Consider the following 144,179-nt stretch of genomic DNA (forward strand, 5'->3'; position numbering starts at 1 on the left):
CATATAATCAAAATTCCAAAATTTCGAACACCATATGTTCGAACTTGGAAGTTTGAAATATGACAACATCAAAACCTCAGAACAGCAAATTTTTTTCCAGGGAAAAAAATTGCTGTTCCGGAAAACACACCCACAACACCGGCACACCAAAAACCTAATAAACGTACACTACACCTTACATACACAACTATCTATACACTAACCTTAACCCAAACCCTAAGGTCTGTTACTATCGCACACTTAGCTTACCCATGCCCTAATCCTAAAGTCCGTCACTATCGCACACTTACCTTACCTGTGCCATAACCCTAACGTTTTATCACTGTCGCACACTTACCTTACCTGCGCTCTAACCCTAAAGTCCGTCACTTTCGCACACTTACCTTACCCGCACCCTTACCCTAAAGTCCATCACTATCACACACTTACCTTACCTGCACCCTAACCCTAAAGTCCATCACTTTCACACACTTATCTAACCCGCACCCTAACCCCAACGTCCGTCACTCTCAAACACTTAGCTTAACCCAATCCATAACTTTCGCACCACAGAACAGAAAATGTCAAAGCCGTGGAAACAGCCAACCAAATTCTTTTCCTGGGAAAGAATTTGAATTTTCTCTGCTTCCACATTTCTATTTTTTGAACTTCCCCGTGCGAACTTCCAGTATTCGACATTTAAAATGGTCAATTAAATAACAGGTACCCAGAAAGTAAAGTCAGAAGATGTGTTAATGTGAAGTAATTGACAAGGAAAGCATAATTTAACTCTTAGTTTTCTTTGCAGTTGTCTTTGATTGAACTAGAACTTATTTGTGTAATTGAATACTGAGTCTAAAAGTTTACATTTTCTAGTTGTGGTAGTATTACACTTGAAATGCAGTACTAATTAAACATTTAAACCGTACAAACTGTCTCTTTTAGACAAAGTAGTTTTTGTATTATTTAATGTTAGCGATATTTTAGTTAGACTGTCAAGGAGAATCAAATTCTCACATTTATGGTCTCATAGATGTCATGAGTCTGTCTTCTTGATTCACTTATTTGGATTCTCTAGTCTGCGACTCTCAACTTTTATTTATTTTTTTTTACAGACATCTCTGACAAACATACTGTTAGTAGCCTACTACTGTTTGTAGTCTATATGAAGAAAGCAGAAACAGATTTTTATAACCTATTACAGAAAGGTATTAGATTACATTATTTAACTAAGTCTGATGTTGACCAAAAGATAATTATTAGAAATAATCAAATAGCAAAATTTTTCTGTTTGCCTAAGGTACATAAAAATTTGGACAGCCCGCCAGGCCGTCCTATTGTGTCAGCTTATGTTTTTTTTACCTATAATGTTTATACCTTATTACATGAAATATTAATTAAAAAAGTTTTGCTATTGCCTTCTTATATTAAAGACTCCTACGACTTCCTTCAAAAAATTAAAAATGTATGTTGGAAGGAAGGAATGTATTTCATTACTGTTGATGTAGTGAGCCTATATACGAACATCTCCCATTTTTGGGGGTTAGAAGCCATTAAGTTCTTTTTGGGCGATTGTCCCAAAACACATTATGTATTGGAATTGGTAGAATTCTGTTTGAATAACAATATTTTTGAATTCAACGGTAAATTATACAAACAACTGACCGGAACAGCAATGGGAGCAGCTTTTGCTCCGGCCTATGCAAATTTATTTATGGGGATGTTTGAAAATGAGTTTTTGTATAAATTACATTTTTTTAATACACATGTTGTTAAATATTATAGATTTATTGATGATCTTATTTTTATCTGTAAGGATGGTTATGAAATTTCTGGACAATTTATTGATGAATTAAATGTTAACCAATATGGTATAAAATTCAGTGATGTACAGATGGGTTCCAAAGTTAATTATTTGGACATTTCTCTTAAAGGCATTAATGATTATTTTATACACACTAGCATCTATAGAAAATTTGATGAAATTAGTTGGAAGATGTGTGGAAGTAGTTGTCATCCAATGCATACCTTAAGAGCTATTCCTTATGGAGAGTTTATTAGAATAAAAATACTGAATTCTGATGTTAATTTAGCTTATGATGAGTCCCTGAGGGTAGCTAAATTGTTTATTAATAGGGGCTATGATGCCACTGAAGTTAAAAATAGTCTTATAAAAGTATTCAAAAAGAGTTTTAATATAAAAACATTTGATAGAGGATATAATAATTGTAGGTATAACAACAATACAGTAAATGAAGAAAAAATGTTTTTTGTTACAAAACATACAAATTTTTCTGGTATTATGAATGAACTAATAAAGCAGTACTGGAATTTTATTAAGAAGGAGATTGACTCTTTAAAAAATACTGAGTTGATTATATCATATAAAAAAGCTAAAAGTATTAAGAATTTTTTAGTACATAGTGTTTTTAAACAACCTAAGATTCATATATTCAATAATATTAAAGATGTAGGAACATTCCCTTGTGGTAGTTGCTCAGTGTGTAAATATATAGTAACTGAAGTGGTTAAAATCAATGGAAAGAATTTTTCCGTCAGAGCTAAATATTCCTGTAGAAGTAGGGGATTAATCTATGTTATTTTTTGTACATGTAATAAATATTATATTGGTGAAACGAAGAGAATGTTGGCAGACAGAATAAAAGAACATGTTAGAGATGTGAAGAATAAAAAAACAACTAGTCCTATTGCAGAACATTTTAATTTATTTCATGGTGGTGATAGTAGCTGTATGAAAGTAACTGTATTAGAACATGTACCACTTCATTATAATAATGTTGATTATCAGAAAAATATATTAAGACAGAAGGAGTCTGTTCTAATCATGAAATATGGCACTTTATTTCCCCATGGTTTAAATAGGGAATGCAACTGGCAAAGCCTTATTTAAGGCTATACCTTTAAATATTAATTTTGTCATGTTTTAATTGTATAATAGTTTAATTGAATTTAATTGATTGTTTTATAATTGTATATAAAGTGGTCTTTTAATAACTGTAGAATTTTACTCTGTAAAGGCTGTGGCCGAGGCGCTAAGAGAATAAGAACTGTTTCTTTTGAAAGTATATTGAATCACAGTGAATAAATTATCCAGACTTTGAAAGTAGAGCTGGGACTCACTTTTTGTTCTTGTTGTTGCTAATATAGTTGGCGGTTTCTCTGTTGTTTTATAATACTGTTAGTAGCCTTGGTATTAACACTGCAGTTTTCCAAGGGAAAAATCTTTAACAAACAAGCTTCTGTGCATTGATCTCCTGAACTGCATCTGCAAATGACTATCATTGAGCAAAATGTCCACTGAGCAAGTTCTCAAGGCAATGGACAACATACCAAGTTTCTTATTGGCCAACATGAGGAAGGACTTGTCAAACCTCCTATGATGACTAATTAGTGTCAGCCTCCAAACATGCTTTGTGCCAAATGAAAGGAAGATAGCAACTGCCAACCCTTACACAAAGGTGAGGCATCAACAGACCTGGGAAATTATAGGCCCAGAATTCTGACCAGCCTCATCTCTAAAGTTATCGAAAGGACTACCATGGAATTATTAAATAAGGACATAAATAACCTACAAACTTGACCCAAGCCAGTCTGAATATGTCAAGGGCAGATTCTGTCTACTTAACCCGGTCCACTTTTTAGAGACGGATATTGACGCAATGGATGATTGCAAATCAGTACCCACTGCATATCTGGACCTCACAGATGCATTTGACACCATCCCACACTCAGGTATGATCGATAAACTATCCAGTCTAAATGGTTAGCACTATGTAACTCATATGATAGCAAATGGATATCAAAAATAACAAACAAAACTCAGGAAATTATTGGGCGCTATTGCTCCTCCTCCAAAAGACTTGTCTCTAGTGATGTACTCCAAAATCTAGTCTTTGGGCCACCCCTGTTTGGCATTTACTTCTTGGAGGTCAAAGCTGCAGTTAAGGTTTATGACTGCCCAAGTTAGCAAATGACTGCAGGATTGGTGCCATAGCCTCCCCAGAGGACACCAAGATCCTCCAAAAGGGCCTTTCCTAAACCAACAGCTGATAGAACTAAATGCCAAGAAATCCAACATTATCCTTCAGCAAGCAAGAAGTCCCTTGTAACTATCATATTGACAATACACCCTGAAAACTGATACAGTAGTTAGTGTAGATCAGTGCATATTGAACCTAGTCAGCCACTGTAGCTAGATAGCACGTGCATATAAGTTACTGAGCATGTGCGAGATCAGTGCCATTTTGTGTAGTCAGCTGTTGTGAATGTAAGCTTGAATGGAGATGCACATGTGAGTGTATTAGAAATAATGAGTCAATCACTAAGTATATGTAATTCGAAGTATATATGCAAATTACTGCTCCTGATGTGTGTTTCTATAATAAATTACTTAAATGCATTCCGTGTCTCAGTGTCTCATTTGAATGCATGAGACATGCGACATGGTATCAGAATGGGATCCAAAGACGAAGCATGCAGTTAGAAGTGGAGCAATATCAAGAGTGAAGTCACAAACAGGTCAGTGGTTATTCAAAGCCACTTAAATTAATTTCAAATGATTTTCAGTCACCAAACATGTGGCACTGCATTCATAGATTCATAGGTTCATAGGTAGGTACTAGGCTATCGTGGGCCTACGTAAGCCTAGCCAACAAGGTTTCCTGGCTTACACCACCCAAGAAAGTTATTTTCCTGTGCCACTGTCGAGCAGAGACACAGAAGTGATCCCCGGGGTGTATTTCCTATTTCCCACCCACTCATCAAGATTTTTCTTGAAGAGTGTTAATGAAGAACTTTGCTTAACATAGATGGGCAGTCTGTTCCAGAGTATGGGAAGTCTCTGGGACAGGAATCTATCCCTCCAGCATGTCTTGTTTATTGTGATGACAAGGTTTAGGTCCCTAGAGCATGTAGCTCGGAGAGATTGGGATTTCTTTAGGTGTAACATGTCCAACAGCTCTGGGTTTGACATAGTTTTATATGTTACGCAGAGATCACCTCGGAGTAGGCGATATGCTATGGAGTAAAGCTGGAGTTTTTTGAGATGGTCAGCACAGGGCATCTGTTGGAGGCCAGTAATCCTCTTTGCGAGGTACTTCTGCGGCCTTTCCAGCTGCTGCAGATGTCTTGTGAGGTACATTCCAAAAGGGGCGTTGTACTCTATAATGGGGTCTAATGAGTGTCGAGTAGAGGGAACAATGACCTCTTTTTTCCTGTATGAGAACCCTTTTATGATGAGGTGTGCCACGTAGAAGGACTTCCTGACTACTGTGGCAACGTGACTATCAAAGGACAGACTACTGTCCACCTGGGTTCCAAGGTCTCTTATCACACATTCAGTGTTAAGTAGACTGCTGTCTATGTAGTAGTTCATGGGTACAGAGTTTTTACCAAAGGGAATGACAATGCACATTTTGGCATTGAGCTTGAGGCCATGGCTCTGACACCAGGCATCTGTCTCAGTGAGGCCCTTCTGTAGGATTTCCACATCATTTGGGGACTCGACTATGGTTCCTAGTTTGCAGTCATCTGTGAACTTCATTAGCCAGAGGCCTTCTGTGTTGGCCTGTATTTCAGAGAAGTAGATACCAAACAGGAGAGGTCCCAGGACAGAACCCTGTGGTACTCCACTTGTCACTGGTTTGAGGTCAGATTTGGAGTGTGCAACTTTCACAGTGTGGGTTCTGTCAGTGAGCCAGTTGACAACCCATCTTGTGATGAAGGGATTTATACCTAGTTTAGTGAGCTTAGCTATAATTCTAGAATGGGGGATGGCATTGAAAGCCTTGGCAAGGACAAGATAGGCTGTGTGAACCACCTTACCCTCATCTACGGCTTTGGTGACTGCCTCAAAGAAGTCGATCAGGTTCAGAAGGTATGATCTGCCTTTCACAAACCCGAACTGGGTGGGATCCAGAGTTTGGAGGTGACCAATGTCAAAGTGTTCAAAATAATTTCCGAGATATTCAAAATGTCCAAAATAGCAACATAATGATTAAAGTGTTTGAAATAATCTCTGAAGTGTTTAAAATGTTTTAAAAGGTTAAAATGTCCATATTTTTTGCAATTTATTTGATTTATTTATTTTACATTTGTTTACAGGGATAGTCTGACTGGATACATGACCATTTTCAGTGGAGGCCTGGGGAGAAAAGCTCCACATAGTCAAACATACAAAAGGTTACACAAGAAGTTAGAAAACAATTAGAATATATAAAAAAGTAGTAATATACCTTATGTACATTGGTTTAGAAGTGTTCCCTAGTAGGGACTCACAATTCTCATGGATAGACATACAAAGGTTACTCAAGAAGTTAGAAAACAATTAGAATATAAAAACAAAGTGGTAATATATCTTATGTACATTGGTTTAGTAATGTTCTCTAGTAGGGACGCACAGTTCTCATGGACAGACACAATTACAAGTAAGATTGTAACTCACAGTTAGTCCCTAGTAGGGTTTCACAGTTCTCATGGATAGATGCAATTACAAGTAAGACTGGATACATAGGATGGTGATGTAGTTAGATGTTATGATAATTACTGATTATGCTATTGTTTTATAATTTAATGAGGAGTTGGTACATGGGCATAGCCAGTTCAATTTGAGATACTGTTTGAGGTTTTTTTTAACAGACTTTTGGAGGATTGTAGGGTTATATAGTTTGAGAAGGCATTCCAGGTTTTGCCAACAAAGTTGGTGAAGAGGGATTCACCAGCTGAGTTATTAAATTTGTGGGTTTGGACCAGTAATTTATCAGCTGACCGTAGAGATCTCAGGTTGCAATATGGCTTAATGATATTTATAAGAGAGGGGTTATCTTTAGGGTGGTACAGAACTTTGTGCACTATTAAGAGCTGATTGAATTGAATTAAGCTGGGCAGTTCTAGCCATTCAAATTTTTAGGTTCTGGCAGTGATGGTTTCTATAGGTGGAGCCAGTGGCAAATCTGGGGCAATATGGTTGTAGGTATGGGACAGCTTACTTAGTTTGTTTTTATTGAGGTTTGAGAGCACAGGTGATGCATATAAAAGAGTAGAGAGTAGGTTTGATTGGGCGATTTCAGTCCTAGCCAGTGGGGTTAAGAGTGTCTTGTTTCTATACAGTGATCCAAGCTTCTTATTGATGGTCTGTAAGGTTTTATTGACCTGTAGGTCAAATTTGAGATTATTGTGTATGATAACCCCTAGAAGTTTAGTGTGTTGATCTGGGGAGATAGTGGTGCCATTGTTAGATGTGACAGAGAATAAAAGTTTGGCAGATCTACTAGTGGGGGTGAAAAGTAGAAGTATAGTTTTATTGGGGTTCAGTAGTAGGTGTTGGTTGGTGAGCCAGTTCTCAATAGTGTTAAATGCATTTTGGGTTAACATTTGTAGTTTGGATGAGGAGGTGGCTGAACAGATGAGAGTTGAATCATCTGCATATTGAATACAGGTAGCTTTAGGGATAGCAGTGTGAAGATTATTGATAAAAATAGAGAAGAGTAGTGGGCCTAGTATGGAGCCTTGAGGGACACCAAGTGTGAGAGGTAGCTGACTGGAGAGTTTGCCCTGCCATAGTACCGCCTGTTGTCTACCAGTTAGGTAGGACTGGAACCATTGGATAGTGTGCGTGTTGAGAGAAATGGATTTTAGAGAAAGAATGAGAAGTTCATGGTTGACCATGTCAAAGGCTTTTGATAGGTCAAGGAATAGGGCGGAGGTTAGCCTATTGCATTTCTGTTATTGTTTATGGCATTAGTAAAGGAAAGGAGAGCTGAGGTAGTACAGTATATCTTCCAGGGTATTTAAGTTATTGCCTGGCAGAATGTATCCACAGACCATGTTTAAACATTTGTACTGGTTAATCTGTAATTTGGTTATGAGGAGTTCAGCATTGTTGAATTGGGGTGGTTGAATGGTGTCTCTATTAACAGTTAGAGTGTTTTTGTAAAGGACTGCTATCCCACCTCCTTTCCTAGTAGCAATGTCTAACCAGTGTACATTATATCCTGGGGGTAGTATCTCATTGTCGGTAGTACTAGGTTTTAGCCAGGTTTCTGTAAGATACATAATGTCTAGGGAGTGGGTTGCTAGGAGGGTGTGTAGGCTGGGAATCTTATTGTTAATACTTCTAATATTTAGGTGAAATGCTAGGAGGGAGCTAGTGGGAGTAAAAAGGGGTAGCTTGACTGTGGGGGTTGTAGTAGGGGAGTGGAGGTTATTGGGTGTGGGTGGGCCAGGGTTGGGATGAATATCCCCATGTGTTATAAGGTTATAGTGACAGGATATTCTAAGCTTTAGGAATTTATTAGTTTTATATAGACTTTGTCTTTAGGATTGTGTTTAGTGGTTTTACAGGGGTGATATATTATTGAGGGTCATATATTCAGTTTGCTGTGGATGGCACTGTGTTTGGTGTTATGTGTGTAGTCGTGGGTGTCTGTTTGACCTTGTGGGTAGTAAATACCATGGTCAAATATTTGTTCGTAGGCAGTAAGATGGTAAAACAGAAACAGAATAGGCATTAGAGTAATTAGTATTTTTTACTTGTTTACATTTTGTTAGGGGGGGTGGGCCAAATTTGATGGCTGATTGTGCTAACAGGGTGTGGAAGAATGGAAGAGAAGAAAAAATGGGTGTGGGGGAGTGCTGTTCAATGATTGGATCTTTGTATGAGGGGAGTGGCTGAGTGTAGTTTATATGAAGGAGTAGTGGGGGCAGGTGAAAATTGGGGGCAGGGAGGGGAGCAGATTGAGCCTGAGTGCAGCGAGGGCAAGTGGAGTGGGGCTAACACTGACTCCAAGTATTTTCATGAGCTTATGGTATGTTAAGGTAATGTTTTGGCTGTATTTAGATTTTATTCTTTTAACACCAAATTTTTAGGCTATTTTTAATCTATAGGTTATACACTTGCAGGATAAATTAATAGCTGCAGGGTATAATTTTCTAGGCTATGTGAGGGAGTGCAGGGGGAAATTACTGTTGTAGCAGTTTAACCTGTTTGGGGAAAAATAGGGGTGTGGAAAGAGAGAAGGCAGTAGGAGTGGTTAGAGGGGGACCTTGAGTGACTCAAGACACCACACCTTGGTAAGTTTAATGTAAGGGCCTAAAACCTGCATTCAGCTCTTAATGTTATTTATGTTTAGCAGGAAAGACAGACCAACAGTATACACTTTTGAGGATTTTTACAAGAGTTACTTGTTCAATGTCAGACAAGTAAAACTTTGATACAGGAAATCTATGTTTGTGTAGAAAGCCAGAAAGGTGCAAGGTATACCTGTAAAAATTAGGGTCAGAGACACTAATGTAAGAGTTAATGTACGTTAGTTACAGAGGAAGGAGGTAAACATTCAAGTAGAAAAAAGCCTTATGGCTGACCAAATAGTGACCCGCTTAGTTACACAGCACTGTAAGAGTAAGCTTAACAAATGTTTTTATATGTGTAACCTACTCTGTTTAATTGCTGGGTGAAAAACAGTTTTTGTTGAGAGAGTGGTAGCCAAATTGCAATCCTGTAGACACCGTTATGTAGCAGCTGCAGTATGCCAGTGAAGGTAATCTGTTTAATTGCTGGGAGAAAAACAGTTTTTGTTGAGAGAGTGGTAGCCAAATTGCAATCCTGTAGGCAGCATTATGCAGCAGCTACAGTATGTTAGTGGAGGTAATCTGTTTAATTGCTGGGAGAAAAACAGTTTTTGTTGAGAGAGTGGTAGCCAAATTGCAATCCTGTAGATGCCGTTATGCAGCAGCTGCAGTATGCTAGTGGAGGTAAACTGTGAGTCACATCAGGTCTGCCAAGGGAGGGGGGGGGGGACTTTTTCTCAATAACTAAGATTTTTTGAAGTGTACGAAATGTGCAGACTGTTCAAGATATTTCCAGTGTCAAAATAAAGCATTTTCAGAGAGATTGTTATGCATATGAGCAAAATTACAAGTACCAGGTCTATACTTATGTTTAAAAGCAATATGTTGTTATGGCAGACGCATTTCGCTGATTTGAACCATTGGTGTTTGATAATATTATTGCTGAGAAGAGCAAGAATATGTTATTTTCAAACATGTGCATTTTCTCATAAAGATGCACATACAAAAGCATTTATACTTCTCAGTTTACCTACCTCATAAGCCATTGAAAGAGAATGTTCACTTGTGCATGCACCTGCCATGTATGCAGGGGAATGGGGGGACCACCATACTGTGATACAGGCTGAAACACGGGAAGATTCTGAGTGCTTAGAATGTAAATTTAGAGAAATGTGTAACCCTGAAATGAATATTACAATGGAAATGAATAAATGTTACATAAGAAATCAAATGTCTGGTGAAACTATTGCAGCACATATTACCAACCTAAGAAATAAATAAAAAACTTGCAGATTTGGTGATCTAAGAGATGAGTTGATAAAAGACAGTCTTGTATGTGGTGTTAATAATGATGCAATGAGAAAGATTTTGCTTCAAGATAGTGAATTAACATTGAGGTTAACCATCAAGATTTGTCAAATATATGAGATTACAGAAAAGCATACAAATATTATTAATAATGAGAAAAGCATGTTTGCGGTATCTGCTAGTGTGAGTGTTGATAGTGTGCAACAGAAAGTTAAGATGAAAAAGAAATATTAACTGAAGGGTGTAGCAACCAACTCATTGCTAACTGTCGCAAGTGTGGAGGCAGCCATGAACCTAAATGGGAAAAGTGTTTAGCTCTGAGTCAGCAATGTTACAAATGTAAAAAGTGGAATCATTTCAAAAGGCTTTGCAATTCTAAAGTGTCACAAACCTATATTAAAAGAGAGTATCCAAAGAAGCAAGTAGATCAGATAGAGACTGTAGCAAACTCCAAGAGCTGTGAGCAAACTTTCTGTGTTGATGGTGTCTCTGTGATCCATGAAACAGTTAATACAGTAGACTAGCAGTTGTCACCAAAGACTGAAATATTTTGTACCGTACAAATCAATAGGAAACCTGTAGAGTTTAAAGTAGACACTGGAAACATGTGCAACATTATGCCAGCACAAATGTTTGCTGCAGTAAAAGCTGGTAATAGACTTGGTTCAGCAAAGTGTGCAAAACTAGTTGCTTATGGTGGTGAAGAGATTCAAACTGATGGTGCAGTAGTCCTTTTATGCCATTCTGCTGGAAACAGCTATGACTTGAAGTTTTACATAGTAAAAAGATACATGTAGTCACTGTTAGGCCTCAAAGACGCTCTGAGAATGGGACTGGTTTCATTTAATAAAGAGGTTCACCATATAAGTTTGAATAACAATGATAGTTTTACACAGAATATTTTTAGTGAGTATGCTGATATTTTCAAAGATGAGCTTGGTAAACTTCCAGTCACATATTCCATGAAGGTAAACCATGAAGTAAGTCCAGTTGTCAGACAAGCATTGAAGATTCCAGTAGTAATGCAGAGTAAAGTAAAAATAGAACTAGACAAAATGGTGCATTTAGGTGTCCTTACTCCAGTAGCAAAACCAACTGAATGGTATCACCCATGGTCATAGCTCATAAGAAAAACTCAGATGATATTCAAATATGCATTGATCCAAGAGACTTAAACAAAGCATTTAAGTGTCATCATCATCTTATGTGTATAGTAGAAGCAGTAGCTGCTCACATACCAAATTCTACTGTTTTCTTAGTCTTAGATACAAAAAGCACCTTTTGGCAAATTTTGCTGGATTGCAAATCTTCATTGTTAACTACATTTAGTGCACTATTTGGTAGATACAGATTTTTGAGAATGCCATTTGGAATCAATTCTGCCAGTGAAGTCTTTCAATGTGCCATGAAATAATTTTTTTTCTGGTTATCCATGCGCTATTATAGTAGACAACATTATTGTTGGAGGCAATGATGAAGATGAACATGACAGAAATCTCAAGAAAGTTCTAGACCATGCTCATGAATTAAATCTTAAGCTAAATCATCAGAAATGTAAATTCAAGCTGAAAGAAATTACTTATGTGGGTCATTTGTTTACCAGTTCGGGCTTACAGCCAGATCCATTCAAGCAAACAGCAATTGTGGAAATGCCAGTTCCAGAGAATGTCACATCTTTACAATGTTTTCTAGGTATGGACATCTATTTAGGCAAGTTCATCCCAGACTTGACTGAGCTTTCTGCACTGTTACGTGAGTTAACACGCAAAAATGTACATCGGTCCTGGTTGGAACAACACCAAAGAGTATCTAATATTCTGAAGCAGAAAATTGCTAGTATACCCACATTAAGATATTATGGTGTTCACAGTCCTGTAAATCTTTCTTATGATGCCTCAAAGTATGGCCTTGGTGTAGCATGTCTTCAAGAAGGCATACCAGTAGCCTATGCATCAAGAACTTTAACTCAAACAGAGATGCATCATGCATAAATAGAAAAAGAATTTTCAGCAGTAGCATTTGCATGTTCGAAGTTCAATGATTATATTTATGGCAGACCTATCCAAATGTAGACTGATCACCAACCACTAGTGACAATGTGAAAAAGCCAATGCATACAGCCTCAGCTCAATTGCAATATATGATGGTAAAATTGCAAAAATACAATTTCAATATTGTTTACAAAAAAGGGCAAACACTTGTACCTTACTGATGCTTTGTCACATGCACCCAGACAAATGACAGAGTCGAATAAAAATGAAGCTGAAGACTTTGAAGTCATGGAAGTCAGAAATTTTTCATCATCGAGGCCTGATGAACTAAGATATCAAACAGCTTCAGACGCATATTTCCAGAAGCTAAAAAACATTATTAGCCAAGGATGGCCAACATGACAAACCAGTTTACCACTTGACATTCAGCAGTATTTTCTTTACAGAGAGGAACTCATCATGATGGAAGATGGAATTATCATGAAAGGTTCAAAAGTGATAATTCCTAAAGCTTTGCAACAGGAATATATCAAAATATTGCATCATGGTCACCCACGTACTGATTTAACCAAAAGAAGGGTAAGAGGAATTGTATTTTGGACTTCTATGTCCAAAGATATAGAGAAGGAAAATCTAGCATGTTCATTTTGCAACAACATCAACAAAAAGTACTATATCAGCTACACTGAGTTCCTGAAATACCATGGTCGACAGTTGCCACACATATTTTCAAATGGAATGGTCAATATTACTTGGTATTAGTAGAAAGTAGTTCAAATTGGTTTGAAATCAGCCTACTTCCTAACTTGACATCCAGCACAGTCATTACAAAATTGGAGAGACATTTTTATGTCCATGGTAGTCCACACAAAGTCATGTCTGACAATGGTGCACAGTTTACTTGTCAGCAGTTCAGGAGATTTGCTGAGACATGGAATTTTTGTTCATGTTACCAGTAGTCCTGAATATCCACAAGACAATGGTTTAGCTGAATGTGCAGTTCAGAGTGCAAATCACCTGAAGAAATCCAAGAGAGATAGCACAGATGTTTTCCTTAACTTACTCAGTCTCAGAAACATTACTTGAGACAACTTACTTGGTTTGGCTGCTCAGAGATTGATGTCCAGACAGACTAGAATACCTCTTTCAATCAGCAAACAATTGTTAGCACCAAATGTAAAAAATTACAGAGTAGTCAAGGCTCAACTTTTGAAAAAACATCAGTCACTAAAGTTGTACTACAATAAGACCAGTAAACCCCTTAAACCATTACTACAAAGAAAAGTTGTGAGAGTGCAAACATCTAAAGGATATGACCGAGAAGGAATTGTGAAGAACATTTGTGAAGAACTGAGATCCTACATCATGCAATCTGAAGGAATGTTTTTTAGAAGGAATCAAAGACATGTGTTACCTGTCTTTGAGCCAGTGAGACAGCAGATTGCCTGTGCCCATGACTCTAATTCACAGAGAAACTTTACACCTGTTGAAATTCAAAAGGACAGTGTACTTCTTCGAATAATTTTGATATAATCCCTTATGTTTCAGTTGTGAGAGAATCCCAAGATACTGTCCCTGTTGCTAAACTCAGTCAGAATTTCTATGTTACTAGATCAGGTAGAATTTCCAGACTGAATCCTAAATACACAGCGACTTGGACTTAAAATCAGTTTTGTTTATTAAGATGTTGATATATTGCCTAGCTCTCAAAATGTCTTTGTTCTCCTACTTACATGTGAAACAAATTAAAGAGGTAGGATGTAGATCAGTGTGTATATTGAATCTAGTCAGCTACTGTAGCTAGACAGCATGTGCAAATAAGTTACTGAGCATGTGCAAGATCAGTGCCATTTTATGTAGCTAGTCAGTGTGAATGAAAGGTTGAATGGAGATGCACATGTGAGTGTGTTAGAAATAACAAGTCAGTCAATAAGCATATGAAGTACCAAGTATATGTACAAGTTACAGCTTCTGATGTGTGTTTGCATAATAAATGACTTAAATGCAGTCCTTTTTCATTGCATAGCTTTTTACTAAAGATATAGAGTCCAGGTCAAGGGAATGTGATTGTTCCACTGTATTCTGCAGTCATCAGGTTGATCATTGAGCATAATGCTCTGTTCAGTATGTACCTGTCCAAATATCTGACACAACTTGAATGTCCACAATACCTTCTTATTTAGAAAATCAAGGGCCTAAATCATAAAAGTGTGAGGACTGTAGGATTTATTTATATTGTGATTTGTGAAGACATTGTGAAGCATTTTATGTAGGTATGACTACATGTAAGCTATTTAAGAGAATTAAAGAACATTTATATTCTATTAGAATGTTGAGTCTTTTGGCTTTTCCCGGTTAGGGGTCGCCACAGCGGAACTCTGGTCCGCTAATGATTGGCAGTAGATTTTTACATGCCGAGTTGCTGGCCCTGACGCACAACCTTCAACAAAGGTACGCCCATTCACGCATGTCTCCACACAGAAGACGCTCTAGCTGAGAATTGAACAGAACGTCTTACTGTGAGGTGACAATGCTGCCGCAGTACCACCACCGCAATTTATATTCTGCTAGAATGAAAGATAAAAATAATGCTTTATTTAAACACACCAAGGTTTGTAGTTTTTTTAAATTCTATTTTGCTGTATTGGAATGTATACCTTTGGATTTCAGGGGTGAATGCTGCAAAAATAACCTTGTAAAAAAAAGAAACTTTATGGTAGCTAAAGTTACAGGCTGACAAGTTTCCTGGGTTGAATGAAACTATTAATATTAAATGTTTTTTTTTAAAATGAGTAAGCTTATGATTAAGTTTTTCAAGATTGTACTTTTTCAAACATATGTTAATGCAGCTAATTGAATGATTATGGTGTGTTTTTCATTGGTTGGTTGTTTTTATAAAACTGAAAGATGTGGTTGTAACTTTATTCTGATGAAGTCCTGTGTCAGACAAAAGTGCTTAATGAATTAAAGTTTCTCTTTTCCTCAGTGGCATCATCTGTGGGTGATATTTGTTTGCATTTTGTTTTGTTTTTTACACCCCCCATCTGCATTAGGCATTCGAGTTTGTTTGCTAGTAGTTAACCCTGTAAATCACTAATCTGCCACAGCAGATTCAAAAGTCACTTTTAGGCAGACTGACAATTGCGTACTGTTGCATCTTACAGCTGTCAAGAATGCTGGTGACATAGCCCTGTTATTTTCAACAGTAGACTACTTAGTACCTTAAAAAAACTCTGTACTGGTCTCTATGTCATATAAAAATGTTCCCAGACACAGCACATTCTAGCTGCCAATCAGGCTACTGTATCTCTTTTTAGTTTTGTATCAAATAGTACTGGAACATCTATTCTCATACTGTACCAGATGAGTACTTGTGAAAGCATTGTATATATTATCTTAATAAAGTATTATGGGGAGATACTTTATGATTGTTACCCCTTGATGAAAAAAAATATATATCAGAGCTGTCAAAAAAAAAATTAGTCTACTACTAGGATACTTTTTCCATGGCCCATTAGTGCCCAGTTTCCATCTGCTGGTCAAAGTATATAACCTAATCTTTATAAATTTATATTTTATTCAAACTGCATCATCTATTCAGATCTAGCATCTACCCTTACATCAGGCAGCAATCAAACTTCCATATACATCTGCTACTGTATAAGTAATCAAACTTCCATATGTATTTGCTACTGTGTATCTAGGTATCATCAAATATGATCTACATACAGAACTGCACTGATCATCATTTAGGACAAATTTAACAAGTATCGGCTAAATTATGTCTACAATTCAAACATGTTTCATCATTTATTCACAGAATTGTCCACATCATCTACAAATCTGATGTCATGAGATGAGCTCCTGGTAAAGAAGACTAGAAGTGCTAGTTACAGTATGAACTCATGCTTCAGAAACTCCAGAGGCCATTCTTTGAATATGGTCCATCACAGAGTTAAGGACATAAATAGTTTGTATGCATTCAGTAATAAATTTAATTTCTCAGTAATAAATCTCATTTCTCTGAGCAAATGAAATGCAATTGTAAACAAGGTACCACTAACAAGACATGCATTATCCTGTCCAGTGCTTCATTTAGCCATATTGTCTACTGTCAGTGGATACATTGCCTATGTATGCTTTGCTCATAGTGGATCTATGGCTAAAATAATGAACCACAAAACATTTGCACAACAAATAAAACAGATGAATGGCAAATGCACAAGATTAACTTTAACATAATTGCACAAAAAAGAGGGAGGGGTTGCCGACTGGGGAAGTTTCTCTGTACCCTGCCACATTCCTACGTTTCTAAATGTATGGTCTGTGAGATTGTGCAGCCTTAGGGATAAGAAGAAGCTTTTTGCCCTCAGTTCTGCACTCTTACTGAATTAACTACCTTCTGTTCAACAAGCATAATAATCAGTTAGAACAGGCCAGTTCTTCCCATTTCAATTAAAATCGGTACAATATTTATCAATAACCGTGTTAACAACGCTCTGATTTTCTGTCTCTAACTAATGTCCCAAACTCCTGTAAAGGTTATGTATACTAAATACAATTCTTATTGCTCGCTATGTGTTACTGAGATGATTCACTGGTGTTATCAATACCTGATGATTTTCCTATATTGTCTTCCTGAAAGTACATTATGTGGTTATATTATCATATTCTGTTTTTTGTGAAATGTTTATCCAAAGATCTTAATTTAAATTCTGCATTTCTAAACATTTTTTTTATTCTGATATTGTATAGTTACAATTGTTTTTACATTTTTGTATGTTTGGTTATGTCTTCTTCCACTTTATTATGCAGAAAATAGTTTTCCATGCTGATTCCTTAGTTTTGCAATGTGTAGGGCAATTGTAAAATAGATACATATTCAGGATTATTTTTGTTTTTAATTTTTTAAATATTTGTCTGCATAAATGTGTTGTGCTTACTGCTTTCCATTTTGTCTGTGGATAGCAAACTGTTATAGTGTGCTTCTACTAACTGAAAGCAAAGTGGCTATACATCTTGTTGATATGGTCTAAGCTATGATTTATACTTTGTATAAAATAATTACTGCTTTATGCTTAAAGTCCATTTAGATAAATTTCTACATCTAATATTTATTTTCTGTTTGAAATGCTTAGCGCCGGCTGCTTTATGGTCTGCATAGCCTTTGTAATAGTACAAGCACTTTGAGCAAAATTAATTAAATTAATTAGTATTTCCAAAGAATTATTTTGAAATATACAGAATATTATGTTACTATTATATAATACATAGATAAATGGTAAACAATAATAAGCTAAATTGTTTCTATACTTTAAAGAGATTAGCCAAACCAGGTAAGCTAACTAGGTTTCTCTGAGAAGCACAAACTCCATAATTGTAAGTCCAGAAGCTAATAAAGTTAAAGTACAGATGCAAAGAAAAAGAGCAATTTTAAAACTTGTGATGCCTTCTGCATCCAACCTGCACTACTTAAATATTCTAACTCTAAGACTGAGATACGTCTGCATAAGAGGAATAATCCACAGTAACACAACTTTGGACTTAATAGGCATCTGTTTAATCACATATTTAATTGCACTTTTATGAGGATCACAGCCTCTGCCCTTACACTTTCATCAGTAACCTATGCTAATAGTGCTACTTTACAAATATTACATATTTATAACTAAGTTTTTAACTTACAGCCGAGCACATGAAAAGCTTCTGAAGGGCAGCTACAAATGGAGTGATATGAGACCTGTGAAGACTTTACAAAGAGAATCACAGCAGGTCATAGGTTCATAGGTTGGTACTAGGCTATCGGCCTTAGGGCCTACAAGCCTAGCCATAACAATTCTCTGGCTATTTCTTCCCATGGTATTTACTTCCCTGGACCCCTGTCTAGCAGGGTGACTATCATGAGCCCTGGGGTAAATTTCCTATCTCCCATGCAGTCGTCAAGGCTCCTTTTGAAGAGGGCCAAGGAGGTGCTCTACTTGACATGTATGGGCAGTCTATTCCAGAGTATGGGGAGTCTGTGGGTCAGGAACCTATCCCTCCAGCATGTTTTGTTCAATGTGATGACATGGTTTAGGTCCCTGGAGCATGTGGCTCTGATGGATTGGGATTTCTTTAAGTGCAGCATTTCCAATAGCTCTGGGTTTGACATGGCCTTGTATGTTAAGCAGAGAGCACCTCTGAGTAGACGATATGTGACATTTTTTTAGTCAGTCATCATAGGGCATCTGCTTTAGGCCCGTGATTCTTTTAGTGAGGTGTTTCTGAGGCCTTTCAGTTGTTGCCGATGTCTTGTGAGGTACATACCAAATAGGTTTGCAACCTCTTAGCAGGGCTATAAGGACAAACAATGCAAAAGGAATTTCTTTTTGTCCAGAAATTCTCTAATGAAATATTATATAGAAAGTCTAGTTTTCAGGTTATAATGAAGATAGAGAATCAGTATAGTTATTATTAGTAATTAAATTGCCATTAAAAAAAAAAACTTCAACTATGGATGTAATGATATTGTAAAGCCCAGGGGAGAGTGAAGCATCAGAATAACTGCAAGGATTATAACATATATTGAAAGTTTGAGCTATAACAAAATTCAGATTTTCCTGGGTTTGGTTCCCACAGCCCCTAGTTGAAATCTGTATAACTGTTATTTTTTACTGCTGGCCCATTCAGGCATCTGTGACTAATCAGTTTTATTCAGCTACAGAGGTAGGCAAATAGAAATCAAATGACAAATTACTTGTATGATTAAAATTTCAAATAATGGGCATGTCTCACATAGTAATGCAAAATATTTAGTGAAGCAGGCATCTGTGTATCAAAAACAGCTTATAGTTCCCTTTCAAATAAAAATATTCCAGACCTCTTCACTTATGTAGTGGTCATTCGGTAAGGTATACTTGGTAGGTAAAGTTGTGTAATAAACTCAGCAGTCATAATCAGAACTGTGACGCTAATATTGGCAGAACTATTTCCTCAACAGATTCCCATAGAAGGCCATATCAAGAATCAAAATTTTTCCCATGTCTAAGATATTTCACAAGGAGCAGTACACGATTAATTTTCTTTTCTCTCTCTCTCTCTCTCTCTCTCTCTCTTTTCATTATAACATCACAAAAACCTTAGTTTATGTAACCTTCATTATCTGAATGCCTTAGTTTTCTGGTCTGCAGACCACCAGTATCCTTAACTTACTTCTGCTAGTTCAGCATCTTTTACCAATAGATTTGTTCCAAAAATGTACTAGTTATGTGTAACCTGATATTAATAGTTTACTATGCCCTATCAATAATTGCCAATTATGGCAAAATATGCTTAAATTGGAATTTAATTAGTCAAGCCTCTAGATGTATGTGCTCATGTCTCACACTTAGAACACCACTGCATCACCCTTCCTAAAGCCAACACACACAATCAACATTCAGGTGAAATACATTTTTGTCATCATTTTTAAAATTACAGTATCTTAATTACCTCTAACTTCTATCAGGCAGACATCAACAGAAACTCGTTGCCAGATACTACATATATCAACAATTTTGTAATCAATCATACGAATGACTTCCAACTTTTAACAGACAGACATGAACAAATAACTGGTAGTCATGTACTGCATATACTGTATATAAACAATTTTGCAATCCTCCCTGCAATGCCTATGAAAGTTTAAGTTCAACACTTTGCACTGCATAGTCACTTACAGGCCCCAAACTTTGGAACTCCTTCCAACCCTAATTACAAGAAGAAAACTTGTTATGTTCATTGAAAAGAGCTACAAAATCACATTTGCAGGCCCTACCCAACTGCACTTGCTTCAGTTGTGCATTAAAAGCAGCAGAACCACATAATATTCTTACTCACTGATCTGAGCAAAGTATACTAACCTGATCATATCCTGAATATCGGTATTCCTGTCTACAAATTATTCTTGGCAAATGGCCCCAGAACTTCTTAGGTAATACCAGTAACCATAACAACAGCAAGTATTACGTTTACATCTCCTTTTGTAACTCTTCTAATAACAACAAGCTTACCTAACTCATCTAATTAATGGTATATTTGATATCTTAATTGTTCATTTCTTCTATATCTATATCTCTGTCTATGTCTATACTGTGTGCGTGTGTGTGTGTGTGTGTGTGTGTGTATCTATATCTATCTATCTATATATATATATATATATATATATATATATATATATATATATATATATATGTCTCCCACATGACACATTATATATATATATATATATATATATATATATATATATATATATATATATATAAAATATTCAAAATTTTCAACTATTTTTTAACATGCTTTGCTGCTTGTGTAATATCAGTGCCTCATATTTTAGATAACTGCAAGATATTATTGTACATATCTCTTATTCAAATTATTATGTAAAATTGTTTGTGCTGAAAATGAAGCCCCTATGAACCTGTCTGCTGAAATAAGTAAGCAAGATAGATAGATAGATAAAATATCCTCAAACAATTTATAAGAGCAGACTTAAGTCATTCACGTAAACATATACCAGGTGATATTCATAGACTGTGGCTTCACATTTTTGTAGACGTGATCCACAAACACTAGTACTATGTATATAGCAGGTGGTATTCATAGACCGTGGCTTCACATTTTCGTAGAAGTAATCCACAAACACTAGCACTATGTGAATATGCAAATCCTGGACTTTCAGTATGAATGCCTAAATGCAAATGAGTTGCTGTAAACATGCACCATCGCAAAAGTGTACAATGCTTAATGCATAAGCAATAGGGAGACAGCTAAGACGTTGTTAAGGGGGTTTACAAGTATGCATATGAGTATGACTCAAAGATGAATCTATAATGAGTTAATTTGCATGCTAAGCATGTAAATCGCCCTGAACTTATACCAGTAAGTAGCAGTTTTCTAGAAGAATACAAAGATGTGAGGGGAGATCTTTTGCTACTTCTGCATACCTGGACATTTTGCTGAAGGGGTCACTTTGGTGAATGTTTCACTTTGGGACTTGTACATACCTGGACATTTTGCTGAAGGGGGTCACTTTGGTGAATGGTTCATTTTGGTGCTTGTACATACCCGGACATTTTGCTGAAGGGGTCACTTGGGTGAATGTTTCATTTTGGTGCTTGTACCTACCTGGACATTTTGCTGAAGGGGTGGTTTGGGTGAATGTTTCATTTTGGTGCTTGTTTATACCCTGGACATACTTCTGGGGAAATAATTTGTATGTCAGAGAAGTGCTTATGCATACATGGTCAAATTGTTGAAGTGAGTGCTGGGGAAAATAATTTATTGTGTCACTTTAATACTTGTGCATGCTTAAGAAAAATTAATGAAGTGCTAGTGGTGGAAATAATTTATTTATGTATCAGGGAAGTGCATGTGCATACTTGGACAAACTACTGAAGGGATGGCTGGGGCAAGTTTGTGGATTGCAACTCCAATATCAAAGTGAAACATCACTTTTAACAACAGTACTGCAGGGATGTCAGACTATGAATTGCCAAATTGCCTCATTGTCATACTATGCTTTACAATATTTCTTATTTGCATCTCATTATTTTTAAGACTTTTTACATTACTGTAAAGGGCCTCTATGAATCTTGCCTTTGCTACTGTCATTCATAAGTATCAGGAATCCACCTATTGCATTTATGCAAGTGATTATGAATACTGACCACTGACTTTTTCAGAAGACAAGGGTCCTTTTTTTCCACCAACTTACCTAATTTCATACTTTCTAGACAATGAAGAGCTACTGTGGTCATAATTATTACCAGGCAATTTTTGAAACAGGATTTACCCATGACCAGTGTGGTTTATCAACTAGAGCAAAGTTTAAGTATATATGTCACAGGGAGGGGAAAAGTCTTCTTTACCCATAATCAGGCAGTGATTATTTTTATAATAATAGGCATTATTGTAAATATATATTTACACTTTTATTAAATACCTCCATGGTTCACTGGACCTTATTTCAAGCAGTGGATGTCTCCACACATATCAGAAAATAAATATGTCATCTTTTCACTGTGAGCATGTGCACATTTTTGTACATGCTCACTGGCAGGCAGTGAAAGAATGTAGATGTAATTCCTGTCAAACTATTGTCTTGTGATTTATATTTTAGTTAACTGTGTTTGTGAATGACACTGGAATTATATGGGATCCTCTGCAATGATGATTACATTGGTAGGAAATATTTACTTCCACATCCATTATACGCTTACTTTGTAATATACTATGCCAAAAAAATGTTATATTGTTCACTGTACTATATATTTTTTCCTTCTAATAGCCAGTGTCAATAAATCCCTTCTGCTCATGAGCTATTGCTGTCATATCATCCTCTGCTAAACATAAATTTAATTTGCTTTTGAGATTGTACTATGAAAGTAGACATTGATTGGATTTTTTTTCAAAGTCAAAGGCCAGCCCTTAGAACAGTGAGATGGAAAATATGCAAATAGTTACAACTGTACTAAGTAAAAAACATACTACAGTACCTCAGAAATTTTCCCTTTTTTCTGCAGTACAGTGATACTGGAGTTAGTATGTATAAGTGACAGGGGTGTAGGGAAGACAGGGCCTGAAATCCCTTCTCCACAAAAATATAAATAAAGTGAGTTTTGAGAGTTCCTGATTTAAATGACCACTTTGTTTTAGAGTTTTCATTATTAAAATGCATAGTATCAGTTTTGCATATCTGATAGGAAGCCCATATCTTCAATACATTTTGCAATGCATTTTATATAGCTAATCTTTGTTTTATAGCTAAAATATTGATTTATTTAAGCTGAATAATCAAGGATGAGATCTTGGAAATGACCAGCCTCAATTCGCAATGGACCTGCCATTGCAATATTTAGTTGGAATAACTGGGGGTTTTGCTCCTCCTCATGAATATTTTAACTTTTTTTTTTCAAAAATAGAATTGTTTATAAACTTTTCCTGTTACCACCTCTGAAATAACACATACCATAAAGTATAATAAGATCAATCAACTTTCTAAGAATCAAAATAAAATGATCTTCACATATAAATTCATTGTTACCCTTAAATTTGTAGGTATATTGTACTTTATTGCTTCTTTATTGATTACTACAATTGTTTTTTTTTTTATAATTTTAATTAAACACTGTATTCTGTAATGTAAGCAAAATATTAAATGCTGTAAACCTTGTAGACTCATAAACAGTAATATTAATTATTGACTTTAATTTCAAGATTTCTGATTTCAAAATGAAACATAAAATAAATTACTGATGCATATCAAATTAGCCCTACATTAAGTTCCAAGTTATACAAAAGCAAATATAAATTACCAGCTAGCTACATAAATTAAGTTCTTTAGCATTCAGCATATAATATATAATGCAGGAAGATCAGTAAACTAATGAGAGATTAAGAAATTAAATTTTATAAACACAGTAGTAGCCACTGCTTTACTGGCTTGCCTAACCAAGATCCATTTAGTACATTCAAAAATATATCTGTAGTACTTGCAGTCAGCTTATATCCTATATTCTGCCCCAGAAGAATCCAAGACATAACATACATTCCCTTTTGTATAACCCGATCCAAACTCTTTCTTCTGCTGTAAACCTTATATTTTCTTAGTTGAGCTTTTATTTCCAATTAATCGTTCCCTTGTATTTAAATGTGGCTTTAGAAGAATAATGTAGCATTTTGGTAAAAATATGCAAATAATGATTCCTGTACCTGAGGCAATGATGGCAAATATCTCCACAGCTATCATATATTTCCCTGTTGTGCTGAGGTATGCTGGGATGAAAGACAGCCAGACACTGAGAAACATAATCATACTGAAACTAATAAATTTAGCTTCATTAAAACTGTCTGGCAATGTCCTGGCTAGAAAGGCAACAACAAAGCTAACACATGCTAAAAGGCCCAGATATCCCAGCATGCAATAGAACAATATCTTAGAGCCTTCATTACATACCAGGATAATTTTCCCCTCTTCTATTTTCGTATTCTGGTCAGGAAAAGAAGGATATTTTGCCAACCATACGATGCATATACAGACTTGGACTACTAAGCTGACAATTACAATATAATAGGGTGTTCTTGGTCCCACATAATTCCTTAAATTGCTGTCAGGCTTTGTTGCTTTGAACGCAATGACTACAGTAATAGTTTTGGCCAGGATCCCAGAAACACACAGGGAGAATATAATACCAAAGCCAATTTGTTGCAACAGACATGCAATCATTTTTGGTTGACCAATGAATATTAATGGACATAAAAAACAAAGGAACAGAGATGTAAGGATAAGATAGCTGAGTTCACGGTTGTTGGCTTTCACAATTGGAGTGTCCCTGTACTTAATGAAAATACATAAGATGAAAGCAGTAATTAAGGAAAAACATACTACAAACACAGTTAAAACAAAACCCAAAACCTCTTCATAAGAAAGGAAATCCACAGATTTTGGGATACAAACATTCTGTTTTTCATTGGGCCACTGGTCTTCTGGACAATTAAAGCAATTGCTGGCATCTGAAAGAAAAAATGGGTAAATGCCACATTTAGAGATCATTCACAATGATATATATTCTCTGCTGTAATTACTAGCTGTCATTGTTAATATGTAACTGCCTTTGTCACCGATCATTTTTAGTAGAAATACTGGTATTACATGGCTAAGAGGTATGTATATATGTGTTTTCTATTCTTTGCATGAGCTTACAACTACCTTCTGTTATACAGTAGTTTCACTTCTGCACTCTTGTAAGGAGATATATTAATTTGGATATATGCATCAGTCAGTTGTTGTACTATGAAATACTGAAGGTAGAACTCTGTCCTTTTAAAGTGCCAAAAAATAAAACATGAAAAACAGAGGGAACAAAATCTACTTCATGTGTTTTTTGCAGGGGCCAAGCCCTCCCTGCATCCTCTAATGTGGATCTAAGATATACTAACTCCCTGCCTGCACCAGTTTAAAGAAGGTAGAAATCTCCAATGCAGAAATGAATAATTGCTGTAGCGCACTTAGAAAATGCATCAGCAAATATGTCCCATGGGAAACAGCAGTAGACATTCTGACTCTCAAGGTTTTTTCCTGTTAATAAATGGAGGTCAAGGAATTTCCCCTTGACCAACTATTGGGAAGTAGTCTCAATCATTCTTATCTTAACTCTTACTGGAATGTTTCCTTCTGTGGATGACTAACTGAAGTTTTGCATATCTGCAGATTATACTACCTCCCCATGACTATGTCAGTTTAATTGCTCTCACATACGTTCCTGCTTCAATAAAACAATGCTTGTTTATGTATTCAGCTAGGATTCTGAAACCTAACAAGTATGACCTAAAATAATATGGAGAGTCTAGGGCGCCTTTAAGAAGACATGGTGACAAGCACTTTAGGTTTTAAATAGAAACTTACAAAAGAAAAGAAAAAGAAAGAAAAGATGCTCTTGTTTAACATACAACTATTGCAATAATGGTAAAGAGGTGACTAAGCAATTCACTTTGCTGCACAGTGCTCCCAAGTCCTTCATGAAAAAAAACACATAACAATCAGGTTTACCCTGGTTTACAAATTAATGAAGTAAAATAAAATATGCTTTCAACTACCTTCTTTTTAGAGCAACAGTGCCTTTAACTTTTCATAAGTACATGATCCTACTTGCACTCTGCCATTCTGGTCTTCAGTGTTTACCAATAGCTTCCTGCTTGCAGGGTACTAGGAGTTACATAACTAATTAATTTCCATAATAAATCAGGGATACATCTAATATTGCACATTTCTCATTATAGTGCTTTATAGTCTAACATTGGAACTTGGTACATGATAGTGTATCTTTTTGTAAGTGTAGTTCTTATTAAAGGCAAAAGTTCTTTATAATCATTCATTCTGCCCTATGCTGTATATAAAGGATCCATATCAAAACTATGGGCTACTTTGTATAAAACTCAAATAATTTCAAAGAAACAGTCTAATGCTCAAATAAAAACTGAGAGTAAAAATATACAAAACAAAACAACTAAATGCATAAGACTCTATCATCATATGTTTTATTAGGAAAAGTAATTATTAAAGCTTATTACTGCAAACTCAAAAATATAATATAGTAAGGATATTTGCCCCCCCCCACACACACACACACTCACAGTTCTAAAGGCAAAGAAGAATACATTCCCTTTTACACACCTCATGTGAGAGATTAACCCACACACTGTTAAATTTAGTGTACTATGTGATTATACCATGTGAAAAAAAGTTAGTAAAGATAAGAAAAAACAAAACATTAACAATGCATTTCCATTTAAACACCAAAGTCAATAATAAACAGTGAAAGGCAATCCAAGTAATAGAAACCTGAGTGACGGATTTTGATAAGCAAGAATATAATAAAGGAACTATCTATGGTATACCATATTTGTATACAAGAAACAGCCCCAGTACATACAGAGCAAAGTAACAGCACCTACAAGAGTGCTACAGCTGGAGATGGGTATTTGAAAATTACATATCAGCTATTATTTATATATGATTTTGTGCATTTATTTATTTTATCCAAATCAGGTTGGATTAGCTGCTGAAGAGTCTTATAAGCAGACAGTCAGCCAATAGACTACCAGGCATCATGGGAGGGGGAGGGATAACTACTTATGCTCTTTAATTAGATGATACAATACATTGTTCAACAAGCTGACCAGAAAGGTCATAATACGTTGGCAGACGAATCAAGAGTTATTATTGACAGTGGGCTATTTGATGTGATACACCTGTGCTGTGAGATGTCTATATACTTTTATTGGTTAAGCATATAGGGAGAGGTGTGCTTTTGTATGCTACTGTTCCAGTCTTACTCTTATGTTTGCCAAGTGTGTAATGCAAGCTACAAAAAGCAGCCAGGTCTTTTAGCCCCTAAGTGGAAACATTCTAAACTAAGCCAACAATTATGCAGGGGATAAGAGAAACTTGTAATTATTGCTCTTATAAACTTTGAAAGTTGCTAGAATAATAAGTTTTGCAATAGCATCCATTTTCTGAAGGATATGAATTCTGAAACTCAAATGTCAGTCATTATTTCATTGCTCCAATTCACAAGAATTGGCCAGAAAACCACAAACTTTGTGAGGAATAGACTAAAAATAAAATCGGTATATTCTGTGAAACTCTTGGCTGTTGAGAGGTATGAAAATATGTTAAAGTAGCCCTATACCTTCTTTCTTCAAATATTTGTGTATATTTATGCACAATAATCTTTTTATTATACATTTTATTGATAGCTTTATAACAAATAAATAAAAAAGCACTTTACAAATTAAGGTGGGAAAAACAACAACATCATTGTATGGCTAGTCAAAAAAGAACACCTGACAAACAAGGATACACACAGTAATCATGCAAAAATGAAACACTATTAAAATATAACAACTGAGACGTTAAAGGCGTAATTAGTTATTAGTATACATTTAACCTGCAAAGTCGATTTATACTGCAAATATACAATATTATCTTCCTAAGGCTTTTGAGGCAGACCTATCAAGTTAAGCATTAATTAATGAAACAAAACAAATTAGGATGACATGATTGGTCAGAAGTGATATAGCATGTTCCACCTTTATTCCTATAATATTTAGTCTTAACTGGATTCAAAACACAAAGTACCAAAAGAAAAAAAAAATAACAAATCATTCCAGAAACTGTGAGACTCAAATCCTAAAGCCTGTAGTCTGTTAATTTTAACCAATCTTTAGATTCATAGATAATTCAAGATTATTGAGTCTTATGACCATTTACAACTTGACAGTACCCTCCTTCAGGTTGTAATATCTTTCTCCAGGAAGGCCACACCAGTTTGTCCCAAAGTAAATTTGTAAAATCCCATACAATCATCTAGGTTATGTCTATAGGTGATAGAGAGCCACACAGCTTAACATGTACGGGAGGTTTATTTCAGAGGTTATGGTGGTTCTTGGTTATAAACCTGTTTCTCTGCAATGAAGATTTTAATCCCTGGTTCATTACACTTACAGAGCTACAGGAAGTCCAGGTCAACCAGGTCTCTAATAGCAGGGTAAATTATTTATTTATTTGTCTTTGTTTACCAGGAAAGTCCAACTAGATAATACCCATTTTCAGTATTGTAGTGTAGAACAGCTCCATTTGCTTGCATTGCATTATACTAAGTCCCAGTTAAACACAGAGTATTTACATTTCTATTTACATTTATACACAAACAGTACTTACACTTATACATTCTAAAATTTTACAGAGGTAGAAATTACTAAAGAAAAAGTCCATGTGCAACTTAGCAGATTGAATAGGCAGCGGTTATGTATAAAAATTGTTTGTCATTTCAGTGAGATGTTGAGAGAATGTATTTGGAGAGTAGTGTATGCTGAACACGAAGTCTTAACCTTCTGATGAGCATGTTTAGAACCAGGATTGGTTAAGATGTTGTTTAAGCAGTGGTTTAAACTATTGAGTTTATTGGAGATTTTTATTTGTATGAGGATACTATCCCAGAGTTTAGCAATGCATTGGGAGTACAGTGAGTCTCCTTCAACATTTTTTGACTTATTTATAATTAATAAGAATTTGTTACTAGAGCAGAGCTCTCTTGCTGGACAGTAGGTTTGGAATAAGTTATGTAGCGCAGGGCATTTTTTCTGGATGATGAATGAGTTTGTGTGCTGTAGTTAGTTGTGAATACAGTATGTTAGGTAGTTGTGCAGTTCAAGCTATTGCTATGGCAATAGTGGATCATCCTATGAGAGAGATTGGTGGCAAATGTAGCTATTTTATTGTAGTAGGAGGCAAGTATCTTTTTTTGAGTATCATTTAAGTTTGTTAGGATAGGAGCAGCATATGATAGTCAGCACTAAGAAGGTGGTGGCTAGAGTTTTTCTTGTAGTATCTGTAAGGAATCCATTGAACCTATAAAGGAAGCCTAGTTTCTGGTGAATAGATTTAATGGTGTGCAGTATATGCTGGTCATATTTTAGAGTGTCATCTATTACAACGCCTAGATATTTGCGGTAAAAAGCACTAACTTAGTTTTTTGGGGTTGAGTAGTTGGTTTGATTCCTTGAGCCAGGTTTATAGAGATGAGAAAGATTTTTGGATAATGTCTTGGAGCTTACTAATGCTGAGTTGACTGCATATTGAACTAAACTAGCATTACAAGTGATGGTATGGTGGTCATAAATAAATATATGAAATAGGAGAGGACCCAGGATAGAGCCCTTGGAGACTCCTGTAGTAATTGGTTGAAAGGATGAGTAGGTTTGTTGCCATTTAACAGCTTGCTGCCTTCCAGATAGGTAACTATGAAACCACAACAAGGGGTATTTGTGAAAGTCCTATTGAGGAGAATCGAACAAGCAGTTGCTGCTGTGAGACAGTATCAAATGTCTTAGTCACGTCTAAGAACATGGTGGACACAAGAAGACCATTGTTTCTATGTTGGTTTATTATACTGGTAAAATATAATAGAGCAGTAGTGCTGCTATAATGAGGCCTAAAGATATGTTGTGTTTCTGAGAGCAGGTTATTTCAAGTTAGGTATTACATCAGCTGCATATAGATGCAATTGCATATAGATAAATGAGGTAAATATTTCTTCTGCATAGTCTATAAGATATTGAATGAAAGTATAGAGCTTCCAGCCTATCCTGACTACCCAGGAACATTAGGCCTATGATCTTTCTGTTTAAAAAAACCTTTGGAGTTTTCTAATTGATATGTTTAGTGAGGTATATTTCAAAGATGTCAATGTGAGTAATAACTAATCTGATTAATGCTGAGCAAAAGAGAGTGATTACCTCTTTAGACTTTGATGGTATTCCTTTTGCAGCTAGCTCTGCTAAATAAAAGAATGTTATGTCAACCATTGACACATTATGGTTAATCACCCGTGCTCCTAGGTGCTTGACTATTTTTTGTCTATAGTGGTTTGCTGTCTATACTGTATGATGAAGGGAGGGTTGTCTCCCATAAGTGATGACACTACATGTTTTAAAATTTAGTTTGAACCCATTTTGAGTATTCCAGCAGTTTTTTAGGCAGACTGCATTCAGGATGAGAGGTGTCAGAAGGTGACCTAACAACTACATCCAGTTTAGAGTCAACTGCAACCACTATTATACAGAGGTTAGAAATCTTGGCTCTTTTCGTGAAGATCTAGTAGAAAAGACCAAGAAGGAAAGATTTCCAGCACAGAGCTCAAAAAGGCGCTACTGGTTACCTTTATACTTTCTGATGAGGTGTCTGCAACTTGCATTATGTGGGTTTGGTCTTTCAGCCAGGTTGCTGTCCATCATTTTCCCTTCCAGCTGAGTACAGGCTCTGTCCCAAGAGCAAACTATATGAATTTCATAATACTTGTTCTGATAACATCAGTTAAATATAATTGTCTAGAGATACAGGTTGACCAGTTTCTCCAAGCACATTTATTACACAGCAACATTTCATTGTGTATCTGTTAGCTCAGTTTACAGAATAAATTTCAACGCATGTCCCTGTGCATGTACTGTATACTGCATTTGTTTGATGTCATATCTGATTTCCCACCCCTTGGTAGAGGCTCTCTATGCATATTTCTATTTATAAAGACAGTTTCAGAACTGCAGTATGATGCCTGTGTGTACTGTGACTGTTCAGGGCAATGACTGTGAAAACAATATTCTACCCAAAACACTCCAACTGACTCAGGGGGGTAAATAAAAAAGCAGTCTAGTGCAGTGACTCCATATCAGTAACTGGACTAGGATGAGCTCACCTTAGTCTTTTATAATCCTGCACTAAATAAAAATAAGAAAAAAATAAGAAATACGATAAATAAAAATAAGAAGAAGGACTGTAATTACAAAAAAGAAAGTGGTAAACTAGCAAGTTCAAAATCTGAAAATAACTGCTATGAGGCAAAGCAAAACCTATGAAAGACAACAGCTCCTGCTCAAATGGAAAATTGATTTAGCATTCCCTGGAACATGGTCATCACCAGAGACATCAAAGTTCATAAATACCAGATTGATATTTCTGCATATAGTCCAATAAAAACAAGAATGGACAACAGAGACTCAGTCTAGACAGTCAAATCATCATCAGTAGGAAGCTCTGTACATGCCCAATAACTCTGACCACAATCTGCTGGATTGTTTAATAGCCTACTGGCATAACTATAGTGCTGGTAAGACAAACCTCATAAACATGATTTCACCTTACAAGGGAGGTCTGTGCTGTCCATTTATATGCAGACTCAAATGGCATGGTTGGACAGCTCCTTTAACAGCTGTCAAATCAGTTGCGACATGCTGTAGTTTGATAGATCTTTTGATAACTTTTAAAATAGCTCTTAAACCATGACAGTTGAAAGGTTAAAAAATCTAACATGGCAAAATCACATAGACAGTCATTCCAATATAGCATTATTACAAGCACTATATAAGCTTTACAAGCTTAATAGTTACACTTCATTTATTATCATCCAGTACAATCTAGCAATTAAACTAGCAATGTAATTCTTCACCCTTCTTCTTCTTCTTTTTCTTCTTTCTCTTTCAGTTGCTCCTGTTAGGGGTCACCACAGTGGATCATCTGATTTCATTTTGTTCTGTCCTCTGCATCTTGCTCTGTCAGGCCAACCACCAGCATGTATCTCACCACGTCCATAAACCTTATATTAGGCCTTCCTCTTTTCCTCTTACCAGGCAGCTCCATCCTTAACACCCTTCTCCAAATATACCCAGCATCCTTTCTCAGCGCATGTCCAGATTAATTAAATTTCACCTCTCTGGCTTTGTCTCCAAACTGTCCAACCTGAGCTGACTCTCTAAAATACTCATTTCTAATCCTGTCCATCCTCATCACACCCAATGCAAATCTTAACATCTTTAACTCTGCCACCTATAGCTCTGACTCTTGTCTTTTCATCTGTGCCACCATCTTTAGCCCATATAACATAGTTGCTCTCACTACCATTTTGTAGACCTTCCCTTTTACTCTTACTGGTACTGCCTGTCACAAATCACTCCTGACACTCTTCTCCACCCAGCCTGTACTCTCTTCTTCACCTCTCTTCCACACTCACCATTACTCTGAACTGTTGCCACCTCTGCTCCCTGCACCCTCACCATTCATCTGTCCTCCCTTTCATTCACACATATATTAGTATTATTTATTATAGGTTCATAGTTTACTACAAGGCTAACTGCCCTTGTGGGCCATTCTAAGCCTAGCCAATTACCCCAAGTGAGAATTAAACCCTGTGCCTTGTGTCTGTATGGTAAATGCCTTAACCATTATGCCAACCTCCCCCTACAGGATTCTGTCTTAGTCCTGCTGACCTTTATTCCCCTTCATGTCCACTGAAATTGAGGACACCTGAATTTCTGCCTTTATTTTATTTAAGGATTCTTGTATCTAGTCATTTACACATTGGGAGGCTGAATATTTTTATTGGCAGGAAATGTGCAAACAAATCCAGAAAATGCATTTATTCCTCTCAGGTACTTGTACCTCATCTTATATGTCTGGTCTACAGACAGCTAAATCCTATAGTAACTGAAGGAACTGCTGCATATTTCTTACACATATGCCTCTATCCTGTACCAGTAAAGAGGCTGGCAGCCTTGAAGACCAAACAGTATGGTCTATGTCACATAGCCAGTCATAGCTATGACTCCAGTGTAAGAGAAATGACAGAAGACACCCAAAAAGATGCAGATTAAAGAAAAACTAATGGAGGCTCTTTCAAGCACAAATTATAAAATTTAAAGCTGTGTAGACTCCAAAAAGGGCCCACCAGAGACAATTTTCAAGGTCTGCTGTGCTACTCCTAATGAAAGAAATTCTGTTTACATTGCTTTGATGACTACAAACAGTAGTTCTCTTACTGTACATGGCACATGTATGTGGACTCACTAAGAATTCCATGACTATGATAAAAACCCTAGTTCCTCATTCAGTTGCTAGGCAGGAGAGATAATATAGAGCAAATTAAGTATTTATAACATTGCCTCCTGAAGATGCCAGAATGTTCAAATCCCTACTAATCCACAGTCTGAGAGTGACTGTCAATGCCAAAGCAAGATCACACCATCATATTACCTGTCAGCTGTGAGCCCAAAGCCATAGCATAGAGGAAGAAGCCATGACTGCAATTGTAATGACTTGTTTTCATCTAGTAACACATATACAATGGATGAGTTGTAAGGGAGGGGTAGCCTTGAATAATGCACACCAGCTCATCCATCCTGGAGGGAGAGAGGTAGCTAGGCTCACCACAGAGTGGCACCTGCCATTGGGAGAGTGGGTGAGTGCTAATGGATGATGTTAGTCTGGCTTATGGTGTTGCAGCATTATGAGAACCACTGAGTTGGGGATATAGACATGTGTGCAAGTACACATGTCTCTCCCTAATCAGGCAGCTACTGTGGAGTCTACAAGCTGCATTCTGAGGAGGGATTAGAAGAGAGATGGGGGACATCTACAGTTCTGGCATCTGGCCCATTGTTAATGCCTGACTGTCAACTTTCAGGAAATATGTAGGATGAAAAGGCTTCCCAGATGGGAACAAAGTCCTGGAATGGCTTTCACATTGTTAGAATGACCAAGAGAGCTAATGGAGTACAGGAAGTGTAATGAATGAACAAGTCTTGCAGGAGGATAAAGAAAAGATATCTACCACTAAGCTAGCTCTTGGTATGTGAGGGAAGAAGCAATCTGGGAAGTATATCTTCTGACTTGGTGAGGTGCTGAACTGTCACCCTTATAACACATGAATGAAGATTTGAAGACATCAATACTTTCATATCTCCACAAATATTTTTTTAATTGGTATCCAGCTTTGAGGCTTTATGATAACTGGCCACTGTCAGCTAATCAAGGAATAACCAAAGATACAAAACACAAACCAGTAATCCAACAAAATGGTGAACAACGAGCAGAAAAAGCAGCAGCAAGCCCAGCATGGATAGAACTTCCTTTAATAGGTTTATTAACAAACTCACACTTAAAAACAATTAAAAAAAAAAAACAACAAAAAAAAAAAAAAAAACAAACAAACTATATTACAGATGTCAACCACCAGGACTTAATAGATTGTTGTTGAGAAGAAATGCCCTTGAGAGATGATTGTAGTACAGAGGTTATTACAACTGTTTTATATGACTGTTTTATAAAACAATGACTATGTTTACTAACAGCTAAATTTTTAAAACTTGATCTGTAAAATGTCTATGTCTGATATTAATTTCTGTTCATGTTACAATGTGTTAATGACCCATTATTGTAATTGTATAACTCTTCTTATAACTCTACTATTTTTGTAATGTGTAATCTTTTCTATTACTGTAGAGCTTTTCTCCCCGAGCCTCCACTGAAAATGGGCTCAGTATGGCCCAGCAGACTTCCTTGGTTAACAAACTGCAAATAAATAGAAACACAGTCCAAACCACAAAAATCCACCAAAAAGATAACAGCAGCCAGGAAAGTCCACCACAAGGTTTTTTATTCAGATTCCAAGTAATATTAAGTGCCTTCATTTCGCAATCAAAGCTTGATCACAATAAAGTACAAATGCAACCTCACCTATATTTATACCCGCCCAAATTCAATGACATCATATCCTAAACTAATTACTTGAAATGTCTTTCCATTCAAATGCCATTACAGCCCATTAGTAATTACATGTGACCAAAAACAATACATATATTGAAATGCTTGTTATACATTGAATAGATGAATAAATAGCATACTATAAAATAACTGTATATTTTCATTAAAATGCTAAATGCATGCATTTACCAAAATAAAGATATATCTATTTGAAAGCCATAAAAGCAACATCAAGTACATATATTATTAATGCAAGTAATTAAGAAACATCAATTGTTGGTTAGAAAAAAAATAAAACAGTTAATAAATTCTAAATACTCCCTATTATACATAACTAAACATTGTCATGGACCTGATATATGTCATATAATTTGGTAAAATGTACAAAAGTATATGCACGTACATAATTACATAAAAAAATTACATAAAAAATTGTGCTTTTAACCTTAAAATTGAGCTAATTGTGATGGCACTGTTTAATCCAGGTGCCTCAGAAGCATTAGTTCTTAGTTGCCATCTCAATTCTTTTAGTTCTAAGCGATCATTAAGGGGACCCCCCCCCTCACCCACAGTGGCTTGGTCAATTACTGTAAACTTGAATTTGTGTCCTTCATGCATTACTGTGTGAACAGCCAAAGCATTTTTCATATCTTTTTTATTGATGTCATAATGTGTATGATTACAACCTCAAATCATACACATAAACACACAAAGACATACTCGGAGGCTCTGATCAAAAATCTACCAAAACAGCAGAGGCCACCAAAGCAGACACCCAAACAACCACCACCTCAGAACACAACACCTGCAACACATAGACCTCACAGTCAGAGTGTCAAACAGTCACAGCCCTTAAGGCCAAACACAATGCCAGACACACTAGTCATTGGTGACTCCATAGTCAGACACACTGACGTCCCGCTCACCAGACTGAGTAAGGAGAAGGTCACAGTAAGCTGCCTGTCAGGCGCTAGAATCCGCCACATAACGCAAGCACTCAGGTCTCTCAACAGCAGGTACAAATATGACTCAGTCATTGTCCACGCTGGTGTAAACGACCTGAGACGTACCTCCTTGGACTACATGAAAAGAGACATTGAGGAGCTCTCTGATTATGTAGCCCAGGCAGGTATGACCCTGACCTTGAGCAGTATCCTACCTTCACCAAGAATGATGCCACAGTACAGAGATAAGATGATCAGCTTTAACAATTGGCTTAAACACTGGTGTCATTCAAAGGGGATCCAGTGTCTGTCTGCCTGGGATGACATGCTGGACAAGCCACGCTGCTTCGCAAGGGAAGGCTTGCACCTGTCACCCCTGGGATTCCGGATATTGGCAAAGGCTCTTGACACCCCCATAGTGCCTTTTTTAGGCAAGGCTCAAATTCTAAACCTACCACCCTAGAACACAAAAAAGGAAAAAAACTAAGGGTAATGCTGCTCAATGCCAGAAGTCTAAATCTCAAAATGCACGCACTCGAGGCCCTTCTCAGTATGGAGAACATCGATGTCTGTGCTGTGACAGAAACCTGGTTCAAGGCTCCTGAGAGCACCCCAGCGCTATCAGGTTTTACCTCATATCATGCGTTCCGGCCCCAAAATCCGGACAATACCAAGAAAGGAGGGGGTATCCATATTCATCAAGGACACCCACACCTCAAGACTGGTGGCAACGCGTGATGCATCGGAGACCATCCAGGTGCAATTAACCATAGGCAAGACTGCTCTGCAAATTGTAGCATGTTACAGGCCACCCTCACAAACTCAGGAACCTCACATGGCCTTCCTGAAAACACTAGAGGGGATAAATGTATCACCAAACACCATCATACTAGGTGACTTCAATTACCCTAATATAGACTGGGAACACTACTCAAGCCCAAACACCCTAGTCCAAAAGTTCCTGGAATTCATAAACTCAAATGCCATGGAACAACTAGTCACCATCCCCACAAGAGGAGATAACATACTTGATCTCATCATCACGAACATGGGAGCACAATGTTCAACACAGGAGGTGTACCCCTCACTGGTGAGATCAGACCACAAACTAATCTCACTGGAGGTCCTCATCCCACCCCGACCTGAAATAAAAAAGACCACAGTAAAGAACTTCTCAAAAGCCGACTTCACACTTCTAAAGACTAGTGTGGTCTCCTTTAAGGCCCCCGAGCCGGCGGAAAACAGTACTCAAGCCGCTGAATCACTTACAAATGCCTTCTACCAGCACCTGCAGGACTGCATGGATAAGGCAATCCCAAGCAAAACAAAGACTCTTTGTACCAAAGGCAAGCGTCCAGTCTGGTGGACCCCAGCCATAAACAAACTCTACAACAAAAGGAGGAAGCTACTACAAGATAGAGCAAAATCCTTAAAAGGTAAGACACCCTTGATCACTATAAGTAAAAAACTAAGAGCTCTCATAAAATCATCCAAAGCAAATTTCGAGAGAAAAATAGCTAAAGACTCAAAAGACAATCCTAAGGCCTTCTTTAGCTATGTTAGAAACCTGGGAGGAAACTCCCAGATATGCTCAGAGCTAGCTCAAAATGATGTGAAGATTACTGATCCTACAGACATTGCCAACATACTGGCTGACAGGTTCAGTGCAAACTTCTCCCCCCCGTCCCCCCCAAAAGGAGAGATATCTATACCAAACGATTGCAGCCCCTCAAACATCTCCAGTGCCCAAGTGAGAACTGCTCTCTCCAAAGCAAAAAACACAGCATCCATGGGACCTGATGGTGTCCCCGGCTGTGTGCTCCATGAACTCAATGAGGAATTAAACCCACAGCTAGGACAGCTGTTTAATCAAAGTCTTACCTCTGGATACGTGCCCAGGGAGTGGCGCACTGCAACTGTGGTACCACTTCACAAAGGCGGTGCCTCCACCGACGCTGGAAATTACCGGCCCATTAGCTTGACAAGCCTTATCTGCAAAGCCATGGAGAGGATCATAATGGACCTCATAAATAAAGACATAGGGAATTTGCAGACTTTGGATCCAACCCAGTTTGGCTTTGTCAAAGGCAGATCATGCCTTTTAAACTTGGTTGACTTTTTCGAAACAGTCACCAAAGCCATTGATGAGGGAAAGGCAGTCCATACAGCCTACCTCGATCTGGCTAAGGCCTTCGATACAATACCCCACTCGGGTATCATTGAAAAACTCATCAGCTTAAATGTCAACCCATACATCACAAGATGGGTTGCAAACTGGCTGAGTGACAGAACCCACAGGGTCAGAGTTGCTGGCGCCATGTCAGACTCAAAGCCTGTCACAAGTGGTGTCCCACAGGGCTCAATCCTGGGCCCACTCTTGTTTGGCATCTACTTTTCCGAAGTACAAGCAAACACAGGAGGGTTATGGCTGACAAAGTTTGCAGATGACTGCAAACTGGGCCATAGTAGAAAACACATCTGACACAGATATCCTTCAGAAGGGTCTCACAGAAACGGATAACTGGTGCCAGAGCCACAGCCTAAAGTTAAATGCCAAAATGCATAGTCATACCCTTCGGGAAAAACAAGGTTACCCCTAGCTACCAAATAGGTGGCAATCCACTGAGCACAGAAGAAGTTATCAGGGACCTGGGGACCCAGGTTGATAGTAGTCTGTCATTCGACACCCATGTAGCTAAAGTAGTTAGGAAGACCTTCTACATTGCCCACCTTATCATGAAGGGATTCTCATCTAGATCAAGGGAGGTCATAGTCTCCCTTTACTCATCACTCATCAGACCAATGATTGAGTACAATGCCCCATTCGAATGTATCTGACCCGACACTTGCAACAGCTGGAGAGGCCACAAAAGTTCCTCACCAAAAGGATAAAGGGTCTCAAAATCTGTCCTATGCTGCCCGACTGAAAGAACTCCAGCTCTATTCAGTCGCTTACGCTGCTCAGAGGTGACCTTTGCCTAACATACAAGGCCATGTCAAACCCAGATTTGATGAATATGCTTCACCTCAAAAATCTAGATCCATCAGAGCCACAAGGGCGCCAGACTTAAACCTTGACACAGCTATTAATAGGACGTGCTGGAGGGATAGATTCATCACCCAAAGACTCCCTATGCTGTGGAACAAAATCCCGGTACATGTGAGGCAGAGCACCTCGCTGGCCTTGTTCAAGAGAAATCTTGACCAATGGATGGGAGATCGCAGATATACCCCAGGGATTACCTCAGTGTCACTGCTCGACAGAGGCACAGCAAAATAATGGGTATAGTTCCCCATACTAAAGGGGTGGCGTAAGCCACAAAACGATGGGCTAGGCTTGTAAATGCCCTCGGGCAGATAGCCTAGTATGAACCTATGAACCTATGAACCTATAAATGCACATCCTTAAAGAATTGATAGGTGAGGTTGCATTTGTACTTTAGTCTGATGAAGTTTCGATTGGGAAACAAAAGCGCTTAATTTTACTTGGAATCTGAATAAAAAAACCTTGTGGTAGACTTTCCTGGCTGCTATTAAACTGCAAATAAATAAATAAAATATGCAGAAGGTTCTGGTTTCAGTTCCCAGTGGAGGGTGTATGTATTTGTTGTGTTTTTGATGTTTATTTGCTTTTTATGTCCTATTGTGTAGCCTTGTGTAATATTTGGAATATTTTATTCAATATATTAGGATAAAGTAGGAAATGAATGAATTTATATGTATGTTTGTTTTTAATGTTTAATTATGGTTTATTAGTTTATAATATATTTTATATAGGTGTCCATTTAACCTTAATATTTTAAATATATTTTATAAATTATTTATTCCTGTACATTTATTTGCTTTTTAAGTAATTAAAAGTTAATTATATGGTTGTTAACTTTTTGGAGCTAATGTTATAATATGTAATATTTTGGAACACTGTCTTTTTAAATCTAGAGATGAGGAAATATGGTGGCGTCAACAGAGGTTATTTAAAGGCTAAATTGGGTGTAGCTTGTTAAGCCTAATCTGAGGAAGTTCTGGAGGGTACCAGGATGAAAGAGCAAGTATGTCACTTTATTTAATGACTTTTAAAAATATTTTTAAGTGCAAATTTGTTAATAAACCTATTAAAGGAAGTTTTATCCATGCTGGACTTGCTGCTTTTTCTGCTGGTCTTTCACCATTTTGTTGGATTACTAGCTAATTAAGGATACCATACATGAAGCCAGTAAGGAATTCTTTAATGAGATCCTGCAAACCTCGTTGCATAAAGTTGAACTTCAGCAGCAGCATTATTTGTAAGCCCACTTCAGCTACTCAAAGAACCACAGCTAACATTTTGGGGAGTTCAAATGTAATTATTCTTTGAAATTAGTTTTCACATATTATTAATGGAACTTTGTTCTAAAACACGTGAGTTTGGAAGCATCTCTCTAAAGGTTTTGTCTACTGTCATATACTTGGAAGAGTGAAGAATCAATGCACACTTCTTCTGCAAAGACAGTCCCCTATATTTAATAAATTCCATGTAGGCATAGTGCAGAGCCTACATGGAATGTTACCATGTCCATGTAGACAGCTCCCTCTCGGCATATTAAAAATGGCACATTGCCAACTTAGAGTCATGGGACATGTTTATTGAATCAGTGTAGGGAGTGTGGTGCTAATTGTGTCCGCAGATGAGTAACACACTCCCTGCACTGTCCAATAGGAGTATAGCAATGTCATTTAATTTTTTTTTAATAAAAATCATGTCTGCACAGTGTGGCATGGAGAGCAGCACTGCTAAGCAGCATCAAGACACCAGACATCTAAAATTAGAAAATGGATGTATTTAATTTTGTAATTAAAGGTCAAGTTTAAGCATAGCTGAATGGGTTTGTATGGCACACTGCAGTGCTCGGCAGTGCATAAAGATAGCTCAGAGGTATGTGTAAATGTATAGCACTATTCCACATATCAATGTAGCCAAATGGGTAGAGTTCTGGCCTTATGTGCAATAGGTACAGGCTTTGAATACCTGGAGGGGATATTAAGCATTTATTTTCCAAATACAAATTATACTAATTATTTTTAAATCCTGATCTGCTGCGCTCAGCTAAGCTCTCATAAGACATGCTAATGCTAAAATAATATACATTTTACACTGCCTGGCAGTGCTTGGCACTGCTGGGCTTTGCTTAGCTGGTTTGTGCACTGCTAAGTGCTTCTAAGCATTGCCAGTTTAAGCACTGGTCAGTTAAGCTGAGCTGGTTTAATCTGTACTAAGCGATGCAACGCATTTTTAAATACTGCCCAGTGGTGTGTAAGATTGGGAAAACAGGCTATATTAAGCCCAATAGGTGGTAATACAGCATAATTTGTTGGCATTCTGACTCTTAAGGGTACAATGGCAGGCACTGGAGAGGGTTCACATTGGGGCATTCAGGAGTCCAGGGTCATGGTTGGACTCTTTGTAAAAAAAACATGAGGGCCGGCTGATGCAGGGAGGTTACCAGGGCTCAGAGTGCAAGGTTGAGTCCTAGGACTGGCTGCCAAATGACCTCACTAGTGCAACTGGTATCCTGCGCACAGGTGAGCAGTGTTGTCACCACCATGATGACCTGAAAAGGAGGAAGGGGGCTCTCTTGGACACCTGAGTCCAAGAATTCTGGGCAGGGAATGTCCTACATGTATGTAAGTACCATTACATATGTTTCACCAATATCTCATCTTGAATGTCTGCTAAACTGGTATGCATAATGGTGTTCTTCTCTCCCAACAGCTGCAGAGGACAGCACTCACAACATCAAGGCACATGTCTGGCACTTGGCCAGGTTGCACCATAAGTGTGGTGCGTACAGATGTATTTTGCTACCTATAGTCAAATAAGCAAGAAAGAGTAAAGCATTAACTGTGATTAGGTAAAGATTGTATTCATTCATTGGTTTGTACTAGGTTAACTGCCCTATGAAGCCATTTTAAACTTAGCCAATTATCCCTTGTGAGGCTCAAACCCTGCACCTTGTGTTTGCAAGGCAAACACCTTAACCATTAGGCCACCCTCCCAACCCAATTGCAGTGAATGTGGACTTACACCTGTACTGCAAGATGTATAGAATGCCAACTGTAGTGCCATAAGCAGGAAAGACTAAAGCATTAACTGTAATAAACTATACATGCAATAAAAATGTAGTAGTGCAATAATTGTGGAATTACAGCTGTGTTGCAACACCTGCATAATTAAAAATGTGCAATAAAAACATAAAAACATAAAATGATATCACTAACTGATTGAAGGTTTCTCTAATAAAGTCTGTTGTGCAATGACTGTGGCAGTAGGGCTGTTATTCAAGAAAACAATTATGAAAACTGTTGTGCAATGAAAACATGAAATAGTATCTGTACCTGCATGAAGGTATGTCTAATAAAGTCTGTTGTGCAATAGGGCTGTTTTGCAAGCAATCAGTTATTACAAGTGTTCTGCAAAAAAAAACACAAAATAGTAGTATCTGCATGAAGGTATGGCTGATATGGTCTGTGCAATATGCATATGTTCAGAGTTGTATTGTAAAAATTCACTTATGACAACTGGTCTGCAACAACACATGGAGCACAAGGGATAACATTAAGGTAAATGTATACAGCAGGATTGTCTTGTTTTCACTATTGCATGTCAGCAACAAGCATTCAGGCTGTGAGGTATAGTGCTGCAGTCAGGTATAACAGTATACTGGTTGTACACTGCAAATAATAACTCATAATCAGATATTGGTTGCTGACTTCCCAGATATATCAGCACACTAACAATGTAATTTGTGCACCTGAATTCTATGTAGTCATAGATATATAAATTATCTAGTATCTCTGTCATGCTTGAATGTCATGCTTGTATGTTCAACTGTCACTGCAGTCAAGTATAAAACTGTACCAATATTAGCAGGTCATATTCTGGTGCCAGGTGAGCTCTAGGCAAATATCAGTCAATAAGTAATCACCAGTGACTCGGTAGTTTAGTTTGCTAAATGCTGTGTATTAAGTACATTTTTGCCACACACAGACCAGAGTTCGAATCCAGTACTATGTAGATCTATATATTACAGTATCAGTCACGTAATGTTTACAGATATTCTCTCCACAGGAACTACATGTAAATGGGTGAGGTAGCCCATATTATGAGTGCATTATTGTGTGCATACATGTCAGAGACTGTTACAATCTTACCAGGAATGTGAAAATACAGCATAAAAAACAGGAAATAAATGTAATAATAATAAAATAAAATGGAAAAAATAAAATGTGTAAGTTCTAGTATGGTTGCACGCCTGGAGTGTGTGTTAAAGGTAGCTGCAGTCAATTAATACATTTGATGTAGATGTCCATTGCTGTCACTGCTATCGGGTTCTATCTCCATGCCTGCCAAGCAAAGAATGATAGTTGTTAACTATCTGCACTGTACACATACATGTCTTTCAAGTGTCACACTGTCATGGAATGTAATTACTGTTGCATAATCCCTCTGTTACAGATATATCATTGGCATGATTATGTAAATAGCAAAATAACACTACATCAGCCTATAGTACACTTTGGCAGTAATATAGGTACACCTGATGTGCAAGTTTTCTGTGTAGTTGTGAACCTGCAGTTGTTACTGCTTGGCCCATACTATCCCATTTGGATAACTTGAGAGGTATGTACATGCTACAAGCTATAGGGCACTTTTACACATAAAGAAAGGACAGACCTGTAGAGTAGATAGACATTCTGTTGTCAACTGTATAGCCTAGAATAGTATTACTGGACTGTATTTCTCTCTTTCTCCACCCCTTATCTTCAAATATGTATTATTATTATTCATTGGTTGTGGTTTACTATTAACATATGTTGTTACATAAACTTTATTTTGGTGCATGTGCTTTATTATTGTTATGTATTAAAATGGTTGTGTATTAACATATCTTGTTGAATCATCTATTCTGTTGGCCTTATACCATAACTCTTACTGGCATGCTGTTAACATACTGACTGCTCCTTTATTTATTGTTGCATTTCACATAATATCCATTGAGATATAATGGGGCTATTTTCAATGTTCTTCCATGCTATTACTAACAATGGTTTTGTTCATAACTAACCTAAATGTATTGCTTCACCTCCATAATCACAGCCCTTCAGGGTAGGCGAATTCCTGCTATCTGCCTACCCTACCTCAGCTGGCCATGGCACCGGGTACCAGTCTGGGACCCAAGCTGGTGATGCCCCCTCTGCTTGCCCACAACACCTTTAGGTGGAGCCACCTCAGGGGATGGGGCCTGTCTCCCCCCTGGGAATGGTGGCAGAGGGCCAGCAGTTACCCAGGATCAACTACCAGCCAGAGTGTGTAGGATCCTTCATAGGAATGATGAACAATGCCTGCACCAGCTCAAGGGCAGACTAGACAACCTGGTAGGGCCTACTGGCCCTGGCACCCAGCCTACAGCCCAACCACTCTCAGGGCAGTGAAGGAGCAGTGTGGACTGCCCATGGATGGGACCTCAGTCACACTGCTGCCATCTGGAGGCACATGCTCCCCATTCAAGGTGTTTACTCCTCTCATGTGTCACACACCACCCATGTCCACTGTCTTGTCTGTCTTGTCTGTCTGCAACTGCATCATCACCTACCCAACTTATCTCCCCACATGTATCTATATCTCTTCTCCAACATTCCACTGTCTCCTTATAAAAAAATAAAAAATGGGCATCTGTCCCAAAAAATATATCACCCTATACATAGCTCTCTATTTTGCACACGTGTCCACTGGACACAACTAATTCAGTCCAATTGCCTGACAATACATTTATGTTGTCCTCACTCCTCTCTCTGGGGTTTGGAGTCCAAATTCATCCTCCAAATCTGTCAAAATGCAGAGCTGTTGCTACTAATTCAGTCCAATTGCCTGACAACACATTTATGTTGTCCTCACTCCTCTCTCTGGGGTTTGGAGTCCAAATTCATCCTCCAAATCTGTCAAAATGCAGAGTTGTTGCTGTACAAGAAATGGAAAGCTATGGTAATTCCCTGCACACATCATGCACATCCCTACCTGCCTTTCACTATGTTTTCCCCCTGCTTGCCCCCATTTCACCACTGTCTTATCACTCACTTTTTCTTTTCTTTTTTAATTTTTTTTGAGTGGGTTTGCACAGTGCTAAGCGAGGTGGTGAATTGGACAAACCCACTTAAAAGTGCTTTAATTTGCCTTAATGATGTCATGTGTTTCTCATAGTGTTAGGCACATGTACAAAATAATCACCCCTATCATGATTTGAACCTAGGTACCTTTCAACTGCAGCCTACTGTACTAGCCCACTATGCCACACAGATCTTAATTAAAGCAGGTGTTTTCAGGAAAACATACTGAGTGCCACTGATAGACTGCAGTTGAACCTAATGGGAGAAATGGGAGTGTACTTTGGACTCTGATGAAAAAATACACCAGTAGACAGCCAAATAAATATCAATGGCAGTATGTTAGGCCTGGGATAACAGGTAAATGTTCACATTAATCTGCAACATCTTTAAACACACCTCCTAAGCCATCAGTGGCACAGTACATATGTTCATCTGGGACCCTGCTGCAGAGCAACTGCCTGTGAAAGCCATGCACATACCAATGAATGCAGACAATATGTGACACAGCTGTATGTATGCACATATATCTGGCAAATAAATCTGTTGCAACGTTGACTCAGTAGCTCAGTCTGTTAAATGCCTTGCATACAGAATATTTTGCCAGACACAGTCCTGGGTTTGAATCCAGTTGTGAACGCAGCAAGTAATGACTGACTCATGCAATTTTAATCTACATAGGTTATTACTACTGGATTATCAGCTACCCAGTTTTGCAAGTCACAGGCCTGCAGGTAGAGAAACACTGCACACATTTGGATAGGTTAACTATATTCTGCCTACTATTCAGCTATTGGCACTGTTGCATAACAGATGTACAGTAAGTACATACCTTGATTGCACTGTAATGGGTGCCCTTACCCTGGCTCTCTTGTAATGACAGGGCTGCTATAGCTGCCACAGTTACACATACAGCTTGAAGGCCTCTGAAATGTTCACACCCCTCCCCATTGTGTCCTAGGCTGCAGCCTGGATCATACATGACTGTATGTTAACGTAGCTGCTACAGACTGACCATACCTCCCAACCCCCTATAACAAGGGATCCAGACACAACCATACATAAAGGGGGTGCAAAGACCCACAGATAGGTACACGTGTCACTGTTTGCCCCTACAAACATAGTAAATGGATAGAACAGCAGCTACTGCATTACCATGCATATTCTGACAGTTATGAAGTGTGACACTCACATGACTCTCTCCCCCTTCTGACTTCAACCCACAATTCTTGCCAGTGACTTACCAGATGACCACATTGCCATGGGACACTGAGCAAACATATGAGGCAAAACTGTGGACATACTGCATACATCTCTACAGTGGAGAGTAGTTGTACTTACCCTCTGCGATGCTGTAGTCTGTAAACCTCAGTAATGTCCATGTCAAAAACTAAGAAAGAGACCAAGGCCTACATGAAGGCCTTATATATTGCACTGTGGTGCCATGTCATTGGCTAATGATAGTGCCATTCAGATGTGTTAGATGCAATTAGCAAGTCTGAGCCACAGGTTGGTGCACAGGCAATTATCTGTTACTGCGTATTAACTACAAAAGGTAAGCAACTGCTTATTGGGAACAGGTCTGTATGTGGTTTTACTCACACAGTGTATGTGCAAAGCATTTGCAGAGGAACCCTTCAATAAAAGGAATACATCACTCTGCCAGGTATGTACTATATTTCCTCATAAAAAGGAATGCAGATGGGAGGATGGAGGTATGGGGATTAAAACAGTAGGCTTGTATTAGATCTATGATACTGACATGTCAGTGATACTCCCCTATCCAACACCTATAGGCATGCCTTTCAATTGTCCTTGCTTTGACTCACATCTCTGCTCTGTCTCTGTCCATCCATCCTACAATGGCCAGCTGTTATAGTAAAGATAGTGGATTACACTTAAGACATAGTGACACTAAGTAAGGGTGTACACTCCTGTAAAATCATCCTATGGACTGTAATTCACCTCTTCGCAGTCTGTTGATGTTACACATAAATAGTACTAACATTGTAAAAGTGTCCATGATGTACTCTGGCTAAGTCCCTGTTTCGTGAACATTCAGCCCTGTCTGGTTGAGAGCTATGCCCAACATACCCCTCAACTTTTTACAGTAAGACATCAGGACAAAGACATATTTAATGGTGGGACAAAAGCCCAAATGCAGTGACAGACTATACATATTGGCCATATAAAGTAAGACTATGACAGATAACATATATTACTGTAGCATACATGTTGTCTGAGGGGTCTGACAGGAGACAGTTAGATTCTGTGTCAGTTTTCTGATAGCAACCATCATTCAGTGGTCAACCATTTGTCAGACATGCACACATTTGTGCAAGACAAACCACAGCTAAGAGGCAAAGATGGTGACATTCTGCAAATATCTGCATAGTTGAGATGTATGAAGCCAACAGGGAACATATACGACAGCAAGTTTGCATTGCTCTCTGTCACTTTGGCACACTGGTGTGGCTGGACTGTCCCCATTTAGTTTTGCAATAGCACATTGCTATTTCTCTGACAGTAGCTATGTTACATATTACTGGGGATTTGCCCATAGGGGACATAATACAGTACACTACATTGATGGCTGCAAAGACATAATGCACAATCTGTCCCAGCACACAGTGACATTACCCAGTATTACTACTATCCTGCTGTTAGCCACACATGTAGTGTGTCGCCAAACTGTGGGGTATGACTTGTGAGGGAGCAATGGATAGTGCAGGCCATTATGGGTGTATAGGGTGTGTATATAGTGGACATCCACTTATCTGGTCCTGTAATGTGTTTCCCTCTTGTTGTCTTGCAGGAACAATGTAGCAACAGAAACATCCTCCATTTTCATCAGCAGAAAATGACTTAATACTGGATGCCCTCAGACTCAACCATTACATCCTACTGTCAAGGGGTTGCCACAATCAGGAACAGTGGCCAGCACTGTGGGTCAATTTTGTGAGGGGTGTTATGATATCGGCCAACAGGAGAGGAACTATGAGCAGGTTTGATACTGGGCCACAGACATGGTCAATGCAGCATGTCAAAGGGCAACTGCTGCTGCCAAAGATCATGCTGCCACTGGTGGAGGGCCTGCAACAGAACAACCACACTCAGCCACAGAGGAATTCCTGGTGAACCTAGGATCACTCCACAGTTCCCAGGCAACCATCATGCCATACATCCTGGAGGTGGGTACCACAGAGTCCACATCAAGGGAGTGTTCAAGCAAGCCAACTCTGTTCACCAGTATAATATATTTGCTTTCATTGTGGTAGGCTTTACATACCAGTACATGGGTGTCAGGTTTATCTGCATTGGAGGGGGTGGGTTGGCTTTTCACCACAATTGTGCACACATATTCAGACTGTCAGCAATATAGCCAGTATCACAGTAGCTACTGTATATGTAGATATATGCACATATTACCTTAAAAGACTGCAATATTTGGTGTTACTGATAATACCTGTCCCTCACCTTTTCACAGGTACATCATCAGGTGTGGCCGGAGTTCATGGTCCTGTACCTGGTAAATGTCATACTGTTAGTTTGCCTGATAAAATGTAAATGAATATGAATGTAAGGGCTGCCAGTTTGCCTCTTGCACAAGTGTTCTGCTTAGCTAGAGTAGAATAATTGTATGTTCCATTTTGGAACAGATAACTGCAGTGCATAGCCTAAGGAATGACAGGTGTGTATTTGTAAAAATATTAACATGCTTGCACTAATAGTTATAGGCAACTATGCAGCCTGCTATACATGAAGCAATTACTCCAAGAACCCAATTCAAACACAATAGAGAGAAAGTAAATACCTGAGGCAGTTGTATTAGAACTGGTATAGCATTTTTAAGATAGATGCACTGGGTGTTATGTACAGTTCTGTCACATATACTGCCATATTGCATACCTCACATGTGTATTGAACTGGTAACTTTACCCAGATGTATGTGATGTGCATGTATACAGGTCCTGGGTTGTCTGTGTATGTTGTTGTGGGTGCATGTGTGTGCGTGGGTGTGTGGTGCATGGGATCAGAGATGAGATGATGTGGAACATATAATGCAGTTGTGGATCCTTATCTGTATGAGTCTTTGGGGATTGCCATACATAATAGTATAGGTGGTAACGTACTGCTTTTGTCTTGCTTCTCACAGGTGAACAGGGGAGTTGGAGTCTGTCCCCTTCACAACCTGATGTCAATATCTCATCGGACTATGATGATGATGATGGCCATACTGAGGCATACATGGGGTTGTCGGTTGCTGAATCTCTCCCAAAGTTTGACATTCCTCTTCTGCCCCCATTGTCCCTGCACACAGTCAGTATGCCCACACATACCCAGTCACCAGAGGCCACAGATATTGGACAGTCAGAGGGTGGTGACATAGTACAGAACAGTGTGAGACCTGTGGCATCAGTGAGTGTAGACACTGGCCATAGCCAGACAGCTGGCAAAGTTACACACAGGCATATTGACAGGGGTGCTCAAATGAGGACTACTGCCCATCCACTTCCGGTTACAGGGGTCAAATTGTGGGTTACTCGCTGCATGTTTCAGGCTGCCATAGAGGCACAGGCATGAGCTGAATGCAACACCAGATAGATGTTTAGGGGTATGGATGCAGCACTGTCTGATATCCATGACTGCCTTCACCGCATTGGTGATGTCACTGAAGGTTTCACTGATGCAGTGGACAGATGGTGGGCTCAAAGAGTGTCTGTCTTGGAGCACACATTGTCTGTGCTGGAATATGTGGTTAGGGTTGGGCATCGGACACATGGACGTAGGCCAGCAACACCATCTGCTGGTAGTCCACATAGCACACACTCACATTCTCATAGTGGAAACACATCCAATGCTACAGAGGGAGGTGTGCTGTCCACAACACAATGTGGCAGGCCACGGGCATATGGTCCTGGATGGCTCTATGGGGGCACAGGACCAGCAGACAGCAGTCACCATCAGGTACTAGCACCACATCTAACCTTGGGCATGGTCCTGGCCATGCTACTCATGGAGGAGCCAGTTTCCATGTTTGTAACTGAAGATGGTGAACTCTCCACTCTACCATGTATGGTCCACAGCTGTCCACCATACTCACATGTAGGGCTAGCACAGAGCTTGACTGTGTACATGCACACACTCATACACCAACATCATATCCAGGTCACCTACAGAGACACACACAGCACCTCTCCATGAACCATGTCATCAACACCCCTTCCTGATTCACAGACATGCTGTCAACTGGCACAGCCTAGGCCTCTGGCACCACCAGTCCACACCCTGTGCATGTGGTAATACCCATCCCACATCCCTGTCATCCATGCCAGGACCTGCATATATATATATATATGTCTGATGCACAGGGTGACTATATAGCATTGTATGTGTTTGCGTGGTTTCGTAGTGTTATGCCATGGCAGTTCTTGTGGGCCACGACAGGTACTGTAATGCTGGCATGTGTCAGGAGTACACATAAACGTTGTGTATCTTTATGCCTGATGGTACACTGGCAGTACTGTTACAGAATGACAGGTGTGTCATGGAGCTGTGTCTGTTCTTGTCCCAGGAGTCTGAGCAGAGCAGCTATGGGCATATGGTGGAAATGCAGTGGCACAGGATGGTAAGGCAGCACAGCAGAGATATGATGTCAACAAGATATGCCATTATATGTACATGGCTCCCTAGATGCATATGTTTAGAACATTGTGTCAGGGAAAAAGGGGGACAATCATGCTTTCACACCCTGTGACACATTCTACTACCCTTGAAACAAGTCACCTGGACAGTCTGCATGTACAACTGTGGATGGTGGCAGACATCAATTATGCTTATGTAGAGGAAGACAATTTAGGTCCAGTGACTAGTCAGAGGGTTACGAAATACAGCCACATGGGCATGTCTCTAGTGCTGTCAGAGGACATATTTACACACACACACACACACACACACACACACACACACACACACACACACACACACACCACACGCACACACTGTCTCACACACACACACACACACACACACACACACACACACACACACACACACACACTCACACAAGTTGGATGTTGTGAGACTAAAACACCTATCTATCTAGGATTACACAGTATAGCTCACAGAATGTATCACATGCCACACTGTTTAGCTGATAACACACTGTCAGCCAGTGCTCTGAAGGTGGATGACATCAGCAGGCCTTGTAAAGGAGGCCAATGTTAAGGCCAGCAGCTAGTCAGTGGGCATAAAATGCATAACCATTGCACAGAGATAGTGCAGAGGGGCTTGTCTGACATGCTGCATGGGGATATATTTACATACACACACAAAAGTTGGATGCTGTGAGAGTAGAACACCTACCTATCTAGTATTACAAACTATAGCTTGCAGTACTTATCACATGTGCCATACTGTTTATTGGGTAATACACTGTCGGCCAGTACTTTTAAGGTGGATGTCATCAGCAGGCCTTGTAGAAGAGGTAATTTAGAGGCCAACAGCCAGTCACAAGGCCATAGAATGCATACCATTGCATGGAGACAGACCATATGGGCATGTCCATAGTGCTGTGAAGAGATATTTATATACACACACACACACACACACACACACACACACACACACACACACACACACACACACACACACAGACACACACACACTTGAAGAATGTGGGATTAGAAGTCTTACTTATCTAGCATTACACACTACAGCTCACAGTACCTATCGCATGTGCCACAGGTTATGTCCATTGTATATATTACTGCAGGCACAGTACTTGTAGAGTACACAAGGTGGCCTTGTGTTAGACAGCATGTGTGGCCTGCAGAGTGTTACTACTTGGCACTGTTATTGTATCTAGTGTCCTGGGGTGGGATACCTTGTAATATCCCTGCTATGTGTGTATACTTACCAGTCTGGCCATATGTGAATGTTTGCAGTTTGATAGGCATACATGTGGCCAGGGACAATATGACCTGTCCAAGGACTCCATTGCACCCATCGTACATTACACCACCAGCAGACCTATGTCTGTCTGCAGGGTGAGAGCCAGCAGGCTGAGGGATCTGTGGGTGAGTGGGTAATGTGCTATTGGTGCCTTGGTCTGGTACCACTGGACAGCTGTTGTGATGTGTATGTGCAGATAACCCCAGCATTCAGGGGTATGAGGGAACATTCATACATCTCTGCCCATATCAATATTAATGGTGTATAACAGGGTTGCCTCCTTAAATGTAATTGCGCGTATCAGTAATATAAATGTGTTCTGTAGAAGTATGGGAGATTCTATGTATCATTGTACTTTATATAGCTATATATACATCTTGTTATCTGATATATATGTGCCACATACTGAAAGAAACAGTAATCAAGCGTGAGGGGGCTAGGGAGAGAAAGATATGTGCAGACATATTTCAACATAGCAGGTCTTTGGTGCTAGAGGCAACAGGCTTGGACTAAAGTTAGCTAAGTGTAGGAGCATGCCCAGTGTAATTGTCAGTACTTACAAGGTGACTCCAAGCTAGAGCTGCCTGTACTCCAGTCTGGGACTGAGACTGTCCAGACTCCTGCTGCATATTTTTGGCCCGTTTCACATAACATTGTTGTTTTCTGGCAAATTAGTGGCAACTCAGTCAAGAATGAAGTATAAAATAATACTGACAGATATTTGAGTTGCAGACTCCATCCACAACAAGTGAGTCATGTGAATGCAGGACCTGTTATTCTATCCACATTCTATGATTGTAGGAGCAAGTATGTAAAACATGTCCCAATTTGTGGTCCTTGGTCCCACTTTCATTCACTGTATTTCAACAGATTTCCATCTGGCAGAGGTTGAGAGGTATAATATGACTGGGGTATATAGGGAAATACCACACACAGGGTGACAGTCTGCATACCTCTCCCTATACATGTTTTTGCAGAATGTCCAATTCACCCAGTGCTGTACTGTAACATTGGTTACTGACTTGTTGTACCTAGTGACACATTTAACTGATAGCCTTTACATCTGGCAGCTAATATGACCTGTTGCAGACTGCTGTTAAACTAGCCACCTACCAGGTTACTTAGAGTGTGCATAATGTCTGTCTGTAAGTATGGCCCTTGGTGCCCCAGTCACTCTGTCACTACCCAGCTTTCTTGCAGTACCAGATTGAGGGGTTCTGACAGTCTGTGGGACTACCACCATATGTGTACCTCACATGCAAAAGATGCTGGATGCTGCCAGATTCAAACCATTAACACAATCACACATGTAACTGTCCCTGGCCCACTCAACCACACCAGCCACAAGACAGAGAGGTTTCCTCCCTCACACTATCAACAATATAGGGGAATATTCTGGTTTGCTGCTATATCATTGCAGGCTTACTGTTACAGCAGTTGTATGACAAGACTGATGTGTTTGGGGTGGGGGAAGACCAGCTTATACTCTGCTGGCATAGACAGTCATGTGACTGTCCTGTGATCCCACTCTTTGGCATCTCCCTGGAGTACTGTCGTGGAGTTTCCAGACATGTGGCCTAGTGGCTAATATGGAGCACATACTTGTAACCAGAGTACCTGTTGTTCCAAGTGTCTGTTAGATCTGTACAAGTAGCTCAGTATTCCAGTATAGATCTCTGCAAGTAGCCCAATAGCACACTATATATAGCCCACTGTATTGCCTCACATACATCCGGCAAGTTCATACATATGCTACCATATTATAGTACCCATTACAAGTGGTGTACAGGAGAATGACTTACCTTGCAAATGCAGCAGTTGACAGACCTGTAGTTTGGGGCTGCCTCTGTCTGATACCGACAGTCCACAGCCAATACATGGTGAGGTACAGGTTGTGTGGCCTGGCTGGCATAATTTTTACTGATATGTATGCAAGTTGGAGTACGGTGTCAGTCCCTAGAGCCCTAGGTTGTCAGTCCATGTGCTATGCATTGTCTTTTGGCCAAGGACAGGGCATATTGGGTACACCTACTTCTGCCTACAGGGACAGCCTCAGGGGGCTTCTCCTCTGAGTCCTCCTGTGGGTGTAGGTGTGGTGACCTAGGCACTGGTGGGGTGCTGTATATCCCTTCCCTTTACTGATCCTGCTGCAGCTGTTTCCACAGGATCATATTGTGTAGCATGGCACATACTATGAACATCTGTGGACATGTGGCTGGAGAGTACTGCAAGGCTCCACCAGATATATCAAGGCACCAGAACCGTGACTTCAACAGCCCAAACACATGGTCTATGATGTTCCTGGTTTGTGTGAGTGCCTCATTATGGAATTCTTCGGTGGGTGGTTGTGCATTTCTGATGGGTGTCATCATCCATGGTTCCAGTGCATAGCCAGCATCTCTAATTAAATGGCAGTGTGGGATGTCCCCCCTAGAAAACATGTGATACAGCTGTGATGCATGCCAGATATGGGAGATGTGATAACTACCAAGGCTGCCAACACACACATTCATGATAATGCCCTGGGGATGGCACATGACCTGGCAGTTGATGGAGTGGTACCCCTTGCAGGTGACGTAGATTCTACTGTCTTCACCAGATGGTGCCTTGATGTGTACAAGAGTGCAGTCTCTGGCATCCAGCACCTCGGGGTAGTGTGCTACAAGATGGAAGAGATCCATACTGCTGGTCTTCTCCTCAGGGGTGTGGGGAAATTAAATGTGCTCACTGACATGTGATAGCATGGGAGCCTGGAACTGGTGGAGTACCCTGGAAGCAGATGCCTGTGAGACCCCCATCATGTCACCGGTTGGTCTTTGGAAAGTACCCATAGCTAGTATCCCTAGGGCTACACATACCTTTGTTTGCACTGGGATGGGTTCCTCTCTGTTGGCTCCGGTTTTGAGTTGATGATGGCAGAGCTCACTGATTTGCTGTAGTATGTCCCTGTCCAACCTGTACCACTCTACAATCTCCAGCGCATGTAGCTTCTTGCAAGTTACCTTGGGCCTGAACACTCTTCTCCTTTTCAGTCTAAGCCTATGGTCAGCATCAGCAGCGGCTGCATTGACCTCAGCATCTAGCACATACATATGTAACAGACCTGCAGCAGCCCCTAGCATTATCTAGGTTAAAATTCCCAAGTCTGTACTCCAATGGTGCAAAATATGGGGATGAGGGCACTCTGCTGTAGGTGTGTTCTGTGTGATTGGCTAGCTATGATGTATTCCACCAGCTAAGTATATCATTAAGGAGTTTAATGGCCCTAGTTTATGTGTAAGAGGGTCCATCAGTAATTAATATCACATTGGTTTTCTCAGGCAATTTTTTTTTGACAGCCTTCCTTTGCTGAGCACTGCTGCACTCAGCATAAATCTGTGGTAAACAAGTCTTAGAAGTGAGCAGAAATGCCCCCATGGAAGGCATGCTTAGCATGGCTGCATGCCATGCAAACATGCTCAAACATGCTCAAACCCAATCAGACACGCTCCACTGTAGTAAACAAAGCTTAGCATTCACCATACACATCCTTGCTGAACAGAGCAGCGCACTACACAAACAGGTGTCATGGAGCTCCAATGCACTTAAAGGTTTGCAGACACACACCCTTTTGATGTCAGCTATCTCTTCTGTGGACACCAACACGTTTCTGTGCCTAGACGGATGGGATCTTCAGACACAAATACCCATTTGTGCTATTCAGTAGCCCAAGCTCATTTGCATACAGATCCATGCAGAGTATAAAGTTTTTGTACATAATAGCTTAATCAGTTATTAAAGGTTTGTCAATGCAGCGTTTGTGTAGTTAGGTATTTTTTAGACTTTCTATTTACACAACGGAGAACTAGGGAATTCATAAGTATTTTTATGAATTTAATTTATTTAGTATGAATTTCATTAAGTATTTTAAGTAGAGTATATTGTTATCAAATTTGTTTAATTTAGTTTTTAATATGTACACATATTAAAGTGTGTTTTTAAATACAAGATGAGATAGGACTGCACATTGCTTTGTTTATTTTTTCCTGTTTTATAAGTTAATGAGTTATAACTTGTTACATAAAAGTAGGCTGCGATAATATGTTGTTATGGTTACTAACAACACTGCTTAATTGATGATATCACTAACTTGATTAGATAAAAGGCATTGGTTTATCATATTTTAACTCTTTGTCTGAAGAAGGCTAGGCATCGCACTAGCTGAAAGTGTAATTTATAATAAATAGCACTAACTCTTTTTGGCCGACTTTTATTGTGTTCCGTTCCAGTTCAACAGTTCCATGCAGAGTACCTGGTAACTACACAGATTCAGGCCCTGCCTCATTAGCAAACAGAGCAGTCCTACATTGTACATACCCCACATAGGGTCCTGTAATGGATTACTGTTACATACTCACAAATTCTGTTTTTTACAATTTTGTTTTTCATAACAGCATGTTTGAGCGCTGCGGTGTGCTGCACAAACATACCCATGGTATTAAAAAATATATTTTCCATTATTTTCCATGCTGTTTTGAACACATGGTGCTTACTTTTACACATATCTGTGTCCTCTATACTATTTATGCCACTGTAACTTCACTCTTACAGTCCCTGGTGTCATTTTATCTTCCTGTACATGGAATTTTCCATGTGCATTACAGATACAAACATGGGGTCTGCATGACTACCTGTCTGCTAGCTGGATCACTCTACCTGCCTCATTTGCATGCATTTCACCTGCATATGAGGTGATTTGCATGCCACAGACACTTCCATGTTAAGATGTTCCTGCACGCCCCTCAGCTCCCTTTACTAGATGAAGCACATCTGCTTACTTTTGTGTAAGCAGTGTGCGACTATGCCTACATGGAAAATAAGTCTGTGTAAGCTTTATTAAATTCCCCCCACTGTTTCAATTTATTCGTTTAAGATAAAAATCTTAGATACTCACTGAATTTAATTAGCAAAGATGTTGAAAATTTTACAAAGGGTTAACAGCTGTTTACTTAAAGAAAAAATATTCCTTCAGCTGTTTATGAAACAGTGAACTGTTATGTCTGTTAAGACCAGATCAGCATATATGTTCTAACAAGCAAAACCATAAAATAAGTAAGGGAAGCTGCCTATGAGCAAAATATTCAAAATACAATTTTGGTTGTATTGTTTAACTCAGTCAGTGCAGACTTGTTATGTAAGAGCAACACGATGCAGCAGAAGTGATTTCAATTTTGTTTGCTTTATCCTTGGTGCAGGTACTGGAAAATTAATATACAACATCGGAGTTACAAACAGCAAACAAAAGGTAAAATTATTCATACATAGTTTGATAGCGTATGTTACATAATTTTATAAATAATTATCCAGAACTTTCATATAATACTGCTTGACTATTATAGGTAATATTTAGCACATTATTTATTCTTAGAACATTGCTTACCTGTCACATTAGAGATCTCCCCCTTGGAACAAATAATGCAGTCATAACAGCATATTGGCTCCCCCCTACGGGTAGCTTTCCTCATTCCAACAGAGCATGGCTCACTGCAGACTGAGTGAGGGATCTGATAAAAAAAGAGCATTATACATTTCAAACTTGGCAAACTCTTACATAAGGAGATATGGTTTACTACTAATATTAATTTATGTTGTTTGACAAACTGGCTATATAAATAATGCCTTTTTTATCTCCAGATACTTCTTTTGACACTATTCTTTCTAGTGTGTACATGGCTGATACTGTTAATCAAAACACAGACTGCATTTTGCAGCTCATAAATGAAAGTAAAACTGGATTAAGAGTAAGCTCAGAAAATTATTGGTGTTTTCTTTTAGAAAGGGATTATTATACTACCAAGCAAAGGTAAAGAAAAACTTTGTTTCTTTGAGTTCCTACTAGTAAGTGATAAAATTTCAAGCACCTATAAACCCTGAGAGCATAGAGGCAGCTGTACCCACCAGGAAAAAAATACAGAACTAACTCAAACAAAGCCACCCTGGTGGAATCACAACATAAATAGACTATATAACAGAAGGAATAAAATCTTGACTACAAGAACATATGCCTTGGTAATGCAACAATATACATAGCATCACCCCATGTCAAGAGTCCTCAGAATTGCTATTATTACAGCTGTTATAGAAGGACCATGTAAACAAATGGCAGCAGTGGCCATTAATACAGAAGACAAAATTAACATATTGGAAGATACCATTGTAGGCCTACAGTCCATCCACACCTCAACATAGCAAATGTGGATGGCAGCAACATTGACATGCCAATGTTCTGAGGGTCATAGTATGTTAATAGGCTAATGGCCAAAGGCACATAAAATCCTAGTCGTTATTATACCATTTAAACCAAAATCACTATAGCTACATGATGGAAGATAGTAGGGGTATGTATGTACATGCGTATGTGCTTGACTATATTACAAACTGCCTTTATCCATATGTGACATGTGCTCCTTCCCATGACACAATTAGCAATCACACATCCAGTGGTCTGGAGATGGTTTGTAGAGGGTAATGGAGGGGATTTGCTTAGCAATGTATGTATGTATTTTTGATATGATGACATTCACAGTGTTCCACAGAAAGGATGTTATGCGGATAGAGTGAAGCAGGGGATGATGGATTCATGGGGCTATAAAAGCTTCTTTTGAGTGGGAGTCAAATGAAACAAGATTCAAAACATCATACAATGACCATAATATGCCACCAACTACACACACCCACACACACACACACACACACACACACACACACACACACACACACACACACACACACACACACACACACACACACGCACATACACACACAGACAGACACACACATTGACTTAGGTCAGGATCAAACACCACACCTGTGTAGATATGCAAGATGGATTCCATACAATGTAAGACTAGCACCACCACAGATGTCTGATTTTAATTGTGTCAGAGTGCACTTTATAGAGGATGACATGAGTGTCTGCTGAAAAGGTGTTGGGAGGAGTATGTGACATAGATGTGGACTCACATCCTGGTGAAAAATTGTCTCCAGACTGATAGTTGAATGAAGACACACACACACACACACACACACACACACACACACACACACACACACACACACACACACACACACACACACACACACACACACACACACTCATGTTGATTGCTGTGAGATTAGAACTCCTATCTAACTAGTTACTTAATGCTAGTACCACCAATGTTTGTCTTTAATAGTGTCAGAGTACATTTTATAGAGGATAACATCATCAGTGTATGCTGAGAAGAGAATGATGGGAGAGCTGTATGAAATTGCTGTAGAGTCAAGTAGCAGTGTAAAAGAATCTTCTGAATGCTACATGAATGAGGGTGGCAGGACCTGGACTGTTGCTCTCCTGTCTACACACACACACACATGCACACACGCACACACACACACACACACACACACACACACACACACACACACACACACACTCAAATATAGACACACACACATAAGTTGACTGCTGTGACATTACATCCCCTACCTATCTAATTACACAAGTTAGAGTACACAGTACTTAACATTCACACTGGCACAGATGTCTGTTTTCAACAGTGTCAGAGTGCACTTTAATGAGGATGGCATCATTAGTGTATGCTGAGAAGAGGATGTTGAGAGGGCTGTATGAAATTACTGTGGTGTCATGTAGCAATGTAACAGGGTGTCCTGAATGCTACTTGAGTGAGGGTGTCAGGACCTGGACTCATACTTTTCTGGCTAGACACCCGCTCAGACATAGACACACGAACTCACACACACACACACACACACACACACACACACACACACACACACACACACACACACACACAATGCTGATTGCTAAAACAGTATTTAATGCTCACACCACAGCAGAAGTTTGATTTTAGCAGTATCACAGTGCACTTTATAGGGGATGACATCATCATAGTGTCACAGGTAATGTACACTGTTCTGAGACTTGTTTGCAAAGCCACGACTTGGGATAAGATTGTGAGAGCACAGTTTGCATAAGTACATATAAATATATAAGTTAAATACACACACGGATAGGCCAGTAATCCAACAAACTGACCAGCACCACAACTGTAAAAACGCTTTTATTGAACCAAGCAGTTGTGCAGATAAAAACACTTAGCACTTTCACCCAGTAACATTGCTGGGCATCATCAGAGTGTAAATTAATTAACACAATCCACTCCCTTTTTATAAATATCTAAAACCACACCCCCTTCAATTAAGAACATCAATTACAATAAAACATTCAATTAAATAAAAGGTGTATGTGTACCAATGTTTGTTAGTATTTTTATATATATATATATAGTATTTGTATTTGAAGTTGTATATAAAAACGTATATATATATATATATATATAAATATATATATATATGTTTTGTGACAAAAATACCTCATTCAATTATATTACTGTGCCAAAAGTATATGTTTATAAAATAAAAATTATAATTATATATATATATATATATATATATATATATATATATAAGATGTATAGAAATGTAAACTATATATAATATAATTACATATATATATATATATATATATATAAAGAAATGACATATTAAATATAAATATACAATCTAAAATTTGTAATGTATAATATAAAATATATACATTTTGCAATGTTTGTATGAAATATGTATAAAATATATAAACATTCCTACATAATAAAAATTCATATAAAATGTGATTTATATTTTAAAATACTGGAAATAGAAATATGCTCATTTATACCAGGTGGCTTGGATGCATCCAATCTAAGCTGCCACATACATTCTTTAACCTCCAGTAAGGTCTTGTCATCCCCTCCCTTGTCATTGTGTGGGACACGATCAATGACAAAAAATAAAAACTTTTTGAAGTCTCTACATTTCAAACTGTGTGAATAAAGTGCGTTAGCAGTTTTTTTGTTTCTGATGTCCCTAACATGCTCAAGTATCCTGTATCTTAACTTCCTGATGGTTTTACCAATATAGTATGTACAGCAGCTTATACGTGTAGCAATGTATATGACCATTTTGGTATTACAGTTGCAATAACCTGGACATCTAATAGTTCTTCCATAGTTTTGCACAGTAACATAAGGTCCATCATTTATGTATTTACATGTGCTACACAGGCCACATTTGCTCATCCTAGATCTCTTGTATGTATTCAAATCCATGTCCATTTCCAATATTTCCTTCAAATACTTACCCCTACTGTGTATGAAATCAGGTTCATTACCTATAATGCCTTTCAATTCAGTTATAAAAACAGTAAGCCAAGTCTCTTTTAAAGTAACCTTAATTTTACCCATCATGTCATTGTAGGGGAGTATCATGGCCCTTGCTTTGTCTGTTGTACTATTATCGGTACCATCTTTACTGTCTCTTGGGAGACCTCCTTTTAAAATGGTATCCCCCCCCCCCCACTTATTTGCTTATTTTTAATAAAATATCTCGAGGGTATCCTCTTTCAATAAACATTTCAATCAATTTATTGATTTCTGTGTTGTACACACAGTCATCACTAATTAATCTCGAGAGTCTTACCATCTGCCCTTTCATAATGTTTTTATTCTGAAAGTTTGGATGGCAACTGTGAAAATGTAAAAAAAGAATTGTAAAAAGTCTTTTTACGGTGAATGTTGGACTGCAAGGTATCATTTTCCTTATATAAAACAAATGTCCAAATATTCACATTTATCTGTATAAATTTTACTAGTAAACTTCAAAAATGAGGTTGTTGATTCGATGTACTCAACAAAATTCTTAACTTCTTCTATTGGCCCTTTCCAAAAAATTAAAATGTCATCCAGAAAGCGCAGGTATAAGGCAATATTAGACTTGTACTGGGATTTGAACACTGTTTATGTCTCCCATTCAGCCAACACTAGGTTGGCATAAATGGGAGCACATTAAGCTCCCATGGCCACTCCGGTACTCTGTTTAAAAAACTCCCCTTCAAACATGATGAAATTGTTTAATAAAACAATTTCCATTAGTTCCACCATCAGTTTGCGTCTGACTGTGTGCATCCCACAGTATTTCATAAGACAATTGTCAAACATACTCAGATCTTCCTGATGTGGGATAATAGAAAATAAATTGATAATATCTATAGTTATCATTAAATATTCATCACCTATCAAGGTATCCTTTATAACATCCAGACAGTGCCAGGAATCCCTTAAAACATGAGGTAACTGTTTTAATGTGTGTTTACAATGAAAATCCACAAATGATGCCACAGCCTCTGTCTTTGAGCCCTTTGCAGAAACTATGGGGCGAAAAGGTGGATCATTCATATTCTTGTGGATTTTTGGAATCCCAAAGATGGAGGGAATGACCGGTGCCTCAACGATGAGATAGTCATAATCAATTTTCTCAATCAGTCCCTCCATCAATAAATCATAAAGTTGCCAATCTACCTTCGTGTAGGCTCTGTATACCTCAAATTTGGAGACCCTAACATAAGTAGTGTGGTCACTTAGTATGTCACCCATTTTTAAAGAGTAGTCAGTATTAGTCATTATAACTACCCCCCTCCACACCTTTGTCAGGTTTCCTAACCTGGTATGTGTTGGTAGATGTTAATTCTTTTAAACAAAATCTTTCAGCTACTGTTAAATTGTCATTAAAAACTTGTTTTGTTTTAGACATCTATGTAACTGAGACTCACATAATTGTTCAAAAACACTTACCATAGGGTTATTGGGGGGAATAAATGTACCAGATCATTTTAATAAAAACTTTTTGTTGGATAATAGACTAGTGTTATTGAAAAAAAACATTTTTAAATTCAGGTGTCCGGTATAAAGTTTCAAATTAATCAAAATCTTTCCAATCTCATAGTTAAAACTTGGCACAAATGAAAAACCTTCTTTAAAAAGTTCACAATGGTTACCTGATAGTGGTAGTGTAGTAAAATTTTATATACAAAAACTACCATATCTAATTAAATTGTGTTGAAATTCACCATTTAGACCCAAATGTTGGGGTCCATTATTATTGTTTGCATTTACATATCCAGTGTCATCAGCAAAACTCTGGTAATCAGTGTTGACTTCATTATTAAAACATACATCATTTGGCACTTCATTCTCATCATAAACATACCCATTAAGTACAGTACAAATATTGTCAAAAACCTGGTCATCCCTTATTTGATCATTTAACATAACAAAATCGTGCAATGGTGCTATGTTACAGTCCATAAATTCAGTTAATGAAACCGGTTGTATCCCTGTTGCCACCTCCAGTTGGGATAAAAAGTCTGACCTCTCTCTTCCCTCATAATTGCCCTGCTGTTGTTGGGCTTGATTTCTCTCGCGTATTTGGTCCGACCTTCCAAGAGGCTGTTGGTCTAAAAAACCTTCTCTGTTTTCATTGTTGCTACCCAATTACATGGCTCTCTCTCTATGCTGACTATTAGTGGTCATGTGGGTATTGTCAATGTTTGGCTCTTCCCTCCTACTGTTTTGTCTAAAGTTTCCCCTCTTATTCACTTTAAAATGTGCATAAACCAAATTGTTGGTGTAATTGTTGCTTTCCCTCATAAGTCTCTTCTGTTTTGTTTCCAACCCAGTTCTAACAAAGATATCCATATCATGCAGATTTTTTAGTAGCGTACTTTGTTGAAATCAAATAGTAAGTCATTGGTAATACTACTGTTGAGTGTAGCAATTTGTTCTTTTAATGAGTCTAGTTTAGTAATATTGTTTCTAATGATAATAAGTAAAAGGTCCATACCTGTTCTATCAAATAACGCCATTAATTTAGCATAAGCTTGTGACCCTTCTTCAATGTCCATAGGAAGTTTGAATACCCGCAGGCCTTTAGGGACTTGGTTAAGCTCTAATGATCTCTCAAGGAAGGCGTTATCCATTTGTAAAAATTTGAACCATTTAAACATTTTATCCAAATCATGCAACTGGGTATTTAGTGAGCCAGCCCCTCCGTTGTTCAAAGGAGCCGGTCTATTCCTAAATGTAGGCGGTACAAGTAACTGTTCAAAGTTATTAAGGCCTGATTTCATACACAGTAGGGGTAAGAATTTGAAGGAAATATTGGAAATGGACATGGATTTGAATGCATACAAGAGATCTAGGATGAGCAAATGTGGCCTGTGTAGCACATGTAAATACATTAATGACAGACCTTATGTTACGGTGCAAAACTATGGAAGAACTATTAGATGTCCAGGTTATTGCAACTGTAATACCAAAATGGTCATATACATTGCTACACGTCTAAGCTGCTCTACATACTATATTGGTAAAACCATCAGGAAGTTAAGATATAGGATACTTGAGCATGTTAGGGACATCAGAAACAAAAAAACTGTTAACACACTTTATTCACACAGTTTGAAATGCAGAGACTTCAAAAAGTTTTTATTTTTTGTCATTGATCTTGTCCCACACAATGACAAGGGAGGGGATGACAAGACCTTACTGGAGGTTAAAGAATGTATATGGCAACTTAGACTGGATGCATCCAAGTCACCTGGTATAAATGAGCATATTTCTATTTCCAGTATTTTAAAATATAAATCACATTTTATATGAATTTTTATTATGTAGGAATGTTTATATATTTTATACATATTTCATACAACAATTGCAAAATTTATATATTTTATATTATACATTACACGTTACAGATTTTACATTGCATATTTATATTTAATATGCCATTTTTTTATTTATATATGTAATTATATTATATACAATTTACATTTCTATACATCTTTTATATATATAATTATAATTTTTATTTTATAGACATAAACTTTTGGCACAGTAATACAATTGAATGGAGGTATTTTTGTCACAAAACATATATATATATATATATATATATATATATATATATATATATATATACACACATATATATACATCTGTATGTAAAACCTCAGATACAAATACTATATATATAAATACTAACAAACATTAGTACACATACACCTTTTATTTAATTTAATGTTTTATTGTAATTGATGTTCTTAATTGAAGGGGGTGTGATTTTTAGATATTTATAAAAAGGGAGTGGATTGTGTTAATTAATTTACACTCTCATGATGCCCAGCAATGTTACTGGGTGAAAGTGCTAAGTGTTTTTATCTGCACAACTGCTTGGTTCAATAAAAGTGTTTTTACAGTTGTGGTGCTAGTCAGTTAGTTGGATTACATATAAATGTATCCTGTCAACCTAGATGAAATAAGCTGTCAATGCATATTGCAGAATTGAGATAGACATGTACCTATTCCACACACACACACACACACACACACACACACACACACACACACACACACACACACACACACACACACACACACACACACACACACACACACACACACACACACACACACACACACACACACACACACACAGACTTTGGAACTTTGGAAATACCAGTAGTGCAATGATGGAATTATGTATTTTCATATTCATATGAAGGTATGTCCAGATTAATACAAGTTACTGACAATATCAGTGGGATATGGCCATGCATAACCAAAGTCCAGTGTCACTATAAACCCATACCAAATGTAATACTAGAGTTCCATGCTACAATTCTGGAGTCTGACAATCTCCCAAGTACTGATATATAATTTGCAAGTACAGTGCTACAAGCCACACAGAAATATCAAAGAGTATGTATTCAGTCAATCACAGATGTCACTGGCCTTCTATTGTGATTATGAATGCATGTCCATGTAGTGGAGGATGACAGCTCAGTACCCAGAGTTACACATGCTTTGCACCTCTACACAGAATACATCTCCGAGAAGCTGATTTGCATGGATTATAGCAAAGTATTAGCACGTGTGATACAATTTTCAAAAATTCAACTTGAACTTGTGAAGTAGCAGTGTTCATTGCTTCTCATTGCCAAACTGTGCACAGATAGGGACATACAGTAACTGACCTGACTGGGGTAAATTGTAATACGTATATATATATATATATATATATATATATATATATATATATATATATATATTTATATATTTGTTGTTAATGTTTCATGTGGCAGGCTTGCAGATATGTTATGGGAGAAATTTCTCAGCTAGTATGATATGATGCTGTAGCCTATTTCTGAAATGTTGGGGCCAAAGTTTTATTACATAAATAATCGCTGACTTTGCCTTCAATGCTTGCACAACATTAGGTGAAGAACATACACGGTTTCTGCTTAAGGAAAACAGTGTAAAATTTAATGCTGTATGCCCTTCTTTGTGCAAACAGGTTTGGCTGCAATACATGTCTGTCAGCAGTCTGGAAACTATTGACAATGGAAAGCAGATGCAGCCTAGTTTTCCCTGTGACACAGTATGTACAAATAGTGCGTTCCTGATCAGAGCACAGATGAGCCACTGTTCAAATCAAAATGGTTATCTTTTTTTTTTTTTTTTTGTTACAAATCATGTCAGGATGTCATTACCTAAGTGATCAAAACTGCAAATATGATTATCAATGACTACAGTAAAGTATGTGACTTCCCCAAATTGTATCAGTAATGCCTACCTGAATATACTTCTACAACTAGTAGTTGTTTTGCAGGCCTCACTGCAAGACACAAGTTAATTGTGTGTAAAGCTTGCTACAAATGACTAGTGGTGGTATATCATTTGAAATGATTTGTATGACTCGGCAGATATGCCAACCATTTGTGCAAGGCTGGATATCCAGAAAAGTGTGTTCAGTATACTTCTCTGCAGCATGAAATGACTGACATAGGGTAAAGAAGGGTTAATAGAGGAACAGTAGGCTTATGACAAGCAGAAAAAAGGTTGAATAAGTATGTCATAGTTCTGGAGATGGATGTCAATGGAAATATTTTTTTTTTACCAGTATTCAATATATCTCCATGATAACACTTCACTGTGGTAAATGTTAACATATGGGTGAATAAACATATAGGCATATACCATCACACAAAGAAATAATGTGAGCTGCATCAGGAATCAAATCCTTGATGCTATGGTCAAAAAATGTCCTCACACAAGTGATTTATGTCAGCACTCCACATAGGACGTCACACTTTGTATCATCTGTCAGTCTCATCTATCAGTTGCCAGAGCTGTCAGAGTAACTGTTTCAAAGTAGTTACTTTACTTTCTTTAACTTTGTGTTCCTGTAGTGCAGCATGTTTAAGCAGTATTGCACTGAGATAACTGGACTAGTGCTGCTGATGGGAAAAACTCACCAGGCTTTGCCATAGGTTGTGAACAGCCATTCTCCGTCATTTGGCATTGGTGTGTTACACCAAACTCTGGGAAAACATAGGGAACAGAAAGTGAAGGTCTCTTTATGGACCTTTTCTGGCTATGTATTTGTGTAATTCTATTTTTTGACCAGATTAAGCAAGTGAAAATTGGGTTGATTGGAAACTGGTGAAATGGGGTAGCAAGCAGAGGGAAGAAGAAAGGAGAAGCAATACAGATGGGTAACAGCAAATCAATGATATTGTATAGCCAATTGGACCAAATAAAGTGTATTAAGAAGAAACATATGCGAAGTGGAGAGCTATGCATGGGACACATTTTGTGGGACAGGTGTCCATTTCTTTTTTTTTTAAAAAACAAATCAGTGTTGGGGAAGGGAACAAGGAATGTGAGGGTCAGGTAGGTAAGGTTGGTGAGACAGCAGTTGCAGAAAAACAGGATATATGAGACAGAACAGACACAGGGATAGTGATGGACACAAAAAGGTTGGGGTATACCATGATTAGGGATAGGTAGTGGATGTCAGAGGCACATGTACATCAAGCATGGGAACAGTGGGAATCTCGGCCTCACCCTTAGAACTGTCATCACTGTCCCTTTCCAGAGGTGCCTGTGAGGCTGCTTGACATGGAAGTCTCTTTTCTATTTTAATGAGCGACCTCTCCAGATGGCTGATGCAGGCACCAAGGCTAGTGTCTCTTAGATCATGAACCATCCCTGCCCAGTTCTTGGTGAGTGACATAATCACAGAGGTGCTTGGTGGCAGCTAGTGGAGGGTTGGCAGGCCAAGCTGCAGCAGACAGCCTACCTACCTGAGCTGAAATGTATTTGGTATGTTGACAGAAAGGTAAAACATCAGAATAGTAATCCACAAGAGAGAGAGAGAGAGCAAGATAAGGAGTGGAGTAAGACAAAGAAGAAAATAAATAATTATAACCATGATATGTCACATTCATGTTTTATTACAATAAATATGCTTCTCTGATTATTGTACAGATTGTATAGATTATTATTATTTTTGAGATTGTATAGAGCTTTCACAATCCCAAAAATGATTTGGAATTTTTAAAGTGGCACAGGGGATAGTGTTGTTGCCTCAAGACAAAAGGTTCCGCAGTTTGATTCCCTGCAGGGGTGCCTTCTGTGCAGAGTCTGCATGTCCTGCCTGTGTTCATGTGGGTTTGTTCTGGGTGCTTTGGTTTCCTTTCACATTCCAAGGACATGCAGTAGGTGGACTGGACACTCTAAATTGGCCATGGATGTGAGTGTCTGGTGTAGAATAATTACTGTGATATGGCTAGCAACCAGGGGATGCAAATCTTGGCTCTAGATGATTGTTACTATTGAAGTGACACATCTACCCCATATGGAGAAAAAGGGATTGTGGATGGAAAAGTAATCCTTGAAAGATGAATATATTCCATATGTGACATCCCTCCTCTAGGCCAGAGGTCAAGGGGTCTCAATCCTCACTACGGACACTGGTGAGGAATATTCACTTGGAACAAGAATGGATACACAAAGTATTTTCAGATGCAGCTCGCTAACATAAGCACAATTTCCCTTAAGAGCAGAAAGGGAACACACTCAGTCCTGGGGCTGGGTTTCCCTCTCTCTCTCCAGAGAGAGAGAGAGAGAGAGATATGACTCCCTATTGATGTAGCTGTAGAGTTGAATCCTCAACTCAGAGTTCCAAGCCAAGTCCTACACCACCCTCTCTGTGAAACCAGTGTTCTGTGTCCCTCCTCCAAATAGCTGAAACACACACACTCTTTGAGATTTAATTTTCAAACACACACACACACACACACACACACACACACACACACACACACACACACACACACACACACACACACACACACACACACACACACACACACACACACACACACACACACACACACACAGACACCTGAGAAAGGCTGGCACAGATTTGCCAACTAGGCCCACACTATAAGGTAGATTTACTGCCACCAGCCAGCTAATTTAAGGCTCTTACAGCTGTACCCAATTATACTGAGTAAAATTAATACTAACACAAATGTTAGTGTTTTATCAATGCAGCAAGACTATCAGGAGTAGTCACCATGTCACCAAATAAATGTAAGTACTCACAAAAATTAAAATATTCTCTAAAAGACCAGCCACAATTAAAATTTTAAATATATTTATTAATAAATAATAAAAGGACATGAAAATGCTAAATATCTATTTACAATAAACACCAGAGTTTCAGTCACAGGAAATATTAAAAATAACACAGATGGATAGAGTCACACAGATCCAGGAAAACAGTACTTAAATAATCTCACTATATTTTCCTCACTAATCTAAATAATTACTATTCCTTGGTTACTTACTAAAGCAAGGCAAGGTTAAGTGGGTGAGTGGTCCTTCTTTGTCAAGTTTCACAAATAGACTGCCCAGAGACTTCTGTCTCATCTAGTATTAAAACATCATTTCAGTGTTGGATTACAGAATGATATCACATACATCTGGTCATCTGACTCTGATTCCAACACTACCCCCTTTACTAGAAAGTGAACCAGAATCTAGCACATATGTGTTACCATACACATGCATAGAGCTTTGATAAGCTGTGTTATAGCATCTGGAAGCTATAAATCCATTTCAAAACTTCCACCCTTCCAGGGTAGCAATTTGTTCACCACTAAGGACAATACAGTAAGATTTCTAGACCTGGTTTCCAAAGACATGTTTTTCTCTGGCTGCAATCAGAACTGTAAGATACAATCTTTATGACTTAAACAGGTAATTTAATTTCAGACTATTTTTTCAAAGATAGCTGGACTGAGATTAACCTCTTCTCTTCCAATATCCTGTGTTACAATATATTCATTTTAACAGTTACAATACAGTCTTACATGCAGGTGTGTTTCTTTTCTGTCCAGCAGGAATGACAGTTGGTACATTTTTAACACAAGTAGCTTTACAAATACATTTTCAGCACAAGCACCTGTACAAATCAGTGTGATATACAAATGACATATAATTCTTTGCAAAACTCCAGCTAACTATGTTATCCTCCGCCTTACTTCTCCTGGCATAGCTGGCAATACCTCACATCATTATACCATATATGTTTTTAAATAGATTCAATTAACAACATGGCATTACAGCCAATACTGCTGTATGTGAAATTTAAGAATGATACTTGTTGAATGTGAATCAATAGGTTACTTGTGGGAATTAAACCCATATATTACACTTGCCTAATACAATTACCAAGACCTAATAAAGAAAGCATGCACATATTTTTTGTACTTAAGATATTCATGCTGAAGTTGATACTGATCAATGGAATTACAATATATTTACTACAATCAGCGTCACTTGTGCTACAGATATACCTCTTAACTTTCTGAGTCACTCCAATTTCTCAGCATATGCCAGTCTGTTCACTGTAATTTTCTCTACAGCTGTAAAATAAAGAATGAGAAAAAAGAGACGAAGTATTATGCATACCAGTCTTGGCTATCTACACCACTGCATATCATTTCAAGTTGCTTGATCTGTATACTTACATAACTTGGGGAAGTTAGCAGTTCAAATTCATTCAGCCACTGGTTGGGTTGTGCCTGCTTGCACCTCTTAAGGTTACTGTAGTGGTGCTTACAGTGTTCCCTAGTGCATGGTAGGCTAGAGACTGGCTTGGCTAGGCTGTTCCAAACCTTAGCCTTGTACTGAGACTCAGTATAATCTCCCTGCAGTAGCCTACAGCTGTAGTGCTTCACAGGAGTGCAAAAACTATTTTTGATTCCTCCACACCCCACCTCTGTGCCCTGAATTTGGCACCATCCTTCCCTTCTCCTGCCATGTCTGCAAAGGTCTTCCAACAATGGTAGAAATGTTTTCTCACCAATTTATGATATCACATTTTACGACCATTGTGCAGACACACACAACCATGCCAACCACATTTGCACAATGGTAGGGAAAGAGAGACATTGTCTAAAAAATAGGAAGGGAGTTTATGAAACAGCAAAGATAATGTGACATTTGGCATTGATTTATAGCATGTGTGTTGCTATACTTGGTCATGCTTTGTTCAATGGTCAACAATGAAATGTTAAATGACTTGGCTTTTCAGCCATGCCTTTGGAGGGTTAATTAGGTGCAACTGACACATATTTTGTGGGGACTAATATACTCTGTTAAAAATAATTTTTACAATGTGAGATTCAAGCCTGTGTAAAAGGGAATGCATCCATTTCCAAAGATGTGATTATTCCTCATTGTCACAGAAGTGTTTGCCATCCATTGCCATTACAGATACGCAGTTTAAAGAGTGACTGGTGCTATACTTTAATTAAGCCTGTATGTGCGTAACATTAAAATGTCCTGGCTAATGCATTCTCAGGAGTGATGCAGAAATAATACCTGACAATATACTTGAAATGGATAGACTTGCATGACTTTAGTAATAGTTTGGAGTTATATACTCTCCTAGTATAAAACAACAGAAAGACCCCCTATCTGTTCCTAGTGAATTAGACAGAACTTTCAGTTTCTTTTTAATCAAACCAATTTAAACTAATACCATAAAAAATCTTTTTAAACTTAAGCCCTCCTCCCTCACAGCCGACCAGCTCCCCAATGAACTTCTAATGCTAGCAGCAGATGTCATCTCCTACTCTGTATCTCTCCTAATAAACTGTTGCATTGTTGGTCAGTACATCCTCAAACTCTGGAAAGTCTCCTATATTATCCCTTTTCACAAAGGTGGCTTCTCTACTGAGTTCTCAAACTACAGGCAAATTGTTCTGCTCCCTTCCATAGCTGAGATGCTTGAAAAATGCATACACATACAACTCATTGACTATCTACTAAGCAATAATCTCCTATCTGCATCTCAACATGGCTTCAGACCTAAACACAATCAACCAACTTAGAAATGATAACCAGCTCATCTCATCTATCTTTCTTGATATGTCTAAGGCATTTGATACAGTATCCCACCAAAAGCTACTAAATGAGCTAGATTCCTTAAACTTAACCCAGACAGCACTCGTCTGGTTTCTCAGCTACTTAACTGAACGCCAGCAGTCAGTTAAGTGGCAAAATGAACTCTCTACCTTTTACCACTCTCAATAGGAGTACCACAAGGCTCCATTTTCTGTCCATTGCTCTTCACAATATTGATAAACAGGATCTGTACACCCACTCAGCATGAATCCATTGTCCTATATGCAGATATCTCCTCACTCATATGTTCAGCTCCTTCTCTACTAGAACTTCTACTAACAACCCAACAGTCTTTCCAAGGCATTGAAAAATCTGACCCTTAACTTATTCTCAGTCCAAATGCAACAAAGCTTATGCTTTTCACTAATACTGAAATTCCTGATAACTTTCCTACCTTCACCATCTACTCAGCCAATAAAACAAAAATTGAACCTGTCCAGCACATCAAACTCCTTGGAATCACAATTGACAACAACCTAAAATTTGACAAACACCTCACTCTATCAAAAAGGTCAACATTAAGCTGGGGCTCACTATACACAGTCAAGCCATACCTAACCAAGGCCACTAGACATTCCATAGCTAGGACTCCTCTACTCTCTACCCTTCTGTATGTCTCACCAATATTTACTAATCTCAGAAAATCAGATTTAAACAAACTGGAGTCCTGGTATAACAAAATCGCAAGATTTGCTACTAACCTCCCTTACAGATCATATCACTGCACAGCACTTCATAAACTAAATTGGATTAAACTACCCAATCTCCTATCTCTCAACCAACTAACTTTCGTTCATTCCATCTTCCACCATCCAGACAACTGTCCAGTACTCAAGAGCTTAGTGCAGCCCTACTCAAACAGCAGGCCAATAAGATCCTCCAACAAACTACTACTCAAAGTAATTAAATCTTGCAATTGTTATGGTAGCTCTCTATTCTTTCACCAAATATCAAAGTCCTGGTATTCCATGCTCAGATAATACTAAATTCTAGCAACATATTCAAATGTAAACTACTGCTTAAGTAACACCTAACCAAAAACTGGTTTTGCTCCCGCACTAATCCAGGCTGATCATTCTGTCCTTCCTTCTTCTTAAAACCAAAATATATCTCCCCTTGCTAAATTCTAATATCCAAGCTATCCCTTCTCTCATGAAATTCCAGTTTCTGTCTATCTATCTCATGCTCACTACTGATACTATGTTTAACTACCCATCTCAGACTGCCTACAGTTTCATCATATTCCCTCCTTCTTGTACTTCATCTCAAATTTTCCTTAGCTATCACTGTTTTGAGGAAGTAACACTAGCATAGCAACAATCAGCCATATTCTCTTTCATATACCATACATGTATCTCATAAATATTTACCACCAAAACCATATTGATCTACTGATCAGTCATTTCTCTATGATGGCGCAAACTATCTCATGCTAATTTGTTAGCGTTCTTTTTTTCCCACTTTATATTACTCTCTCAGTTTTGATTGTTTATGTATAAACTATTTACTACCTATATTTTACCAAAGTTATGTTTGTCATATGTTTTTTTAATGGAGCTTTTCTGACCAGGCCTCTGCTGAAAAAGGGCCACTGGCCCAGTCGAATATCCCTGATAAACAAATATAAAATAAATAAAAATGATACATACCTCTCAATACATTCTGTTTTACAGTTATACTTGGGTTATGGGAGGGGTGTATATGATTGCCAGTAAACTATTGTGTCCATCAGAGATATGCAACTGCATTTTTCATTACATAATCATCATTGCCATGCTAAACCAGTTATGCACATAATACATATGATGCCTACAAAAGTATGTGTATGCAAGAAGTAATGATACCTTTCTGACAGTCAACATGCTATACATGGCTATTGTTATGTAGTATTACCTTTATAATCAAAGTTTTGTGAAAACTTACAGTGGGACACCCTTATTAAAAATTGGAGTGTGCTAGATTTGAACTATTGCGTATCTGTGTTTTGACCATGAACGTACTGCACTTAACACCTGATGCCACAGGCAGTAGATGTATTTGCCACACTCATATTGTCATGAGTGCTGACAGCTGTGCATCACCACTGAGTCAGTTAGCATGGGTGAATCTCATTAAAGTTTTCACTTTTTTCCTTAAGTAGTCAACCCTGATTGTGCATAGGTAGGCAATGCACAAATGTAAGAGGCAATAGCGAACATATCTTACTTCTGTAAATGTTCATTATGACCCTTTCTCAGTAAAAATGACTACTGTGAGACTCTAACCCAGCTTTACCTCTGTTCTCTCTTTTTTAGCCCAATGTACTTATACCTTATGGGACAGAGACAGTTAGGTAACAGGTGGAATTCTGCAATCAATACCATCCATGTTGCTGACCACCGTGCAATGCCGCTAAGTGTGTTTCTGCTCTATAAGGTGACTGAAGTTAAATTTTCACTTTTCCAAGCAGCTAACCATGTTTGCACTAAGCTGCACACTGAACACATGATAAAACCAAACAAAAAATGATAAAAAAGGGAAACAAATGTTAAACAATTGAACAGCTCTGGATATGAGCCATCCCACTATGCACTTGCACAACAAAGTTGTAGTGGGCTAACTCTCTTTGCCACAGACACAGCTATGCAATTCCAAACAAATATTGTGCATAGAAGCAATTCACATTCCATATCCAGCATTAACAGTTTATATAGTTGGATGTCCTCATTGGTTGTACATGTGTTGCTAACATATTTAGTGCAATGAGTGATCTCACAGCCATTTATGAATATGTCTGCAAAAATGCAGCTTTTTGCTCTCTTTATATTCTTTTCATTCTTCCCTTATCTCTGTTTTACCATCAGACTTGCAATCTGCAATGCATTTTCTATATTTTTTCTTTCAAGATGTGATACAAATGCATAACAGTGAGCAACAGTTTTCAGCAGAGGCAGTGGCCAAAAATCATGCATTTATTTATTTTATTTTTTATTTTCCATTTGTTTACCGGATTAGTCCGACTGGACACAAGGTGACCATTTTCAGCAGAGGCCTGGGTTAAAAAGATCCAAATACACAGTAAAAAATTATAAAAAAATACAAATAATACAGAAATGATATAAACATAGCTATTTTGTACAAAGAGCATAGAACATATAAAAGGAGTAAAAATGTGAGTTTTACAATTGCTACAGCATGCAGTGGTTAGAATATTGAGAAACAATTAAACTAGATATTATACAACAAATATATAATTGCTTGAACATAAATTCAAAAAGAAGTTTCCAGAGACAAATAGGGTCATAGACTAGAAGTCATACCAATAAAGGTGGCCCAGACATCTGGTTCACTTTACTATGCACTAAGTGAATCTGCACAGTACACTTGTGATCTAGGGCTGTTGAAAGTCAGGAACAGGTGAAATTAGTCTGGTTCTGTACAGGAACATATCCATACATTTGTAGTGGTTGCTTTTCTTTAAAAGTTCACTGCAATTAGTTCCACTCTTTGCAAGTGTATCCTTACTGACACACCCACTGCAGAGAAGAGAGTCTGAATTGCTGTTGTTTTTCTTCACTCAGACTAATTATTAACAGTTGTATGCTATTAACACCTAACAATGGTTTAGAGGCTACACTGTGTTTACATGTGCTACACCAAGTACAAAGTTTGGGCCTGTTGCACATACACATGCAGAAATGCAGCAGAAGCCCCAATATTTATTTCCCTCCTGTCTAATTTCCATGGCTGTATTCTAATAGGTTTTGGAATACAAGGCAAAAGGCTACATTAAGTGTACACGATTCCTTTAGAGCTTGGTGAATAGCTCCTCCATCTTGGATTGGTTGATTAGTATACAATTCAGCTGCTTATGCAGTAATTAGCATGCAGCATACAATTCAGCTGCTTATGCAGTAATTAGCGTGCCACAATGTTTGCAGTGTTTTACACAATAGAAATTGGTTTGCATGTGCGAGTCACAGCAGAATGCACACATGGTTTCAGCAAGGTATATAGGGTTTATTGAATCCTGCCCTAACTGTGTGTTTGGGCTGCACACATTTTTAGGACCATGCATAAATGCATATGTTTTTTGATTCACCTTCCAGATTGTATTAAATTATATTCCTTGTTTAATACAGCACCACTTGTTAGAGTGGGTTTTAAATTTTCAGTTTTAAACATTTTTTTCAGTGAAACAAAACTTGTGAATAAATAATGATAAAATAAACAACCCATTTTAGAAAATTTCAATCATAAATGTCCACTCAAACTGCTGTCATTATAATCTGCCAATATTAGCCAATATGCACAATATCTACAGAATTAAAAGTCATCTGAATAATTCCACATTAAAGGGAATTGTAACTAATGAAGAGGTTGCTGCTGGTAAATGACTTTGCATTTCAGTGCTTCATCTACATATTCAGTGTAGGTGAATACATTGTTTATGTTACATTAAAAAATGTGAGCTTGTGATATACAATAAGAAACGGCTGGTAAACCAATAACAGCTTCAAAGGTACTAAGCATCTAACCTAAAGGAGGGCACATTCTTCCCCTTTTGCTGCATGGCAGAGTCAGCAATTGATCTACCTGATATGAAAAGAGAACCTGCAACCTTCTGCACTGAAGGCAAGTACGCTACCTGTTACATCACTGAAGTAAGTAAAGTACCAATTTAGTAATATGACTGACATTGATAGAGTGTAATCCTCAAGTGCTTTACAAAAACAAATAAAAAATCAAACTAAATGCAACTTTTCAGTTAGTGTGGAGGCTTAAGGTACTTTCTTGCTAATGATTAAGTTTCAGGGTTTGGATCTAAGCAAAGTCACTAAACAACACCCCCCCCCCCCCCAGCTGGTGAATTTCAGAAACACAATAATTAGCTTGGTTCTGTCTCTCACTACACACAGATGAGCTTTCTCTCTGCATATCTCTATTATGGATCTGCACTTGAAATCTGCCACACAGGATCATTATATACTTGTCTGCTTTCTTAAACCTTCCATGGCTTTCTTTCTAAATATTACAGACATCCTAAAACTGAGATCTATGGGGCTTGCTGTGTTAGAGAAGTCTCACACAAGGTCTTAAAGCTGTGAATGTGTTTATGGAAGTCTAGCACTCGAGCTTGTTTTATTAGCAGGTGCTTCTTATTATTTTTTAATAGTGAAGTTATGTCTCCCCACCATCACGCCACCCACCCCTAGCTAACATGGGCCCTAGGCAGCTGCCTAGGTCACCTAGTGCTGGATCTAGCTCTGATGGTTAGTATTTTTGCATACTAGTTAATAGTGGTCTGGACTAATCAGAAACACTGTTTTCAGTCACTTAAAGGAACAATGTGCAATGCTGCTCCTCCAGTGTCCTTGCAACAGCATTATTCATAAAATGGAGGCAGCACCACACACAGTTCCTTTATAGTAGTGTGCACAATGTTTCTGAGAAATGGCTGCATGTTGCTACTTGATCCACAGTCATAGCAGAGAACTATTTATAAAGGTATTACCCTCTGTTGCCAAGAGTGCAGACCAGGATACAGTAGCACATTATGGTAATGAGGGGACTGAGTGAGTATTCCTACAGGCTGGGACACTGCTGCATCCATGTAATGAGCAGGGTCAGTGTGTAAATGTGGTAGTAAGTTTTTCTGCATCAGAGAGAATTCTCTTACCAGTAGGTCTTTTTTTTTTTTTTTTTTGGTTACTTCAACACTGCTTTGCTGCTCAGGTCTAAAACTGACCAACACGTAAGTGGGGGATGGGAGAGTCAATACATTTCCAAGCGCTATCAAACTGCAGGAATGTGGTTCAGGTCTATAATGTAGCCTATTAATACTAGTCCGTGTATATCTGGAGTTGTCTGTGAATTGTATATAGTCAAAGAGCATTTGCACAAGCACTATATATACAGAGTACTTTGGCTGCAAATATGGATAAAACTGTCTACAAGATCTTATCACATTGTGGATCTTTTTCTTTCAAGCATGTAGGGCTTTGGTATGCCACATGGCACATCAGCCCTACTGCATGGTATAGTTTATGAATTATTCCAGCTGTATCCTAAGCTCTTTTCCTCAAAATTTCAGAAAAATATTGGCGATCCACTTAGTTTCAGTGTTTCAGATTTTATTTACAGGAATTATGTTATCACAGTGCATTCCTTGTGCTAAGTAACTTTTTAGAAGAAAATTTACATTTTCTTGGTTTAGTTTATATTGTAGTTTCAGAAAACAAAGCAAGCAAACAAGCAAACAAAAAAAATTGGAAGAGTATTCAGCAAAGAGCATGCAGATCGTGTTAATTCTTTTCTTATGAAAATAGAAATAAACAAAGAGATTTTACGAATGCGTATTTGGTTTACTGTTTTGAATAAGCTTTTTCATAAAGAGTGATATGGAAAGACAAAAAAAATGAAGCTTAGCATGCAGCCATAGAAATTAGAGGAATCAGAGGAAGTTTAAGGCTCATGAATTTTGCAGCCATTACACTTTGCCAGTTTCCACCTAAGGTGTACCCCCCTTCTCAAGGAGGGATAGGCCACCTAATGCTGGATATGGCTCATGCCCACTGTGAATTAATGAATACCCATCCAATTATCCAGGTCCTGTTTGAAGGGAGAGAGTGAATCATACTACTTTATCTGCAGAGGAAGTGTAGTCCAGAGGTGAGGGAGATTCTGAGCAATGAATACGTCTCTCAAGATTGTTTTATTGATCTTTTAAAGCAGGATCAGATCTTGTTCTGGTATTTGTAAGACAGTTTGATTTCTGAAGGTACAAGAGACTCTTCACCACTGGGTCTCAGATTGCTTGGAAGGCAAGTCATAGGTCTCCTCTCAGCAACCTGTAAGACACATAAAAGACGGCAGTGCCTCTAGTATTTTCTGGTAGGTGAGGAATATTATACCTGTGATGTTCTTTTTAGGAACCTCTGGGGTCTTTTCATTTGTTTCATATGTCTACTGAAGTACATCTCAAAGGGGACATTGATCTGATTAGTGCTGAATACCCCTATAGAAATTCTGTAGGTGATCAGCTATGCCAAGTCTAAGAATTTCCTGCCAACTCTTTGTACATGGCAGTCAAAGGGGAGGGAATTATCAACCTAGGCCCCACATCTCTAACTGCATTTTCATTATGAAGAGGGATATTGTCAATGCTATATGCTGGGGGGATGTCTGTCAAATGCAACAATTTTGCATTTTTTTATCCTTTAATTTAAGTCAGTTTTCAATACTCTAGACATTTATAAAGTTCTTGTTGGATGGTTGCTATGTCAGAGGGAAATTTAAAAATGAGTCCCAGTTTGCAGTCATCCACATTCTTGGTTAACCATAGGTCTTAGTTTTTAGTTTATAGGTTAGAGAAGTAAATACCAAACAAAAGCATGAAGCTCTTCAGGACACCACTGGTCACCTTTATGTTTTCTGATGCTGCCCCTGCCTTCTGCACTATGTGGGTTCAGTTTTCTACCAATTTACAACCCATCTTAGCTCATAGGGATCTACTTGTAATGCATTTAGTTTATTTATTATGCTGTCATGGGGAATAACGTCAAATTGCTTGGCCAGATCAAGGTAAGATGTGTGCATAGTATAAATTCTGTCAAAAGTGTGTATTAGTTTCACAAAGAAATTAATCAGGTTCATTAGACATAATCTACCTTTTACAAAAACAAATTGTCGCAGAACTAGTCAGAAAAATTTTTAATGTTGATGTTAATGATGCGTTATACTCTGTTCCATGGTTGTACAAATGCTACTCATTATGCTGATATGCCTATAGTTTCTAGGGATGGTAGCAGGGCCAACTTTATGATGTGGAAGTACCATACTAATCTGACTGAGCCTGCAGCCAGGCTGACATTAAATAGTTTATGTAAATGTTCTACCAGGGCATGTATAGCATTACTTATCTGACAGTCAGCTATTTTACCTGGTCCCATGGAGGATGTGTTTTTACCCTTGGTCAACATTTTCAGTACAAGTCCTTTAGTGATTATTGCAGTTTGAGAGCTAAGAGGATCATAAGGCTTGGGATAATTGTCTCAGGAATTAAATTTAATCTAATTTATTTGTACTCTTGGGAATAAAATGTACACTAAATTTATTTAGTAGGATATTAGCAATGTCCGCTGGGTTTGAGTAGGTTTTAGCATTTAGTATGACTTCTATACAATGTTGAACATTGTTTCTTAGTTTTCTAACATAACTAAAGAAGGACTTGTAATTGTTGTGAGCTTTGGTTACCAGCCTGAGTTCATTGACTGTCTTAGTAGATTGGAGTGGCCTTAGGTCAACTGATGCCCTAGGCAAAAGGGCTCCACAGCGCCCCCACCACACCATCTGGTGCCCCCATCCTAGTCTACCTGCACCAAATAAAGACTGGAAAAGCGCCCCTACTAGAGTGGCGCCCTAGGCGGCCGCCTAGTTGGCCTATGCCTAAGGCCGGCCATGAGTAGACATAATAATCTTTTTAAAATTCTTAGTCAAATTCCTAATATTTTCTTTGACTTGGGAGTCTTTTGATCTGCTAAATATTGAAATGCATTTCTTTCTTTTTGAGTATATTTTGTTTATGCTAGTAGACCACAGGATGGTTTTCTTTTAAATTTCCCATACTATTTGGATCTGGATGGACTGATTGTATACATTTATTTACATGGATATAAAACACCTTTGCAAGGCTGTCTTCTGAGGTGATGTCCTCCTTCACTGTCAGTAAACTCAAATTGCAAATGACTGCAACATGATTACAACAGGTAGCTTTGCTGCCCATGTTATACATAAAACAATACAAGAGAAGAGCTAAGGAATCCTATTCTAATAGTCCTACTGCAGTGTATACATCACTTTGTGCTATGTTTGTACTGTCTCCCCAATCTAGTCTTGAAATCTTAAGTTCCCACTCCCACGGTACAAAAACTCATTTAGTCTATCTATGGCATCATTGTTCAAGGGTTAAGAGGGGCATGTGTGAGTCCAGTATTTCAAGTTCTTTTTGTATCTGCAATTCCTAGATCATGATACAAGATCACACGAGGACTTGACTTTTTGTCTGGGATTAAAACATAGTACAAATAGCTGTTACAACTGCCAGTACTTTTGAACAAATCTTGCTGGCATTAAAGACAGAATGTCAAGACTATCAATAGTATCTGTTTCTCAGCAATGATCTAAGGAAACCATCAAAGATCCTAGAAAATCCCAGCCAGAAGAAGGAAAAGCAAAAGTTATAAGACCAAGAAGGATGGCTTAAACTGAGGCATAATTAAGATTCAGTGATATGAGCATCAGCTGTGACATATATATGCTAATAATGCACATACAGGTGTGAGGTTGATCAGACAAAGTTTGGTTGCTCTGTCCCCTTAAAACAAAGATAACATGCTGTTCTAAAGCAATAATGAAGTAGGCCTTCAAATATTTTTAATGTGTTTGGGAATGAACTCTAACATTTATGCCTTTTTCACTTCTGCACACTCAACTACTCACCAGTAAATGTTGGCATGGCCCTATATACACTACCATATACATATTTCGGACATTGATTTCTCTATTCTCATGATGGATTTCAGACACTTTTTTCAGAGTGTGATATAAGATGACGAAGCAAATGTTAAATAACTTGCTGCTAACAGTTGGAATTAATGTTGGCAATAGGCCCTGTGGTGGGTTGTCTGAGCCAGGTACCAGGACAAGTGTATGCCTCAGTGATGTATGCTTAGTTGACCTATTGTTTGTAGTCTGAAGAGCATTTATACTATTATTCCTCCTGCAGTTTGCATGGGAGAAGCAAAAGACCTAAGCCAGTACGTTACTTTGGAAAGCTTTCTTCTGATTCCTCTGCTATGGCTGTGACCGAGGATGGGGATTACTGTGTTAAACATTATTAAGGACAAGGAGGTTAGATTTTCTGCCAGCTCCCTCTTGAGGACCCTTCCACTGGCAAAACTCATAATCTGTAGAAGAGCTATATTATCAGGGCCTTCTCCTCTAAAAAGTGTCTTAATGCATAATAAAGAGAATAGAGAGAAATTTGGAGTTATTCTATTGCTAGAGACTTTATTAAGGAATCCCTGTTTGCTGTTTGGAATAACTTAGATTCCGGTCCTGCAGAGCATTTAAAGGTTGACTATTCCTACAAACTACCATTGAATGGATACTTTTTTCAACAATGCATCTCAGATGAACTTACTGTGTTATTTGTCCTGAAGCAAATAGGACTCAGAAGTCCCATTGCTTTACGGTAAAGTTTGACAAATGGATTCGTCCATCTGTGACCATTGCCTTGGAGACAAGTACCTGCTTTTCCTATACAGCTCATTTTTAGGCTTTTTATGAGCTGTCTCCTTTAGCCACCAGTATGATGTGGTTAACATAGCCTCTATCACTACACTTTTGGTATGTTTCCATTTAGACTGTTGGATGTTTGATACTGCAGACATGATGGGCAGAAACTGTAGCCAACGTCCCACACACACATACACACCTATCCCTCAGAAGGCACATGCCCTGTGCCCTGTTGGTCTTTTTCTGTCTCTTTGTTGGTCTGCCCTGCTGTCTTCTATATACCCGTCTTCTTGGCTATGCCCTCTCCTGGCTACCTTCCTCCTCTATCCTTCTTGAAAAAAATGAAAAATGGGCACGTCTCCAAAAATATATATTTATCCTTGTTCCCCACAATATATGACTCTTCCATTCTCCCTGTCCTTCTTTGTGTTCATCTGAATGGTCTTCTCCCTTTCTGGATGTCCTATATCCCCATTTCCTTTTCATTTCAAATGTAATAAGCAGAATTATCAGCTGTGCTTGTCATAGCATGTCATTGTGCAAGTGAAAGTACATCATCACAGTCATGTGGAATGCTGCATGCATGCATCCATACTACTGGACTCCTGAGGGCACGTGACCACAACCTTGTTGTCATGGTCACTAGACAAGCCTTTTCACTATATTCTCTACTCTTTCTTTCCATGTCATGTTGTGTTCCCCCAACTGCATAGTTAAATAACTTTGGGATGCATTGCATTTCTTAGTCTGCAGTGTTTTAACCTACACAACAATGTAATTTTTTCTATGAATTCCACTCATAATGCTTAAACATAGAAGATGCAGTAGGGGATTCAAAAAAAGATCACGGCAAACAAAATATATGCTCACATTGAGGAAAAGTGGATAGCCAGATTTCAGAAGTATATAAAGGCATTAAGCACAAAAATAGATGACAGATTAACTGATTTATTATAAAACAAACACCAAAGAATGTATGCCACATATATAAAGCTATACAAGGCTACCATACATGACATTATAGAAAGTATGTCACATTCATAAAGCCACAGAGGAACCAGATGACAGATTCCAAGATATATTAGGTAAGCTGAACAGTAACACAGAAGTCAAAATGAATGTGAAAAATAAAACATGTAAGTTCAGATGTGGAAGACCTAAAGAAGATAAGTTCACATAAATACATTATACAAGTTTATGGGCACCTTCTGTCATTGTTAGTTAACTGATATTGATAGATAAATAATGAAACAAGCAATATATTATTGAAGGAGTAAAGAAGTAATCAGTGGCTGAGGGAGAAATTAACCTAGTAAGTTGCTAGATTTTACCAGATCCCTTGACATCTTAAAAGTACACACAAATAATATTAGAGGATGTAACAATAAAGAAGTTTAACACATCAGCAGTTCACAGGACGCTGTGTCAAGGCGTCCACAGAAGAAACAGCGGCTGCCCCTACTTCAGAAGAGGAGCCACCAGATATTCCATCGCTCTGGGATCTGTAAAATGATTTAACGTACTTAATTTATAAACGTTTGTTATCCCACTCCACAAGGGGGGATCCACCTTGGATCCCAGGAACTACCGTCCCATCAGTCTGACAAGCCTGATCTGCAAGGGCATGGAACGCATTATCATGGAACGTATAAACAAAGACATTGGCAACCTTCAAACACTGGACCCCACGCAGTTTGGGTTTGTGAAGGGCCGACCTTGTCTCCTGAACCTGATTGACTTATTCAAATCAGTCTCCAGAGCTGTGGACGAGGGTAAGGCGGTCCACGCAGCCTATCTGGACCTCGCCAAGGCCTTTGACACCATCCCCCACTCTGGAATCATAAATAAACTTACTAAGCTGGGCATAAATCCCTACGTCACTCGATGGGTTGCCAACTGGCTTACTGATAGAACCCACACTGTAAAAGTAGCCAACTCCAAATCCAGCTCCAGACAAGTGGCAAGTGGAGTACCTCAGGGTTCAGTCCTGGGACCGCTCTTGTTTAGCATCTACTTCTCTGAAGTACAGGCCAACACTAAGGGACTGGCTAATAAAGTTTGCATATGACTGCAAACTGGGAGCCATTACTGAATCCCCAAATGATGTGGATATTCTACAAAAGGGCCTTACAGAAACAGATGCTTGGTGCCAGAACCATGGGCTCAAGCTTAATGCCAAGAAATGTACAGTTATCCCCTTTGGGAAAAACCATGTACCCATGAATTACCACATAGGTGGCAGTACACTAAACACTGAAAGTGTGATTTGAGACCTAGGGACACAGGTGGACAGTGGTCTCAACTTCGATAACCACATTGCCACAACAGTCAGGAAATCCTTCTATGTGGCGCACCTCATCACTAAGGGCTTTTCATCCAGAAAAAAGGAGGTCATTGTCCCACTGTACTCATCCCTCATTAGACCCATTATAGAGTATAACGCCCCGTTTGGTTTGTACCTCACAAGACATCTGCAACTGCTGGAAAGGCCACAGAAACACCTCACTAAAATAATCACAGGACTAAAGCAGATCCCATATGCTGACCGTCTATAAAAACTCCAGCTATACTTTGTGGCATATCATCTACTCAGAGGCGATCTCTGCTTAACATACAAGGCTATGTCAAACCCTGAGCTGTTGGACATGCTCCACTTAAAGAAATCCCAATCGCTCAGAACCACACGCTCTAGGGATCTAATCCTTGTTATCACAATGAACAAAACATGCTGGAGGGATAGGTTCCTGACCCAGAGACTCCCCATACTCTGGAATAGACTGCCCATACATGTCAAGCAGAGCGCCTCCTTGGCCATCTTCAAAAGGAACCTTGATGATTGGATGGGAGATAGGAAATTCACCCCAGGGATCATGTCAGTCACCCTGCTAGACAGGGGTCCAGGGAAGTAAATATTGTGGGAAGAAATATCCAGGGAATTGTTAAGGCTCGGCTTGTATAGGCCCTAGGGTCGATAGCCTAGTACCAACCTATGAACCTATGAACCTATGATTATTTTATTTGTACTTCAGCTTAGTAAAATAGGTGTTCTACTTTATGTGGCATTGTTACTGCATAGCATCATATTAAAATGCAGTTTCATTTTGTGTAATACTGTAACATGTTTGTAGTTTGTGTGTCAGAGGTGTTTCTTGTATGAGTAATAGCATATTAAGGCAGTCATGGGTAGAACTGAAGTGTAGATATCCAGAGCAGTGGTGGGGTAAATAAGAATATGTTGTCTTACTATGCACATGACAGAAGTACTTGTATTGTGCCAGTCTCATTTACAATGCTTATGTAATTAACAGGTGGCAGCCCCATTTTACCGTTTTAGTTTATACTATGTCATCTTCATTTTTGTTATAAAAATATCATATATTCAGGCCAGACACAGTAAAGCCTACCTACCTAGTTTAAACCTACATTAGTTTTTGCTTAAAAACCCTTGTTCAGTAAGTGTAAGGTTCCTTATTCCTAGTGAATTCCAAAATATCAACCAAAAGAGCTTACCATGCAAGATGTACAGCAGGTAAAATTGTTTACTGCAGTAATGAAACGTTTGTACTTCACAGTTGAGGAAAAAAGAGATATAGTATGTAAAGAGAACAAAGGGCATAAAGTACCTATTATGACAACTGCTAATTTTTCAGTTCTTTATGTTACTGCACTAGATTTGTTTTGAATTTAGGAGGAAATACTTGAGGGTGACTTTAAAAAAGGTAAAATATAATAGTGTGGAAATACATTCTGGATCTTTGATTTGGAATGCCTTGCTTCTGCAATGAGGGTGATGCCATGGAAGAGAGAGAGAGAGTGAAAAATAAGTATAAGACATGGGGGTTCTGGAGTATCTTTAACAGAAAGCAAGCATTTAAAAATGTAATGGTATCCAAGGCTTAACAATTTATAAATCAAGAGAACATATCCTAAGGTTAGTGGTTCATGCAAAGGACATCAGATTATCCTGACTAGTGAAATACGTTGGTGCTGCATGCTGACAATATTGAAAATATTTAATATGAAATATTTATATACTGGTTTTGTAATGGCAGCTGAGGCTGTGGAAAAACACAGTGCCTATTGAAGGTTAACAGTAAGACTCCCCTCCCCCACGTGTCAAGTGTTAGTTTTTCTTCTTTCATGAAAAGACTATTAGTATTAAAGAAAGACTAAAGGTTCAAGGACTTTCACTTATATTTTGGTAATGTGGTCAATGTGATCGAGCAGGTGGTTTCAGTAATTTGATTGATGTGTGAAGATACCCTATCTTTCAGGGTTTGGGAGCAAGTTTCAGTCTAGCACACTATCCCAAAATGTATAGAATAATTTTCAGTACATTTATATTTTTAATGATTTTGTTTTCAGCACTTAATGCTTCGATCTTGAGCTGAGCAGCATGAGACAGAGATGTTTGGCTGAATGATCAGCCCAGAAAATGGCCAAGTGATTTGTGTGCATGATTGGGTGAAAGTGACCATTACAATTGTAGGGTGACTGTTAAATGGGGAAAAGGAGTCTTTCTGGAACCCCGCAGTGGAAGGACTGGAGCTGTAAAAGTACTGAGTATAAGGTTTCTGTCATTTAAGTAGGTGGTAAACTAATCTCGTACCTTAGTACTGGGGGTCAAATCTCTTCAGCTTCCGAGTGAGGATGTGGTAACTACAAGTAAGACTGCACTTTACGTTCCTCTCTTCATTCCTTTGTATGTGGAACTTGTTACTAAGAGCAATGCATTAGTAGCTGTACTTTCAATATTCTTAACATAATTCTTCTTGTTGTGTAGGGGGCCATATGCAGCAACAGTTTTGTTTTTTGTCATTTGAGAAGACAGTGTATATTGAAGAAGATATGAAATGAAAAGAAACAGCTAAATGATTCAGTGGTTTCCATATTTCTGAATTGTCCTTTTTGGTACTAGAAAGGTTGTTGCTGTTTTCGATAAAACCGAGAACAGTCTTTTTGGAAAGATTAATGTTATGTCTGAAAGATATAACAAAGTATTTGTTACATGATTTCTGAGTTTGGGCTGGAGTCCATTCAGATACAACCAACTGTGATTTTTCATTTCTTTTATGGGTCATTAGTGTATTTATGTTTACATATATACCGGAACATCATTGTTTCAGTTTACATAACAAAATATGACTCACATACATACATAACAGTGTGGTCACCCTATGTACTATGCACTCACTCCTATGTTATGATTCTAAGTGTACTTTAATGTTTGTCTTTTTCATAATGTAGTATGAAACAAGTGGTTCTATTCCATGACTGTATGTCTTTAGGTATTCAGGACAAACTAGTGAATAAGAGGCTTTTTTATTTGTTTTATTCTTTTGTTAACCTGGTAAGTAGGACAATCCAAATTTGATCTTTTTCAAGGAAGAGCCAAGGAAAATATAAAAGAGCAGATCACATGAGTAATGCTGAACAAAATACTCTGAAGAATGCAGTCATTCAACACATGCAGATGGTATATCAGGGGCTGCTTTAATGCTGGGTTTGTCTCACATGTACTGATAGGTGCTCATTGGGAAGGCAGTCATGCTAGAATGTATTTACATTTTGCTTTACTTGTCATGAACAATTTTAGTAGTAGGACGCGAGAAGTCATGGTGAGCAGAGCAATTATAATTTGTTAAACCATAGTAGGACTGGCTGTAGAGAAGGCCCTGCTACCTGCATGAGTCTGAGAGCATTATACTAAACAAGTTCTTACTGGGTTGAAGCATATGAGCTAGAATGAGGGAGGTGGTGTTCTAGGTCAGTATGTTGAAGATCAAATAACCGGAAGTAGATACAGTAAAGAAGAACAGAAAGGCAATTAGTTCTTAATAATTTGCTGTACAGTGTTGCTTTTAGAGGGGGGCCAAGTAGATTTAATGAGACAGCGATGGTTATTCCACTCCACAAAGGGAGATCCACCACAGACCCCAGGAACTACTGCCCCATTACCCTGACAAGCCTGGTCTGCAAGGCCATGAAATGTATCATCATGGAACTTATAAACAAAGACATTGGTAATCTCCAAACTCTGGATTCCATCCAGTTCGGGTTTGTAAAAGGCAGACCATGTCTCCTAAACCTGATAGACTTCTTTGAAGCAGTCACCAAAGTGGTAGATGAGGGTAAAGTGGTTCACACAGCCTATCTAAATCTTGCCAAGGCTTTTGACACCATCCCCCACTCTGGAATTATACATAAACTCACTAAACTAGGTATAAATCCCTATGTTACAAGATGGGTTGCCAAATGGCACACTGACAGAACCCACACTGTGAAAGTAGTAGATTCCAAATCAAACTTCATATCAGTGACAAGTGGAGTTCCACAGGATTCAGTCCTGGGTCCTCTCCTGTTTGGTATCTACTTCTCTGAAGTACAGGCTAACACAGAAGGTCTTTGGCTAACGAAGTTCGTAGATGACTGCAAACTAGGAGCCATAATCGAAACTCCTAACAATGTGGACATCCTACAAAAGGGCCTCACTGAGACAGATGCCTGGTGTCAAAGCCATGGCCTCATGCTCAATGCCAAAACGTGCATTGTCATCCCTTTTGGTAAAAACTCTGTACCCATGAACTACCACATAGGCGGTAGCCTACTTAACACCGAAAGTGTAATAAGAGACCCTGGGACACTGGTGGGCAATAGTCTCTCCTTTGATAATCACATTGCCACAGTAGTCAGGAAATCCTTTTATGTGGCACATCTCATCACAAAAGGTTTCTAATCCAGGAAAAAAATAGTCATTGTTCCCCTCTACTCTTCACTCATTAGACCCATTGTAGAGTACAACACGCCTTATATACCTCACAAGACATCTACAACTACTGGAAAGGGCGCAGAAGTACATCACAAAGAGTATTACCAGCCTCAAGCAGATGCTCTACTCAGACTGTCTCAAAAAACTCCCGCTTTGCTCCGTCGCATATCGCCTACTGACATGCTCCACTTAAACAAATCCCAGTCTCTCCGAGCTACACGCTCACGCTCCAGGGACCTAAACCTTGTCACCACAATAAACAGACATGCTGGAGGGATAGATTTCTGTCCCAGAGACTTCCCATACTCTGGAACAAACTACCTATCTATATCAAACAAAGCTCCTCATTAGCACGCTTCAAGAAAAATCTTGATGATTGGATGGGAAATAGGAAATACATCCCAGAGATCACTTCTGTGGCTCTGCTCGACAGGGGCACAGGTAAATCATTTTCTAGGGTGGCGAAAGCCAGGGTACCTTTTTGACTAGGCTTGTATAGGTCCTAGGGCCAATAGCTTAGTACCCACCTATGAACCTATGAACATAGATGAAGAAAGACAGACAACTAATGAAGACAGGTAAGGTGATCTAAAAGAAGCAAACAGGCAAAAAGCATGTTTAAATGTTACAGAAAACAGATTGTTTTATAAAAAAGCAGTGCGGATAATGTTGTGATTATCATCATAAAGGACCATGCCCAGACATGGGAAAGGCATGTATAATATATATGAAAACTAATCATTTTTCCAGACTATGCAGATACAGACTATAAGTGATGAGTAGCACTACACAGATAGCAACTTTCAGAAATAGAATAGACCAAAAAAAAGCACAAATACTTAACACAAAATGTTGACAATTAAAAAAATGATCATAGTAAAGAAGAAAGCAAGATGTGTGCATTCAATATAAGTACAAATAATAAATAAATGCCACAAATAGCAATATTATATTAGGGTCTATATTACCATATTGGATAGTAAGAATGTTGAACGCTCATATGAGCGAAAACACACAAGAACAAACTTGCTATTGTGGGTGGTTGCACCCTCTCTAAATATATATTCCAAATCCGGGGTTGCACTACAGTGAGGAAAGGGCAAATATTTCAGTCCTCACTGTACCGTGACCCCAAAAAAAACAAGTTCATTCTCGTGCGTTTTTGCTCATATTAACGTTCAACATTCTTACCATTCTATATGGTAATATAGACTCATATATTACAAACAAAACTAAGCATTTCTCACAGGACTGTTACTAAATTTATTAGAATGCTGTAAACAACAGGCTAAGGCAAGAGTTAGTGCTACAAAAAAAATCAAGTGAAGACTTTGGACTTATAGCATACCAACATACAGTAAATGTGCTAAGAAAGAAATCACAGTGAAAATCACATTCATAAAAACAAATTATTATGTGTCAGGGAAAATACACTAATGGATGATATTCATAGTCCAGGGCTGCACAGGTGCGTACTATGCATCTGTGAACAGCAGTTCTATGCAGATATGCAAATGAGGTCAGCATAATGTAGTTGCACTGAATATGGAAGTGTGAAGCAGATTCTGTAGTCATGCCCTGTTTTTATAAATGCATAAATTGTGTAAAGATCATCTTTTCATACATGTGAACTGTTTTGCAGTATCATAAGTAGGATGTGCATTGTCATATTGCAGTCAAGTTTGGCTGAGCGCAGTCACATCTAAAGCATTACAGCAAAGCTATGGACAGCACAGCAGCTGAAACTATTTTTTTAATCAAAGAGATTAGACCAGTTTCAGATGTCTGTCTACATGACATGGTATTTATTTGTTTTTTATAATGCATTTCAGAATGTCACCACCAGCACTTATTTGAAGGATAAAATATTTGATTGCTGAAATACATGTATGTATGTATGCCTCTATTGTATTTTATATATATGCGGTAGTGGTGCGGCGGTAGCGTTGTCACCTCACAGCAAGACGTCCCATTTGAGCGTCTTCCATGTGGAGGCATGCGTGAATGGGCGTGCCTTCATTGAAGGTTGTGCATCAGGGCTGGTAACTCGTCATGTAAAAATCCACTACCAAACATTAGCGGACCGGAGATCCACTGTGGCGACCTCTAACCAAAAGACACACAAAAAAAAAAAAAAATATATATATATATATATATATATATATATATATATATATATATCTACACACACACACGCACATATATATATATATATATATATATATATATATGCATATATAGAGAGATAGATAGTAATCAAACCAAAAAAGGAGAAAAAAGCTTGGTAAAATATCAGCAATAAACAGAACCACCAAGCCAAACCAATCCAAAGCAGGAGGCTTTATTTTACACAAGGAAAGCAAATAGGCAGAAAAAACACATAAATGGTCCAAAATCTTTGCGTTTTCATAAAAAAAATTCATCAGATGCAAACCCATTCATGTGATTCATGACTATTTTTATAATCACATCAATTTAAGATATCCAATAGCCAAACAACACTAATCAAATATTGGTAATCTCCCAGTGATGTACCTCGCGGGCGGTACTGCGCAGCTTTGGGCGTGTCCAAATTGATTGGCACATTTGAGTGACAGTGAGCGCGGAGCTCAGACCTAAAGATCTAGTCTAGTTATGTCATTTGTCTGTATGCCTGTGAGACAATACTCTCAAACACAACCTAAAGATCTAGTCCAGTTATAGACACACAAGCACAGTCCGCACTGTAATAAAAGATGTACAAACACAAGAGGGTGCTAAATTAAACACAAATAACGTGGTTAATAACTTTAGACTGACATGTAAAGAGCCACACTCATACTCTCAACTCTTTCCTCTAAAGGCACGTCAAAGCTACAAGCCATGAATGAAATAGCTTAAAAGCCAACGTTCGCTTGCCAATAGAATATTTGCATTACTAAGTACTTGTCATGGACATAACTGGGCATCCCCTTTTCACAGAAAATAAATGTTTTGAAAAATAATTTGAAAACTGAATGTTTCAAACGTTCCCTGTGGGTCGTCAAATTACTTACGATGTTCAGTGCTGAAAAGTTGTCTCGGTTCTAGAGACACAGTAACTTAACTGTAGTTAAAATTCAGAACATAAGATGCCTTCGAGATAAATAAAAAGTAAGGTTATATCTGCCTCTTTCTGTCCTCTAGAACTTATGCGTCTGCTGCTCGTTTTCTTTAGGCTGGCATTTCGTTTATGCGCTGTTTATCTAAGACACCACATCTTCTGGTTATATAAAGTTTGATATTAGCATGGGTCCCCGTTTGTACCCTTTGTTTTAATGCCTTAGAAGCAATACTTACGCAGCCATTTAATACCCTGCTTTAGTTAAGGTTCTCGGGGACCTGGGCTTCATCCTGGACAATTTGCGCCCTTTATTACTCACATAATTTCATGTATCGCATCCTCTGAGAAATAAAACTCATGGCAAAGGGTCTAAAACTGGAGCGCTTTCTTATTTTTCCAACTGTATATTTTACAGACACATAACTGTAATGTTGTAATGTTGTAATGAAATGTGACAGCAGACAGCTGTCAGGGTTACTAGGAGGTGGGCTTTGCTACTGTGTTTTTAGACAATTACATGACATTGTGAGTCTAGGAGGTGTGTCCGGGGCGGGCTTTGCTACTGCGCATCCTGCGAGGTACTTCACTGGGAGATTACCCAAATATTAATATTCAGCTATACAGATATTTCACACTCTAATCATCCCACTAAGTAAACCACCTTATTTAACAGCTGAGTAGCCATAAAACCATACAAATGAATATTGGTTCAGTATTATTAAAAACAAGTTAAACAATCTATAATCAGACATTTAAAAAAATCACTAAAAAAATAAATAAAAGGAATACATTTCATTACATCTACCATATAGTTCAATAACAATAGCACCATCTTGTGGATAAAGTCAGTAATTCCATACATCAACTTAGAAACAGAATATCCATAGGAAGGAAATAATATAGCAATAACCCACGCCTGGGTGTGGGTAATGCGGGATTTACCCACGGTTGGCATGGTTTGGTCCCGAGGGTGAAGCCCGAGGGACCAAACAAAGACAACCGTGGGTAAATCCCGCATTACCCACACCCAGAAGTGGGTTATTGCTATTATACTATGACATTATTTAAGAAAAGAAATAATTGCTTTTCTTAAATAATGGCATTGTATAATGCCTCTTTGCTGCCCTTCCACAGCTGTCTGGTATCCGCGGCAGTTCTGATGTACTGCGCATGCCTACGCAGTACATCAGAGCTGTGGCCAAAAGCAACAGAGAAAGCAAGATCTCCGTTGCTTTTTACTGTTTCGCTATGTTAAATGGGTTTAACATAGCGAGGCAGCTTTAAAATAAGCAACGGAGACCGTTGCTTATTTTAAAGCTGTCTCGCTATGTTAAACCCATTTAACATAGCGAAACAGTAAAAAGCAATGGAGATCTTGCTTTCTCCGTTGCTTTTAAACCTGTCTCGCTATGTTAAATGGGTTTAACATAGTGAGACAGCTTTAAAATAAGCAACGGAGATGTCCGTTGCTTATTTTAAAGCTGTCTCGCTATGTTAAACCCATTTGACATAGCGAGACAGGTTTAAAAAAAAAGCAACGGAGAAAGCAAGATCTCTGTTGCTTTTACACATTGTGTCGCTATGTTAAAGGAGTTTAACATAGCGAGACAGCTTTAAAATAAGCAACGGAGATCTCCGTTGCTTTTTTTAAACCTGTGTCGCTATGTTAAACTCTTTTAACATAGCGAGACAGTGTTTTAAAAGAGACTTATACTAATGGAAAAAGTCCGGGCGACCGGACCTTTTTCCATTAGTATAAGTCGATTTACAACGTGCACGCTGGCCAATCAGCGTGCACGTTTTGGAATATTAATGATGGGTCATGGTATAATGCTAAATTTAAATATATGTAAAGTAGTACTCATAAAACAGTAATCATAAAATGCTGTTGTAAAATACTGTGATATTTTGCAATAATATCATACAACATTAATAAGCCCAGAGTTGCAAAACTCTACAATCTTGCTGACCTCATTTTAAGTGCTGGGGCTAAAGAAACATTTTTGTTCAAGCCTGGGCAAGTGGAGACTCACAATTCATCCTCAATTAACACATTTTTGGACAGTATTGAATTGTTTAAATCACTTATGTTAAAACACAGGACATTGGAACTTGATAATATGTATTTAAAGGAATGTCTTAATATTGATGAAAGGATTGAGGGTGTGGAAATTCCCCAATTATGTTTAGGTGGGCACTGAATTTTACAAAGAACCGATACTACTTTTGACAGAGCTGGAAGTGACATTGTTAGGTCAATAATTAGGAACAATGAGAGAGAAATAGATTGTGTTATGAAGCACATGGATGAAGTTAATCACAAACTAACCAATTATTTATTGTTTACAGTTAGTGAATATAAGGAAAAATATTTTTCTTTGAAGGATTTTGTTGATAAGACATGTAAACAGATTTTTAATAGGAAGAGTAGGAATTTGGAGACGGATAAAATAGAATAGAGTGAAGGAAGCTGTTGTCCCAAACCAACAATTGGTAATAACAACAGTAAATCGAGGGTTCCGGATGGAGAGTATTCTGAAGGCAACAGGTATTTTAACAATGACCCCAACCACGATGATAGTGTGGAAGAGCAGCTTAGAGATGACCCTTATCCCCAGGATGCTTTAGACCAACCATCCCTCCGGAGATCAGAGAGACTGAGGAACAAAGCTTACCCTCAGACCTACAGTGGCTTCAGGGTGTGAGAAATGAGGATGGGGAGAGGCACTGTGAGGTTTTAAGAGACCAAGATTTGTTGAATGATGACCAAATTGATAATAATTTGACCAAGGACGGGCCAAAATATTCCTGGAAAGCTATAATATTTTTAATTACAGTGACCTGGAGTTGAATCAAACATATTTTTCTTTGTTTGTTAAGTGGTTTACTTTTATCCCCAAATGTAAATCTGACATTTCTAAGGTGATTATTGACCTGAAGTTATTTTTGAGGAAAATGAATTTAAAAATTATGTACGGTCCGAAAGATGAACAGGTAAGAACTGAATAATTAAAGAGAAAGAGTATTTTACCCCCCCCCCCTTTACACCCCCAGCTTAAGAATTTTGAATTGCTTGTTGAGAGTGAACTTAGAAAAGGGGTGTTAAAGAATAGGTTTTCACCTAATCTCACTAAGGAAGAACAGGATTTACTGAGACAGATAAGGGGTAAGAAATACCTGAGGGTTATGAAACCTGATAAAGGTGGGGGGACTGTACTCATGAGTTAAATTATTTACAAAGCCAAAATGATGGAAATTCTTAATGACACCAATAAATACATTAAAGTATCCAGAAATGAAATTAACATAGCTCAACAGCGAATACATTTAACTTTGGATGATTTGTTATTAGAAGGTTTAATAGATCTAAGTATACACACTTTTTTATATAATGACAGGCCATGGGTACCATCCATATTTGGAATACCAAAGGTGCACAAGAATATACTGGATCCACATTTAAGGCTCTATTACAGCACCTTTGGCTAGTTATTTGGGCATAAAGTTGAAAGCAATCCCAAGGGACGATAGTAATGTTTTAAAAGTTTGCTAGGATTTCTTGAGATGTGTAAAAAATGACTTGTTTTATGACCATGTGTTATTTGCAACAATTAACACTGTGGATCTTTTTGGCTGCATACCCACGATGTGGGGATGAGATGGTTCAAAGAAGCAATTAGTGAGTTTCAAGCCTAAATTTTAATGAATTTTGTGTGTGCTTAACTTTGATGTCAATTGTTTTAAGGAACAATTTTGTATTCTTTGAAGGAGAATTTTTCTAACAAACTAGTGGTGTAGCTATGAGAGATAGGTGTGCTCCCATATGCACCAATATTATGCTGATGGTTTGGGAATGTAAATTTATTCTGAATTCACCATTTAAGGACTCGTGGGTGCTTTATAAACATTTCCTTGATGACACAGTTATTTTTTGGGTGGACACTGAACCCAGAGTTTATGAATTTATGGATTATATTACCAATACCACTGTTTTTTTTTTAATTTACAAGTAAGGTTAGTCATGTGAAATTAGAATATTTGGATGTGACTATTAGCAAGAGCAATGGTTGTTATAAATCTGAGGTGTTTAGGAAGGACACTAACTCAAATTCCTTCCTTTATTTTCACAGTGCCCGCCCATTAACACAAAAAAAGAGTATTGTAAATGGTCAGTTTGTCAGGATCAGTAAGGTGACCTCTGATGAAGTTGATTTTGAAGTGCAATGTCATTTATTAATCAACATGTTTAAAGAAAGGGGCTATCCAGTTCACCCAACAGATGAGCTATATGATGAGGTGAAACAGGGATGTACTAACAAGTTTACTTCAATTATAGTAAGGAGTTTACCATCTGAGCTGAGAATTTATGCAACACTAGTTTGCCCAGTAATTTTGAACTAGCCTTTGCAACTGAATTCAATGGGGAGGCCTATGTTGTTACAAATATTCGGGAAAAGGAATGGAGCAGGTTCTATATTTTAACAGATCTTAGTGGATTGATTAGTGTCAAATTTAAATGTGTTTTAGGAAGGGACAGAATTTGAAGGAATTGATGCAACATAAGACTCATATTGTTTTGAACCGGGGCAAAATGGGAACATTTAAATGTGGTAGATGTTCCCAGTGTCCTTCTGTTAAGATTGGTGGTAAAGTAGATCTGGAAGCTAGGAACAGATTGATTCATGGTAAAATCATACACTACATGTGGTTCCAAAGGGTTGGTATATTTGGCATATTGTGTCTGCTGTATAATGTTCTATGTCAGAAAGACTGAATGGAAGTGAAAACAGAGAATATATGAACATGTTAATGATATGAAAAATAAGAACAACAGGAATGCCTTATATCGATACAGTTTAGAGTGTCCAAGGGCAAAACTTTTATTTTTTTTGTCTTGGAAAGGGTCCCTGTGGATGTCGGGGGGGGGGGGGTTATGGGAGGCTCATATTGAGTAGAGGCCAGGGAGTTGTACTAGCATCTCATCCTAGAGTCAAACAAACCTCCCAGACTTGAACGAAAATGTTTCTTTAGCCCCAGTACTTAAAATGAGGTCAGCAAGATTGTAAAGATTTGCAACTCCAGTCTTATTAATTTTGCATGATATTATTTCAAAATATCACAATATTTTACCTCAGTATTTTATGATTACTAATTTACATATAATTTTTATATTTATATTTAGCATTATTTCCTTCCTATGGATTAGTTGATGTATGCAATTACTGACTCTACCCACAAGATGGTGCTATTGTTATCGAACCATGGTTGGGTAGCGTTCGAAAGACATGCGTGCGTAAATGGGCGTGCCTTCGTTGAAGGTTGGGCGTCGAGCTGGCACCTCGGCGTTTCGTAAAAATCTACTGCCAATCATTAGTGGACCAGAGTTCCGCTGTGGCAACCCCTTACCGGGAAATGCCGAAAGACAAACAACAACAATGGTAGATGATATTCCTTTTATTTATTTTTTTAATGATTTTTAAATAAATCTGACTTTAGATTGTTTAACTTTTTTTTATAATACTGAAACAGTATTCATTTTATGGTTTTATGGCTACTCAGCTGTTAAATAAAGTGGTTTACTTAGTGGGAGGATTAGAGTGTGAAATAACTATATAGTTGAATTTTAATATTTGATTAGTGCTGTTTGACTATTGGGTATCTTACATTGATGTAACTATAAAAGTAGTCAATCACATGAATGGGTGTGCATATCATGAAGGTTTTTACGAAAACGCAAAGATTTGGGAGCATTTGTGTGTTTTTCCTGCCTGTGTGCTCTTCGTGTGTACAATAAAGCATCCTGCTTTGGATCGGTTTGGCTTGGTGCTTCTGTTTATGTATATATATATATATATATATATATATATATACTCCTGCCAGATATCAGTTTTCTTCCAAATGGTAGTACATGTGCATTTCTGGATCTTCTCCAGCATGATTAAGGTCTCCTTCTCAGACCAGCCAGAAAAGTGGCCTAATGCCTCTACAAGTGCTGCCATCATTCAGGCCTCGTGTCTCTACATGTGTTGCCATTATTCAGGCCTCGTGCCTCTACAAGTGATACCATCATTCAAAGTGCTAGATCAAGAATATGGAAAGTATGGTGATGGCTTAGATGGGTTTGAACCACTCTGTTGGGTGTGACATCACCTTGAACAAACCCATTTTTTTTAAGTAAGCTCATTAGACCAGGTATTGATAACATTGACAGGTTTGGTGTAACCACAAATGCTGTGTCACACCCTGTTTTTTCTTAAAAGCAAACACTTACCTCACTACACAATTACTAACAGACAATTTCTAACTTTATCTAAATTAATTTGATGTTGCCAATAATATGTATTCATAAAATTTTCACTTCTTTTCGTATGTCTGTATTTGGTGACATGCATTCATCTGTGACCTAGTTTTTTTGTCCTTATGTTTTTTTTTTTCTTTCTTTTATTAATAGGTACTGGAGAATGAAATGTTAATATAAAAGTGAGGAAGTATTTCTAGGACATTTGTATATGTACTACTTGTCGGGGTGTGACATACATACCTTGATAGCCAGTGATTAGCATACACATTCATCGCAACCTGACCTTCAGATGACTCCATTTTGAATTTCACCACTTTGTTTTTATATTATCTAGTTTTGGTCAAGTGGCACATGTCTGCTTCCATCTTGACAATGCTGCGGAGTGTTGCAGAGTTCGTAGCCATCCACTGTGTGTCCTCATCTTTTCAGACTCATTCATGTAGTGTGTCATGAGCATTCACAATCAGCAAAAATCTGGAATATGCCAATGTACTTCATAACATGTTTATGTCATACTATGATTTATAGACATGCATATAAATTAGCCTAATTTGCATGCTACATGTGTAAATCAGCCTGAATTCTCACCACAAGGGTACTGCACCATATTGATTCCTAAGTAGCTCAGAAAGCTGGCAAATTACTTATGATACTTCAGACATCCAAAAGTAAGAAAAACTTTATAAAATAAGTAATGGCCAGTAACAGGGAAGTTAATAGTTCATATCATAGTGTTTTAAGGGTAAATTGTAATGCATTTTGAACTGTATTGTGCTTTCACATTCAGTGACTGGGAACTGGTTGCAGTGTGCTTGACGTGTTTTTTTTACACTGAAAATGTAATAACTGAGCAAGATATCAATGTTATTCTCCATGTAATTTGCACCTTGGTATTGAACTTTTCAGTATTTACTGTGAATAAGGCAGAAATACAGATGTGTAGTTAGCCTGTTGTTTTAGTAATGTCAGTGAGGCAAGAGTACCTGTCTGTGGCAGACAGTGCTGCATTTTTCGATTGAAAAGTATAACTTCATTTGTTTTGCTCTTTGAAATCACAGTTGTGTTAGAATGTTTCTTAGAAGTTGTGTTAATGGTAGGAATAACAGTCCAGTGGCAAGTGTCTGAAAATGGCCCTTTTTCTTCTATATAGTACAGATGGAGAATAAGGAATCCAGGCATAGACTATCAGGAAAATTGTGTACTCATGGCAGCACTTAAGACAAATAGGAAACTGCTGTTTTTTAAAAAGGAACCCAGACAAGCCAAAAGGAGCAAAGCATGCAGCCAAGTAGTTGTTGCAATGAATGCACTTGGAGGCAGAAACAGATCTCTAGCACAGTGCAAGTAAAGGGCAAATAATATGATATGATGTACTAGAAGCAAGGTCAGACAGAATGCAATTTCCAGGACCACTATGGGGTGAGGGGCTCTGAATCTTATTAAGTTCACACCGGATGATGAATTCCTTGTGTCTGTCCATGGGGATGACTATGATACAGAAGATGGTGCAACAGGAATAATTATACGTGGAATTGACACTGTTCCATCAAACAAAAGTCTGCAGCACTATCTGCATTCTTCTGTTCCTGAAGGTTGGTTTAATGTATAGACCTTGTAAATGTTTAAAATTGAATGATGACTAACACTGCTGTCATTAAACACATCACAATTTAATTTTATTAGGTGAGACTTATACATCAGCAGCTAATGAAAATGAAGGCAGACTTCATGGTAAGTGTGCCAAAACCCACCCCCTGTAAGCATGCTGTACTGTGTGCAGTTGCAGTATTATTAATGTGTTGTAATGATTTCTTTTTCATAGTCAGCATGAAAAACAAACAGTTCAATTGTATCAATAAATATGGATGAAGTCAGCAGTAGAATGGGTGTTGCTGATGATGATGATGAGGAGGAGGAGGATGATGATGATGATGTAGTTGTATTTACAAGGCACCCTGATGGAAGTGTCAGTCAGTCTCCAAGTGTAATGACAAGCTGTCTCATCTCATAGCATGTTAGTAACTCTACAGAAAATGACACTGCATCACAAAGTCAAACATAGGCTGACATTCCAATCACATTTATACACCAGGAAAACATGCACTTCTAGACCAGTATCTCCACAGGCGGAAGAACAGTGTCAATATGAAGGCAGGCAGTCTGAGGCCACTTTGTCGACAGTGCCAATGTTACAAAGAGGTGCTAGGTGCAGAAATAACTTTGAACTACCTGAGGAAACATGTAAAGCATTGACAACACAACAGAAAGTGTGCCGTGACATAATTATGACTCAAACCACTGCAACAGAGAGTCTGCTAGAAATGGTTAGAGTCCTACAGTGTATAAATGAAGATTTCAAACAGTACTTTGAACTGGCAGAGAGAGGAGATAAGGTTATGGTGTCACTGATGCATAGCATGACAGCACACCAGACATCAGTTGTAGTCTCTATTCGTACACTGTTTCAGACATACCAGAGTCAAGCCAGGCTCAGTGCAATGAGGGGAAGGGGATGGAGGACAGTCCTGGCACATGGGGGAAGATCACATGATAGTAACACTGGGTAAGAAGACAGTAATGTCAGCACTCACAGTGAGCAATCAGAACACATTCCTCCCAGGCCATGTCAATGGTCATCTGCACACAGACGAGCCTCACATTCCAGGTCAAGATCACAGTCATGAAGCACTGTCAGGTCAGTGACAGGAGGATCACCTTCCTCTGTAAATCAAACCATCAAACTAACTCACCTTACAGTTCTCAGGGTAACCTATACCCCAGATCTGCTGCACCATCACCATGGGAGATATGTATGATTCTTTTGATCTGGAACTACTGTGATTTAACATTACTTTATACGCATGTTTGTGTAATGAAACTTAAGAATTAGTTGGTGTTTGTGGGCAAGATGCATGCCAGGTTAATCTCTGTCCTGCTATTACTTTCACCATATTCAGGACTTGGAGTCTTGTACATTTTTGTTTAAATGCACTTGTTTTGTGAGGAGGACAGGAGTCTATGTACATATGTTAAGTACATACATACCTCATTACTATACAAATGAAGAGAGAGATTCTGACCTTATCGATATTTTACAAGACAGTAAGAAGGAAATGTGATGTGCAGTGTAACATATTTTTTTTGCATATAAATTGAAAATGAAAGTTACATTTCTCAATGGTGACATTACCCATTTATTGTGAATACTAAATAAATAATAAAAAATAAGAGTTATTAAATACATATGCAACTGTTGACTCATTTATTGACTTGTTGCCTTTCTAGCATCTCTGCACAGAAGTCAGTAAGCACTCAGGCAAACAGCCCAAAGGTATCACTGCATGCATCAGTTATATTCTAAGTGTTTTTTGTTTGTTTGTTTTGTTTAAAAGAAACACTGACTTGAATGTCCTGGTCCATTGTTCTGGACTAGATGCCTCCATTTAACCTATACATCTGTGTGCCATGAATGAGCCTGCCACATGGGGTCCATCACTTCTACTGCTGGCTGGTCATCATCAGTCATAGTGGGACTAGAACTTAGACCAACATTGACAGCATTTGTCATTTCACCATTAGACAGGTGCTTAATCATATTAGGCATAATGCAACAAGCAGTGAGCATCCTACACACAGTTTCTGGGCCATACTGAATGGCATCTCCAGACATGGCTCTTCAGGATGCCAAGCACCCTCTCAATAACAATAAGGGTTTGGGACAGGGATTTGTTATATTTGTCCTCTGCATCTCCAGATGGATTTGTCACCAAAGTCATGAGCCATGGCTCCAGTGGATATCCGGCATTTTCTTTAAAAAAAAATAAAGGAAAGCAAGAAAAAGGGGAAGGACAACAAAACAAGAAAATACAAATTAATATACAACAATTACCTTTAACATTAATAATTGTGTGCTTAAAAAAAAAGGAAAAAATAAATCTCCACTTACCAACAAGATGACCACTGCGCACTGAGCATCCTACCCTGCAGGAAGAGGCAGTAGAGTGAGCTAGTGTGCCAGATGTGGGAATCATGTGCACTGCCAGGATGCTGGGCAGAGATGTTGGTGATACATTCCCATGCAGCACATGTTACCTGGCAACTGATGGAATGGAAACCCTTCCTACTGAGGTACAACTCATCTTGTAGACCAGGAGGGGTCCTAATTGAAACATGGGTGCAATGTATTGCACTGAGTACCTAAGGGAAATGTGCTACCTCATAAAATTCATGCATAGTCAGACCTTGTTCCTGAAGTGATACCAGGAAATAGATGTACTGATCCACATATGCCAAGACTACATCCAAGAACCCCCTCAGTATCCTTGAGGCAGAAGCCTTTGAGATCCCAACATAGCCCCAAACTATCTCTGGAAAGTCCCTGTGGCAATATAGTGAGGGCTATACAAACTTTGGTGTCCACAGGAATAGGAAGCTCATGTATTCCTCCACTCCTGCAGTAGGGGGTCAAATATCCCCACTAAGACCCTTATAATGTCCCTGTCCACTCTAAACCTATGAAGGATTTCCTTATTATCAAAGTTATAATCAGTAATTTTTTGCCTATATTTCCATCTTCTTGGTGGGCAAACACTGCTGTGAGCAAGCAGTTTTGGTCCAGCCAACACAAGCAACTCTGACTTACAAATAGCAAAATTCGATGCAAGAGATAACATTTTCACCAACTGCAATTCTGACACTTTTGTTGAGTCTTCTCTTTTTATACTGCATCTGCAACAACTGTGGGAAAGCAGGAAAAATGGACTATGAATTGCAATTGGCATAAAATAGCCTTAATTAGCATAAGAACATCTATGTCACTTCTCATCGCCATCTCATTATCTGCTCATTTGCATGTCTATATTCATGGACATTGCAAATTGGCATAATTGGCCTCTATGAATCGCAGCTTAGCTGCACTAGTCTGCTCTTGCCCCCAAATTCCCTAACACATTTGCACTACTGACTATGAATCCCACCCAATATGTTGCTTTTTAACCTGGCAGTGAAACCTTGGAAACTTAGTGAAAGTTTAAGGTTTAATACTGCAACCCTGAAATGCAAACAAACTTGATCCTTGTAAAGTAACGGCAAAATCTAAAGCTCACTGTTATGTATTCAAGACATTTTTGGAGAGGAGCAATTCTCCCTGCACCCTCTATATCAGCTTGCACCCCCACAACTCTCCTACCTATACTATTTCTGGGATTGCTGTACCTTGGAGAAGAGTGAATTGTCTGAGATACAGCAATGTTGGACTTATCACTGCAGTCAGACTTAAATTCTCATAGTTCTGTGGACTGCACTTAATGTCCTTGAGCACACAAGAGGAATCCGGAAACTTGGACTGATACTGTTTGTTTTAAGTCCTTTTGAAACAAAAAGAAAAGAGAACAGAGAAGAAGAGAAGATAGTGCAAAATACTGCAAATGTGACAGAAATATATGAGGTGCAAAACGGACTGACTGAATAATAACACAGACTGCTTACTGTCTTAAACCATTATAGAACTTAACAAGATTTTTCAAATACTGATTTTTACACTAATTTGTATGGACCAGTGTATCACAAATGAAATCTGTGAGTCATTATTGAAGACTCATCAAGAGTCACAACACATAACCTGTACATTCCACATCCTCACATATGGTAGCTTTTAGCAATGTACTTGTTACTTCTGGGGATACCACATACTGACAACAATTAAATATATGCCATTTGATAGACATCAGTATAAATACTTCAGTAAAAACCAAGGAATTATAGACTGAAAAGTAACTACAGCTCTTTGCCTGGTGGAACACTTAATGCAACATGTAAGACAATCTGTCACAATTCCTAGTGCTTGTGGAATTTATTGTTAATACTAGCCCGGAACTTAACTGCCGTCCACTTACCCTACCATTGTAGTACACCAGGCAGTCTGCTATTTTCGGCACAATGTAAGAAATAATATGCCTTGTACTGTTAGGCTTTGGAGTAGAAATGATGAAGGAATAAAGAGTAGAGATAAGAGTGAGGGGTGCGGCAGGAACAAGTAGGGAAAATAAGAAGAGATGGCAAGAGACACTCTTTTCATAAATGACAAATTGTGTTTCTGCAACGGAGAAAATCACACAAGCAATAAAATCAGTATTTTAGCAGCTTATTCAGTAACTTGCATTCATGCAAGGGACATTACTGTGGTACGATTGGCCAGCCAAACACCTGTTTCTGGTTGTAGTACAAGAAAACACCTACTATAGTTCTGGAAGTCAATACTATCCAAAAAATCACAGGATTCCGGACTACAACTCAAAGCAAAAAATATAATGCCACAGGCTATAACTTTGATGAAATTAATGTTTTAAAACATTGATTTAAAAACTGTTTTTTAACAAGGGGCATGGCCACCTGTAACCTCCATGTTGGTTTCTGCACCCCCATACTCCCTCTTCTCTATATGAACTAACTTTATGCCAGACCAGCCCTAAGAGTAAAGAAAAAAAAAATCATACCCATGGTTAATTCATCTCAGTGTTAATGCATGGTCAACCTTGAGGATGAAGTGAAAACTTCTATACCCCCAAAGTTCACTGATCTCAACATTAGTAAAGACATACTGAATGATTAAATTAGACTTGGCTAAACGGTTTTACAATAATCTGAGTTTTAAATTAACTTGACTCAACTAAACTCTAGAATCCTGGTCATAAATGGTCGAGCCTTAAAAAAGAGAAGGCCATTAGTCATGGACAGACTAAAAAAATCCAGTAACAAAATGTTTATGAAACTGCTCATGAACTGAATTACACCGTTCTTCCTCTATGACATGCAAAAGATTGCTCTGATCATTATGACATCTGAAATGAAGTTCAAAAGAAATGATTAAGAAAAGATTAATCTGGTAGAGGATAAATTATTGTGCAGACACATTTTTGGATGCTGGAAAATTGATCATCCATTAAAATAGTCACTATACATTCGAGTTTGGTCACTTTTGTATTTTTTGTATGCCCATGGAAAGCAAGGTCCATTAGTGGTGTATCTCATATGCATATACCTTAACTGGCCATTATATGTACTACATATTTCTGAGGATCTTTATTGATAAAGCAAGTTTAGTGGAGATCAATATTTCTGCAAATATCCCTTGAAACACAGTTGTAAACTTTGGTTCTGACATAACTTACTGATTGGAATGCCACGTCTGGACTCCATGGCAGGCTTCTGTACAATGACACAGATGAAGAAGGCTTGAAAAAGTTGAAAGAGCTTGTTCATTGTTTACATCAGAAGGGTTCTTCACTTTTATGTTCGTTTTTTCTGTTTTTATGACATCCACATGTTTTAAAGCTGTAGAATTACGCCACTTGAATTTTACAACAGCAAAGCTCTATATTTCATATATTGTGGATTCAACATGGTAAAAGCCTGTTATTGAAGCTGTTGTTTTGAAGCTGTCTTTCTGCCATTTTGGTTGTTTAGCAAGTTTTGAATACTCAGATGAAATACTAATACCTGTGGTGCAACGCTCATCCAATATTTACATTGTTTTTTGTTCTGCTGAGCATTCTTTAGCGGAATTCACTTCTTTTTCTAGATTTGACTGTTAAAATTATAAGAGCTATTTTATTATGCAAAAAAGTGAGAACATTTAATCCTTTTTTGAGCTCTGCTACATTTCCCAGGAATTATTAAAATAGGTCACTTTTTGATTAGTTAAAACTGGAGTGAAATGCTTGTTATTTGAATGTGCCTTTCTGTGACTGTTTTAAGATTCGGGGTATCTTTTGGGGGGCTGTAAGATTATGTATTATTTTACCCTATAGCATGCTACCCATGGGACAAAACTTCAGAAGTTATTGCATACTCTCTGAGTCTGTAATTCAAATATTCCATTGCAGTCCAGGACCTTCTTCACTGACACAAGCTGAAACTGGTTCAGTGAATGGAAAAGAACACCTGCCTTACTTCAGAAGTACTAAATTTGTCAGGAATATCTATGATATGAATTTAGAACTTTACTCTACCCATCTTAAAAATGCGACTTTTTAAGAAAAGATAGCTTGCAATCAACAAATAATGACAATCAATGCACTTACAAACTTTTTGCATCAGAAAATATGTGTTAATTCAAGTTATCCTACTTCATCACATTTCTAAGACAACAGAACCAACTTATAGAAAGTATCCCTCAGTTGAGCCTTTGTGTGTCTTTTTTTTTGGCATTTTCCCTCATTCTGGACATAACAGTTTGAAAGCTATGACTCCTACAACTGGAGCAAGTTGAAGTCTCCTTTCTGAAAATTATTCTCTGCAGCTTACTTTATGGTTGTCTTTATACTGACAAAAATGTTAGTTATCAAACCTTAACTATTATGGTATACTCTGCATTTTGGTCCATTAGACATATTGCAAGCCTAGTCCTCAGGAATGCACCTGATAATAACTGCAAATGTTTTCAACCCCATGTTGTCAAAATGGTTGAAATTTTAGTATCTATAAAATTTAGTAGCATCTACTCATTCAGCTGGTATCTGGATATATTATAAGACTCAAATAGACTGCTTCATTTTGTGACCCAGATGAAACAAAATATCACAAATAACGTTAGAATACCACCATGATTTTACAGCTATGTGACTATAGAAATGATGTGTAAACAAAATTTGAGCAGCACTGCCACATTTTTAGCCAGGTTCATGGTTGAAGATTGGTAGTTGCTGATAACACTGAACAGATATTATAATACCTGCATAGATGTGGTGTCAACATAAAATAAAATACCTGTATTATATGTACTGAAAGCCCACTCTTAGATACTTGGACTGGGATTTGTTGCTAACTGTCTGCACTATGCATCTGTTCATCATTATCTGTACTATGACTCATCATTAAGTTTTCTGTATTATGAATCTGCTGTTAGGTGTCTGCACTGGGAAGCTGTTCTTTGTTATCTGGACTATAAATCTGCTGTTAAATATCTTGTCTTGGAATGTGATCTCAGGTGTTGACAACTAGGGGAGATAGACAAGACCCCATATACAGTGTCTGTTTGCTATCAGAGGAATATAGTGGATGAAATCAAACAGGGCCTGTGAGGAGCCTGTAAATGTAATGGGTAAAAGCAAAAAGGCCCAGATTAATAACTTGAAAATAAGAGGACAGTTGAAGATCTAAGATCTTGGATGTCTGTGTTAAATTAGGGACTTCCATTTTAAAGTAGTTATTAGACATTAGACAATCTAAAGGGTAAAATAGGCCTAGAAATTGTGTTTCATTTATGCATAAAAGACAGTTAAGCAGAAAAAAATGATAATCTTGCTGGTCAACAGTTTATTAGAAAGGAAAGATAAGCATAAAGTGTGCAGAAAATACAGAAATACAGAATGTTCTTTTCTCAAGGGAAAGATACAATCTTGCCAGCTATAGAATGTTCCTTAATGGAATGTTAAATTAAGACCAAGCCCAAAAACCAAGGGAACCAAGGCTAAGAGGGCATGTGAAGCATCACAGGGTTTTTGTTATTATTAAAATATACTTCAGATACAGTTAGAGAAGTCAGTTAAGGTTAGTTAGTTTGTTCGACCTGTTATTACAGAGAAGATTACAGACACTTGAGCCAGAGTATGGAAGACAGGTCAAATAAAGACTATATTAGCTTTTGTTGCTCAGGACAATCAAAATATGATGTGCAGTAACTTTGAATACTAATTGTTTATCAGCACTGTTAATGAAGACAGTATTCTGATATTGTGAACATCTAATAAAGCCTTATTAAATAAACTACAGTGTTTGGAGAATTAATTCTGAAAAGTACACAAGACTTGGCCCATAAAGGAGAGACTGGCACCTGTTCAGCATGAGTTTGGGTAATTAACAAATAAAGACTTTTGTTCTCAGTCTCATTACAGTGTTTCCAGTTAATTGCAATACAGTACAGTCTTATCAATTCTTTTAGTCTGGATAATCAATGAGTTCCTGACAGGATATGGTATTCAAACTTCTATTATTAGAGTAGAGTCATGACACAACAGTCCACATGAGAAATGTCTGGCATGTTGGGCTATTAATGAATAAGGATGGCACTAATTAATAGGAGAAGACATAATCAGTGATAAGGATAACATTATTTTACTTTTTATAACCTCTAAAGTATTTTATAAATCAAAGGCCCCCTCCATAAAAACTGTGCAGGCAATCATAAATCCTTATCCTTGTATTCAGTATTTTACAGGCTTCTAAGAACTGACCTCAGCCTTGTGTAATGAGCCTTTATAGACCTGTTGCAACTTTGCAAATCCAATTTTAGGACTAATATGTTCTCAAGGGATGTCACAATCTATTTTGTATCATAAATATTACATATTGGAAGGATAGGTATGTATCCCAGAGGATACTACTTCCATGGATTCTTCTTGCACTCCACATAAAACATAGTACTCCCCTTACTCATCATAAATGGAATTTGTACAAATGGATGGGAAAACTGAAATTCACCCCTGGTTTAGCATCCATGTCCCTCATGGATAGGGGAAATAAGTAAATGTCCTTGTTCTTCCCAAATCTGGGTTATTTATGCACAAAAAAGGGCTAATAATCTACTGTTGGAATGTAAGGGAAGGCTTCATAAGATCTTCACAGATCAATTGCCTAGCAAAGTAACTACGCATCTATGAATCTATCTGGGGTCGATGATATTTCGTTGAATGGCTATTCATCGAATAGCCATTCATCAAATACCTATTTATCAAAGCTGTTCTTCATCAAACGGCGAATTTTAACTAGGGCAAACCAGTGGTTGGCCACCATCTGGAATGTGCCCTTTTCCCCACTGTAGTGCAATCTCAGAGTTGGTATAGTAAGTTAGGGGGGTGTGCGGGATGCCACACCCCATGCCCCCCACCTTGACAGGTTTTACTTTTTATTTATTTATTTATTTATTTTTGCGGTCACTCTGTTGGCCAACCACTTGTGTGTCCTAGTTAAAATCCACCATTCCATGAAGAACAGTTTCGATAAATACATGTCAGATGAATGGCTATTTGCTGAATAGCCATTTGACAAAATGTCATAGATCCATCTATTTGATAAAGTTCCAGAATGTTTAATAGAGTATTACATAACAAGAAGGGATACAGAAAGTATCTATTATTACTAACATTTCATGTTTTATAGATTCCTAGTCATGTTATAACTCTTCGTATAATATACTGACCTGATTGTTGTCATTGTTCCAAACAATTAAGCTGTCATTGATGTAGAGATCATGTCCTGAATGAACACGGGAGTCATATTGCCCAACTTGAACATATTTTGTGGTGGTTGCATTAGGTGATACTTGCCAGTTCAGTACGTCATAAAGTGCTGGTGAATCTCCATTTAGATCAAAAAACACATCTTCACCTTCACTGTCCTTAAACATTACATTTTTTACATAATGAAAGAGCTGAAAATAAATGTGGTTGTGTTTATTGATCTAATGCTAATGTTATGTAAAACATTAATTTTTCTCATGTTCCACAATGAGATTCCAGACATACAAGAAAGTCACCCTAGATAGGTTTATACTAAGAAGACAATATTAGTACATTTAAAGCATGTGCTATTGTTTCACTGAATAAAGAAAATTTATAGAGCAAATAAACACAGCTCTCTACCTCTTTATTATATATTTATAAAAAAGTTACCATGTTTCTGCAACAGAACATAAAGACACACATCTCTGCTATTTGAAGAAAATACTAAATATATATCAATTATACTTGAAATTTAAATCAGCAAATGGTGTAGAATGTATTAGAAGAGCCATTATAAGGTTATAGGAATGGACTAAGAAATGGTAACTGAAATTCAATGCAGACTTAAATTAAATAATAGAAGAGAAAACATTTTGTGTTTTACATTTTCAATAAAAGACAAAAATAGGTCATTATGTTTTAAGTCTGAATGAATTAATGAGGAGTCAGCTTAAAAGGTTGTGTAACTTCCACTTTGGACAAGGTAATATCTTTGTAACTGCCTTCGTGGACTATCGACAAGAATGTACACACCCACAGTGAAGGCAAAACATGATGTTAAATTAGTCACTGGAGGAGGAGTTAGGCCAGAAAACAGTAAGCATTTCTTATGAGTGCCTGGATATTGAGTGCACCCTGAGTGGTTCACACCTTAGTGATGGGAAATGAATCTGTAGTAGGGGCAGTAGCTAGATGGTCAGCAGGCTTGAGCAAGGTGAAAAATAATGCAAAAAAAATAAAGGCAAGAGTGACAGCTGCTGATTATTGAAATAGTTGCTGTATATGAGTTTTATTTTCAAAATGTTTTTATTTATTTTATAACACAATAATTTAACAGTATAGTAACAAGACAAAACAAATAAACTATGTACAATATCTATAACAATTAAAAATGCAATATACATAGGAGAACACTTAATATTTCTCTAAAAGATTAGGCAATTTTGTCCAAGCAATGAAATGATAAGTTATGTTGTTAGTCCTTGCATTTATAGTAACAATCTCATTCTTATAAATGTATTCCACAAAATGAATAAACTCAACTTTAAAGACAGGAGTAGATTGGGATTTGCAATTTTAGTAACAATTTTCCTTGCTTTAGAGGGAATAGACCATAGTAAAAATGTTTGATTTTTAGGAACCACTTCAGGAAAGTGAAAAGGATAAAGGGAGTCAGAAATTATACAGTTGTCATTCTATAGAGCTTTACAAAGATATTTAAAATCTAACCAAAATGGGGAAATTGTTGTCGCCTCACAATAAGACATTGTCTTGTTCGGTTGTCAGCTAGAGCGTCTTCTGTGTGGAAACATGCGTGAATGGGCGTACCTTCGTTGAAGGTTGTGCATCAGGGCTGGCAACTCGGCACATAATCTACTGCCAATCATTAGCGGACCAGAGTTCCGCTGTGGCGACCCCTAACCGGGAAAAGCCGAAAGACACAACAACATTTTGCAACTAACAACCATATGTATACAGTCAGCATCAGGGTGTCCACATCTCCAGCATTTCATTTCATCTTTCTTGTACATTATTGGAAGTCTATGTGGGGTGAAAAAACATATATGTAAAAATTTCCATGTGTATACATGCCAGAATAGGGAAGATCTGGATTTTTTCGCTGACTGTAACAAAGCTTTTTATCTTTTTTTGAGAATACTTGTTTATTAACTTCACTTGAATAATTCCAAAAAGCAACATCTGTTTTGCTAAAATAATTTCTGAGAATTTTATAAATAATAGATATGTATGAAGTGTTCTTGGGTAAGCTATTAATAATTGCTGAAATAAAATCCATGATTTTTAAATTGCTCTTACCGTATGCTTCTAATGAAGGTCTAAACTTAGTATGTATAAAATCCTTACAAGTTTGGATGTCCAGCCAATTGCAAATTTGTAAACTATTTCTACAGATCAAATAGTCTGCAGAACTTATTTTATTAGCTGAGAGAAATTGATTCCAATATAATAGGTAACCCTTCTTAAATTCTAACATTTTCTGAGTGTCAAAAGAACTTTTTTCAGACTGTCGGTTGTGTTTGTTAATGCTTTCTTAATTTTTCATTGCCTTGAAAACCTGTAAAAACTGCAGAATCTGTAGCCTTGGTAACTTAACTTTGTAGATCATCTACAGAAACAAGCAAGAAGGCATATATTATATGATTGCTTTTTACTTTACTGCCCTCATGTATACTGTTTATCATAGCATGCCATGGAAGTCTGGGAATCTCAGTACCATAAATAGCTATTTACTATAACACTCCTAACTACAAAGCACAGAAGAAGACATGAGACATGAGCACTCTAGGTGCAAGGGTATACTCAGTGCTTGCTGCTCAAATGTCCATTGTGGTATGGAAGTGACATCAGCAAAGCAAGCTTACATCAAGTAGAGGTAGTCCAAGAAATGGGAAAGGTAGAATTCCTCTAGAATATTGATATATATGCAGAGGCATTCTTCAAAGAAAAAAAAAACAGATCTCATGAGAGAAATACATTCCTAGAAAAATGCAGGATTACCCATGTTGCTGGTAGTATAAGGCAAAACCAGAAATGTAAATGACTAACCTATGAATCTAAAAAGAGGAAAACATCCCTAATTTAGCACCTGCTGGAAGAATGCAACATAATCAAATGAAGATATGGACATATGAGCACAAATGTGGTTATTTTCCAAATAAGATAGGAAGACCTTCAAGTATTAGAAGTATGTGTTCCCTATATATGGACAATGAGGTTAAAAAGTAAATATATCAAAAGGAATATTTATGTGAGAGGGTGGTGGTGGACTTTCCAACCTCATAATATACAGTAGGATAAATTCAAGGTAAAAAAAATAGAAATTATAGTAATGCAAGACAGTGCAAAAGATTAGTTAAGAATAGTTCTAGATGACAGAAAGCAAAATATTGCTTGCTTATCAAGGTTCTTTTGGTATAAATCAGATGGATTGTCAAGGTTTTATATGTGATTCCTTGTCAAAGGGCCGGATTTATGAAAGCTTGCACGGAGTGCAAGAAGAGTGTAGGAGCTCACGGAGGCAATATGTCTGCCGTGCGATCCAGGTACAGCCAGCAGGGGGGTGCACGAGAGTTGCTAAAGCTACTCTTGCACGGACAGCGTCATGGTATTTAAATTACCTCATTTGCTGCTGAAAGCTATGCAAATGACGTAAATTTGCAATCCAGGAAACACTAACCTGTCAGTGGAAGATTAGTGTTATCTGCAGAAATGTACTCCGTTGGTAACGGAGGACCGTTCTGCAAATAGCTAAATGGAGCTATGACAGCTCCAAATAAAGGATGCATACAGTTGAGGAAGCATGCCAATGGCCAAATATAAGGCCATTGGCATTTATAAATGTTAAAAATTATTAAAATATAACTTTTGTTTTTCCCTGATCTCCAGTGTTTAAGCTTAGCGCAGCACCGTGCAAACATGTGGCGCTTTAAAAAAACAAGAAGATAATTTAGAAATAGCCAAAAATAGCCATTTTCACTAAAAAACTTATCCTGCCATGCAGGTGAATGGCAGGCTGAAGACAACATGGCCACTGAGTACTGGTTGCTAAGATGGGAAGCTCAATGTGAGAGATGTAACCATGCATTAGTCGGCAATCCTATGCAAATGAGGATAAGGATAGTGAATCCCAATTTTCCCCAGCATATGAGCCATGTCCCAAGAGTGTAAGTGCAGGAGTAGGTGAGTAGTAGAGTAGAATATAGGTAACATCATGAGGGTGTGTGTCAGAAAGGCTGTCTTGTGTTTGCCCTGAGTTGCTCAGGATTGCAAGAGGCGTGTCTACAGTTGTCCTTTTTGAAAACCAGAAACCAAAGGTGCACACTGTGAAAATATCTGAAATTTCTTGCAAATGTGCACACAGCGTGTGTGCATGTGTGCACATGTGTGCACTCGTTTGCGCAGCGCTGCCCCGGGTGGAAACAGAAAGGGAAAAGGAAGGAAAAGAAGTAGTAGGAAGTTAACCAAGGAGAACTAGCAGAGCTACCAGGTGAAAAATATCAGAATCAGCCAATTACACAGGCAGCAGACTAGCCCAGCCCAGCCCAGCACTTTAAACTCTGCAAACAGCATTCTTTCCTGTTTTTCCCAAGAACTCTGCAACACTGCAGTATACAAAGAGGGAAAGCTTAAAAACTTTAGTCAGACAAAATGTTATGGGCTGCTCTTGCTATCATAAACCAACATGTGCAAGGTGCTGAGAGTGGTGATGTTGTGAATGCTGCTGAGCAACCCACAGTGAGGAGACGGAGAAGAGTGTACAGACCCAGGGTAACCTACCAGGGGCTACATGAGCTGGAGATAGTGGAGCGCTATAGGGTGGACAGAGACCTCCTCCAGCAAATTGTTGAGCTGTGCTGGCCACACCTTACACACAGAACCAACAGAGGGGAACCCATCCCAGTGGATACCAAGGTATGTGTTGGCCTAAGAATACTAGCTACAGGTACCTTCCAGAGACCAACTGGTGATATAATGGGGATTTCACAGGCATCAGCATCCAGGGTACTGCACCAGTTCCTGGATGCCATGTCAGCACATGTCGGTGAGCACATATATTTCCCCAATTCCCGTGAGGCATTGGCCAGCAATATGCGTCTTTTCCACCAAATAGCAGAATACCCTGAGGTAGTGGGTGCAATAGACTGCATGCACATACACATCAAAGCACCACCCGGTGAGCAGGGTAGGGTCTACATCAACTGCAATGGCTTCCCATCCATCAACTGCCAGGTCATGTGTGATGCCCAGGGCATAATAATGAATGTGTGTGCTGGCTGCCCTGGAGGCTATCACGATTCCCACATCTGGAATCTGACGCAGCTGTAACAGAGATTTGCCAATGGGGACATCCCTGATGGTCACCTAGTGGGGGATGCTGGATATGCACTGGAGCCATGGCTGATGACACCCATCAGAAATGCACACACACACCCGAACAAGAACTCCATAATGAGGCACACGCACAAACAAGAAACAATATTGAGCATGTGTTTGGGATGCTCAAGTCATGGTTCCAGTGCGTGGACACATCTGGTGGAGCCTTGCAGTACTCACCAACTACATGTACCCAAATTGTCATGGTATGTGCCATGCTACACAGTATGATCCTGTGGAAACAGCTGCAGCAGGAACAACATGGTGCAGGGCCAAACAGCCCCCCACCATTGCCAAGGCCCACAGGTACAGTGTGACTTGGAGGAAAAACAACCTGAGCCTGCCCCAGTAGGCAGAAGGAGGCATGCCTAGTATGCCCTGGCCTTGGCAAAGAGGCAACGCATAGCACATACACTGACTCAGTAGGAACCCTGGAAATGACACCTCTCTCTAACTTGCACATACATTAAAAGAGATGCCTAACTTGACACTACCTTTTTTCAAACATGTATAGGGAGTGTAATATGTGCATCTGACATAGGCAGCCCTGCAGCACCACCTGAGGCATGAGTCCTTATTTTAAGCAATATAAAGCACTGCTAAGCAAATATTACTAGTATTGAACATATTTAAATACAATTGCGAGTAGCTGCGCGCCACGCTAACCAGCGCAACGTCAGGCAAAGTTGGGCAATGTTGGGCAAAGTCAAGCAAAGTTGGGTAAACACGCTCACACCTGCTTTACTGTTCCTTACCCAGTCAGGGGTACCCAGCAGGAAAATAAAAATAGTGACAGGGCTCGAACTCAGGATACTGTGCACTATAGTCACAGTACTGAACCACTAAGCCATGACAGCATTTCACTGGCACAGACACAACTTAAGTCAGTCACACATACCATTTGAGGGGGCTCACATACCTAACAGTCACAGCCAGCAGGACAATTGTAGACAAACACAAACACAAACAAATTCTATATCTTGCCCTCTGAAGAGGCATATGAATGACATCCCCCCAGGCCTATGCAGACAGATAACAGCAGGCCAGGCAGTGTGATGTGGGTTGGGTAGGCTATGAAGTCACAAACTAATATGCATGTAATTGGAAGCTAAGGTCTGTAGTACAGTGGTATGCCTCAAGCCAGTACAATAGGTAACAGTACAGACTGAAATGGAGTACCTGACATAGCAGTGCAGGCCTAGCAAATGTGTATAAGTGTCAGGTGTACCCCTCATCCTATGTATACCCACAGTAACAATCAGGTGTGCCCCCTGGGTAGAAATGTACAAATAATAGCTGTCCCCCCTGTATGTAGAAATGTTGATAAGTCTATGCAAATTGATTCATGGAAGCCCTGCAGGCACAGCGTGCTTCCTGTCAATGTACAACACAAAGGTGAGCCCTGAAGTAAAAACCAACTTTATTTTTCACACACGTATAGTATATATGCCCATAATGGCCATGCTCACACACTTAAACAAATTTAGACAATTTCAGTCAGCAACATACTGAAAGGTCATACTGGGCATGCTCACACACGTAGGTCATGTCTGAGTACAGCAGTGGGGCACACATATCTGGCAGTTGCAGTTCTTACTCCAGACACTTGTCACTATTCACCATTCCTACCTTGCGCACACAGTGATATGAAAACAGACCCATATAATATATTGGACCCTTGTCATAATCAAACTATGTACTACAAGTACTTAAGTTATTCAAAGAAAGTGAAAATCTGAAGAAGATCAATAAATCTCCGATCAGTATCATCAAGAAACAATGAGCACTCCTAACATTATACAAGCCATGTTCTGGCAAAATTATTGCCAAAGAGTGCATAGAGAACCATGAAGCTTTCTTTCGCTATGTCATTAATATCATTGTAAACTCATATATGTTCTGAGTCAGTGCAAAGTGTAAATGAATACATGTACATGACTGACATTGCCAACATCTTGTCAGACAAGTTCATACATATTTACCCCCCTCTCACTGACAAAAGGGCCCATTACTATACTTGGAAATTGTGAAAACCCAGAAATCACATATACAATGGTTAAACAGCTCTATCCAAACCTAAAAACACGGCGTCTATGGGATGACATGGTTTCCCTGGCTGTGTCATATGTGAACTCCATAACAAACAGACCCTGCACCTGAACAGTCTGCTGAAATTCACCCTCTGTACAGGATATGAAATTGCTGAATGGGTTACAGCAACGTTTGGCACACTCCACAAGTGTTGGTGCACAACAGACCATGTGAACTATAGTCCTATAAGCCTAATCAGCCTGATCTGCAAGGCCATGGAGTCCATCATTGTGGAACTCATAAACAGAGCTATTGGGAGCCTACAAACACCCAACCATACCCATTTTGGTTTGGTCAGGGGCAGATCATGGTTCCTATACCTGCTAGACAGTTTTCAAGGCAGTCACCCAGGACATACATCAATGAAATGAGCCCCACACGGCCTACATAGACCTTGAAAAGCCCTTTTCCAACATCCCACACACATGTTGTATCCACAAAATCAACAACCTGTGCATAAACGCGTATGTCATCTGATGGATTGCCAACTGGGACACGGATAGATCCCACAAGGTAAGAATTGTGGTCTCCTGTTCAAGCTGGTAACAACTGCTGTCCCCCATGGCTCAGTCCTGGGACCCCTCCTGTCTGGTGTATACTTTTCAGAAATACAGTCAAACACACGAGGGCTATGTTTAGCAAAGTTTGTGGATGACTGCAAAAAGGTTGTCATAATCGATGTTTGGGACAACAGAGACATTCTTAAAAAGAGTCTCAGTCAGACAGATGTGGTGTCAAAATTATGGCCTCGAGCTACAGTCATAGAAATACCAAATAGGTGCCAACACCCTAAATATGGAGGTAATAATAAGGGATCTATGGACACATGTGGATAGTCATCTCTACTTCCAGAAACACATTCACAAAGTGGTTAGAAAATCATGCTATGTGTTCCCACAAATTGCCAAGGTCTTTGCATGTAGGTCAAAGGGAGAGCCTGGAGGAAAGTTTGGTTAGGAGAAGAAGTTCAGGTGGCCAGGGTTTTAAGTCCACGTGGTTGGTTAATAATGAAGTAGGGGCCATTGAACAAGACAAATTATTTTTTGTCACCAAATTTTCTCAATTTTCCAGAGTTGTGAGGGATACAGTGTTTAATCTTTGGCCATTGGTTTTGGGGGATGATAGAGTAGGAAAATTGTTTCCTAGTAAGATCACCTTCTCTTATGGCAGATACCCTAATCTCAAGGAGATTTTAAATACCAGAAATCCAAAGGGGAAAGTTAACATTTCTAAAGTAGGGACATATAAATGCGGGAATTGCAAAGTTTGCAACAGAGTAAGAAACTTAGATGGCACACTGATCAATAATAAGAAATATAAGGCTTTGGAATACTATGACTGCAACTCGGGGGGAGTGGTATACATCATTGGTTGTGGGTGTCAAAAGTGGTATGTGGGACAAACCTCCAGAAAAGTTAAATTAAGAATAATGGAACACCTAGGAGATATTAGGAACAGTAGAGAGGAGAGTCCAGTGGCCAAACATTTCATAGACTTTCACAAGGGGTCAGCGGAAGGTTTTATATTTTGTGTTTTGGGTAGGCCATTCAGTGCAAAAGGGGAAATAGGAGTAAATAAAAAATTATTGGAAATGGAGTCCAAGTTTATCTTGAACTTCAAAACCCTTTTCCCTAATGGCATGAATTTAGACAGTTAAGTCTTGAAAAGTCAATATTGAGGTGAACAGTTTTTGGGTAATATAGTAAATTTAGCATGTGTAAACTTAGCATATATTTTGATTTATATTAGTCATTAGCATAGGTTTATGATGCGAGTAATTTTTGATGAATGCAGTAGGGTCAAATTAAGAGAAGGAAAAATAATGTAAAAAAATAAAAAAATAAAGGAACATTCTTTCATGTTAATAAGAGTTGCATTATGTATAAATAGAACAAAGTTTTATAAACTTAATGCAACAAGAGAAAGAATTTTCCTTTAGTAATTATGCTTATTTTGCACATTTTGTATATGATATATTTCTATTATGCATAAATTTTCATGACATTTAAAACCTTCATGCTATTTAAAATTTTCATGCTATTTAACATTCATTGTCTTGCTATTTGGTTCAAGTATAACAGTTTGTATTGAGGAGATGTATTGGGTTGATTGATGGTTTTTTCAGATGTTAATGTTTAATTATTCAAATACACGTTTAGTGTTTTGATTGGCTTTAAAATTTGAAGCTAATGATTTATAAGGTGTGGTGAAACACAAATTAATGTATTCCTTGAGAAGGCGAAGGCCGAGGTACCAGAGTGCAATAAAGAAAAGAAACTTTTTCACCAGTCACCTGCATGTCTGTGGCGTTGATAGTTTTCTATTTTCAAAGGAGGTTCCCTCTACTCATCAGTCATCAGACCCATCAGAGAGTATCATGGCACACTTGCAATGAATCTGACTAGGCACCTTCAGCAGCTGGAAAGATCACCGAAGTACTTCAAAAAGAGGATTACTGTCCTCAAACAGTTGCCCCATGCAACAAGACTGAATTTAACTCAATCTGTACTCTGTTGCATACTGTCTACTCAGGCGATCTCTGCCCAGCAGACATGTCCAATGCAGAACTGATGTACATGCACTATCTGAAGTAAACCCAAGTTCACTGTGCCACATGCTCTAGGGATATCATTATCACAACAATAAATAGAACATGTTGGAGGGATACATTACTAACTCACAGACTTCCCTTGCTTTGGAACAGGATTCCAACCTACATTAAGCTGAGTCCCTAACTGACACTCTTCCAGTGGAGCCTTGATGAGTGTATGTGAAACTGAACTGTCACACTATGGATCACGTCATCAGCTCTACTACACAGAGGCCTAGGGAACTAACTCCATGTGTGGTGATAGCTGCACACTCTGGCCATACTAATATATGCCTTCAGGCAGATAGCCTATTACCTACCTATGTACCTATATATATATGTGTAGGGGGAACACAGTATAATAAGCCAAAGATGGATGGGCAGAGATGTGTGTAAGAGGGTGACCATGACAGGGAGCCCTTCAGGATTCACCCAGCCAGCACACATCCCAATGGCACAAAAGACATGAGGTGCACATCTCACCCACTGTACATAACAGCCACCAGTATCTGTAAGCATTACAGTGTATGTGGTCCATGTTCCTGCTGTACAACATGACTGTACAATGAAGTACACATCTACTATCTGTAGACATGTACCTGTCACATAGGTTCATAGGTATGTAGTAGACTATCTTCACAAAGGCATATATTAGCCTAGGCAAGTTGTGCAGCTTTTACCACCCCATTGGGTAGTCTCCCAAGCCCTAGTTCTAATAGTTAGCACCCTAAGCCCCTTTCTAGTGGGTTTTCTGATGTGATGCCTGGCATGAATTGTCTGTTTCCCATCCACTCATCAAGGTTCCTATTGAAGAGTGTCAGTGAGGGGCTCTGTCTGATGTACATTGGGACTCTGTTCCACAGTAAGGCAAGTGTCTGGGATGGTACTCTATCCCACCAGCATGTTGTATTATTTGTTGTGATGAGGTTCATATCCCTAGAGTGTGTAGTGCAACTCAATTTTGTTATCCGTAGATGCAGCATATTCAACAGTTATGTGTTGGACATGGCTCTGTATGTTAGGCAGAATGTGCCTCTGAGTAGGTGGTATGCAACGGAGAACAGATTTAGTTTTACAAGTTGTGTTGCATAACACACCTGTTTGAGGCCAGTAATCCTCTTGGTGAGGTACCTCTGTGGTCTCTACAGCTGCTGGATATGCTTAGTTGAGTACATCCAAAATGGTGCATTGTACTCAATGATGGGTCTGATGACATAAGAGTAGAGGACCACCACTACCTCTTCGGATCTGATGCAAACCCTTTGTTGATTAGGTGGGCCATATAGGATTTCCCAATCACTTTAGCAACATGGTTGTCAAAGGAAAGATGACTATCTACTTGTGTCCCCAGATCCCTTATTACCTTGTCAGTTTTAAGGGGTATCACCTATGTGGTAGTTTGTGGGTACTTTGTTTTCACCAAAGGGGATTACTATGCATTCTTCCACATTGAGTTTGAGGCCATGATTCTGACACCACACATCTGTCTCATAGAGTCCCTTATGGAGAATATTTGTGTCATCCGGGGAATCTATTATGGCAAACACTTTACAGTTCCCAGCAACCTTAGTCAACCACAACCCTCCTGTGTTGGCATGTACTTTTGAGAAGTCTATACCAAACAGGAGGGACCCCAGGACTGAACCCTGGGGGACACCAGTTGTTACCGGTGTAGAGTCTGACGTAGCCAGCAACTCTTAATTTGTGGGATCTATCTGTGAGCCAGTTTGCAATCCATCTTGTGATGTATGGATTCATGCCCAGGTTGGTGAGTTCATCTATGATACCTGACTGGGGAATGGTGTCAAAGGCCTTAGTGAGGTATAGGTAGGCTGTGTGGAGCTCATTTCAATCATCTGTAGCCTGGATAACTGTCTCAAAGAAATCCACCCAGTTCAGGAGGCATGATCTGCATTTGACGAAGCCAAACTGGATGTGCTCAACTGTGTGAAGATTTCCAATGTCTTTATTGTTGACTTCCATTGTGATTGGCTCCATTGCCTTGCAGATCAGACTCGTCAGATTCATAGAGCATGAATGCCAAGGGTCTTTTGTGGCTCCACCCCTGTGGAGTGGGAAGAACGTTGCTGTGCAACATTCTATGGGTACAGATCCTGTAGAGAGCATGTAGAGAGAGGTGTAGGTGTCCTTGATGAATATGGATACATCCCACCCTATGTGCTATGATCCAGGTTCTGATGCTGGAAGGTATGGAATGAGGAGTATCCTGGTAGTGCTGGTATGGTCTCTGGAGCCTTGAACTAGGTTTCTGTTACTGCACAGATATCAATATTCTCCATACTGAGAAGTGCCTCTAGTTTGTGCATCTGGAGGCTGAGTCTTCTGGCAATGAGTAGCATTTAGCACACTTTGTGGTTATTTGTGTTGGTTATGGGGTTTGGTTTGTCCTGAGTGACCAGTGTTCCACAAATGAAGTCAACGCCTCATTGGTCCGATCTGACCATAAGCTAATTACCCTAACTATCCACATTCTACCCCCACCCCCCATTAAGGAAACCATGTTAAAAATATCTCCAAAGACAACTTCATGATTCTTAAGACAGAAGTGGTGAACTTCAGGTCACCCATGCAGATGGACAATACAGTTACGACAACTGAATCCTACACAATTGCACTTTATAAGAACTTACATGAGTGCATGGATCATGCTATCCCAAACAGAACCAAGATGCTGTCCTCAAAGAAAAGGAAGCCAATCTGGTGGTCCCTGCCATAAACAAACTGCACAACAGAAGGAAGAAACTGTTGCAAAAGAGGGTAAAACCCATGAGTGGAGGAGCTCCCCGGTCAGCCTCAGTAAGAAGCTGCGATCCCTGATAAAATCCTCCAAATTTACTTACGAAAACAAAATCGCCACCGAGTCTAAAGACAACCACAAAGCATTCTATAGCTATGTCAAGAATCACAATGGCAACACTCAGATCTGCTCTGAGTTACAGCACAATGGCACTAAATATAAAAACCCAACTGATACTGCCAACATCCTGGCAGATAGGATCAGTGCTAACTTTACCCCCCTCTCACCCATGAAAGAGCCCATCTCTATACTGGAAGAATGAAAAGTTGCTGTCATCATGGCTGCACAGGTAAAAACCACTCTCCAAAGCCAGGAACACAGCATCCATGGGACCAGATAACATCCCAGGCTGTGTTCTACACGAACTACAGAACGAACTGGCATCACACCTAAGTACCATGTTCAATCATAGCCTCACCTCAGGCTTTGTGCCTGCTGAATGGCGCACAGTGACGGTTATCCCACTACACAAGGGGGGAGCCACCACGGACCCTGGGAACTAGCGCCCCATTAGCCTGATGAGCCTGGTCTGCAAGGCCATGGAACGTATCATCATGGAACTTATAAACAAAGACATTGGTAATCTCCAAACTCTGAAGCACAACCATTTCAGATTTGTAAAAGGAAGATCATGTCTCCTAAACCTGATAGACTTCTTCGAAGCAGTCACCAAAGCCGTAGACAAGGGTAAGGTGGTTCACACAGCCTTTCTAGATCTTGCCAAGGCTTTCAACACCATCCCCCACTCTGAAATTATAGATAAGCTCACTAAACTAGGTATAAATCCCTATGTCACAAGATGGGTTGCCAACTGGCTCACTGACAGAGCCCACACTGTGAAAGTAGCAGACTCCAAGTCCGACTTCAGACCAGTGACAAGTGGATTACCACGGGGTTCAGTCCTGTGTCCTGTCCTGTTTGGTATCTACTTCCCTGAAGTACAGGCTAACACAGAAGGTCTTTGGCTAATGAAGTTCCTAGATGACTGCAAACTAGGAGCCATAATCGAAAGTACTAATGATGTGGATATCCTACAAAAGGGCCTCACTGAGACAGATGCCTGGTGTAAAAGCCATGACCTCAAGCTCAATGCCAAAAAGTGCATTGTCATCCTCTTTGGTAAAAACTCTGTACCCATGAACTACAACGTAGGCGGTAGTATACTTAACACTGAAAGTATGATAAGAGACCTTGGGACACAGGTGGCCAGTAGACTCTCCTTTGATAATCACATCGCCACAGTAGTCAGGAAATCCTTCTACGTGGCACACTTCATCACAAAAGGTTTCTCATACGGAAAAAAAGAGGTCATTGTTCCCCTCTACTCATCACTCATTAGATCCATTATAGAGTACAACCTCCCTTTTGGTATGTACCTCACAAAACATCTACAACAACTGGAAAGCCTGCAGAAATACCTCACAAAGAGGATGAGTGGCCTCAGATACATGCCCTACACAGACCGCCTCAAAACACTCCAGGTTTACTCTGTCGCATATCGCCTTCTCAGAGGTGATCTCTGCCTAACATACAAAGCTATGTCAAACACAGAGCTGTTGGACATGCTCCACTTAAAAAAATCCCAATCTCTCCAAGCTTCGACCCCAAAACCCAGACTGAAATACAAAAGGAGGGGGTGTATCCATTTTCATAAAGGATACCCACACCTCCAGGTTAGTGGCACAGCACAAGGCCTTGGAGACCATCCAAGTGCAACTAACAGTGGGCAAAGCTGCTTATCAGATCGTAGCCTGATACAGATCACCTACCTTGTCTCAGGACCCTCACTCAGCATTCCTGAGAACACTGGAAAATATAAAGGTCCTACCAAACACCATGATATTAGGAGATTTCTACTACCCAAACATTGACTCGGAGAATTACTCAAGTACAAACTCCTTTGCCCAATGCTTCCTAGAGTTTATAAACTCAAACGCCGTGGAACAGCTGGTCACCATGCCCACTAGAGGTGACAACATACTGGACCTGATCATCACCAACATGGGGGATGAGTGTTCCACACCAGAGGTAAACTGCTTGCTGGTAAGATCAGATCATAAAGTAATCACACTGAACATCCACATCCCGACCCCACCCCCAGTCAAAGAAACCACTGTGAAAAACTTTTCAAAAGAAAACTTCACACTTCTCAAGACTGAAGTGGAAAGTTTCAAAGCCCCCTTGCTACAGGATAATGCTAATCCGCAGAATCCTTTACAAGTGCATTATATGAGCATCTACAGGGATGCATGGATCAAGCCATCCCGAATAAAACCAAGACTCACTCCTCCAAAAAGAGGAAACCAGTCTGGTGGTCCTTGGCCATAAATAAGCTATACAACAGAAGGAGTAAACTACTACATGATAGAGCAAAATTCCAAAAAGGAAAGGCATCACTGTTCATTATTAGCAAGAAACTATGATTAATCATAAAATCATCCAAGGCCAGTTTTTAAAAAAAAATTGCCAAGGAATCTAAAGATAACCACAATGCCTTCTTTAGCTATATCAAACATTTAGGTGGCAACTCTCAGATATGCTTTGAGCTACTGCAAAATGGCAAAAAATACACTGAACCAACTGACAGTGCCAACATCCTGGTGGGCAAGTTTAGTGCAAACTTTACCCCCCCACCCCCAAAAGGACCTGTGTCCATCCCAGAAGAATGCAGAGCCCCAGACATCACAAACATGCAGGTAAAAACAGCCCTCTCCAAAGCTAAGAACACAGCATCAATTGGACCGGATTGTGTCTCAGGCTGCGTCTTACATGAGTTCCAAAAGGAACTAAACCCTCACCTAAATTCACTGCTCAGACTCAGCCTTACCACAGGCTATGTACCCAAAGAATGGCATACAGCAACAGTCATCCCACTCCACAAAGGTGGTGCCACAACAGAACCTGGGAACTATCGCCCTATAAGCCTGACCAGCCTGGTCTGCAAAGCTATGGAGCAAAGTATCATGGAACTCATAAACAGAGACATTGGGAACCTCCAGACACTGGACCCTACCCAATTTGGTTTTGTTAAAGGCAGATCCTGCCTCCTAAACCTAGGTGACTTCTTTGAAACAGTTACCAAGGCCATAGATGAAGGGAAGGTAGTCCACACAGCCTACCTGGACCTCACTAAGGCCGTTGACACCATTCCCCACTCTGCCATCATAGACAAGCTTACCAGCTTGAACATTAATCCCTATGTTACGAGATGGGTGGCCAAGTGGCTCACGGATAGAACACACATGGTCAGAGTTGTGGGTGGCATCCCACAGGTCTCAGTCCTGGGACCCCTCCTGTTCAGTATATACTTCTCTGAGGTACAGGCAAGCATGGGAGGACTATGATTGACCAAGTTCACAGATGACTGCAAACTGGGGGCCATAATCAACTCTCCGGCTGACACAGACATCCTCCAGAAGGGTCTTACAGAGACAGATACCTGGTGTCAAAACCATGGCCTCAAGCTGAATGCCAAAAAATGCATAGTCATCCCCTTTGGAAAAAACAAAGTGCCCACGAATTACCACATAGGTGGTAATCCACTAGGTATGGAAAATTTAATTAGGGACCTGGGGACCCAGGTAGATAGTAACCTCTCCTTTGATAATCACATTGCCAAAGTGGTTAGATATTCCTTCTATGTAGCCCACCTAATCACGAAAGGGTTCACCTCTACATCAAGAGAGGTCATTGTGCCCCTCTACTCATCATTCATTAGGCCCATAATAGAGTACAATGCCCCATTTGGTATGTATCTTAATTGGCACATGCAACAGCTGATAAGATCACAGAAGTACCTCACCAAGAGGATCATGGGCCTCAAAGAGATGCCCAATGCAGCTTGACTAAAGAAACTCCAGCTCTACTCGGTTGCTTACTGTCTGCTCAGTGGTGATCTATGCCTGACATATAAGGCCATGTCCAACCCGGAATTAATGGGCATGCTCCACCTCAAGAAAAACAAATCTCTTAGAGCCACACACTCCAGTGAATTAAACCTCAGCAAAGCAATAAACAGGACATGCTGGAGGAATAGATTCTTGTCCCAGAGACTTCCCTCGCTCTGGAATAGAATCCCAGTTGGTGTTAGGCAGAGCCCCTCACAGACTCTCTTCAAGAGGAATCTTGACGAGTGGATGGGAAATTGTAAATTTACCCCTGGGATCACTTCAGTGGCCCTGCTAGACAGAGACCCAGGAAACTAATTTAAAAGGGAGGCGAAAGCCAACACATTCTTCCTTGGCTTATAAATGCCCATGGGCAGATAGCCTAGTACCTACCTATGAACCTATGAACCTAGGGACCTAAACCTTGTCACCACAATAAACAAAACAAGGTAATATGGGAACAGCAAGAGCCTTGGCCAGTATTCAGAAGCATAGGGGCAACAGGTGCAAACCATCTGTAGCGAAGCAACAAGGCTTGTCTATCATGCCATCACAGGCAGACAGAGACTGGACCACCTTTGAATGACACCAGAAGCTCAGCCAATTGTTGAAGTTTATCATCTTTCTGTTATATTGCAGTATCATGTAGGTGAAAGTAAGATGCTACTCAAGGTTTGACCCTGTATGTGCCAGCATGTGGTGCATCAACCCATATATGATATGGCCATGGCCTATGCATACAGTACACTCACAATACACCTAGTATGATAAGCCTGCTGAGGTTAGCAAATGTGAAAAAAACCTTTGTGCAAACTGTCAGCAAGTAATGTCTGTATTGCACCCTGTAACTCCATATTGCTTGCTGAAGTGTAAAGACGTACTTAGTTTGGATAATGAACACCGCACTTGCCAACTGTGTGTGTGTGTGTGTGTGTGTGTGTGTGTGTGTGTGTGTGTGTGTGTGTGTGTGTGTGTGTGTGTGTGTGTGTGTGTGTCTGTCTCTCCCTGGGGAGAGAGCAACCTTTCTGGAGACTACACACACCCCTTAAAAGTGGTATACTCATCTTTGTTGTCTCATGATGTCACCATCCTACAAGTATACCTGTGGAAAGAAGACCTCACAGTAATGTGTATAGTGTGTCTTGTAAATGTGTACTGCTGTAATGTCATAATGTAATTAAGTAGGGGGTTGAATCCTGCATTTGTCAACTGTGTGTGCGAGTATGTGTGTTTCTCTGAGGGGAAGCAAACTTTTTCAAGACTACTCACGCACCTAAAAAGTGATATACTCATCTATGTCAAGTCTGATGATGTCACCATCCTACAAATATACCTGTGGAAAAATAAAATCCCAGTAATGTGTATAGCATGTTCTGTAAATGCATACTGATGTAGTATCACAATGTAATTAGGTAAGGGTTTGAATCTTGCACTTGCCAGCTGTGAGTGTGTGTGTCTCCTGGGAAAAAAGCAACCTTTTTGGAGACTACTCACACACCTTAAAAGTGGTATACTCATCTTTGTCAAGTCTCATGATGTCACCATCCTACAAATATACCTGTGGAAAGTTAGAATCCCAGTAATGTGTATCGCGTGTTGTGTAAATGCATACTGTTGTAGTATCATAATGTAGATAGATAGGGGTTTGAATCCTGCATTTGCCAACTGTGTGAGTGTCTGCATTTTCCTGGGGAGGAGGAACTTTTTTGGAGACTACTCAAACACCTTAAAAGTGGTATACTCATCTTTGTCAAGTCTCATGATGTCACCATCCTACAAATATACCTGTGGAAAGATAGAATCCCAGTAATGTGCACCGTGCGTAATGTAAATGCATACTGTTTGTAGTATCATAATGTAGGTAATGGTTTGAATGTTGTACTTGCCTACTGTGAGTGTGTATCTCAAAAAACTCCCTTACTAGCCTCAGTAAGAAACTGAGATGCCTCATAAAATCCTCCAAAGCTAGTTACGAAAATAAAATTGCCAAAGATTCCAAAGACAACCACAAAGCATTCTATAACTATGTCAAAAATCTAAATGGCAATGCTCAGATCTGCTCTGAGCTAAAACAGAATGGCATTAAATATACTGATCCAAAGGATATTGCCAATATCCTGGCAGATCGATTCAGTGCCAACTTCACCCCTCTCACCCCTAAATGGCCCATCTCAATAGGAAGATTGCCAAATTCCAGTAATAACGGCCACACAGGTACAAAACGCACTCTAAAGCCAAGAATACAGCATCCATGGGACCAGATGACATCCCGGCTGTGTACTACTTGAACTACAATATGAACTGGCACCTCACCTAAGTGTCATGTTTAATCATAGCCTCACCTCAGGTTTCGTGCCCACTGAGTGGCGAGCTACAGTTATCCCAATCCACAAGGGGATCCACCTTGGATCCCGGAAACTACCGTCCCATCAGTCTGACAAGCCTTATCTGCAAGGCCATGGAGCGTATTATCATGGAACTTATAAACAAAGACATTGGCAACCTTCAAACACTGGACCCCACCCAGTTTGGGTTTGTGAAGGGCCGATCTTGTCTCCTGAACCTGATTAACTTCTTTGAATCAGTCTCCAGAGCCATGGACAAGGGTAAGGTGGTCCACACAGCCTATCTAGACCTTGCCAAGGCCTTTGACACCATCCCCCACTCTGGAATCATAGATAAACTTACTAAGTTGGGCATTAATCCCTATGTCACCCAATGGGTTGCTAAATGGCTTACCCACACTATAAAAGTAGCTGACTCCAAATCCAGCTCCAGACAAGTGACAAGTGGAGTACCTCAGGGTTCAGTCCTGGGGCTCTTGTTTGGCATCTACTTCTCTGAAGTACAGGTCAACACTAAGGGACTCTGGCTAACAAAGTTTGCAGATGACTGCAAACTGGGAGCCATTATTGAATCCCCAAATGATGTGGATACTCTACAAAAGGGCCTTACAGAAACAGATGCTTGGTGCCAGAGCCATGGGCTCAAGCTCAATGCCAAGAAATGTATTGTTATCCCCTTTGGGAAAAAACATGTATCCATGAATTACCATATAGGTGGCAGTACACTAAACACAGAAAGTGTGATAAGAGACTTAGGGACACAGGTGGACAGTGGTCTCATGTTCGATAACCACATCGCCACAACAGTCAGGAAATCCTTCTATGTGGCACACCTCATCACGAAGGGCTTTTCATCCAGAAAAAAGGAGGTCATTGTCCCACTGTACTCATCCCTCATTAGACCCATTATAGAATACAACGCCATTTGGTATGTACCTCTCAAGACATCTGCAACAACTGGAAAGGCCTCAGAAATACCTCACTAAAAGAATCACAGGCCTAAAGCAGATGCCCTACGCTGACCGCCTTAAAAACTCCAGCTATACTCTGTCGCATATCGTCTACTCAGAGATCTCTGCTTAACATACAAGGCCATGTCAAACCCAGAGCTGTTGGACATGCTACACTTAAAGAAATCCCAATCCCTCAGAGCTACACGCTCCAGGGATCTAAACCTTGTCATCACAATAAACAAAACATGCTGGAGGATAGGTTCCTGACCCAGAGACTCCCCAGACTCTGGAATAGATTGCCCATACATGTCAAGCAGAGTGCCTCTTTGGACCTCTTCAAAAGGAACCTTGACGACTGGATGGGAGAAAGGAAATTCACCCCAGGGATCACGTCAGTCGCCCTGCTAGACAGGGGTCCAGGAAAGTAAATAATGTGGGAAGAAATAGCCAGGGAATTGTTATGGCTAGGCTTGTATAGTCCCTAGGGCTGATAGCCTAGTACCAACCTATGAACCTATGAACCTATGAACCATCCTACAAATATACCTGTGGAAAGATGAAATCTCAGTAATGTGTATAGCATGTCGTGTAAATGCATACTGCAGTAGTGTCATAATGTAGCTAAGAAAGCATTTAAATCTCACACTTGCTGACTGTGTGTGACACCGTTGACCAATGTGGAGTGGGTTTTGATTTTTATAGTGTATGACATATCACAATGACAACCGCATGTGCATTACACATGTAAGGTAGCTGTGGGGCAAATCCATATACATACATGTGACCTCAAGTATTTCATAGGTGGGTACTCTGCTTTCTCCATGAATGCATCTGTTATCTTTGCCAGAGCGTGCTGGTGCTTTCCAGACCTTAGGTCACTTCTTTATGCTTGTGACAAGCTTAGCCACTGCAGTGATCCCGGGGCTACATCTTCCATTTCACATCCACTCATCACAGTTTCTATTGAAGAGTGTGAGTGAGGGTTTATGCTTGAGGTATATTTGAAACCTGTTTCAAAGCAAGCAAAGTCTAGCAAAGATGAATAATCATTATAGGTGTGCAACAACCTCTGTGGATCTGCATGCAAACCCTTTATTGCTTATGTGCTCCACAGAGGGATTTTCAAAACCCTTTGGTAATGTGATTATCAAAGGAGAGATGCCTTAACATATGGCTCTATGTATACATTAGTACCCTGTTCCACATTTTGGGGGCTACTACCTATGTGGTACGCTGGGGATACTTTGTTTTCTAAAAGTGGATAACTATGCTTTCTTTTGCTTATAGCTTTACAGCATGAGTTTGACACCGGGTATCTGTCTTTATGATACCCTTTTGGAGGATGTGTGTGTCATCTGGAGAATAAAGTATAGCCCACAGTATGCATTGTCATCAGACATGGGCAGACATATCCCTACTGTGTTTGCTTGTACCTAAGAAAGCTATATGCCAAACAGGAGTGGTCCCAGGACTGAGTGCAGGTGAATACCACTTGTTACTGGCATAGAATTGTACATGAAGGCTGTAAATGTTACTGTGTGTCCTGCATCTGTGCATCAGTTGTCAAGCCATCATCTAACAATCGTTTATGGTCAGTCTGTTGAGGTTATGTATAATACCAGTATGTGGGATGGGTATGAATTGCTGGTGAGCTATAGCTTGGCTGTGTCGACCTCCCCTCCCTCACCTATAGCCTTGTTGACTGGCTTGAAGTCTACTAGGTGTAGGAGCCATGATCTGGCCTTTAGAGAACCTAAGTGGGTATGCTGCAGTGTTTGCAGGTTCATAATGTCTATGTTAATGAGTTCCATAATGCTGTGCTCCATAGCCTTCCAGATAACATTGGTCTGGCTTATAGGGTGAGAGTTTCCAGGACCTGTTGTAGTTCTACTCTTAATCAGTTTATGTTAACATTTGCCCTGGGTATGACCAGGGTGGACAGGTTTAAGAATAAGTATATTAGAGGATCAGGACAGGTTTGAAGGTTAGTAGACCATGCCAGATAGGCAGGATTAGGTTGGTTTGTACATGTGCTGAGGAGGGATGCAGAGTATATTCTGAAATAGATGCTAAGGATGAAGCCGCCAGGTAACAGGAAAAGAGGAATGCCTAAGATGAGGTTTATGGCTGTGGTGAGAGAGGACATGCAGGTGGATGGTGTGACAGCGCAAGATGCAGAGGGCAGGAAGAAATTACGTACTGTGGCGACCCCGAATGGGAGCATCCGAAAGGAGAAGAAGAAGAAGATGTTGTAGCTCAACCTTTGTGGACTGTGAACACCATTACCGTGTGTCATTCCACAAGTATGTAACCTGTATAGAGGCTGCATCTGGACAGAGAGTTTAGGTGAGTGGTGACTTCATAAATCAGCTTGTGTATGACACACCCAGGGGCACTGTCCAATACCATTGCCACTGTGGTGTGTACTTTGTTAAAGAAGTGTTTTAACTAGAGTGTCTGTGAATCATCAGGTTTTACATTCTTCAGGTCTGGAAATGTGGCCCTTGTGTAATGACAGGTTGGTGAAATCTGCATTCAAACTGTCTGACAAGGAATTGGTAATGTCAGTCAGATAAGTGTACTTTGTGACCATTTACATTAACTGTGACCCGATCTAAGATTTCCCCTGTAGATTATGAACAACACTGAAGAAAGCTTTAGTGTTGTCTCTGGAATCCTTGCCATTTTGTATTTTGAAGCTTGCCTTGTATGTTTATTGAGGGATTGTATTTTCCCAATGATACTGACCAGAGAGGTTATTCCTTCTTGGTATGTAACTCTTTTTTGGTACAACTTCACACCTGCTATTATATATTTAGTTTATGGCAGGGGTCCATGAGACTAATGCACTTTTACTGTATAAGTGAGAATTTCTTTTGTTTGTGATAGCACGGTCCATGCAACCCTGTAGGTGAACAGTGTGCATTAATAAAGGATTATGCAGCTGGGACAGTGTTAACCTTAGTAATGCAAGCTAATGACAGATAGCAACAACAGCATCACCCACAGCACAGTGTCAACCCGTGTCATACACACAAATGCGTACTCAAGTTCCAAAATGTGTGTAGTACAATGCATACTGGCCACCAATAGAAAGTATGGAGTGTTAACACTGGCCAATACAGGGCATGTCACCCTGCCCATGTGTCCAATATGCACATACATGCAGACAATGCACCTCCACCATGTTCACAAATGTACACCTGCAAACCTATGCTGCACACACCCCACACTTACTGTCCACTGTATAACACATGCTGACACAACTACACACATCAGCCAAGTGGCACATGGGCAAACAAAACACAATTGGAATAAACACTGGTGGAAACAATACAACATTGCTAATTGCAGCTTTAATGCATCATGCCTGCTCAGCTACACCTTCAAGGATAGCATTACACTTTACTGCTGACAACATGCTACACATTCAGCCATTGCTATACTTTATTAAAGTCACCCTGTGCATCAGCACCATGTTAGCCTGTTCCTGCATCAATGTTACAGATGACAGGAGGTGGCACAGGTTTCATCATATGCACAGGGTGTGTTGTTGGTTTGTCAGAGGCCTAACTGAGCTATACAATCGACATGTGTGTGTGAGTGTGTGTGTGAGGGCCATGAGTACTTTTATGGGCCAATGTTGATGTAATGTGTGCAGGTATGTGTTTGCCCTAGGTTTCTGGTTTATGTGTGTGTGTCTGCATACACACAGTTCCACCATGTGGCTGCCATATACAAGGATTTGTGAGACAGCTACAGACTGTACCTGATAGGCTTTACAGATCACCGTCTCTGGCCATGGATACGGAACCTGTGCCTGGCAGGGGTGCTACAGACAGTATCAGGTACTAATCCAGACTGGGTACTATCCGAAGAGGTTGACATATGTCCACTGGATCCTGCTGGGACTGGCCAGAGCCACGTGCAAGTGGTCTTCTAGGATGGTCTATGGACATCCCCCCAACATTGCTGGGGCTGGTACTGGCACTACAGGAATGGCTGTGACTTGCTGGACATCCCCGGTGACCTCCAGCTGCTGATGTTGCTGGCATATGTCTACATCGACATCTCAACCATCCTGCACTGTCCTGACACATGGACATGACATTGTGGTGGACATCCAATGTCTCAACCCCAATGTCTATCAATGACCTCAGTGCAGTTACATATGGCACCTGCTAGGTCACGGATACTGTCATTTACAGAGGTGTTATGAGCCCTCTGTGCCCTTAGTCACTGTCTGGTGTACTGCTCCATTCATGTCTGTGCTTCCATGACAGCCTAGAAAATGCATGTGGTAGAAAGAGGTGTGGCACATCTGCCAGGGGCATGATGACCAGCAGTGCTCTGACGAGACCCCCTGGGCATCTGCCTATGTGGTACCATTCCAGACATCTGGATATGGCTGCTGTGTCCTGATACATGTGCCATAGATACTACACTGTCCTGGCCAGTGCCAACCATACACTATCCCTCAGCTAAGGGCAATGATGATGATGATGGATGTACAGGCAGTATGACTGTGTGCATAGATGGGGTGGAGACTTGTGTACTGTCAATTGGTGGCCCAACAATAGACCTGGACAAACCTGCCTGTGCCTCAACACACCTATCCTCATGATCACTGTCTGTCTCAGTGACATCAAGTTCCCTGCTGTACTGAACCAGCCCCACCTTGGAACCTGTGAGAGGAAAACAGGAATCACACTTTAAGACCTGAACATGATGTTAGACCACATGCGCACATGCACACATGCACACATGCATACATGCACACATGCACATATGCACACATGCACACATACACACATGCACACATGCACACATACACACATGCACACACACAAAAATACACTCCTCCCTAAAGCTGACACACACAACACCAGCAATCTCATAACATACACAATAGCAGGTGATGGTGGGGTACAGTTTCACAAGCAAAACAGTCATATCACACATGTCAGCATGCAGGACATGTGTTGCTCAACAGCATGCAGTGCAAGTGTAGACAGTCCTTGTTACTAACAGTATACATGGCTTTGATGCATGTGTTTTGTTATTAGGTGATGTGCCTCCCCCTGGAACACAGTGCATACATGGACACAACATTGCTGTGCAGGTATTCAAAACTATGTAATGTACTGTGCACCATAACAAACAGGTGTACATACCATGGCTGGATGTATATTTGTGTGTCAGACAGGTATCCAATGCTGATTACAGCCTCTGTGTCTTTAGCAAATAATTGTAGACACATTTTTAGCACATGCATGATGAGTATTCACACAAAATCATCAGTGGTGTATGGATAATTGATGGAATACCATTCGGCCACATACCCAATGTACGTTACTTATGGTGAGTGTAGATCATATTGTGGACATGCCAGTGTCATCCATGACATGGCATGCTAAAACACAACTGCATATTTAAACAGTACACATACCCAATTTGTGTCATATGACCTAGCCACTCAATAGCATCACAAGACATATATGTGTCAGTTGTGCAAATGGTGATTGGTATGCATATTATTTAGAGGTGCATATGTGTACACACGCACAACATTAAGGTGTATGGCAAGGTGTACAGCAATGAAAGCTATGTGTAATACTGTGGTTACAATAACTGGATGGGGTATGGTACCATAGGCCATCAACATGAAGCATCATGTGGTCAACCAAGGCTACAAATGTTTCCCAAACCAGCACTACTCATGCTGTACCAGAACTGTACTACCTTGGCTACATTCACCATTTCACAACCAGTGGTTACATGAGTTTATAAGGAGGCCAATAAGGAGCATTCCCTGACATGAAAGTGTAGTGTGTTGCCGGGTGTTTAAATGCCCCATGATAGGCCTCTACCCCTCAGGTATATTATGTGTGATGTGTGGATGAGATTTTGGATACTGGAGTGTGTCTTTACAGAAGGTTTGGGACTCCTTTATGTGTAGCATGTTAAAATGATCTGTGTATGACATAGATGTGTATGTTATATGCATGTTGAGTATCAACTGTGCCTATCCAATGGTCACTACAGTCTAGCCACATTTGTTTGAGATGGTCTGGGTATTGCATGTGTTTGAGGCAGCTAATCTCATTAGTGAGATGTGCTTGGTCTTACACCAAACATGCACAGCATGCATTATGGGTAGGTGTGTTACATGTGTACATGGCCTACACCTTAACTATGACATGCACTTTTTATTTACAATAATAAATGTAGAACACACTCACCAGCATCTGTCTGCTGCCTTGATGTCACCCCAGGGGGACCTACATAGAGATGAGACAGTTTGTCAGTGGCCACAACTGTGGCATTGCTACTGTGTGTTTGCAATCTTACAGTACAACAACAGTTTACATTCACCGGGCTACAGATTATGTTCCAAATTATCAGTATTGCACAACAACAGGCTTCACATCTTTTAACGACACACTCCATATCTCACATATGCATGATCTACCAATACAGATAATAGTAGTCTACAGATATGACATGTTACCTGCATGCTCCATGTGTGCTTGCTGGGTGCTCTAACCTTCATCATGGTGTATGTCTGCTGCTGTTGTTGTTGGGCAGGTGCCACCAGGCTCAGGAGCAGCTTCTCCACTCTGTGAGGGGGGATGGATATTAACACCACCTCCTGTTGCAAGCTGTTGTCTCCGCACATCAGCAGCAGGCTGACAGACATGTCTGAGAAGATCACTGCAGTGGTGGTGTACCTGCTCATATGTCCAGTTATGCAGGCCTACTTCATTTACCCTGCAGACAACATGTTGCCACATTGCAGTACGCTCCTGCTGGTCCTGGCTGGTTCATGAGAACATGAGACTGTAGTGCTGAATCATACTGGTTGTAATTAGGTCATCTTCAGCACTACTATAACTGGGGTTCCTGCGAAGCGCCATGATCCCTGGAAGACATAAATATGAAAATATCTCTGAGCACAGGAAACAAAGTCCAAGTTTCTTCTTTAACGTAAAAGTATTTTATTTTTCAAAAAGACAACATTTTCGCCGTGAGCCCTGTCACAGCTTCCTCAGAAGAAGACAAGTAAAACAGCTAAACTGGTCTGTTCAAATATATATTCAAAGTATTTGAACAGACCAGTTTAGCTGTTTTACTTGTCTTCTTCTGAGGAAGCTGTGACAGGGCTCACGCAAAACGTTGTCTTTTGAAAATAAAATACTTTTACGTTAAAGAAGAAACTTGGACTTTGTTTCCTGTGGTTAGTATTGACTATCTGGACATCAGGTTGCCTGTTTTAACACATTTTTACAAGTTTGTTTGCTCATTTTTGACTGTTTGTTGATTGCCATGGATTCAGGCACTCCTGCCAGTCCTGTTAGTCCTAACCTTTGTCTAACAGCTACTTTTGAAAAATCAAGTGAAACAGACTTATTCTCTTTATTGGCTTCCATCTCACAAAAATTGGAAGCTTTACATGTTCGTATGGATGTTTTAGAGCAACTTCCAACTTTTTACAGAAAAGAAAAGTCTGAAACTATTGTAAACCAGAATGTTGTTTCAGTTTCTGACTCGGAAGGGTCTGCTACGTTACTTCCTGCAGCACAACAGCTTAGAGGACTGCCTCCTCGACCAAATAAACAACAGGCAGGAAGTTCTGTTGTTCAAAACGCTACTGCTTCTATCAGTAGGAAACGGACTTGTTTCCTTCAACTCCATGCATCTTTCGGATCCCTTCTACTAGTCATGCTGTAGGAACTAATGCTAATCCAATTACACCACCAGCATCTAACTTAAATGAGGAGCATAGGACGGAGCCAGTGGAGGAACGCCGAACCTTGAACGACTGGATTAATAAAGAGAACCCGTTTTCGTTTTTGTCAGGCGCTAACACTGGGTCAACTGCCAGCTCTTTTCCTGTTCAAGAAAACGACAACAACTGGTTTAGTGACCGCTTAAAGGTACTTGACATTAAGTTGCTTAAATTAAAAAAACTGCAGCTGGAAGCTGCTTATTTTAGGCAATGTTTAAATGAGAAACTGATCCCAAAAGGCCTTAGGAACAACTTTACTCCTTCTGGACTACTGTTGGACCAAGTGTATTTTTCAGAATTGAAATGTTTGTTTCAGGAACAGGGGTTACAATTGCTAAACGTGATAGTTAAACATTATGATATGCATATCTTGTCTCTTATTTCTGAAGTGAATGTTTTGGATGAAGAAATCAAAATTAATACTTCTTTTGCAGTTTAAATATGACTACGACGTATTTTTTCTAGCATTGATGCATTGTTACTTAAATTAAAATTAACAAAAATAAGAAGTTAGTAAGGGATAGAACAGCTTATTTTTCTAACCAAGCATATTCCCATTTGAACATTCCAAGTGCAGGGTCCAATACTGTTGGTTTAAATGGGCCTTCTACTTCTGTTAATGCTGAATTAATTTCGTTGGAAGGTGAAAATGGTGAACACCTTACTAATACACCTAGACAGGAAGTTAGAAGAAGTAATAGGTTAAAAGGGTCCACTGCTGTTAACTACAATTATAAGAACCAAAGAGGACCAGGAGAACTGACCAGAATAAGCAGGTTCCTTTAGAGCTCCCTAATGATAAAGTTTTTAGGAATCAACAGAAGAAACAAGGGGAATGTGTATTGGAGGAAACGTTAACAGACAATGTTTCTCCCATAGGTCCGAGGGATTTTTGCAAGGCCCTGTTATATATACTAACACAAGGAAAGATTTTACTATCTATAACTTTTCATCTTTGGAACTAGATTCTGACCTAGTTGAATTGTTAGCTCTTGGATACACTTTATTCCAAGTACATATGGAAGTTTAGCTAAAGTTTTGATTGATCTGAAATGCTACATACGCAAGTTAAATTTAAAATTATATTTTAACAATGAAACAACAAATGTTAATGACAAATTGAAACTGACTAGCGTTTTAACCCCCCCTACACAACAAAATTTATTACCATTTGAACAAATGTGTGAATTAGATATAAGACATCTGTTTTCTACACAAAATCAAGTAGTACTTTGAATGAGATGAATATTTCACTTGCACAACGTGAATGGCTAAAAAACCTGGGCTCTTTAACTGTCAGGTTTTTGAAACCTGACAAAGGAGGGGGCTTGGTAGTGTTCGACAACGTTCAATACACAGAAAAATGATGCAAGTGTTATCATCTGATGCCTATGTTACTTCTTCCTTAATGAGATTAATGTAGTTCAAGGTCGCACTGGGTATTTCCGTGACCTTTTCCTAGCAGGCAAAATAGACTTAGAGACATACAACTATATTGACATCATTCAGCCAAAGTTGCCTGTAATGTTCGGAATACCCAAGATACACAAAGACCAAAAGAATCCTCCCATGAGGGCATTAATAGATGGTAGGTCTTCTATGACCTACCCTGTTCAAAATTGATAGATAGTATTCTATCAAAATATGTAAAGAAAATACCTACTATTTGCAAAGACTCCTGGTCTTTCTTACGTGATATCAACAGTATTAAGTTTGACCTTGAGTGTAACTTTTGACTGTGGATGTCATTGATTTATATACATCCATCCTCACAATGAGGCAGTTGAATGGATTCAACTGCTTCTTAAAGACTTAAATGCACCACAAGTGGAGATTGATGTTGTAACAGAACTGTTGAGCATAGTACTGTCATCAAACTTTTTGTTTTTGAACATAAATTCTATTTACAAAAATGTGGAATAGCCATGGGCTCCCCTTGCGGAGCCAGTGTGGCTAACCTGTTTGTAGCCTTTGGAAAACCTTTATATACTATCTAATGAAACTGTAATGCAGAAGATAAAATATTACACTAGGTTTTGGACGACATATTTATCCTTTTAAAGGGAATGAAGTTGAAGCAAAACTTTTGTAGACTATTTGAACAATTCTACACAATGGTTAAAATTTACTTATAGGTTTTCAACAATAGAAACAGACTACTTGGACGTGAGACTAACTAAAGAATTAGATGAAGAGATTTATTTGTCTGGCATTTTCAGGAAACAGACACTGCAACTGTTTCCTGCACTACACTAGTCTACATCCACCTAGGCAGAAAAAATCTATTGTCAAAGGACAACTGGTGCGTGCAGGCAGGATGTGTAGCACTTACAGCGATTTTAAAGCTGAGTGCCAATTTTGAAAGGTATGTTTATAAACCGGATACCCTGTCCCTCTTTTAGAAGGGCTTATAAATGAAGTTGACACTAAAAGAACAAAAGGGTTGTATAAACCACTACTTGATCAATCTAATGTAGGTAGGTCTACTAATGATAATGAATTAGCACACCAAAATTCCTTACTAAATCAGCAGAGAAACTTTTCTTTAAGTTTTATAACCCAATTTAACTTGAATTCAACAGGAATTTGGGCCATTATCTTAAAAACTGGCCACTAGTTATTAATTCCGTTAACTTGATTGACAAGTTAGGTCAGCGCCCCTATGTAATTTACAGGAGAAGTAATAATTTGAAAGAACTTTTACAGCATACTTCTAACACTTATGGTCACACAAGACCTAGAGGTTCATTTAAATGTGGATGCTGCAACATGTGTAAAGTGATGAGAACTGGAAATTCCTTTATAGTTAGGAATAAAAAATACAACATTAAGCAGAGGATTACTTGTGATTCAAAGTCAGTGGTGTACATTGCTTTGTGTAATTCCTGCCCTTCCTTTACATAGGAAAACCAATCGTAAACTAAAAGAGAGAATATACCAGCACCTTTATGCTATAAAAAAACCTCTTTTAGAGAATGCCTTAGCAAAACATGTTAGCAGTAACCCTGACCACTCTTTTTGTTTTATGGGTATTGATCAAGTACCTTTAACCGATAGGGAGGCCCTTTCAGATAGTTCTTGAGTGTGTCGAACTTTTATGGCAGTTGAATTTAGATGCATTTAGGCTAGATGGCCTCAATGAGAACTGTAACATTTCATGTGTTCTTAAACTAAGGAGCTACTTTAGGTAATGCATATATGCACATTATTTTGTGGGTTTAATGCATAATTTTTTCAATGTTAATGTAAATGCACTAGTAAGAATATTTTTATGTTGTTTTTATCATACAATATTTATAGATAATTCAATGGAGTTTTATGATTATTCATGATTTTATTCATTATTTTTATTGAGTCAAATTAGTGCAGGAAGTGCAATTATTTGTCACTTCCTGTTAACTGAGTATTTGAACAGACCAGTTTAGCTGTTTTACTTGTCTTCTTCTGAGGAAGCTGTGACAGGGCTCACGGCGAAAACGTTGTCTTTTTGAAAAATAAAATACTTTTACGTTAAAGAAGAAACTTGGACTTTGTTTCCTGTGGTTAGTATTGACTATCTGGACATCAGGTTGCCTGTTTTAACACATTTTTACAAGTTTGTTTGCTCATTGTTGACTGTTTGAAAATATCTCTGAGCAAGTCATATGGCACATTTAACATTATACAGTACAGATATCACTGAACTGCCATATATAGCAACCTATTAGCTAACCGAGAGTGAAACACTTTAACTGCCACTTATCACTGCTCACCCCACAACTGCTTGGAAGTGCCTGGCTCACTCTCAATCTAATGAACCATGTTCTGCACAGCAACAAAATAAAATCACTATATAAGACTATACAAGAGTACTTGGCACACTGTATGCAACACGATGCATCACCTAGCCACAGCAGATATACATCAACCTGATGTGTAAAGAAATATATCATCCATCACAATCAGTATAATGTCCAGTAAATGTATTATTATTATACCACACAACTTGTTAATGGCAAACCCGTGTCCAAAATATGTGCACAATTGGGAATATAGGTCGCATACTGCTGTAGTACACTATGAATGTTGCTAGATACAAAGTTATATGTTTTACCACACATATGTCAAAGGACATGTTACAGACATATCCACACACACATCAGACATAATTACAGGACACAAAGGTATTACAACCCAGATAAGCTTTCAGTGTGTACTATACAGTACTGTGTTTCAGTACTTACACAACCTTAATCTTGAGAAATGTAATCTGTGATGAATACAGGGACAACACAAAACAGTGGATGCAAGTAATGTGGACATACACCATACTTTGCTGTACAGGCCTAGAGCTTCAAGTAGTACTACAGTACACACAGGATTTGGATTCAACATTAGTACCAATCAATAATCATATATGTAGTACTTTAGCCTCCAATGACACACCCTAGTTAAAACCAAGGGACTTAATCACACTGTATGCAATAGCACTTTTTCTGCCTAGCAACAGAATACACAGCTTTTGCTAGGATCAAAGCAATGACCCATAATAACATGACATAAACAGTTTCCCACTAAGCTATCCCACAGATACATATCTTTGACGTATTCACAAACACATTGACCATCACAGTCAGTTAACAGTACAGAGAATCTATTGCAACAAGTAGATGTAGGTGTGTATGAGTATATATAAATATATATATGTATGTATATATATATATATATATATATATATATATATATATATATATATACATATACATATACACATCCATTGGTGTACATACACATATATGTAGGCAATTATACAAAGCATGTGAGGTGTACAGTAATGTAATAAAATCGCAGTCTTGGGATAAATGCATTGAAGGTGTTCACAGCCCAGGTAGCTTCAGCAGGCATCACTGGCTTCTACATTGCAAACTGAATAAACCACACACAGTGTTTAACCACCACATGTCATATACCAGCACTGTATGTTGTCTTGTTTGTCACACACTAAAATCTACATACAAATATGCACATACTAACCTTCACCAACATATATGTCTCCACCCTTCACAAACAGTTGCAATATGTCCCATGCTCTATGCACATATACAGATGTGAATATATATGACACATATATATTTCTCCGTATGTGTGTGGCATACACACACAAGGTCCACACTGTTGTAAGTCCCTGGACCTCACAGCTGAACTGTTGGGCCTTGCTGCACACAAACAGGTGTCACATATGAACACACACTAACATTAGGGGGGTATATATGGCTACAAATGTTAGATAAGCATACTAGACTGCTATAGCAGTTGCCAATGCTAAGCTACACTTTAATATGACTATCATGCATGTGTTGTTCTGTCACACCCATGATTATATAATGTCAGAGCTAATCCCCCCAACAGCCATTGGCCTCACTACTGTACAGAACACAGATAACATGGATCAGATCTTTGACATTTAATGCTGAGCTTCACATTTCACAGGTATGTCACACTGCCCACAGGTACAGACTGTATTGTCCATAGCAGTAGTTAAGCAGAACATCTATGCATAAATAAGTACTGCTGCCACATATGAATGGTTCACATTATGTAGACTATTCTTCAATAACATCTACTACATACCAGTAAATACATATGTGTCACATACCTTTCCTTTGTATGATTTGGTAATATTTATTTTTCTTTTTCCTTTTCTCTGTCTCTCTCCCTCTCTGTCTCTATCTCTGTCAGTCTCTGCAATAGAGTGATTGGGTTTATTGGCAGAGATTGCAGCCTGCTTTTGTAGGTATTTGCACATGAGCATGTGATGGCCTCTGCACCAATTAGTGGCCACCACTTGCTAACTGAATGCAGCCTGCTGTGTAATAATTGCAGTAATCACTGTCATAGCAACCCAGTACAATAAATTGCTAACTCAGGTAGGCGTGACCCTTTCAGCTTTCCAAGATGGAGATCATCCTTGTTTGCTGTGGAAATTATTGTTTAAGACAGAAGGTTGGTATAGTTCTTATATCAGAAGCCAGGGGTGTAGCCAGAGATTTACACTGTGTACTCAGACCTAATTTTGCTGCTTTCAGTACCCACTTGTCAGTGTAGAAATGTACTCACCCCTCAAAATACTACCCCACGATACATGTAAAGATGTACCTTCTTTTCAACTTTTACAATTAACTGCCATACAAAGCTAGTTATTGAGATGTATTCCTTTGGCACAAGAATTGCTTGTGAGCTGCTATACTGTGAATATTCATTTACTCAGTTCTAAACAGTTTGTGCTTTTTTAGTGTTGACATTAGCACAAGCTGCTCAGAAAAACTGGACACATTTCAGTACTGTGAGTATGTTTACCTACATCATTGGTAGACCCTGCACACATAGATATATTCTACATTTGGGTAGGGGTGCAGATGTACAGAGAGCATAAGTATTATTGTGTGGATTTTATCTTGCTGGACTTACAGGGTTACTGTGTACATGCTAGTTTATCAAGGCAAGTAGTCTGCATAATTCCCAACTGTGGACCTATCCACATGGTAGCCAGAGAATAGCCTGTTATTTTTTGTCTGTGCACCACACAGGTCATTTCAGCAATAGAGCAATGGCATTGCTACAGTTGGTTGCTACCAGTACATGGCTACATCCAT

General features: G+C 38.8%; 1 protein-coding gene across 1 annotated transcript; it reads right to left on the bottom strand.

The window, feature by feature from the left end:
* Window positions 1–23,979: 23,979 nt before the first annotated feature.
* LOC122801289 (vomeronasal type-2 receptor 26-like) lies at window positions 23,980–110,084 on the bottom strand. Its single transcript, XM_044070837.1, has 3 exons — window positions 109,878–110,084; window positions 57,433–57,556; window positions 23,980–24,896 (listed from the first exon to the last, which is right to left on the bottom strand). Exons 1-3 carry the CDS (start codon window positions 110,082–110,084, stop codon window positions 23,980–23,982), a joined length of 1,248 nt encoding a protein of 415 aa, XP_043926772.1.
* Window positions 110,085–144,179: the final 34,095 nt, after the last annotated feature.

The sequence above is a fragment of the Protopterus annectens genome, chromosome 4.part1 (assembly GCF_019279795.1).
Source record: "Protopterus annectens isolate FY-2018-M chromosome 4.part1, PAN1.0, whole genome shotgun sequence".
NCBI classification, from domain to species: domain Eukaryota; kingdom Metazoa; phylum Chordata; order Ceratodontiformes; family Protopteridae; genus Protopterus; species Protopterus annectens.

What these genes read in the sequence shown, in the direction of transcription:
- LOC122801289 (XM_044070837.1), bottom strand. Translation starts at nt 110,084, where the DNA reads ATGTTTAAGGACAGTGAAGGTGAAGATGTGTTTTTTGATCTAAATGGA. An exon ending in GGAACAATGACAACAATCAG is followed by an intron (nt 57,557 to 109,877) that starts GTCAGTATATTA and finishes TTTTTTTATCAG; the next exon opens with ATCCCTCACTCAGTCTGCAG. An exon ending in GGAGATCTCTAATGTGACAG is followed by an intron (nt 24,897 to 57,432) that starts GTAAGCAATGTT and finishes TTTTTCTTTCAG; the next exon opens with ATGCCAGCAATTGCTTTAAT.